This window comes from Pistacia vera, unplaced genomic scaffold (assembly GCF_008641045.1).
Source record: "Pistacia vera cultivar Batoury unplaced genomic scaffold, PisVer_v2 Contig214, whole genome shotgun sequence".
NCBI lineage: Eukaryota > Viridiplantae > Streptophyta > Magnoliopsida > Sapindales > Anacardiaceae > Pistacia > Pistacia vera.
The window spans coordinates 1,707,751-1,851,342 of record NW_022196018.1 but is presented as its reverse complement, the minus strand read 5'-3'; the positions used below and the strand labels follow the sequence as shown (position 1 = coordinate 1,851,342).

Below are 143,592 nucleotides of genomic sequence, written 5' to 3'. Positions count from 1 at the left end.
TGGGCTTTTGAAAACGGGTCAATCAAGTGATTTTCTCTTTATTTTTAGATAAACAATCAGGTACGCTTTAATACTCAGAAAATACAGGGAGTTTTATGTAATATTGACATACCCCTAACTCTAAGTAAATTGTCAATAACTCCCTACCCCCCACTAAGGGCATTTAATTCTTGGCTTTTTAACTGTTAGAAATGTGTGCTCTATCCATTGGGAAGCTTTCTCGAATTAAAAACCGTCATAAAATCCAAGTTAAAAGAAAAAGAAACAGAGGTACTTGATCTTTTTAAACCTCTTAGCTTAAACAAGTACTTGATCTTTTTAAAACCTCTTAGCTCAGGTTTTTCTATTTTAACATTTTTCACTTGACTGTCTTCTTTTGTTCTTGGTATAAAGTACATTAGTTTCAGATGATTTTGTACTGAACACCACACTTCCTGCCAATGTAGGAGTGAGAAAAAGGTGAAGTAGGTGAGTTTCATTTTTTTGTCTTTGTTTTGAGGAGTTAAGTTTGTATCTTCTTCTCAGTCCTTGGTTTGGTGTGTGGTTTTCATATCCCTCTCTTTGTTTTATGGCAATATGTTTAAGAATCAACTGCAGGAACTTGCACAAAGAAGCTGTTTCAATCTTCCTTCTTATGCCTGCATCAGGAAGGCCCTGATCACGCTCCATCAAAGCTTCAGTAAATTTTAATGGTGAGATGTTTGAAAGTCCAGCTACTGTACCACATTAAGACAGGCTGAGCATGCAGCTGCTGAAGTTGCTCTCAATGTCCTCTCTACAAGAGGTCCTCAAGGTCTCTAACTGCTAGAATTCTTGTAAGTTCATTTGTTCTTTATTGGTTTAAGAGTAACATATCTGTTCAATTATTTCTACCATCTTATTTTGGTTCTCTCTTTTGGTATGTAATTAAGATGAACTGAATTTATAAGATTTTCTTCAAGAAACTGCTCACAGGGCTGGACTGAACCTCCCTGTATATACCACCGTGAGATCATTGTTGCCTTGTTATATTCCTTATGATGTGCCAAATGAGTAGGAACTGGCTCTGGATTTCCTGTTACTCATGAGCAAGTTGGGTAGTTGCTAAGATTAGCTTTGCAAGCCGACTTTAGGGGTTTCTATGATAGGATTGATAGTTTGGACAAAATTTGTGGTCTTTAATCCTAGAGGCAGAGGAATGAGCATGGTGAGTTATGGAGGAATCTGGGGAGTGATGCACTGGGGGTAAAGAGTGGGCTTGATTTGCATGAATGGTTGAAAGATCTTGTCAAGTAATAGGATTTTATGGTTGTGTTGATACAGTGCATGTCTTACCGCTGTGAAATGTTTAGAAGAGGAATGTGCTTTCTGCTGTGTCCATTTCTAGGAATGGTAGTGGCTGGTTTGCCATTTCTTGTCACCTTTCTGGAACAGTAAAATTGTAGTTTATCATCAACATTTCAACTCCCTTTTAAACAAGTTCAATATACATCATAGTCATTGACACAGGCATCTGCACCTTGCATATTGTTCATGTTTGCATTTCTTCGCTTGTGATGTTTCTTCTGTATTGTTTTCTAACTCAATTTGCCTCAATCAACACTAGGAGGCCTTCATGGGCCCTGTATGTGAAGCTTTAACAAACTTTATCAGTTACCTGTTAACCTTGAAGTGAAGTTAATTTAATTTTTTCATGCTGGACCCTGACTCATGTTTGATATTTCAGGATTTACTTCTTCTTCTGTTGACATCGGGAAGAGATCCTGGTATAATTCCACGCAATGCACACCCTCCAGAGCCAGAAGGCTTTGATGGGAGTGTAGATGTTGGGGCTGGCCAAACTCCACAGTTACGTTTGCCTCGTGTGAAGGAAGTGGAGGTCAATGGGGTCACGATGAAGATTAAATATTGTGATACTTGCATGCTTTATAGACCTCCTCGCTGCTCACACTGCTCAATTTGCAATAACTGTGTGGAACGTTTTGATCACCACTGCCCTTGGGTTGGGCAATGTATTGGGCTGGTAAGTGATCATTTGTTCAGAAGTATGTTAATGAGATCTGTTGAGTAATGTTCCTTCTACTAGTTATTTTCCCCATTTCTTTTTTGATGAGCACATAGTAGTAGCATTGTTGAGTTCATTAGTATTCTAGTTGGCTAGAAGGTGTCAGTTACCTTTGGAGAGGATGAATGATGCCCATATTCTTTTAGATGTTTTATTAGTGAAATACTTTGGTGGGAGGCTATCAATACGTGTGCCCAAACTTCTTGAGCTTGTATATATCTTGTTTGGTCTGTCTTGAAGAAGGAGAATGGAGGGTGAAACATACATTTCCACTCTTGATGCTCCCATAAAGTCTGATGAGTTGGAGCTCATGAGCCTATGATTCTTTTTTCTAAAACTTGACCATTATGTAGATTAAAATTGTTTAAAATGCTGGAAGTTGAAGATTGTTGGAGTTGGTCTTATGGTGTTTTAGACTTATCTTCACCAACATGACTCATGACATGCATACTTTAATTAATGATCTGAAAATTTTCTATTTTTACTGCAGAGGAATTATCGATTTTTCTTCATATTTGTCTTCTCGACTACCCTTCTTTGTATATATGTTTTCGCATTTTGCTGGATCTACATCAGGAGGATAATGGATTCGGAGGAGACAACAATTTGGAGAGCCATGATCAAAACCCCTGCATCAATCGTTCTAATAGTTTACACTTTCATATCTATGTGGTTTGTTGGTGGCCTTACTGCCTTTCATTTATATCTCATTAGTACAAATCAGGTAAGATTCTCTTCCTCTGCTGTTAAAAAATCCTTTCATCCGCTATTGTGTTTATTCTAGTGTTCTAATTTGTAAAACTTTCCCCTTATCTGTCTTACTTTTGTAGACTACTTATGAGAATTTTAGATACCGATATGATCGGAGAATCAACCCCTATAACAAAGGGTTGATGGGAAACTTCAATGAAATATTTTTTTCAAGCATACCCTCGTCAAAGAACAATTTCAGAGCAAAGGTGCCAAGGGAACCTGGGTTACCAGTTCGACCAGTGGGTGGGGGTTTTATGAGTCCAAATATGGGCAAAGCTGTGGATGACATCGAAATGGGTAGGAAAACAGTGTGGGGAGATATTGGCCCTGGGGCTGATCTCTCTGAAGGGCAACTTAACAACAACGATCGAGTAAATGTTAAAGATGGTGAACTAGCTGAATTGTCCCCAGACATAAGGACCACGGTGGAAGAAGGGGAGCGTGCTGGAATACATCCTAGGCGATCTAGTTGGGGAAGAAAGAGTGGAAGCTGGGACATGTCACCTGAAGTTCTTGCTTTGGCTGCTAGAGTGGGGGAATCAAACCGTGCAGGTGGGAGTTGTAGTAATGGCAGCAACTTGACGACTGAGAATAGACAGACATAGCCAGAGCTGTGACAGAAGATGGATTGTAGGAATGGAAGTAATCTGGTTTGGTGGTTTTAAGAGTTGCAATCTTGGAGGTTTCCTCATTCATCTTTATTTAAATTCCATGAGTATCATATCAGTTGCAGAATGCAATACGGAAGAGGTTTGTTTTGGCAGGGTGTTTGAAAGTGTTGGTTTGGCCATTATGGTTTTTAAGAAGAAATGGTGTGTGTTGTATGAGTGAGCTTTCTTTGTCCTGATTTTGTATTTGTGGAATTAGTTAGTATCTAACTGTATTGAATATGTGGATTCAGTCAGTGACATTAGATATCTTTCCCTCTCTCCGGTGACTATAATATATGGATTTAGTTCAAGTGTCACTAGGCTCTCCTTATTGATTGGGACAAATGTTGAGTTGCCCAAAATTTAGCTTGTCCCTGTTCCCAACCTTAGCCTGCATTAATGATGGAAATGAAATTGAATTAGTTGAATCAAAATTTTGCTGACTGGTAACATCATCATCTGATTCGATAATTGTTAGGCTCAATGAAGAGCAGACAAAGACAGATTCTCCGATTTCTGACTTTCCAGAAAGGAAAGGCAAGTGAAAACGTTTGATTGTCAAAGGCAACAATGAATTACGTTCACATCCGATCCTGGTTAAAACTTGAAAAGTTTTAATTCAAATTTGTAATCAATCACTTCATAAAGCATTAGGGTTTAGGGGCTCATCGATTGTGTCTTTGATTCTGGATGTGGTCAACCGGGCGGGTACCTAGTTGATCCAATGTTTTTCTGTGCTACAGTCTTTTAAAATCATTGTCATTATGGTGAAGGGTAACTGGACCATTACTAGACTGGTCTAACTCTGGCTTACCTCACCACCCAATTCAATGCTTGCCCTACACAACATTATTGAAACAAACAATATTAGATAGTAAATAATTCTATTTACTTTTTACTTTACCAATCTAAAATTGTTTAGCTCAAATTATGGGGTCAAATGGGTAAATGTCCTCAAATAAGCTCCAAGCACAAACGAATCAAACTTTAGTATTTGAGCCAATCATATGTCTCGATTCACCTCATGTGATGACTAGACAACACTTATGACAATCTGAAAGTCAAATGTAATGAGGCATCTGTCTGGTGAACTCAAAGTCTGGACCATAATCAAGCTAGTTTTATTTTTGTGAAATCACTTAAATGACCCCTTTTTAAAAGCCAATTTCAAAACTTGACCTCTTTTTAAGTTGATTTATGTATAAGACCTTTGACATTGATTTTCGGCAAAATTGCCCTTATTATAACTCATCCACGCTTATCTTTTCTCTTCACTTATCTTCTCACTTCACAAAACTTAAGGCTATGTTTGGTTTATTATTTTGAGTAGTATTTTAAAAAAAAATTGAGTTGGGTTGTTATTACGAGATGAGATTTAAAAAATAATAAAAACACCCCATAGATTTATTAATTTAGCTAAACACCCTTTACAATAAAACATTAAAAAATAACAAAAACACCCCCATCCACCCATTAAATGCCGGCAGCTGGCTATCACCGTCAGAAGGTGGTCGGAAGTCGCTGTAATGGCACACAACCGGCTGGATCTAGCTAGTCGTGCACCGATATAGCCTTTTTCGATCAGATCCAACATGGATTTAGCCAGAAAATACCATCAACGATGGCCATATCTTGGCCGTCATTGACAACCAAATGTGGCCAAAGATCTAGCCTTCAATGGCTAGATCTTTGGTCATAGATCTGACCTTTTTCGATCAAATCGGCGTACAACCGGCCAGATCCAACCAATCATGTACCATTACGGTGACTTCCAACCACCCTCCGGTGGTAGTGGCCCGCTGCTGGCATTTAATGGGTGGGTGGAGTGTTTTTGTTAATTTTTAATGTTTTATTATAGGGGGTGTTTAGCAAATTAACAAACCTAAGGGGTTTAAAAATAATTGAATATACAGTAAAACCTCTCTATAGTGATACTCTATATAGAAATAAACTCTACATAGTTATAAAAAATTATAGTCCTAATTTGGGATAGTTATAAATAAAAATAAACTTCACATTGTAATAAGTTATAATTTTTCTAATTCCCGTCTTCAGAAAAGTTGTCTTCACATAGTAATAATTATTTGTATATTACCAAAAAATATATGTTATGTTATATTAAAGGTTCAAGATGAAATAAAATATTTATCTAAAGTTATTTGGGACAATGATTTATATTTTAGAGTTGTTATCACATCTTTTATTTTGCTAATATGTAATAACTTGCTAACATGACACCTTCTTGTTGAAGCCAAAATATTTTAGTTTCTCAAGCATGTTTAGAGTTTTATGACACAAAACTTTTTGTATTTCCGTACTATCAACCTTAGGATTATTTCCTTTATCTTCTTGTCTAATTATAGCAATGATTTCTTCTTCGGTTAAAGCATACACGATTTGTTGCTCATTTGGATAATCGAGGAAGACATTAATATCAATTTGATTAGTATAGTGAAATTGTCGAATCTGATCACTCAATTTTGTAATGACTCTTTTATTTTTCTCATCCACTTCATTTATAACTTGCAATTCATCGAAATCGGGGGTCCTTTGCAATGCTTAAAACCATTGGCAATTATCTATGACTTCACATCAATTGACCATGAATCAATTGTATTTATAGTTCCATCAATAACACTTATCTTTGCTGGTTCCAAGACACGGTCTTTTATCCGTTTCAAAAATAGGCAATTGAAGGACTGAATTGAAATCCTAATACTACTAAAATATGAATTGAAATCCTAATGTTGTACTACTAAAACATGAATTAAAAAATAAGAAATCAAAACTATAATTTTTGTAATTACACCTCCATTAAGTTATAACCTCCTTATAGTAATAAAATTAGTTGATCATACCATTATGACTATAGAGAGGTTTTTTACTGTAATAAGATTGAATTTTGAGAATTGGGGAACAAATATGCATTTTGGGGAACCTAGGGGCTGCGTTTGTTTTATTATTTTACTTTTTTTTTTTTTTTTTTTCAAACTCAAAATCATTTTTTCGTCACTTCTCATACGTTAGAATTATTCGTCCAGTGGCACTTGAATTGCAAGAGTTGAACATATTCTAGTGCTCGAGTAAAAATAATTTATTGTTTTACTTTAAAATGAGCAAAATGAGAAAAAAAACGGTAATAAGAATAATTATTATTAATTTATAACATATCGTAGAATTAGTTTTATGTGATAAAATTGATAATGTTAGTTTGATATATACAACTATATATTAGTTAATTATATTTGATATTAGTACATTGAGATATTGTGATATAAAAACAAAACTTTTAATTATATTAATACTTAAACATTAACTTAATGTGAAATGTTTTATAATGAAATTATTTGTTTATAGGTCATAATGACTATGTTCATGCGAGAAAGAATATACCTTGACATCATGTACTAAATCCTGGTTTTCACATGTACTATTTATGTATATTCATCAAAATTTCTTCTGGATAGTTCCAAAATGTAGTCCAGAGAATAACCCAAACTCATAATGTCCAAACTAAGTTTCTACCGTCAACCTCAATCAATCTCCATTGGCAAAGCATCAGGAATATGTACTTCGTTCAATAACACATTGTGTAGTGAAGTCCCTTTAAACTTTATATTCATATCTAAAAGTCCCATAAACACATCCTATAAATTTGTTTAACAATTTCTCCAGTAAATTAGTTATAGAACAAATTTTATCAAATTATTTAAATCGGATTATTCGTCTTACATAACGTGTTAATTACTTAAATCTTACTTTATAATAGTTATTTATTACATAAGTAACTTTTTTTTCTTCTTAATTCTAGGTATATAATAATTGATTTATATTTAAAAATTTAATGTGAAATAATTAATATGTCATTATTGTAACAAAATTTATAATTACTTAATTTAAATCTTTTTTTTTTTTTTTTTGTTACCTCAATATCGCTAGAGTCTAGTCGGACTAGGCTAACAAGACTCTAGCATCTTCAAACACACTAGAGTCCAATTAACCAAGCAAACAAGACTTTACCGACTACAGATCCGTTAGATTTCATTCATCATCCATGGTTTCCATATTTGAACCATTGATCAACAAAGTTTTGAAACAACACCCACGAATATCAACAACTAATCTCATAGTGACAAAAAATCTCAATAACCATGCAAAAAACAACCCTAAAACCTAAATCAATTTTTTTTTTTTTTTTTTATAAACTAAAACCAAATTTGTTTTCATCCAAATGCAAAAAATCTCAAGAACCATACAAAAACAACAAGGAATGCGCTTATTAAGTTTGGGTGAAACGAATCGTCATCATACAATGGAAACTAGAGGAATTTTAATTTTTCTTCCAATCCCATAAATAAAAAAAAAAAAAAAAAAAAAATCAATCACAGTGTAATCGTCTCTTCACCCCAGGTAATACATAAGCAAACTCCATTGAGGACTCACTTCAATTGAAACTGAAGAAATTTTGCTCTTAAATTTCGAATTTCAATTGGGAGGCAGAAATGAATGAAGTTTACGTGACTGTAGTTTGTTTAGTTTAGTGATACTTAGAATAAGGGTAATTTTGTCTTTCTTATTTTAATCCATTTTTTAAATGGGCTTTTGAAAACGGGTGATTTTCCTTTATTTTTAGATAACAGTACTCAGAAAATACAGGGAGTGTTCTGTAATTTTCATTCCCTAACTCTAACTAAATTGTCAAATTACCCCCTACCCCCCACAAGGGCAATTTAATTCTTGGCTTTTTAACTGTTAGAAACTGTGCTCTATTCCATTGGGAAAGCTTTCTCGAATTAAAAACCGTCATAAAATCCAAGTTAAAAGAAAAAGAAACAGAGGTACTTGATCTTTTTAAAACCTTTTAGCTTAAGGTTCTTCTATTTTAACAGTTTTCACTTCACTGTCTTCTTTTTGTTCTTGGAATAGAGTACATTAGTTTCAGATGATTTTGTACTGAGACACACACATCCATGCCAATGTAGGAGTGAGAAATAAGGTGAAGTAGGTGAGTTTTTTCATTTTTTGTCTTGTTTTGAGGAGTTTTAAAGTTTGTTCTTCTTCTCAGTCCTTGGTTGGTGTGTGGTTTTCATATCCCTCTCATTTGTTTTATGGCAGATATGTTTAAGAATCAACTGCAGGAACTTGCACAAAGAAGCTGTTCAATCTTCCTTCTTATGCCTGCGTCAGAGAGAAGGCCCTGATCACGCTCCAAGATTCAAAGCTTCAGTAAATTTTAATGGTGAGATCTTTGAAAGTCCAAGCTACTGTACCACATTAAGACAGGCTGAGCATGCAGCTGCTGAAGTTGCTCTCAATGTACTCTCTACAAGAGGTCCTTCAAGGTCTCTAACTGCAGAATTCTTGTAGGTCATTTGTTCTTATTGGTTTAAGAGGAACATTCTGTTCAATTATTTCTACCATCTATTTGTTTCTCTCTTTTGGTATGTAATTAAGGATGAGACTGGAATTTATAAGAATCTCTTCAAGAAAACTGCTCACAGGGCTGGATTGAACCTCCCTGTATATACCACCGTGAGATCAGGCCCCGGTCATGTCCCCATTTTTACTTGCACTGTGGAGCTTGCTGGTATGAATTTTACAGGTGAAACCAAGACAAAGAAGCAGGCTGAGAAGAATGCTGCAATTGCAGCTTGGTCTGCCTTGAAAAGAAGTATATCTGTTACCCCTTTTTTTTTTTTGGTATTTTTCTCTTATAGACATTAGCATTTGGCATCATTAAAATATCAATACCCATTTGTGCAGTGCAAACTTGGATTCATTGACAAATAAGATTTAGAGATTCGTGAAGAACAGGATCAAGCTATTGTGGCAAGGGTTCTGTCAAGTTTTAGAACTAAATATGAAAACAGAAATGCTAGGAGGAGGGATCAAAACCAAGCGAGAAGGAGAATGTTTAGGGGTCCTAGAGAGAATGTCGCCTTCTCCACTAGTTCTTTACTGCATCAACCGTGGAGGCTCCTGGACTGTTAATGGATTCTTCTGGTTTAGATGGTTCAACTTCAAACACAAAAACAAAACAGCTTTGTATCTCTTCTTCCTCCACCTCCACCTAGATCAACTTCAAAGATCTTACCACCAACTTCACATACATTAGCCTACCCATCAAATAGGCTATTCCACAGCAAGTTAAGGGCAAATCAATAATGGAAGAACATCAAAGGGATGAGGAAGAATGGCTTGGTGGGAAACAAGATTAATCAAGAAACACATCGAAAAGGAGGGTTCAAGCAATTCAAATTCAAGTAGTCTATGGAATAAGTTCTTTATACAGCCTTTCGTCAACCTAGTACCAGCAAGTTAACAGTTCTATGCTTAATAACACAACCCACATCAAAATAATAGGCTTTTTGGGTCACTAAATCCATCTCCAGTCACTACATCAACTCCGATTAAGACACCTTTAGCTTCTCACATGACAAGAAGTATGTACACTGGAGGATTCAATCCTCACAGGATTGCAACAGCAGTTCAAATTAGATCAGTAATCCCAGTTTGTGCAGCACCGCCACCAATGAGAACCCCGTCAACAAAAAACCATCAATGAAGGAAGCTGCAAACATCATCTTCTACTTCTCAGTGCCCTCACAAACAGGAGGAACGGAGGTCTCATCAGCCGGCAGCAGTTCAGTGTTCAACAATCCCACTCAACAACTGGGTTCTGAGTTCAACAAGCTACAATTATGAAGAATAAGACAATGAGAATCTAATATCAACTCCCATGATAGGCATTTTCTTGCCTGTTTAATCACTTGATGGATTCTCACTAAATATGTTTTTGGCCTTTTAAAAAAAAAAAAAAACCATGGTTTTGTTCATGGGGACTGCGGTAAAGTTTTGTCTTTTTTATATATTTTATCCTTTTACATTTACTTTACGCGCGCGCGCGCGCAAACACACACACACACATGGAGAAAGAGAGAGCATTAAATGGGATCGGGGAGTGGGTTGCAGGCGATAAGTCTAAGCGATGAATGAAGGCAGTCTGAAGAAAAGATGAGGGAAAGACAATTGCAGCGATAAACGCAAGCCATTAGGTTGCTTTCTCAGCAAATATTTAATGGTCTTGTCTTCTCCATTAATGCCTCCTTGCATTCTTCCCATCTTCTTCACTCTCATTTATGTTCCTTCAATTTTATTCTTTTCTTTTCTCTTTTATCTCCTTATTTTGTCCATTCAGCATTCACTGCCTCTGTCAACTTCTGTAAACAAGTAATTACTTCAGTTTCATTTGCATCACCATCCACTCTCCGAGTCTCCTCTCACTCCTCCTGTCCTTAAGGAAAAATATTATACTATCAAAAAACCTTTTAAATTATTTAAGCAAAGTAGCCGTTACCAGTCGATGGACCATGGCCCAATTGAGGATGGGTTGACTTTCGACAAACTCTTACTGGGATAGGAACTTGCCATCGTCTGAGCTCTGTAAAGACAGGTACAGCCTCCTAATTTTGATAAGAGATTGATGCAGCACTTCCAGTTCAACTGATTTTATGTTGTCTCAGTAAGCTTCTTGTAGGGCCATCAAATTATAATCTACTTGGTAAATCTTCTATGACATTCTATGAAACTTTGTTGAATGGCTAACATTAGAACTGACCAATGTTGGCCTAACACACTGTTTGACCAATAATTGAAAGGGCTTCTTCTTTCCAGGAGCAGTCCCGACCATTAAACATCAAATTTTACTTTATGTATCTTAGGACGAAATGGGCAAGCTGCGTTTCATTAACTTAGCTGAACCCAAGTCTGGAAACTTTCCCTTTGCAACTACTCCGATTCTCATGAAGTACGAACTAAGATGAAAACGGTAGGATATAGAACTTTCACTATCTGTAAAAAACCCTTTTGAATCATCTTGAAGCATCCATTAATTGCATTTACATATCTAAATAGAACTGAACGACCCCATTTTGTTCATCAAGGACTTCACTTGCAAATTTATCATCTCAATAGAGTAAACAACATATCCCACCCAAGGTTTGACGAAATCCCAAGTTGGTACCACATGTTCCATTTATTCAAGATTTCCACCCTTAAAATAACATTGTTAACTTTTTTAGGATAATGAGGGTGCAATTATCATAATGCCCTAAATTATTAAAATTATAAATTAGCCATCTTATTTTGAAATTACATCAATTACACCCCAGTGACTGTGCACGTCTGGTTTCAACGGATCTGGGCTATTTCTGATGTCGGCAAAACGGTCACCATCACCTTCCCCATCATCCTTCGTCCAAAATCCCTCTGGTTCCCTACTCATGGGTCGTCCGATCGCCGTGCCGTCAAGCTTAGGTTTGTCGTTCTCGCCGGATTCCGATCGATTCTGGCGACGAAAATCTAATTCGAAGTCACCACTGCAACCAGCGTCTCCTAATCTACAAAACCCCTATGTCCCATCAACCGTTTAGTGGACATCGACGAAAACAGTCGCATGTGGCGGCTGTCGTGGTGGAGATCGGCGGGCGATGAGGGGTTGTCAAGGTTGTTGGTTTGTAGAGGGGAGGATGAGGGTTCGAATGGTGGTGACAAGGGTGATTTTGGGGGAAGAATTGCCAGAAAAGAGCGAAAACGAAGACGGTGTTGCTAACGTGCGCCATTTTTGTTAAGGGCGGTGATCTGCTAATGTGCACCTCCTCTGTGAAATGACCAATTTACCCCTGAGTCGTTTATCTAATCATTTTCCGTTACTTTAGGGTTGAATCTAGAATAAATGAAACCTGTGGTACCAACTTAGGATTTCGTCAAACCTTGGGGGGGAATATGTCGTGTACTCTCTCAAATATTTCGATTCCAGAACGGTACTGCCAGTCTCAATTTTTCTTGCAAGAGTGGCATTTGTGAACAATTAAACCAGACTTCATTCTACTCGCGGTTATTGCGCTTGCCTTGCACATAAAGCGGATTTTCGGCAGTGTTACTAGTAGAACATGTATACAAATAGTTCATTAAAACGAGTTACTGCCGATGTCTATCATAACTTCTCTTAGCAGGACTTATTTAAACCTAATTCTGGTTTAGCACAAATTTTTGGTTGTGATGAGCTTAGAATTAAAAGGAAAAAAAACACTGATACACAAGTTGAGGTGTGAACCCGTTTCAATTTTTTAGGGTTCTGACTGAAATATGGGCCTCTATTCTATGACTGCAGGTTTCCATAGGAGCCTTAGAAGCAAAACATTCCTTTTGGATCCAACTCCGAGGGAGTTCATTTGGACCTGAAGCCTCCTTTTATTGTCTTTCTGTTGGGGTCACTGAGACTTGATTCAAACTGGTCCCCAAATCCAGTCCATGGCTGACTCACCAACAACTCAGTAAGCCATCAGCATAATGAGTAACGTATTGAACTCTTGCTCAGCTTTTAATCCTCCTCTAATGACTCCATTTAACCTTTTCAAGCTTTAAAGGTCTGGAGATACCCCATGGTGATATTAAATTCAAATATATATTACTAAGGGGTTAAATTTCAAATGAAGATAGTAGAATGGTCCATTCCCATGGCCCCTGACCAGTCTATTCTTTGTGTTGTCTTTTGTTCTGCAAGAATGTTAATGACATCCTCCCTCAGGGCCTATCTCAGTCCTTTTTTTTCTCTGAAGAGAGCTCCCATGAGAAAAGAGGAACAGTCCTTTTCCAAGCACTGCAATTTGTTATTGCTTTGCTTATAATTGGTCCCTTTTTAATACCATTGTCAGAGTCCTTTATTCGTTAGGTTTGTTAGGAGCTGCCTGTTAGCATTTCCATGCCTCCCTAAATTTCCACATGCAATTGCGATTTCAGGATCTACTTCACTCAAAATTTAACCAAAGCAACTGCATATTTTTTAGTATGCAAGGAGAAACTGCTCTTTTATTGATTATGTCAACTCTTCTACTGTAAAATTTATAAAATCTTTGAATGATTGCATTTTGATTGAAACAGCTGCAGATCTATCATATTAGAGTAATACTACACATACATCATTTTCATTAATATTTTTTCATACAATATTATATGGTAAAATATGATTGGTTAATTTAAAGTTAAAATTAAACTTCACCCAATCACATTGTCATATAATATTATATGAAAAATATTATATAGAAAGATGTATGTGTAGCATATTCAATTATTAATTTTTTCATCAGTAAACAAAATGAGGGGACATGCACCTCAACATGAAAGAAACATTTGGCTGTATGCCATTGTTTCTCTTTAAGAATCGAACCAGATTCTCTTCGCTTTAATGACTCAACCTCAGTGTTTGTAAGTTGCAAAGTTACCTTCAACGACCCCTTTTAATTGCATGCCCTCTCATTTTCCCCATACTTGATGGTGTAAGAGTAAGGTAGGATATAATACAGTATCCTAAAAAGTAAAGTAGATATAATAGGGTCTCCCAAGTTCAAGTCTTTTTAATGATAAAAGAATAAAATAAAGATCTAACATAGTTTTTCAAATTGGAATACTCATGGCTTTTAATAGGGGTGATCATTAGAGATCTTATCAAACCGATAATTTTAAGGTCTCAAGTGGTCGATAGTTTTAATATCCCAGGGAATTAATTGAAGCGTATGTAACTTGCCTGAATTTTTTTTTTTAATACATTTTAATTTTTAATATCCAATAAGCCCCTCACATGTGAAATTTGGTTTGAAGTTTGATTATAGTAGTGTGTAAGAGATTCAGACATAGATAACACCTGACCCAAGAAATGAATAATTATTGCTAATGTTTAAGATCTAACAAACATGATTAAGTAAAATAACAAAGAAAAATCTAGATTAAAACTAAATTAATTAATTAATTAATTCACATTATCTTCTTTGTCTGATAAGTCTTATCCTTATCTAATACATTACAAATTAATTTCCAATTTTAAAGTCCATTATTATAAAATTATTTGTCTTGATTACTCAAGTGCAATCTGCATAGAGGTATTTGATGTAACCATTTGAGGTGTTTGATATAAAAATGAAGATTAATCTACTTACGAGAATCTTGATCTACTACACATTTCTATTCAATACGAGATTGCGACATTAATCGTCAAGCTCAAGCAACATTGTAAGATAATTTAATCAAGGTATAGGAATCGATGAGTAAGCGGTGCTTTGAGTTTGATCGGATTAAAAAAATAAAATGATGAAACTGGACAACAATGAATCGTCCACCCTAAAATTTCCGTACTTGAAAGGGCAAAAGGAATATGAGTATATACTTGCTGCTAGAACAACCATGGAATTAGGTTCTTCATCATGTACACCGGTACTGGTGTTGTAATGTAAGATTCCAGCAGCTAAATATAACAATGAATATATACTTATTTAGGATATCTGCAGAATCCTTGAAAAATTTGCTGCGTTTTTCATGTAAGACATTAATACCAACAGAGATCAGATTTCCCGCGCTATATGATCGTAATGTTTCTTTTTCATCTTCATCAGACATTCAGACGCATTTTTTTATTGCACTTTACCTGATAAAGTTTTCCCGGAAGCTTCCATTTTTGGCTACATCCATTAAACCCTTTCCAGAAATATCGCTCGCCAAATTGCGCACTACCCATTATTAAAAAAAAGCAGTAAATTTTCTATTATTTTCCAAACCCTCATCGTCTAAACTTTAGGTTAGATAATTTATTATAAAATATTTCTCTCACCTAAAACTCAATCCTTGATCCAAATTATTAGGAAAAAAATAAATATTTTAATCAATTAATGTTTGATAGTCCAGGCCTACCATTACCTACACGCCATGCCTGTACAACGGGGATCCACATCCTCCTTCAATAATTTAATTAATCAATCAATCCACCGCCACCGCCACCTCCTCATCTAACATTATACAAAAAAATCATTATTTGTGCTTGTCACCAACTCTGCCTCAAAACGTTGACGCACCCAGACCACCGTTTTCGACAGCCCAGTCCATCGTGGCCACTCTTCACATTTGTCCAACAATAGAGTAAACGACTATTTCCCACCCAAGGTTTGCCTTAATGAAAATTTCCCACCCAAAAAGTTTCAAAACACCAAATTACCACCCACTAGAAAGTTCCGTTAGTAGTTTTTGTAATGTAAAAGGGTATAATGGTCAACAAAAATGCTACAGACACCCAGATTTTTGCATCGAAATGTTGTACCAGCCTACGTGTCCCTTGATTCACACTAACAAACCAGACACGTTTCACGTTATTTTTATTTTTTTCTAGTGAACGGCCGTTCATCAAATATGGACGGACGTTCACTTACATGGACTCCCGTCCATATTATATGGACGGTGGTCCATTTACTATGGACGGACGTCCCTATTTAAAGGACGCTCGTCCATGAATAAAATATTCTTATAAAAATTAGGAACGATCGTTCATAGGTTATGGACGGCTGTCCCTAAATATTGGACAGGCGTTCATATTTTAATGGACGCCCGTTCATTAACAATTCTTTTTAAAACATTAAAAAAATTTAGGGACGGCCGTTCATCAATTATGGACGGCCGTCCCTTCATTTTGGACGGGCGCCTGCAAATGAGGGACGCCAGTCCATTATGTTTGGACGGACGTCCGTAAGGAATGGACGTCTGTCCCTTATTCTAGTTTAAAAAACAAAATAAAAAATTTGGACGCCTGTCCATTCCTTGTGGACGGGTGTCCGTAAGGAATGGATGCCCGTCCATAATGTGATTTCGTCTGGGCAATAGAATGGAAGGTGCAAAACCAGGAACAGCCATATCACCATAGAGATCATAAGGAAGTTCAAATGGGTTTTGTCTTGTTGTTGCAATAGGTGGAACATTAAATGGAAGATTAGTACTTTCTAAATCTATCTCAGTCATCAATCTTTGCCGTTTCTTTCTTCTTCCTCCTCCTCCTCCTCCTCCTCATCATCATCATTATCATCCTCACCTTCTCATTTTCCGTCATTATCACTTTCCTTAGATGCAACGCTTTCAATATCACTCCTATGGGACATCCGCGAACCAACATCTGATTCATCGTTAGATATATGGACAAGTAGAGGAGCTTCCAAGTCTAGAAGCGGGTGGAGCTCATCAAGCATTGGGAGAATGTCAGCCATCGAAGCATCTGGTGAGGAACTTTCTGCAGTATCAAAAAACACACAAAACCCACAAGGAATGGATGATTACAAATTGATCTATAGCAACTTCTTATTGAAAAAGCCATAACTTTCCTGATTTGAACCATTTCGCTCTCCAGATAATCTTTACAATAAGAAAATTTTTTAAAAAGCACATTATGGACGGGTGTCCATTCCTTACGGACGCTCGTCCACAAGTTAGGGACGCACGTCCAGAAGGAATGGACAGACGTCCAAAGTTTTTTTTTTTTTTTTTAATTTTTATATTTAGATTATGGACGGGCGTCCCTTATTTACGGGCACCCATCCAAAATTAAGGAACGGCCGTCCATAACTAATGAACGGACGTCCTTTAAATGGGGACGTCTGTCTGTAGTAAATGGACCCTGTCCATATAATATGGACGGCCGTTCACTAGAAAAATATTTAATAATGCGTCTTATTGTTGGTGTGAGTTAGGGGACACGTAGGTCGGTACACATTTTTGGTGCAAAAATGTCGATGTCCGTAGCTTTATTGTAATGGTCAAACAACAGGTAAAAGTAAAGGCATTATTATCAAATAATATTTTAATAAAAAATAAAAATTTGAAATTGAAGTGTAAGGTTGGGGCAAATGTCCATGAGAGTTGACATTTGAAAGAAAAGGAAACTGAAACGCTGATGACCTTTGAAAGAAAAAGAAAAGGAAACGCAACGTTTGCGTGTTCTAGAAGCGGCGACTCTTGGGTTTTTAGTTAACATCTTCTACTGCCTTTCTGGTGACTGTTTACGGTGACTGGTGAGTGTTAACGGCAAGGTAGACTAGCGGTGGAGTAGCAGTTGGCGAGTTTGGCGTTCGTTTACATTGTTAACGGTAGGGGTTAAGGGTTATTGACAACGAATTTTACCAGCGAACGATAAGGTTTTTCGCGACTTTTAGTTACGAGTTGGTTTTCTGAGTCGCGACTTTTGAAGTCCGTAATTGTTGAGGCTGTCAACGATAAGTTTAAGTGTGTGAGTGTTTGAACTTTTGGAGGTAGTCATCTTTGTTTATACTTTTTTGTTTTCGTTTACTATAGGTTGTGTTGGAAAGAAAAATATTTTTTGTTTTGTGGTAATATCTATGTAACTGTGGTAAGGTTGATGATTTGAGTGTTATATTTATCGGCAGGGGGGTCACGAAACTTATCAAGAAGAGACAATGCGAGTGTGACTGAAAAAGCCTGGTGACAAGGTTTGAAAAACCACCTTGAAGTTGTCTGGTGGTGCACATCTTATTTATAGAATATACAGAGCAATATTACAGCAAGATGATTTACGTACAAAGTCAACATTTCCATCCATAGCTATTGTCTATAATCAAGAGATTGCCTAAAATCATGGGATTGGGTTTTGATAAAAGATACAGCATGATTTGAGGAGGATCTTGCGGATCCTTCTATATCTGTAATACCCCCCACCCCCCGGTGCAAGCGTAGTGTCTTAGAATCAGAGATGCGAAGATTGGAACATAAAAATATAAAGGTAGGTCGGCCGAGACTTTTGGTGAACATGTCGGAAATTTGTAAGTGAGTGGGGACATAACAAATCTTGAGTTCTCCGGAGGCCACCAGTTCTCTCACAAAATGATAATCCAAATCAATGTGGTTAGAATGCTTATGAGAGGCTAGATTGATAGCAAGAAAAATGGAGCTTTGATTATCACAAAGCGTGACTGGAGGAGATGGAGAAGACATATGAAGATCCCGAAGAAGATGCCACAGCCACTTAACCTCAGTGGCAATGAGGGCCAATGCCCGATATTTAGATTCACAGCTGAACCGGGAAACCGTTGGTTGCTTCTTGGAACTCCAGGACACTAGATTACCACCAAAATAAACGGCATAACCAGAAATTAAGTGACGCGTATTGGGACACCCAACCTAATCGGCATCTGAATAAGCAATGAGTTCTCTAGAAGAAGATGGAGTGAAAGATAAACCAAACCGAAGAGTCCCCTTAACGTAGTGTAGTATCCTTTTAACAACCTAAAAATGAAAAATAGACTGCTTATGCATGAATTGACTGACAGCACTTATAGCGTGAGCAATATCCAGACGAGTGGTTGTGAGATATTGAAGGGCACCTACGAGCGACTAGTAGAGGGATGGATCATCAAAATCTGGGCCAGCCGTGGAAAGGTACTGAGCGACCACCATGGGAGTACCCACCGATTTGGAGTCAACTAACTGTGCACGTTGTAAGATCTCATGGGCGTACTTGGCTTGGCTAAGAAAAAGACCAGTAGACATGCGATGAGCTTCCAAGCCCAAAAAATAGTTCAAAGATCCAAGGTCCTTGCTGGCAAATTCACGAGTTAGCTTGCCAATAAATCTATCGAGGAGTGTCGAATTGCTGCCAGTCACGACAATGTCGTCAACATAGAGTAATAAATAGATTAAGTCAACACCCTTGGAGAGAACAAATAAAGATGAGTCAGTACGACTACAAATGAAGCCAATAGCCAAGAGAAAAGAGCTAAAGCGATGGAACCAAGCACGTGGAGCTTGCTTGAGACCATAGAGAGCCCGACGAAGCTGACAAACATGTGTGGGATATTTAGGATCAACATATCCAAACGGTTGATCCATATAAACCTCTTCCTGCAAAAGACCATTAAGAAATGCATTTTTTACGTCAAGTTGCCGGAAAGACCAATTATTAGAGACGGCCAAGGATAAAACAACTCGGACTGTGGAAGCCTTGACAACATGACTAAAAGTATCAGTGAAGTCGAGGCTCAATTGTTGTGTGTAGCCTTTTGCAACAAGATGAGCCTTAAGACGATCCACAGTGCCATCAGATAGATATTTGATACGAAAAACCCATTTGGAGCCCATAACATTTTTGTTGGGTGGTTTAGGTACCAACTCCCATGTATGATTCTTATGAAGGGCCTGAATTTCTTCATCCATGGCAGCAATCCAACCGAGATGTTTGGCAGCGGACTTGAAGCCTTTAGGCTCGCACATGGTGAGAAAAGAGTGGAACAGGCTAGAGTGAGGAACTGTGCACACATGGGATCGATGGGCAGGCTTGAAAATTCCTGATTTAGCCCGAGTCTGCATCGGATGAGTGCCAATTAGAAGAGGACGGCCCGAGGCTATAGGGGAGGATACATTGGTGACAGGATCTAGGTTAGCGGGCATGAGAGTTGAGGCATGCGAAGGCTCATGCACCGAAAGGATAGTAGGCTCAGCATCGGGTGCCTGCAAAACAGAAAGAGGCACAAAACTAGCAGATGGGTCAGTTAAGCAAGAACCACACAGATTTGGTATGGGATCGGGTTGAGTTGGTAATTCGGCCACTGGGATGGTAGGAGGCTCAAGAAATGCACTAATAGAAGAGTTAGGCAAAGGCCTAGAGCAAGGAGTTCCCTTAAAAGGGTAATTAAGTTCATAAAAAATAGCATGCTTGGAAATAAAGACATGATTAGTGGAACGATCAAGACAATGAAATCCATTGTGAGACATACTGTAGCCAAGAAAAACACATGGACGATTGCGAGGGGCTAATTTGTGAGAAGCATAATCGCGTAAGTATGGAAATACAAGGTAACCAAAAGGATGAAAATTGGAATAAATAGGAGACTTACCATATAGAAGCTCAAAAGGAGACAAACCATCAAGAGTAGGCATGGGCAACCGATTAATGGTGAAAGCAGCCATGCTAAAGGTGTCAACCTAAAATTTTAGAGGGACATGTGAGTGAAAGAACATCGCTGTAACGACTCCATTCTCATAAAAATATGCATAGTAAAAGTACATGTGAAATAACATAAATAGTTGGGCCCAAAAATTTTCTTTTATTAAACATATGTATTCTTTATACAAATATATACAAGATTTGTAGCATATGCAAAACTATCAAAATAGGGTGGACAATGTAGCCAATTCTCCTCGTGTGCCGATGTCCATCCGACCGTGTCCTCATCTAGAACCTGCAAAAACATAGGGAACAACGGGATGAGCACAAAACAATGCTCAGTAAGTAAACCCTCTACTCAACTATCCCCGTAACTCTCTCTCTCATTCTTTCCCTATAATTTTTATTTACTCTTTCTCTTATACAACTCTCTGTTTTCTCTTTCTCATAACTTTTTTCTACTAACTCTCTCTTTCTAGTAAGTCACGGCCCCATCTGACCGAAGGCACAGCTGGGACTCGCTCCCACTCCCTGTGACTTCTACTCATTTTAGCCGATCGGACTTGGTTATGCATGGATTCGGAACCTTTGGCCATGTGAGTGCATAGAATCTCTCGGGTAAACTCGGGTATAGCCCTCATCCGCATGTACTCTACGGGCTACACCACTTTTCTCTCTGATACTCATGCCGCTCTCTCAATGCGGCGTACATGTGGGAATACTCTACCCGTACTCACAGGTTCCCCATCGCACAACCTACTCTATTCTCTTGTTTAGCACTACTCTAGCTTTTACTCTATAGTGCTTATTCTCTCTTTCTCTTTACTCTTAGAGTAGCTTAAACTCAAAAATCTCTACTCTTTCTCTACTCTCTTCTCTAGTGCATAATTAATGCATAGTTAATGCACATAAATGACTCATGCTCATTAATGCATTTATGAGATGCAATTATGCCATGTAGCAAAAATTAAGGCTTTCTACTCTTACTTATGCTTCTCTTGAGCATTTCATCATACAACTCATGTGCATATAAAACTCTACTCTAACTCTAACTTTTCTCTTTTCTTTAATCATCCAAATGGGAGGAAACTCCCTCATAAACTCTAAATTTCCTGTCAAAAGAAAAGCACTTCAATAAGCTTGCTCAAAACTTCCTCCAACTTCAATCAAACTCAACCCAACATCAAGCAAATAAACACACTTCTCATAACTCAATTTATGTGTATTACTCATTAATAACTACTAATCTCATTCATCTCATTTCAACAAACATAATGAATACACATTTATATATAACTCTCTACTCAAAAGAGTTCTTAAATTCTCAACTTGGGTTGAATTTACTTACTTTATGAGGAAATAGCTTCTTTAACACTTCTCCTTTCCTTTGGGAGCTTGCCTTCTCTTTACAACTTTAACCAACAACAACAACAACATGAGACTCTAATCAAAACATACTAAAACCCTCATCTAAAGCAAGAATCCTTACCTTAGGATGCTTTAGATTAAAACCCTACTAAAAAGTTACTCAAAAAGCTCTTGGAAATCCTTGGAAGATTGAAGGAATTTGAGAGAATTTGGAGAATGGAGGAGGCGGTGGAATGGGAAATGAAAAGTTCTCAAAGACTAAACCCCCCTAAATATCTCCTAACAAACTCATTCTTCCCATTTTGCCCTTGCTCTTTCTTGAAAATTCCATCCATATCCTTTGATTCCTTACAAACACACCCCCATACTAACATATTCTCCATGAAATTTCCTTACATTTTACTCCCCACTTTTCCTGCTAATTAGGGGTAAAATGGTCAAATAGCACCTAAGGGAAAAAAATATCTAAAACTCAATAAACTTTTCAACCGACACGGGCGAAACTGTCCAGCAGCTTCCCCGTGGCTTCAACACCTCTTCGCCGCGGCGAAGATTATTCTTCGCCCCGGCGAACCCTGTAACAACAAAAACCTTCTAATTTTGACTCATTTCAAGGCAATTACTCAACATATCAAAATAACCAAAAACCAACCAACCAACATTCATAAAAACCGACTCAAATAAGAGCGAAATAAGAAACATTAGCTACGTACCGCAAGTGGGGCGTTACAATCGCTAAACCAGTTTCAATTATATGACGATGTTTGCGTTCGGCACGGCCGTTTTGGGCCGGTGTATAAGGACAAGACATTTGATGATGAATGCTATAGTTTAGTAAATAATCCCAAAAATTATGATTGGTAAATTCAGTGCCTCCATCACTTTGAAATACTTTGATTTTAACGGAAAACTGATTTTCCACAAATTTCTGAAATTGAAGAAAAATGCGGTAAAAATCATATTTAAATTTCAAAGGATAGAGCCACGTAAATCGGGAATGATTATCAACAAAAATGACATAATATTTATAACCCAAATTGGACGGAATGGGAGATGGACTCCATAAATCACAATGAATAAGATCCAAAACATGAGATGCCCGTTTGTCATTATGTTGAAATGGAAGTCTATGACTTTTTGCAAGTTGACAACTAGAACAAATAGTGGGAGTAGGAAGCAAAGAAGTCACACATAATTGACGATTTTTATTCAAAAGAGAAATAATAGAGTGAGACACATGACCCAAACGTGCATGCCAAACATCGAATGAAGCTCGAGGACAATTATTAGAGAAAATAGAAATTAAAGATTGATGTCCACGCTCAAGCACATAAAGATCGTCTTCACGCCGTCTGGTTGCCACCACCTTTCTTGTGACTTGATTTTCTATAATAAAGCGGTCATTAGTAAAGGTGATAGAAAAAGGGAAATCAGAGGTAAGTTTATTGATAGAAATCATATTTTTGGTTAAGCTAGGCACAACTAAGACATCCTTTAAAGTAAGGGAAGAGGTTGGAGAGAGGGTACCGGTGTGAGAAATAGGAAGAGAGGCACAATTATCGACAATAACACGATCCTTACCAGTGTACGTGTCAAACTTGTCCAACTGAGCAGCAAAATTAGTCATGTGCGCAGTGGCTCCGGTGTCCGTATACCAATTAGAAGCCTAATTATCATTGAGTGTGCATGAGGTAAAAGCCTCCACAAGGTTGGCAGCATTTGAGGAATGAGAGCAACGGTCACGGCAAGAAGTGGCGTAATGCCCTTCCCCACGGAAAATCTGACAACGAATAGGACGGTTGCGTTGATGACGACCACCACCACGGCTACAACCCCCATGAGAAGCATGGCCACCCCCACAAGTATAGCCAGATTTTCTACTATGAGAGGCAGTGAAGGTGATAGAAGTGGATCCCGTGGAAGGCAACTCCAATGATTTAACAAAATTTTCATAACTCTCCGCCATGGGAACAATCTCGGTAAAAGAAGGGAGAGATGGAAGAGATAATTGTGTAGTAGAAAAGGTTGAGAAAGTAGAGCCAAGTCCACGTAAATACTAGTGTATTTTGTCAAGGTCATCTACGGAGCGGCCCATGGCAGAAAACTGGTCACAAACGAATTTGAACTCATGGGAATATTCAACAACAGACCGAGCATCTTTCTTCATGTGCTGCAATTCATCTTTTAAACGCAGCTCCCGGGATTTGGAATGATGACTGAAGGTGGTCTCCAAAGTAGACCAAACTACATGTGAAGAGGTTGGGCCAACAACAACAGACAGGGCTTCTTCCATCAACGAAGCAAGGAAGAGGCTTAATACAAGTTGATCGGTCTGCTGCCATTGAGCAAATGCTGGATTGACAGTGGCACAGGCACCAGAACCGATAGTTGCAGAAGGAGGTGTGATGGAGCCATCAACATGTCCAAGGAGATGTTGACACTGCAGCAATGGCAGTACTTGACTATGCCAGAGGAGAAAGTTGGAAGAAGATAACTTGATGGTCAAGAGGTGGACCATGGTGTTGAAAGACAGGGTAGGGGACAGAGTTTCAGAGGCCATTTGGATCAACAGAGGTGAATCCTTAGAGGACTACTGATACCATGACAAGGTTTGAAAAACCACCTTGAAGTTGTCTGGTGGTGCACGTCTCATTTATAGAATATACAGAGCAATATTACAGCAAGATGATTTACATACAAAGTCAACAATTCCATCTATAGCTATTGTCTATAATCAAGAGATTGCCTAGAATCATGGGATTGGGTTTTGATAAAAGATACAACATGATTTGAGGAGGATCTTACGGATCCTTCTATATCCGTAATACCTGGCATCCTAATAATGTGGGTATCTCCTTCTTTGTCTTTTGCAGTACCTTTTTTGAGCATTTGTAATATGTGCATGTATGTATAAATTAATTCTTTATGTTTATGGTTTGAATGTGATCTTGTATGTTGTTGTTGTTGTTATTGTATGTGCTTTTACTACTTTATAAAAAATCTGACAATGGAAAAAGAGTAGTGGAGCATTGTTTATTCAATGGGTAATTTTTATTCAATTAATCATTAATCCATATTGACATTATTGAAAATTGTGAAGTTAGATTTTAATTGCTAAAATTGTGGTTCTGGATGTACTTGAAATTTGGTGTTGAGAATAGGTTTTCATGAGAGTTTAAGGAAGGTGTTTTTAGAGTAATAAACGGTTTTTTATGGAAGAAATTTTGTCTGCATCTTTCAATACTTCAAACCAAAGTGAAGGATTTTTGAGAATTCTCATAAGCATTACCCAAAAAAATCAACTTAGTTTTTATTGAAGTCTTCAGCGTGTGTAGATTTTTGAAGTTTGACTAGTCACGTGTATTAGAATAAATTATGCTGCTTTAGCTTGTATTAAGTTCCAAGTTCTAAAGCTGATTTACTGCACTTTTATTAGGCTTAGCTTGTTTAGGATTGTCTATATGTAAAGCTTCTTTCTTTTGTATTTTTGGTTTTTTTTTTTTTTTTAATCTAAGTATTTTAACATTTTACAAAAAAAAATCATTTAAATAAAAGAAATTCATAAAAAAGGACCGAACAAAAAAGAAAAAAAGAGGGTGTTGTCTACTTCAATAATCTTATTGGGTTGTAGTAAGATCACTATGTGTTGTTATTAACTAATGAAACAATATACACCAATTCTTGTAAGCAAGTCTTAGAAAAATTAGTTTATTGCAAAGAAAATATTTTAGTTAATAGTAAATTCTGGCATTTGCTTCTGACATTTCTCTTTCAGCTGTATTTATATGCCCCAACATAAAAGAAGGTGTTGACTGAGATTAAGCTTAGACTTAGGTTTGGTTTGGTTTGGTTTGGTTAATTTTGGGTGTCTCATGTTTCAATTTTGTCTTCATGTTTTAACATGGTTGTAATGTTTCAATTTCATATAGGATTGCATTTTACACTTGTTTTGTTGTATTGCTGATATTCAACTCTTTTATGAGCCTGGGAAATTTGTAATGATTCTTCCATATGTATGTGAATGAATTCTGGGTAATAGTTGTTCACTGCTAGCTGCATGATATTGCTGAAATGTTAAATAATGGTTTGCAATCGAATTTCTTGATTTTGTAGCTGTATAGGCAGCATACATAGATAATATAATTTTTCTTTTGATGGTATATCAATTTGCTCGATCTTAAATGCAAGTAGTGCTGTTATTTCATACAAAATATTGTTTGTGGACATTCTGAGGTGAATTTGAGGGGGTAAGGAGTGAAAAATGCTTGTTTTTTACTAGTTTTTGTTAGAATTTTTTTTTTTTTTCTGTAAAGCTGGTTAATTATTTGTATAATGTATGTATTATAAGTTCGAGGATATTCTGAGGTGAATTTGAGGTGGTAAAGAGTGAAAAGTAGCTTGTTTTTTACTTGTTTTTGTTGGAATTTTTGTTTTTCTGTAAATGGTTAATTATTTGTATATTGTATGTATTATAAGTTTGTGGACATTTTGAGGTGAATTTGAGATGGTTTTGAGGGGGCGTTTGGTTCAAGAATGTTAGATTACTAAGAATGTTGGATCACTGGAAAGATAGATTACCTTGGAAGATTACTAGGAATATTTAGAAAAATGTGTTTGGTTAGTTGGTGGGTATGTTATATTAATATGTTTGGTTATGGGGAATAAATTGGTGGGTATGTTATTTAAATTACCAAATTTTCCTTTTTTTAAATATTAATATAATATTATTTTTATTATTAATTTTTGAATAATTTCTTTTAACCCCCAATATTTCAGATTTAATTAAAACATCTCCGCTTATATAAAACTTTAATTTATTATGAAATCACCCCTACCACCTGCCTCCACCGCAAACCACCACCGGTAGTCTCCGAAAGTCCCTATCAGCAACTGACCGTGCCCAAAAGGCTTTGATATGGCCGTTTCTGACCATATTGATGGCCAAAAACGGCCATATCAGGCTAGATCTGGCCTCTAACGGCCAGATCACTGGCCATTATCGGCCAGATCTAGACGAGATCACCTAGCCGTTAGTGGCCAGATCTATTCCGGCCATATCGAAGTCTCTTGGAGTCTCGTTCTTTTTTAGGGACTCAGGTGATTTTTCGGCCACGGCCTATGGTGGTTGGCCGCTGTCGGCTGTGGTGGCTGGATGGCATTGGTGATCTGTAAATTATTTTTAAATATAAGGGTATTATTGTTCAAAATTTTAATTAAACAGGGGTAAAATTGAAATAGGATATTAATGTAAATTTGTTTTAAAGTAGGGGTATTATTGTCTAAAAATTTTATTAATAAGGGATAAAATTGTAACAAAAAAAGATAACTTTAGTAATCTCAGAATACCTAAGAAAATGGAGGTAATCAGATTACCTCCGATATTACTAATAGTAACCACTATTAGTATTTGAAGATTATCGGTATCTTATATTACTTGACAACCAAACATGGTAATCAAGTAATATAAGATGACATTACCCCAACAATCTCCTATAACCCCCAACCAAACGCCCCATGAGTGAAAAATGGCTTGTTTTTTTACTGGTTCTTTATGGAAATTTTTTTTGTAAAACTGGTTAATTATTTGTATATTGTATGTCTTATAAGTTTGTGGACATTATTAAAGGAAGTTATTGAGCTACTTTGTTTCAGGTCATAACTCTTAGAGATCATCAAGGGTTTGGAGTACAGGAACTCAAGAAGCACTAGAATCAAAGCCTCATGTTTCAGGTCACCTAGACAGATCGTATACTAGTCATATTTTTACTCTATGTATATATTATTGATCATAGATTTATGACCAGAATTAAACCCTCATAATTTTTACCTGTGGAGACTGAATTGGCTTTAATATTTTTGAATGAGAATTGTGACAATGACAATTAATTGGCGTTGATATTTTTGAATGAGATTTGTTACAATGACAATGAAGTGATTTTAACTCTATTTTTTGGTCTTCCTCTTTAAAACTTGTTGGTTTATTTACCCAGATTGAACATATTTGAATTGCATTTCCAATTTCTCTTTTTTGGGTATCAATTCACGCGATTGCATTATGATTTTGGAATCTACACTCTTGCTGGGTTTTAATTGATAAAATTCAGTCAGTTTTTTTGGCATCAAACACATGCACAAGATGTTAATATTAATTACTTCAAAATTTTAATATCTTAACAATTACTGATTGATTTTTTAGCATTAGAGATAAATTGGTAATTTAAATTTTATACATAGTGGGGGATATATTGGTAATTACATAGCTAAAAGGGTATGTTGGTAATTACATAGTTAAAAAGGGGTATATTGGTAATTGACTGCATTGACAGGACATATAATAATAATAATAAAACAGTTCCTATCAACAGTTAAGGGCATTTCCGTTTTACAGTTATAATTACTGTAATTGACGGAATTTACTAACGGAAGTTGACAAGTGGGTGGTAATTTGGTTTTTTGAAACTTTTTGGGTGGAAAATGATTGAGGCAAACCTTGGGTGGGAACTAGTCGTTTACTCCCAACAATAATACCATAACGAACAACACCCTCTCATCCCCCGCCCTTCATTTAAGATTATCTTATCCAATCATCTAATCCCACCTGTAATCTAGTCAGAATCACGTAGACTCACAGTCACATACCCGAATAATACACCTGCGCGTTCAGTACAGGGCAGGGAGTTGTACATTGTGTGATTGGTCAGATCTCTTTTTCTCCACGTGTCTTATTCTAATAGATATTCGGTGAATATTCCGCTTTTGTAGTTTTCTTTCCAGAGATAAAATATTATTCTACCCCACTTGTCTAGATCGAGCGTGATCACAAACGCCCCTCACGTGTTTAAAGTGTCTCACTGTAGGGTGTTAGTTACGGTCCTCTCTTGGTGCGTGCAAATAATCTTTCCCGCTATGTTTTTTTTTTTTTTTCACCAATTTGTATGACACGGTCAATTATGCCTTCTTAACGGCGCCAGTAAACTCACGCGTCTTTAATTTTTTTTTATTTAAAAATTATTTGAAGTACGGTTGGTTGGGAAAAAACGAAAAGGTGACAAGGAAACAAATTGTAGGTGAAGGAAGGAACTAGGAAGATAAACTGAGAATATCCAACAGCATATGACATTGGATATCGAATATTCCAAGAGTAGATCCCGTTCCGTTTCCTTCTTTTCACTTAGGAAAATCCATAATATATACCCCCACCAAAGCCCCTCCTCCACGACAATTCTCAAAATACCCGCTAACTCCCTCTCTTTCTCTTTTCATCTTCAATCAAAAAAAAAATCCAATGGCTCTTAAAGCCGTCCATGTTTCTGACGTCCCGTCTCTGGACCAAGTCCCTGAGAATGCTTCTCTCACTCTCTTCTCCTCTCGTTTCTCCACAGGTAATAACGCCGGCCATTGCTTCTCTCTTCAAAATGAAATATCAAGTTATTAACGTTTCGAGTTTATGCAGGTGTGGAGATGAATAATAATAATAATAATAGGGCGTCGTTTAAGATACCGAAGTTCTTAGTTGTGGGACACAGAGGGCATGGAATGAACGTGTTGCAGTCTTCTGATAAGAGAATGAAAGCCATTAAAGAGAACTCCATTGTTTCTTTCAACTCTGCTGCCAAATACCCAATTGATTACATCGAATTTGACGTTCAGGTGAGCCTTCATATCACTTGATATGGCCTTCTTTTTCTGCGCTTTCTTTTTCAACGGCTTTCTCCAGCGATTTATCCGATCTGAAATTCATTTATTTATTTATTTATTATGTTATCGTATTGTTAATCTATCTTGAAAAGCAAGTTGTTTGGTCGGCGCGTTGTACGTTTCGCCGCGTTGGCAGTCTATCTGTATTCAGTTTCCTACGTGGACACAGCGTGTAAAATGTTTTCCTGTTTTTACATTTTTGAGTATTTTTATAAATTAAAAAAAAAATCTCTAATTTATTTTTTACAAATTCAAAATTTAGTTTTCTTATCTTTAATAATTGAATTTGTTAATATTTAATATTTTTTATTTTCCCTTAAATGATACTGATATTGTTTATAAATTTTTGTAATTTTTGAAATAAAAAATAAAAGTTACAGGAAAGTTAAAAGAAACAAATGTCATTTTTGTAGGTGACAAAAGATGACTGCCCTGTCATTTTCCATGACAACTTCATCTTCTCTGAAGATAATGTAAGTTCTCCATCTCTCAAATTTTTGCCTTTTTTCCCTAAAAAAATTTAATTTTCTGAACTGAACATTAATTTGGTTTTCTGTTTTGGTATTCAGGGTAGTATATTTGAGAAGAGAGTTACAGAACTATGTTTATCAGAATTTCTGTGCTATGGACCCCAGAAGGAACATGGAAAAGTGGGAAAAACTTTGCTGAGAAAAACAAAAGATGGGAAAATTGTAGACTGGAACGTTGAAACTGATGATTCTCTTTGCACCCTCCAAGAAGCATTTCAACTAGTGGAGCCTACTTTGGGCTTCAATATTGAGTTGAAATTTGATGACCATGTTGTCTACCAGCAGGATTATCTCATCCGGGTTCTTCAAGCCATCTTGAAGGTATTGTTATAAACCTTAAAGTAAAATGCCACCACATAACTTAGATTAAATATAATTAATTCATATTAAGAATGAGTTAATGATTTTTATAATAATTATTGATTATTGGTAAATTTTTGGAACAGGTGGTCTTTGAGCATGCTAAAGACAGACCTATTCTTTTCTCAACTTTCCAACCAGATGCAGCCCTCCTTGTTAGGAAATTGCAGAGTGTCTACCCTGTAAGGAATCTTTGTATATATTAATCTCTTTTTAACCGTCTTAACTTCTTAGTTTATAAAATTGTTAAAACCATGGGGTGTCTCTAATGAAAATTGGTTGATGTTCTTGAATGAAACCAGGTTTTCTTTTTGACAAATGGGGGGACAGAAATTTTCTATGATGTGAGGAGAAATTCTTTGGAGGAGGCTATAAAAGTGTGTTTGGAAGGAGGTTTACAAGGGATTGTTTCTGAGGTTAAAGAAGTCTTCAGAAATCCAGGAGCAGTCACCAAGATCAAAGAAGCCAAACTCTCCCTTCTCACATATGGCAAATTAAAGTAAGATTTTTATTTTTCTATACTTTATGTTTGATCTTGAAATATCCTTGATTAGGAAATTTACCAAATTCAGTTCCATATCACATCTTGCCAAAAATGTCAAACCTGATTTAAATATGGTTTGTCACCCATGTGAAGTCTTAGTTTTTACTTTTGTTTAATCCCATTTGGTCAATGGTTCATGCACATGACTTGTTCTGGTTTCAGTACAATCTAATGATTGTCGAGAGTGGATTTCATTGCGACTGCAATTTTATGATGATATACTGATAGATTGCTATAATTTCGATGTTGCAGTAATGTATCTGAGGCAGTTTACATGCAACATTTGATGGGAATTGAAGGAGTGATAGTTGATTTGGTTCAAGAGATAACAGAGGCGGTATCCGATATGATTAAGCCACCAAAGGTGGATGAAGAGGATGAGAAATTAAGTGAAGGAGATGGGAACACGGAATTGAAAGCAAAACCAGAGTTCTCACAGAGGGAGCTTTCATTTCTTTTGAAGCTCATTCCTGAATTGATACAGCTTTAACATCAGCCTTTTGCTTTCAAGTACACTTACAGTTTCGCAAATTTTGCCAGTTTTATGGGGCTGATGTTGAGGCCGGGAATTGGGATGGTCACCTACCATTTATAGTTTTTGTACATAAATTTATCTCTTCTTACCTTTAAACTATCAATCCAAGAAGCAAAACCTCATACTTGGCTTTATTTATCTCGTCTTTTGTACGTCGTGTAGTATGAGAAATTCTGTATCCCGGTTTGAGGAATGATATAAAGCTGTATGTTTACACTATTTACGAGCAGAATTTTCATGTTTGAGTCTATAATTCCTCTTGTTTTCACTGATTATCAAAATTAGTTTATTTGCCATTAATTAACCGCCTAATTATCATTTTTCACTCTAGATAACAAAGAAAATAGGTAAATTTTGTGCTGTTAAAAGAGAATTTTATAGAAAGAATAAATTTCAGCTACATTCTCGAAAGTTTGGTCCAAGTATAATTTGAAGTTGTTAGAATAAAAAGAAAAAGAGGATAGGCTTCCCTTCAAGGAAAGTGTTTGATGAAATTCCTAAAGCTACAGATCTTAAATTTGTTTATTAATTTCGTATCTATGAGTGATATGATATTAATCAATTAAAGGAGTGTTTGTCTAAGCTTATAAGCTGGTCAAACTAACTTATAAACTCTAAAATTAAGCCGATTTGTTTGTTTATAACTTTTTTGAGTTTATAAGAAAAAAAAAAAAAAAAAAAAAGTATCTTAAGCACTCTGCGTATAAGCTAATTTAACCAAGTATATTACCATATTATTCTTGTTTAATTTTAAAATTTCATAGTATACCCTTGTTTAATATAGTATCATTTTTAGTCATTTTATAATAAAATGTACTTATAAGCCACATTTTGTCAAACACGTCAACTACTTATTTATAAGTACTTTAACCAAATACGTAATTTCTTAAAATTTTAAATGTTTATAAACTAAAATCAAGTACTTATAAGCTAATTTTCATAAGCTCAGACAAACACCTCCTAATAACATTCGACTTAAGATTTTAAAATTAAGATACTTAAAATTATTCGTATATAAAACTTATGAATGATCCCCATGATTATTAATAGGTTTATGAAAAACATGAAAAACTTATATATATAACAACAATTTTTTCCTATCATATTTTACAACATAATGCCATAACAAGTACTTAATTAGTGGTATAGATTTCACTGGACAAAAGATGTTGCATATTACAACCCTGTTCCCCAAAGTGCAACACATGATTCCTTTTGGGCCTCACCTCCATGACTGAGTACACTCTCCAATTTTCCTTTGTTACATGCAGTTGAATTGTTGGAAGCCCATTACTGTTGCAATAGACACCCATATACTTATTCGGCGACCCTGATAGTCCATATATATAGCTACATCTTTATGGCCCCGCAAGCCGCAGCCATAAAAGTTTCAAAAGTGACAACAAATTAGGTCCAGTCCAACACTAGAAATTTTTTGTGTATCATTCTGGACGAAATTATTAAAAAAAAAAAAAAAAAAAAAAAGGGAAACTCTTTGTTTTCTGGTACGACTCCCCTGTATCATATAATTACAATCATTAAAACTTGAGTTCGTTTGAAGCGTTAAATGTTGGGTGATTTATTGCATAATTCTTATGGCATAATCATCGTGCTGTATGTTTACCTTATTTAAAAAACTGGAGCAAATTGGTAAAGTTTTTTTCTGTATCATAATTCATAAAGGAATAATATTACAGTAACTGAGTAACAATGGATGCCCTCCATTAATATAACTAAACTAGAACAGTAGTATATCTCAGTTACTTAGTTATAACTTGACAGTGCTTGAATCTTACTGGGGAAAAGTGCCAAGAAAATTGGGGGTTTCAATGGAGAGGTTGGGGAATACAATGCACATTTAAGTAGTTTGGTCCCAAACTCTTGGCTGTTTACCTCATTAATTACTGTACGTAGGACACAAGAAAATTTGTTGTTTTTCAAATTCATATTATATTTATATTTTACTAATTAATTTTATGCCCTCTCATATTGATATGTATTTTTGATGAGCTTCGTTTCTCTAAATATGATCTCTGAAACTGTGTTTTATACCATTATAACTTCACCTTCCTTTTCCCCAGTTTTAAAATTTTTAAGTTCTGCTACTGATTGTAGTGGCTCTAGGAGCTCTATTATCTGACAATCTCATTAATTTTGTCAAAATAATTTATGATGTTTTACGAACTATGTTTATGGCACGACCAAGCGTGTTTTTATATGGTCCTCTAGTTCAGTAGAACTCTTGAGGTGTCTTCATCGGTCCCTAAAGAAGGACCATTCAATTCATAAACCTCAAAACTTGAACTCAAAATGAAAGTAATTTAGAGGGTTCTAGTTTCAGAGGGAAGGTCTCTTTCTTCTTTGTAGGCCAACTCTTTTTTTTTTTTTTTTTTAATTTACCGTTTGGCTATTCGTAATAGCCACTTCCAATGATAGGTGAATTGAATCTAATTCAAGAATCCAATGCCCTGCATTAATTCTATCTCCTCATATGAAATGATTTGATAATATTGGAGAATCTTGTTATATTTTTTATACATTCATAACCTTTAATATTTTCTAATATGATATGATAAATTTACAAGAATTGATTCATAATAATACAATTGATCCCAATAAGTGATATGGGAATTATACTTATATTATGTTCGATTTCAGATTATAAGCGAACTGGGTGGGATCCCATTTACTAATATTCAAAGAAAAAAAAAACAGGTGATCATGGAATAAAATATTGAAATGATTAAAGAACTGCAGAATGAGAGAGATGGTTGAGGAGGAGACAGCTAAAAGCAGGCAACTAATAATAATGAAAGGGGTCAGATTCAGATATATAAAAAATTTAAGAAATACTCTTAATAGGGATAAGGTGATAATGTAAATTAATTATTGCAATTAAAAAGATTAAATAGATGATGGCCCTCCATTACCATTAAAAGGAATCTCGCAGCTGAGGTGATTCTCAACTTCAACGACAAGAAATGAAGAATCCCAACGAATGACTATATATCTTATTCACATTCATTTATGGTGTTGTGTTTGGTTTTTATTAAAAACTGAGTTCTATGTGTTCAAACACGCATCTAGAGGTCTGTCTGGCGTTCAAAAGTCTCTAATTTCAACAGACGTGGATAGAGTTAAATTAAATTTAATGTATATATGTGTAATATCATTGTCATGGTTGACTTGTGCCATTATCAAATTTTAATTTTTATGGGAATTGTGTGTGTATTTCACCACCACAGCTTGGTTGTCGTTTTGTAAGGAAAACTTCAAACTTGGCTTCTTGATTTTGGTCAGAGGAATAGCTTGCTTCTTTCTTCTAGTGAAAATGAAATTACTCTATTCTAATGGCGATGGGGACAGAGACATAATTATAGGAGTGATTAATTACATTAATTACAAATGCTTTAATTGGATTCATCATCTCTCTAAAAGCTGAAGCTATATATCTACCTTCTGGATTTCATACTTAAGAGTCTTCAAAGCAGTTTATTTCAACATGTGAGGTCTAATTAATTTAGTTTAAAAATTCGGTAAGTCTCTTTCTTCTTTGGTATGTACCATGTCAAGTACCGAACCCACTGATAATTTACTATTAAATCACGGCTGTGTCAACCTAAAGTAAGTGAGTTAAAATTTAGAATAGGTCAAACACGATTTACTTCGTTCAAAGTTCAACACATTTCTTGAACTCTTCCCTTGCTAATAACCGAGTCATATTAAATCATTTCCTCACATATTGATTATTGATAAAGATGAAGATTTGTCTTTAATTTCCGAAATATGCAATTTGAGGTGGGTTACGGGTTGCTTAGGAAGTGTTACATAATACATAACTTGAATGATGAGATTAAGATAACCTCAGAGTCAACCCAGAAATAAACGTAATTGGTAAGTAGAATAATGAAAAGACAATTGATTCATCTCTTTAAAGTTTAAATTGCCGTGCCAGCCCCAAAAACTCCATGCAATGTGACACACGTGCTGATCACTGTGCACAAACGGGCGCATACTTATTGACCAAAATTCATAGGTTTTCATTTCATGTCAGGGCCCTCTTAATTTATTTCCTACACGGTTGTGAAACGACCCGTCAAAATAAAGCAATTCTAAAGTCAAGCAAATAGAGTTTTATTGAGTCATACTAGGAAGGAGTAGTTTTATATAAATGGAATTTTATTCCTTTCATTCTCTATATAAACCTCCTTTGTCTTTCCTCTTCGCCTAGCCCTCCAAGAGCTCACACAAGTCTTCTTTGCCTTTTCTTTCTGTTTAATCATGCTTCTTTGATCTCTCTTCATTATTCTCTTTGTCGCACATGCTTGTCTTTGCTTCTTCTTCTTCATTCATAGCTCAACTTTGTTGCTGAGTCTGACTCTTGAGACTACCCAGATATTAAAATAGCTTTTTGTTTGGGGATTGAAGATGGAGAAACAAAGCTTTGTTGTGAATGGTGGAATCAAGTTGCCTATTGGGTACAGGTTTTGTCCCACAGATGAAGAGCTCGTTGTTCATTACTTGAAGCGAAAGGTGTTTGGGATGCCATTGCCGGCTTCAGTTATCCCCGAGCTTGATGTTTTCCAGGCTGATCCTTGGAGCTTGCCAGGTTACATATGTTTTACACTTTTTTTTAATAAAATTTTATGTGCTTTCTTGTCAAAAGCGAACTGAAATGTTAATAACTTTGATCCTACTTGAACACATTGTTTGCCATAAGGGTTTTGGAGACAAATCTGAATTATTGTATGTTATTTGGGGTATAGGTGATGTGAAGGAGAAGAGGTATTTCTTTAGCAATAACAGAAGTAGAAATGCCAATGAGAGCAAATGCAAAATAGCTGATGGTTCTGGTTACTGGAAATCCATTGGCAAAGACAAGCAAATTATGGGTTCTGGTAGTTATAAACAAGCTGTTGGGTTGAGGAAAACTTTAGTTTTCCGCCAAGGCAAGTCTGCTAATGATCATCAGACTAAAACTCGATGGTTGATGCATGAATATCGCCTTTTATGCCCTACAACAAACCTCAATTCAACCCAGCTGGTATGAAATGTTCAATATTGAGTCTTCTCACACTAGTTTTTGTCTAGTTCAATATATAATATGGTTTTGCTTTTCGAATTCATATTTGCAGATAAGTGATTGGATTGTGTACCGCATATTTCAAAGGAAGAGAAAACCTAAGAAGCATGAAAGCGTTTCTAATCTCCCTAGCAGCCGCAACAAAAATCAGACTATTGGGATAACTAGACCAAATTGTATTAATTTTACTATTGCAGATCAATCTGATTTCTTAGGTCCTCCTAAACCATGTTCATCAAGTTCAAGTGACGTCACAGCTGAGATATGTTTAGATCAAGAAGAAACCAGTGGTTACACGAGTTTCTCTTCTTATTCTTGTGTCAGAAAGAGCTGAAATTAACCAGATTTAATTTGATAGATCGACTTGTATCAGGATTTTCTGTATTTTGTGCAACAAATGAGATGAATGGGCAAAAAGAATAGAGAAAAAGAAAAGGCATGCAAATAACTGTTTTAAGAAATTGTGTTTTGCAAGCAAATCCAATTAGATATGATATTGTTCCATTTTCTTTACATGCTTTTAATTTTAGTAAACTAAAAACAATTATAGTGATAGGAAAAGAGGTGGCACTTATTCATATTAAAGCAGTGGCCCTGATTATTCCTCAATATCTAAGCTTTTACTATCAAAAAGGCAAAAAAATTTATGATGAAAAGGTGATCCAAAGTAGATATGATATAAACAAAAGGAATGCATAGAAAGGAGAGGCATCCGAAGAAAGAAGCAAAAGAGGTTCTGTATTATCTAATCACGACTCTGTGTAAACTGTAAACCAAAAAATAAAAAAGAGATACCCTTTAGGCTTTAGCTGCAAATGAACATGAATATGATGGAGAAGGGCATATCTGCACATGGGATTTTGATTCTTGTTCTTATTTCAATACAAAGAACTTATTACCCTCCTAAAATATGCTTCCATTAACGAATCTTTATGACTTGAGCGACATTTTTTTTGCATATTTTAAAACCTAATTTAAAAGCCAAGAGATTCTCCTTCTCTTCCTCTTTCTCTCGGTGTCTTCCATATATACATTATAATTCAAAATCTTTGTATAATTAATGTGTTTCCTCGTAAAGAATGGTGTTGGTTGTGTTGGAAAAGGGAACAAGACATAAAAGGATTTTCTAAATGCTTCCAGGCTTGGAGAACGCAAACCCTTTTCATTGGGCTGTGAGATCAAATATTATTCTTTGTGTCACCCAATATAATAGAGACATTCAATGATTATTTTATCAATCCATTACTTCTCCCACCCAGCTATTTATTCATTATTTTAAAACGAAACTCAAATAAAATTCCCAAAGTCTTTAGCAAAAGAAGAGAAAATGGAGTCCCAAGTTGAGCTCATTAGTCAGACTGATCTGAGACGGTACTCAATATGAAAAAAGAAACTTACATTTTCAGATTATATATGACAAGCGTGCAGTTAGTTTTTCCTTGTGGGATCAATTGAAAGTTGGGTCAAATTATACTTTACATGTGTACCACATGTACGAGCATCAATGACTTTTTTTTTTTTTTTTTATTCAAAAAATTTAAATTAAGATTGATTCTCCATATTAAGAATCTAGTTCTTAGTTAGATTAATCTTATTTCTTCTTTTTAGGACTTCATTAGATTGGAAATTTATGTGGGAACTGGGAAGTTTGTGAAGATGAAGGATCCTTAAAGGAAAAGAAGAAGAAGAAGAAGAGAGAGGGGTTTTCAAAGCAAAAGATAGTCGCAAATCATTGAAGCAAAGTCTTTGTAATTTCATATCCAAAAAAAGCATGAGATACGGAAACCTTAAAACATTTGACTTTCTATATACATAAACAAATTCAAATTAATTAAAAGAAAAAGAAAAAAGGGAGAGATAGAACAAACGAAGCATCGTTATTTGTTAAAGCAATTAACCTTTTGCAGTTGCAGGCATCTCATTGATAAGTTACTGAACTTGTGAAAACATGAACTGTTTAGACTCCAATAAATACTTTGCTTTCCGCTTTAGCTTTGCTATTTTCACATTACAGCTACTAATATTTCGGCAAGCATGGACTCTAATCACAAAGTTGTCAAATCAAGAATTTTCTTTTTAGTTTATTTTTCTCATTGCACCGATTTGGCTTTGGGGGGATAAAATGAGAAAGTGATTGTATTTACGTGTGTAACGGTGGTTACGTAGCTGCCGACCATTGTTTCTTGTACAAACGGTTTAGGAATCACTTCTTAACATCATCACCACCGTCATCTTTGTCATCATCGTCTACGTAGAAAGAAAGCATTTACGGCGGGTGGCGTAGATTGCTGACTTTTCTGCCTCCACTTTTCACATTTTGGTCATTGTATTTGTGGTAGGCCATTATTTATTTATTGTCATTAAAAAGAGAAAGAACAGGGATTAAAACATAAATTTCATCTTCCTAAGGTTTGACTCTAGAAACTTAAGAAATAGGGTAGAAACTTAGAAAATAAAATAAACATCTTTGACCACCAGACTAACTCTTACAGTTTATCTATTCAAATTTCAAACTACTATGTTTTTACTGTAAAATTTCATCATGTTTGTAGGTAATTTATAGCTTGGATTACCTCGAAAACTATATGCAAGTTTCTTGAAAAGAGGTTGCACTTTGCCCAGCTCAATTTCACTAACGGTTTAATATTTTACTCGTTATGTTTCATAGTTTGTACACTCAATGTTGAAGTACCTCAAACTCTATATATCTTATTACCATTTAATAAAAGTTATTTCTAACTCTGAAACGTGCCCCCAGTAGCATGAAGCCAAATTCAGTTCAGGAGTCAAGATTTGAATTTTTGAACAGCGAAATGGATTACTCAATTCCCTCCCAACTTCCAAGCATAGTTTAGACTCTTCATAACATTTTCTCCTCAGCAGATATGAAACCGTGGAAACGAATATTAAGGACTATCGTTTACATTGTGAACGACGGTAATTCATAGCCAATTCCTTTTCTTTTCTAAATTAACCAATTTTTAACCATAAAGAATCAAGATGGAAGATGGAAGCAGGCAAATGACAAAATCTTCCAATATCCATCAGCCATCAAATATATGCACAAGCAATGTGATACAGCAAACAATGAAAGAGGAAATTTCAATCACCTCTAATACGCCCAGAGTGAGGCGCCACTTCAGAAACACCTGATACTGGTTTAATGTTTACAAGGGAAATAGGCGTCAGCGGTGGAGAAGAAACTTCTTCACCCTTTTCTCCAACTTTCGGAGATTCCAAAAGCTTCGAAACATGTAATGCCATTGCTCTCTGGCCACTTGAGGGTATGGAGAAACTCCGAGGAACAATTAATGGTGGAATAGGAAGAGGGGATGCTGCACTTGAAATGACTGAAGGAATTTTATTTGTTGCAGTATGCTCTTGATTTCTAGACATCAATGGAGCTGAGTGACCAACCAAACCATGAGACTTTGCTGGCTTGCCTGCTAAGCCGCTTGGAGGCCTGGGAAGCTCATGAAGTTCACTTAATCTAGGAGAAGAAACAAGCGGAGGTGAAGCACTTGGGGATCTCCTTGGAGATGTTGAAGGTTGAGCAACTGGTGAGGGAAAAAGTACTACAGAAACTTGCTGGTTGGGTTCTGTAGAGGTAATGGGGCCACTGGAAGATAAAACAGGCTTTTTTGATGATGACTTATTAGTCATTGGGCCAGAGAATGCTTTGACTTTGTTATTTTTCGTATCAGAAGATGTAAATGCATCCAGCTGCGGAAGGGAAAAACCCTCTGCTAAAGGAGGGGGTAGTTTGGTGGAGGTAGTATTAATGTTGCTCTCTTTAAGAACTGACTGTCGTTTGAAGACAGAGAGATCTGACATGTGACCATCACCATAATCTTTGTCTTGCTTCTTCTGTTCCAATGGGGAAGAATGTGATGGGTTGTGCGTGCGTCCACTGGAGTTAGTTGGCCTCGCAAAGGGAATAGATGTACTTGGTCTTGATGCGATTGGGACCTTTGCATCAATAGGCGTGGGCAGCACATATGTGCCCGATTTCCTTATAGATGATTGCTGTATTTGTCTAAATTTTTCAGCCTGATCATTCTTCTTTTCAGGAAATAAGGGGGCTGAGTAGCTTCCTCTTGGCTCCCTGTTTGATGCCGGGTGATCTCCTGGGTTTTTGTCCAAGTTTGTCTGTATAAAATCGAGAAATTATTGTTTTAAGTTGAAAACATCGAAAGCAAGTACTGTAACTTCTATGGCAACAATCACCAGTGAAACCAAATGTCAAGATTAGTAAAATGTCATTGTTCTAGCTAAAACAAACAGTTGAAAATCAAGGCCTGAGAAAGCTTCAATCTATATCCAGCTGATACTGAACAAAAATCTGATAACAAGTTTTGTTCACCTGTTACTTCCACTATAGAAACCACATTATTCTAGATTCAGTACATTCAAAATCATCTACAGAAACGCATCATTTCTAAATCAAGTACATTCACAATCGTCAGTTTCAAAATCAAATAACTATAAGAGCTCCAGGATCCTACCTCAGCATTTTCCACTAATGAAGTTTGAGGAAATGAAAGACCAACTTCATCCACCTGCAGGATAAGCCACCATCTCAACCAAACGTATACAAGAAACCGGTTACAAAACAAAATAAAAATAAAAATAAATATAAGGTGCTATTAAAGCGGTCAAATTGTTGATCACTTATCGTGGTAGTTTTCACATCACCCACTGCAGTGTGACACATACTTGAATGGTGAACTGAAAAACCAACCAACTCATAGATATACACTCTGTTTCATGATTCAGGTTTGGAAGGCCAAATCAAAGATACGAGGGATACAATTTAAGTTGGCATTAAATTGGCCTTGTTGGGGCATTTTTGTTATACTAATCTTCTCTGTTATGAGATACGTGTGGAATATTGTACCTAGTTAACCTAACCATTAATTTAACATGGATAATCATAATTAAAATATTTTTTGTGAATTACGAATTTGCAGAATGAAAATTGTGAAAAGAAAACCTGGGTAGATTTTGGATCTCAAATCTCGAACCCATTTGAATGAGGTGTCAGGTTTGTATTAAGAAGCAATTATCAACTACAATAGTTAGTCCAACTCCTAATTAACCTTGGGAGGGTCAGAATGAAGAAGGCAACCTTGCCTCTCAATTTAGGTTTTCACACATGCTCCCAACCCAACTGACAGATTAGAGGATAAATTCAGCACCACTCCATAATTCCATTTGCATTAACTCTACTGTTTTCTAAGAGAATAGTCATCAGTTCCCAACAATTTTCTATAACACACCTACCAACACAAGACATAGAACATGCCAACTGAAGCTTCCAAATTTACTTAGTTACAAGACATCACAACACCATTATCATACGATTAAAAAAAAAAAAAGCCAAGGCTACTAACAATTTATTCTATAATGAAAACAAAATTTCATCAATTAGCTGAGATGGTAGGTCCAATGTCACAGTACACTTAAGGCACATACATGCAAGCTGCCAGCATTGGCATATAATTGGACAACACACAACTCTACTAGACTACAACAAGGGATGAATCAAGCTTAATACTTTAACAGTTTGTGACCAGCATGAAAAGCACATTTTACTTTCCTAAAGAGGTACAAGGATATGCCAGTCCACACATCAATTATAGAGAATACTAATTCTGTTGATTGGCATCAGCGAAAAGCCAGAAGAATCACATTATACAAGCATCTTGGATGACAAAAGATATTTCAAAAAGCAAGTGGAAAAGGAAATTCCTTGTAAATTTCAAGAAAAACATAACACTTGGAAGAAACTGGAAAATTAAGCATTCGTTCTTGTAGATAACATAATTGACTAAAATTGGCATATGACAACATGCTGGATAGCTTTGGCACAAGATATGATAAACAAAGTAAATTTTTGATGACACAGATCCTTACCTCCGTTGAATTTCTTGATGTGGAAACAATATCCTGACCCTGCTTATTCTGTCTGTAGTCAAAGCTCAATTCCCCTGCTTCATTAGAATAATAGTTATCCTCACCATCTTCCACTTCATCATCTTCAAGTCCAGAAAATTGGTAATCAATATGTTGCCGTTCAGCAACTGATCTAACATGAGTGTCAACTGCCTCAAGTGATTTAAGTCCCTTCCTAAAGAAATTTAACTGCATTCAATGCAAATAGAAAGGAAAAACCAAGAAAGCACATTAAGATCCAAATTACAGAAAGAATGAGAGATTTAGTGTTTTGAAATAGCTAGGAAGATGTAGAAAAAACCTGAGCTGCATGATGGCGGGCTGCCTGAGTTAGAAGACTACGGTACTGCCCTTGTTTGAGGGACTTTAGCCGAAAAACACATAGGGTAGCCTCTTCATCATATTCATCATGGGCAGTTTGCAATTGCTGTGGACTAAAACTTTCGCCTTTGCCACTTTTTGACCTTCCTTTGTCTCTTTGTTGTGACATCATGTATTCATATACACTTCTGTAGATCACAAATCAAATTCAGAAGAATTTCACTTCAACCAAAGAATATAAGTCTAAAGCACACAAGGGCAAACCTTTTTTCATCACATTGTCGTTTCATATCCTGCACCAGCAAACAAAAGAAATGCAATTGAGCATAATTCACACTGCAATGCTTCAATAATGATGGAAAAATATAATAGTCACTGTGTAGGTGATGCAAAATGATTGAAATCCTCTTCAACTACACAAAAATTATGCTGGTAAACAAGAGGAGGGAAGGAGTGATGAGGTTTGTTCACTAAAACATAAGTTCTATATCTAGTATTCCTGCAGCCATTTGGCTGAGTCATGCTATCAAATTATGATCCATGTCCATCTAGTCATTGACTGAGCTGAAAATCCGCCAGGTTAATATCATGACTTTGCGACAAATGTTTACAAGGACCAAGACAAGAAACGTTACAAGAGTCGAGGAGCACCATTTCACTAGAGCTACTAAACCCTCAGGCCTCAGTCCAGAGCACATTTATGGGCATTTTAGAACCATAAAAATATATAATGACCATGCAAGAGCATGGCAACTCAGAAAACTACTAAAAGGAGAAATTTCGCAAATGTCTTCTCTACTTCAATAAACCGGGAAAAGCTTGGGACACCAAGTCAATTTCTTGAACAAGTATCATATCCAATCATCATAATGATGAACACAAAAACATGGCTTCAAAATCAATATGACACACTATAAGGCAGTGCCTCATCTCTACATAGTTTACAAATGCATGGTGCATGGAATGAGAACTATAGTGCAGTAAACCTTTAACACAACAGCGACTGAGTATGTAAACAGTGTAGAAATATCTGATATAATAATTAAATGTATAGAATCAACATAAACAAACCTCAACTGTGCGAAGTTCATTGAGAAGAGATTCTGATGGGTTTGTAATTGTCAGGATTATATGAGACCTCTGAATTACAAAAAGCAAAAAGTAACTACCTGGTTGGACACATTCTTTTGTAAAAGGCTGTGAAAATGTGATACACAATTTACAACATAACAATAAGCACTCACATAACTATCAATAAGCTTTTGTAGTTCGAACTGCACTTTCCCCAACATTAACAAAATTCTACCTGCATATATCATTTCACAATTAGAGCACAAGCCTTATTATATTAGAACATGTCAAATAGCTTACATAACTAGGAACTAGAACATCTGAAAATTTAAACTCATAAAATTACAGGGCCTATAGCATTGATGAATTTTCTTCACATAATATCTAATAATGATCAAGCTAAGTGACTGTTTGATACAACTTATGTCTTGGCTAAAAGGGCCTTTTCATGTAGAAAGCTCTTCTCTTCTCTCTCTCTCTTTTTGGTATCATTTGATTGCAACTGCAAATTCCTAAGTAGAGATTTCGAGCCATTTGCACTGCGAGTATAATTTCCTTTCCAAACTTGAAGCACTATGATTTCAAGCAAAAGTTAAAACAAAGGTAACAATATGATTTTAAGATCATATAATCAAATTACCAATATTATGGCTTCATTTCTTGGAATATTAAAAGATTCATTATTCTATGACTGAGTGGGCCAGTAAAAATGTCCACTCCTCAGCATCTCGTAGAGCATGTCCATGCTTATATTATTTGTCTCAACAATTGCTAAAGCAACTTCTGACTTAAACAAAACTTTGATTTACTTACTGCTTTCTTCATCATCGTGTAACGAGGTTTTCTCCAGTAGACAAGAACCCATTTCGTGCAGCGACTCTGAGAATTCTGAAAGCACAAAAACATCAAATGGATAACTTATATACAATATAAAAACTCAACGATATTTCAGCAATCATATAACAATCTAATTCGAACATATATCATATTCTTCAGCAAAATTACTAAATTACGCTTGTTTTCTAATCTTGCTGTATTTTAGCTCAAATATCATATATATTTTACTACATCTAATACAAATTTAAATGTTGTGGTTTAGCCAGAGAGTCAAATTGCAAAAAATTGTAGCCACATTTGGCAGAATCAACAATTTAGAATATACAACTCCTGACAAAATAGCTACCAAACAACTGTGATAAAAGAGAGAGAGAGAGAGAGAGAGAAGAAGAAATTAAAGCAACTAATCCGTCAAAACAGTAAATTTAACATAATGAAACAAAATTTAAGCTTAAAATTTTACCATAAGCACTGTTTGCAGTCGCCGCAGCAGCTGAGAGTAAACTATCATAGCAATTTCGCATATCTTGCATCTCCTATAAATCAACCGAAACATAAAATAAAACATTCAATATATTCAACAAAAAGAAAAAAAATATATATATATATAAATAATAAGCATATCTGCGGATATAATTTTTGGTATTCAATTAAATTAGAGTCCAGATGATATCTGAAATTTAGATATGAGAAATTGTACCTGAGCAGCCTGAGCGAGCTCATCGACCTGAGCGGCAGGCGAAAAGTCAAATTTGTCCTTGGTATCGGTTTTGTGAAGTGCAAATCTTCGCAATTTATGGAGCGAAGACATCATTTCTGACAAAAACCCTAAGACTAAGAGGCACAGAGATGCGCAGAATAAACTGGTTTTCTCCTTTACTTAAGATTTTGAAGCATGAATTGGGGAAGTTAAAAGAGAAGAGAGCTCACTTGTGTTCTGTTTAGGTCCCGAAACGACTTTAAACAGACCAGATCAAACCAACGAAAGACTATTACTTGTTGAAATGAATGTGAAAAAAAGGACGAAGTGAAACAGATGAGGAGAAAAAAGATTCGCAGCAGTAAACACTCTAATTCTTTTCTAAACAACCATAAAAAATAAGTAAAAACTTTGATTTATTTATAGTAAATTACTAAATTATAAGAAATAAATTGTTTAATATTTCGTCTATTTAATGGTAATTTTCAGAACTTTAAGGGAAGTTTCAAATATTTAAAAGCAGTTGGATCTGTGATAAAATTGTATTGTAAATTTTAGAATAAGTTAGTCTATACCAGCCATTTAATATAAGAGTAACAACTTAAGATCAACTACTAATCAAATATTTCGAATTCAAATTATTTTCAATGAAATTGGCTCGAGCTTGCTTGAAAGGTGTGAATTATGTATGATTCCATATATGTATTCTAGATTTTATGCTAAGGTCTTTGCCATGTGAATTGTGGTTGTGGAACAATTTCACTTGTCTCATAGTATTAGGTTTAACCTTATCCTATACAATAAACATCCTTTTGATAAGTTGTTGTTGTTTTTTTTTTTTTTTAGGTCTTATTATGAAATATTAAGTACTTATATGTTTAATTTTCTTTTGTATTGTTGTATATAACATAAATAAATAACAAAAGAATTAAATTAATGAGAATATGATTTTTTATCTTTTTTTATAGGTCAAGTAAGAGTCTAACGATTATATTTCAAACTTGATGAGTTGTCATCCTTAAACTAATAAAAAATCGAAAAAATGAAATAATGAGTATGAGTATGAGTTAATTGCATTTACCCTCGCGGGGTTTAGATTCACGCAGCGTGAAGTTTTGGGTGTAACATGTTAAAAAAGAAATAGATAGTTTGAGAGTAGAATTTGAGTTTTTAAAACTATAACAATATCAAAATGAGGGTTATTTTGGTTTAGAAACAATAAAAGTCCTTGATTAAGTAAATATTTGTTAAATTCATGAGATAAACCATAACTTAGACCATCCCTCAGGTTGAATAAAGGAGGATTTAATTCAATACATTGGGGATAAGAAAGAAATGACATTTAGGCATGAGATGGTTATGGTCACAGTTATAATTCTACTATAGAAAGAGTCAAAGTCAAAGATTGCTGACAAAGAAATAAGTAGTTTAGAAACGGAAACTATCTCATACTTTGACCGTTGGTGGGTGGATCATGATCTCATTCTCCCCAACTTATGAATTACCCGTTTCAATCGATTAAAGAGGAAATCATAGCTCTTTGTATTTCATCCTTGTATATTATATAGTCTGAAACAAATATATACTTGTTCATAATCCGAAATGACCCACATAAATCTTACGCCAAACAATTCATGATTGTCGCTTTCAGCTTTGACCCAAACTATTAACAAAAATTACCCAGAAATATCAATTAATTTTACTTGATCGATTGTAACGAATGAAAGTGTTATTGACAACTATCTCTAGGTAATTTAGTAATTTGATAGGGACTTATAAATATATTATTCAAGAGGTCTTAACTTCGAATTCTTTTTCAGATGCTAATAGAGGTAATCACGATAATTTTTACTCGACCGATAGTTCAAAAGTCTTAGGAAATTAGAGCTAGTTTTGTAAATTTTTGAAATAAATGTATATATGACACAATTACATGGAACTATGTAAAGAGAGAGATGTGATTGTGGAAGAGTCTTATCTTATATGCTTGATTAAAATATGTCAAATTTTTTTAAATCAAATAGGTGTGTTTGTTTTAGTATTTTGGATAGTATTTTTTAAAAAGTAAGAGTTGAGTGGTAATAACAAGGTAGGATTTAAAAATTAACAAAAACACCTCTTAGGTTTGTTAATTTACTAAGTAATAAAAACATTAAAAATTACAAAAACACCCTCATACACCCATTAAATACCGATAGTTGGCCACCACCGTCGGAGGGTGCCCGGAGTCGCCATATTGACACACGACCAGCTGGATCTGGCTTGTCGTGCGCTAAGATGACCTTTTCCAGCCAAATCCACTGTGGAACTGGTTGAAAAAAGCTAGATCTACGACTAGATCTGGCCATTGACGGCCAAATCTAATCGTGTTTGGTCGTCAATGACGACCATATCTTGGCCGTCGTTGACAACTAGCTACGGCCAAAGATCTGGCCTTTTCCAGCCAGATCCACGATGGATCTGATCGAAAAAGGCCATATCTACGCACTACCGGCCAGATCTAGCCGGTAGTGCATCATTATACCAGATTTCGGCCATGGTGGTGATTAGAATCTGACAAATGTGGGTGAATAGGGATGTTTTTGTCAATTTCTAAATTTTTTTGGGTGTTTAGTTAAATTAACAAACTTGAGGGGTTTAAAAAAATTGAATAAAATATAATAGTATTTTTAGAATAAAAAAACAAATATGTATTTTAGAAATGATAAAAATAGGATAGAGTAAAAATAGGAAAACAAATACACCCATATTTACTTTGAAATCGTTCGTCAAAAAATGAATCCCTAAACACGTTTTATCACAAAAGCATCTCTACATTTATTCAAATTGGATTGCTATATATATATATATAAAGAGTGGAGCCCTCCCACAATTTAATTAATGGTTGATCCAGATTAGTAGTGGAAGAGTCTAAATTAATTTATTAAGAGTTAAATATTATATAATGCTTACGTATGTGGTGATTCTTTTATGAGTTAAAAGTTGAAAATCAAAAGGGATGATGGGGTTCTCAGTGACGGTCCAGGAGAAAAATTAAGGAGGTGATGGATACAGAAGACAAAATGGTAGATATTGTTGTTTTGAATTGGACTTTCTATGGTCAAAAGACGTGTTTCTTAAAGCCTAAGGGACCAAGTACGATAGGCTCATAATCCGCCATTTTCAAAAGCCGCATTTTCTACTGTACGTTATTTAGACTGGTTTTTGTTCAGACTTTCTGATTCTTTCATTTGGGAAAGTGGTAGGGACCTCTCCTGTCAAATCAATAAGCAATTACGTAATTTATATACCAAAAGAAAAATCATGCTTAGAACTGATGAGAACGTACAGTTGTCGATGGGAAAAAAAATATGAAGAGAAATTTAATATGATCAGTCAGCTTTTTAATTCCAAGGGGTTAACATAAAATAAATCATGAGATTTAAGGTTACAGAGCTAATTAAAGTTTGTTACTTCTGGCGTTGCATCCATCCAGCTGGCCTCTGAATGGCACTCTTAATTAATCCTCTTCCCGGTGATCTCCTTCTCTTCCTTGGTTCAGCTACTTCCGATCCCTGCACCTTTTTAATGGAGACAATAAATTAATAAAAATATTTTTTATTTATATAAAATATACTCTTTATTTTAAAGAACACGATTAAATATGTACTTAATATGTGAAATATATTAATTACCGTTTCGGCAGTGAGGTATCTCTCTGCTTGTGCCTTGTCGGTCTCTCCTTTTGCACCAATCATACCTGCAAATTTAAATTAAGTAGTATTAAACGATTTCAGAATATTTAATACAACAGAACAGATAATTAATTACTTTATGATAAAACTGCTAAACGATTAGAGTATATCAAGAAGATTAAATAAATTCTAATATTGATTTTTATTTTCAGCATTATTCCTCTCCGCCTATCTTAATAATTAAAAATTATTTTCACTAATAACATAATATAATTAACATTTCCCAAGATTATGTCATATAATAAATCCACAAATTAAAAAAATTAATGTAGAAAACCTTCTCCTTCATTAATATCATCCATTGGGTCGACGCAGTATTCCCTGAAACTTGGCGATGCAGGGCCAGCGATCTCATCTTCTCTATCACAAAACCATACATTTTCTTCTTCATTTTTCTCCCTCTCACTGCTATTATTATAACCTCCACCTCCACCGTCACCACCACGCTCCTCCCCCGCCGTCACTTTAATTTTCCTGTCAAATCCTCCTAGATGATCTTTTGAACCACCCGCGGACATGCCACCACCGTTATTCTTTGCATTCACCTGATCTTGAACGTCCGGTTCTAACTTATTACCCGTCCAAGAAGAAACACTTTTGCGATCATTGTTAATATTACGATCGGGTGAGGATTCATCTTTGGCGCCATATTCTTGCAGCAGCTGCTCCGACGCGAGGGTGCCGTCATTCTCGATATTGGAATGCGGAACGTTTCGTTTCGTCAGGCGGTTGAACGTCGGACCTGCCTCTTCATGATCAAACTTTGAAATGCCACAACCCATGCACATGGAGGAGAAGAAACCTTGCTGTAATATAATTAATCAAGCTAATTAAGATTATTATTATTATTAATTATTATTATTGCTCTGCAAGGCCTTGCATTTGTATAATACAACAGAGTTGCAACAAAATCAATGTTGGATCAGGAAGAGAGGACGAAACGAGGGTTCCGGAGTCAGTTTGATAAACAAGAAAAACAGTAAAAGTGGTTTTGTGATTTAAACAAAATAGTTTGTTTTATTTTTATTTTTTCTGATTGAATTGGGCTTTAGGAAACAATAGTTACCTCCTAGAAGCTAACCATAAATTTTTAACAGCAGAATTAATTTAATCCATTGAGCATTCCTCACCCATCTATTTCTGCTATATATATGGCATAAGTTAGGAGTGTAACATTTTTTTCTTATGTCTAGAATATGGCTCTACCTCTACATAGTTCGGACATGATATTGAGCCAATTATAACATTAAAATACCCGATATTTTATCCCAATTACAGCTTTATCTCACTAAAAGAAGTTATTTAGACTAATCTAAAAGTGGCTATTTAGACTAATTTCTCCATTTTACATTCATCAAAATAGTATTTGATTGATAATTATAAAAGAATTTTGCATGGACTGGGCTTTTTTATTGGGTTTTGCTCGAATTATGTTTGGGCTGTTAACGATCGACTCCATTAGAGGTTTTTTTTTGTTTGTTTGTTTGTTTGTTTTCAAGGAAAAATCTTTATTCCTGAGCTTTCAGCAAAGCGAAGTAGATTGCAAACTGATAACACGTACATCCATGGAGATAACAACAACTACTATGTCTATGAAATTGATTAATAATTGTCCAAAACTCCTTCGATTTCACAGCCCTTTGCTTCAAAGCCACGCATCAGTTCGAAATTCACTTCACTTTTCTGTTATTTCTCATTCTACTGTACGAAATCCTCGTTTCGTCACTTGCTGTCTTTCCAACGAGAATACTTCCAGTGAGCTCCTTTCGCTCTTGACTTGTATTTTCTTTTGTGGGCTTTTGATAGTTTTCAGTTTTATTTGGGGTTTTCTTGAGTTGTTTGTATCTACGCCAAGTGTTTGTAAATATGTTGAAGAAAAATAATATTAGGCATTGCTTTGCTTCGCATGGTTCAATTCATAAGTTGGTTGGCAATTAGATTTTTTAGTTAAATTTGAATTTATGAATGAGGTCAGAAGAGAAGATAATTGAACAAAAATTGATAAAAGTGAAGTTCGAAGCTGCGTAATTTGAATGTTGAGAGAAATGAAAGAGTAAAGAAGAGTTGTGTAGACTGTAGAGTAGCAACTATATAATATTGTCTTTTTTTTTTTTTCCTTTTTTCTTCCTGTCATCATTCATATGCTTAGTGGGTATATTTGAAAAATGTAATGAGTAGTTTGAATTCTCTCTAAAAAAGTAAATTCGAGAGTAAAGTTAAATTTCTATTTCTTTTCATTTGATTTTACTTCTCACTCATATATTTAAGTTACCAGAATTGTATAACTCTCTACGCTTTACTTGTGTTCTTTCTTAACAAAAACAATAACGAATGTGGTTACCAGATGCTTAAATACCAATCGTACGTTATTGGTTTGCTATGATTTTACTTTTCTTTACCTTTGTTAGATACGGTAGCTGAGGTTGCTGTGAAGGATCCATCTCTTGCAGTAAAGGTCAGATACATCATACACACTTTGGGTCCTGTTGACTGATATGAGAGTGTGCGAGGATATAAGACTTTACTTTCTAATAATGCATTTCCCTATATTTATTTTATTTTTTGTTTTTGTTTATCGAGAACCAAAACTGGATCTAAAAGCTTATTGATATATCTTAAGATTTGTTGATATGTCCTAGTAGCGAAAATTAGTTCTTGCTTGGTGATTGTATTGGGTTATGATTATTGAAATGCTCAATTTCGATTCAGAAGAAAGCAGCGGATATATTGCCTGAACTGAAAGGAACTTCCATATTTCTTGTGGGTAAGCATTAGTAGCTAACGGTGCATTTGGATACTTCAATATTATGTTGATCCCAATCTTTGTACTTATCTATATGCTATGATGGTTTGTTTGATGCAAAGGGATGGCAAGTTCAATAAAAACCAGCTTGGGCAAGCTTCTAGCTGATTCATTGCGATATTATTACTTTGATAGGTATCTATGAGTTTTGGCTGCTAAAATTTTGAGGAGATCCCACAGCTATGTAATAGCTCAGCTTACTCTTTGGTCGCTCTGTATTCAGTGATAGTCTGGTATTGGAAGCTGCTGGTGGTGAATCTGCTGCTAAAGCTTTCAGGGAGAGTGATGAGAGGGGCTATCGGGAAGCTGAGGTGATTGTTTTATACTTGGTGCTCCTATGTTGCTTATTTGTTCAAGCTCAGTTATTGATACATCAAGATTGGTAGATTAGTTGCATTCTTAAAATTTCTATGTTGCTGATGGCGTTATATTGACATGTTACCGCAGACTGAAGTATTGAAGCAATTATCATCCATGGGTCGACTAGTAGTTTGTGCTGGAAATGGTGCAGTTCAGAGTTCAACTAATCTGTATGAGATTGCAATAATTTCTGATTGAGCTACCTGCAATTTCTCTTTTAAATCATCTCTGGTGGATACTTTGAGTGCTCTACTTTAGCTGACTTGCTTATAAACAAATACAGGGCACTTTTAAGACATGGAGTATCAATATGGATTGATGTACCACTAGACATGGTGACGAGGGGAGTTGTTGAGGACCAGAGTGAAGATACTGCATCAGAGGTATAAATTTCTGAAACTGGTTTTGAGGTGGTTTTCTCTTTATGAAATTTTAGCTACTTAGCATTTAGTGATTATCAAGTTTTATGTTCTGCCTAATGATAGTCAGGTATTGCCACAGGTAGCTGCATTATATCAACAAATGAAAGGTGGATATTCCACTGCTGATGCAACCATATCGCTCCAAAGTATAACCCTCATGAGTTTTCTTACTTATCCTGTAACCGATTGTAATGTTTCGATGTTTCTTACAGCTTCTTGTTTTCAACAGAGGTAGCAAATCAACTGGGCTACGATGACTTGGATGCCGTAACCACAGAAGACATGACTATGGAGGTAAGAAAATTACAGTGCAAGGTTTTCAGGGCTTGAAATCTAGTAATTTGTATTAATCCATTTCTTTGCTAATATCTACAGGTTTTGAAGGAGATAGAAAAACTTACAAGAGTAAAGAAGATGCTGGCAGAGGCGGCAAAACCTTTTTAAACTTAAAAGTTTGCTTCCATTCCTTCAGGCTTCAGCAGTATTACATCTCAAAATTTTGTATTAAAAAAAAAAAAAAAAAAAAAGCCATATGTAAAGAGCCGTGTGCCTGTCTTGGATAAGCTGACCATCATGATATTCAAATGTTTCGATAAGCTCTACGCTCTCTTTGTAATCAAACTAATAGAACATTAAATTAATCAAATAGTATAATCAGAATGGCTTAATTCTAGATAATCCCATGCTTAAGCCTTAAACATATTCACGTGGGATTTGAATATTAAGCAAAAATAACAAGAGATTCTCATAATGCATACCAAAATCATATAGGAAGGTTATAATAATGCCATAGCTGTGGTCCAATTTTATTAAAAAATCTAGCGGATGGTTCTCTCTTGATCGCAAACGGCACACGTATATTGCAGGATTGCACGTTCTTGGTTTTGGTAGCCTGATCCCAATTTATACGGCTTGTCGTGTGAATGTGATCCCCCAAGCCATCACGTGACCAATCTCAAAAGTCCACCATTACCACTGTAACACATCACTAAAATTAACCTTTAAATTATCCCAGTTGAATAATGTTCTTATTATTTACTAACATGATCTTTTTTATAATTATTAGGTAAATGGAGAAATGTTATGTTGATGCGTGTGATGTGAGTCGGCTTGGACTTGATAAGAGGGCTTTGTCAAAATTGGACAAAGGCCCACCTCATTGGGTGGTGCCTAGAAAGAGCCGAAACAAGAAGGAAGCAGCTGCAGCTTTTATATATATGTACACATTGGAATAAGAAAATTTAGCAAAGAAGAGCGAGTGTTGAGTCAGTCCCCATGACCTGTGGTTGGCCTCGTATCATCAAACTCTATACACGCGGCTCAATATTCTGATGAAATCCAGTTCCCTTGCAGACGTGTTGCCTTCTCCTGAAACCGCCAATCTTATTGCTCACTGCACATGATTGCGACTCTTACCGAAAATATATAATAACTTATCCACAAATTCATTCAACTTGAACTGCCCCTGCCTCGCCAATACTTTTCTCAAGAATTTCATTATAATTCTTACCTTCGTTTGATTAGTTTATTAAAGAACATAGATCATTTCATCTTTATCTCAATATATTATATATGCAATTTGCAAGGTGAGGTTGTAATGTATATTAGGGTTTGTTGATGCGTGATTTTGACATCAACGATCCACACGTGCAAAGTTGTTCTTAGAAATTACAAGTGATATGATTGATTCAAGAGCTAATCAATATAATTGAATGAAAAAACTGAATAATAAATGAGAAATGATTTTTAAAGTGGTTCGGATGCATAAAACGATTCCTACGTCTACTGTTTCTTTTATATATGAGAGAATAGAGATTACAATAAGTCGCATACAGCGAACAATGAGCAAAGGTACAATAACTGAGTATTCAGAGAGAACATTAAGTCAGTCTTTTTCTTGTAGGTTATCTTTGCTCTGAAAATAAAGATTACAATCAGAATTAGAATGAAGGTTCAGAATCAGAATCCCAAAAACAAGAGGGGGAGTCCTCTATTTATAGTAGAGGAATTCAAGATAATGATTACAAATCTGCAAGTGGATAGGTGCTGTATAAGTCCTTCCTTACCTCCCATTGGCTGATAACTTAGGAAATATTCTCAAATTATCTGGGGTTTGGACAAGTGTGCGGTCTTTAGTCACTCATAGACAAAACTTGAATCTGCTAAGTTGATGACAACTGTATTCTTTTTGTCATGGGTTGACGTGGCAGCACTTGGACGGTGCAAAGTCTTCTTGAACTCTGATTGGTACTTGCTGATGTAAGCTTACGTTAGCCCTGGTTTTTTAGGCATAACAACAGCTCCTCAGTTCTTAAGGTTCAAGGATTGAATCTTGAGAACTTCATGATTATGCCGTGATCTGACTTGTCTCGGGGAATATCTGCTTGAGCTAACAGTTGAGAGCAACCACATTGTTACAAACGACATGAGGCTGATGACTTGATCTGACCAACGAACTGGGTGCAGATCATGACATGAATTTCGAGAATTACACAAGCGACCTAGTGTGATTGTTCACAAAGGTCTAACGACCTGAATTATATCATGTCCAGTGCTATGAAAATGTGTTTCAAACTCTATCTGTCATTCACGACCTAAAAAGTCTTGGAACATTTTGTTGTCGAAAACTGAGAATCATCTCATTCGATGTTAGAGTCTGACATGTAAAAAGAAATGCCTTATTTGAACAAACTCCTTAGATGCTATTCGTTGTGCTTGACAGTTGTCTTGGTCAATAAAATAAGCTTTATCTGACAGACATGTCTCTGCGCAATAAGTGTCAGCAATGAGCATTAAATGCAAGCCACGCTGAAACGACATTCCCTTTTGAAGCATTAAATGCAGATGATGACACATTTAATATGGAGGAGATAATCATGTCGACGCTAGGCAATTTCGATACAGGGAAGCGCCGATTAATCTTCATGAAGCATGAAGGTTACTCTTCGTGCAGATTGGTGACACGTGGTCACAATTAGCGGTTGGAAGCGCGTTCCCGCCCAAACGTCGCCTATAAAAGAAACCAAACGTCATCTTCCACCTTATAAAACCCAAAGCTCATTCTAAGGTTTTCACAGAACTAAATTTTTTAGAGAGAAAACAACGTTTTTGCCCTCAAAAAATTAGTTCATCTTCTTCTTAGTTAATGCACACTCTTCTTCCTAGTTAATGCACACTCAACGTTATGACAGAGCCTCCGTTCCCAGCAATCAAGAGGTAAAGAAATTTTCTTCCCTTTTTCTCTTTTTCATTTTTTTCAAAAGGTTTAGTTTTTACAATAATGGTGGGTATAGACGTCTGATAGGCTTAGATGATGAACATTCTTGGGTAGTGTTTAGAAAGAAACACTTTTAAGAGTCAAAACCTAGGGCATAGATCTTTAGAAAATTATCCTTAAGAACTTTTAGGGTTTTTGGCGGTTATGGAAGAGAAACCAGGGTTCTTTTACTCTTCTGAGTCGTCATATGAGGTAAATTATGCAGAGTTTGAGTAACACCTACATGTCGCACCTTTACAGACTCTAAGGGCAATGGACACCCTTAAGGCGAGAACAGTTAGAGAGGGAAGCTCGCAACCACTAAGTACCTTAGCGGGTCCCGGAAGCTCACAAACATCGGGTACCTCGATGGGTCCCGTAAAGGTGATATGATCAATTCTCACGAAGGACAAAATTCAGAAAGCAATAGACTAGTATGCGATCAAATGACGCCAAATGCATATATAATAGCGGTTGCTATGTATATTGCATTTGGTGAACACAACCTTGGTGAGCCAACAATAGAAGAGCTCAGCTGTGCCTATTACTTAAAGAAGAGTAAAGACAATGATTCGTACTACCTCTCTAAGTGATTAATGATCGAGGGAGGGATATTTGGTTACCTTAGCAACGTAGAGGCTTATGAAACCAAATATTTTTTTCTTTGAGTACGATGAAGTCTGTAAATTTAAGGAACCGAGTAGGTTTTCCTTTTAATTTACAGATCACTTATCTTTTAACTTTAACTTTTCCTTAATTTATTAGGCTAATAAACCTTTGGCTTTCTTGTAGAAAACAAAATGACCAGATTGTCGGTGCTAGCTAATCGCAGCCGCATTGAAGCATTTGGTCTACTACCCAACCAGAGTCGCGACGCAAAGCTGCTTCTGACTATTGCTAACCTTTAGAAATACAGGTTTTTTAGTCCCAATGCATATTTGGATGGTTCAGCTTGTAAGTATTTCTTTCACAGAAAAAAACTTAAGTTTTTTTAACAAAAGAAGACCCTTTTTACTGACGTGTCCATTATGCCATGCAGCAGCTATGCCACTGAAGGTTGTGAAAACGACAAAGAAGTATGGTTTGCATTCCCAAGAATCAACCCAATTGGACTAGCTGGAGCAACCTCCAGTGATATCCTTGTAATGGAAATACAAATTAGTGCCGAAAGGCAACCACCTGCTGAGCGACGTGGAAAAGCTCCCCAGCCTGCCACTACTCGTCCACCGAGGAAAAAGACCACGACCCTAAGGACAAAGAAAAGAAAGACAATACCCTCTGAAGAAGAAACTAAGTCTGAATCAGAAGGCTTAGAGATATTACTAGATAGGTTACAGCCCTATCAACTCTTCTCTGCGAGGACGAACTCAAAGGGTGATTTTGAGACCTCGACTGCCCCTAGGAGCTTGCAAGGGAAAGAAAGAGCAACCACAACCGCTTAGGTGGAAGTAGACAAGGAATATGTGGAGGAGGTCCCTGCTGCAACAAGGCTCGACATATCTGTGTCGGATCTTTTAGGGCAACTAGCAAACCACTTGCGGCCAATGGTTTACACCTTTTTGGACTGTCAACTTGCCACAACCTTTGACAAGTACGTGGCCTCTCGACCTACCAATCTGGTGGCCACTGCACTCCAAATACAAAGTCAGGTAAGATGGCTTGTTCTTTTCGAGAACCCGTTCGTATAAGTCGATCCTTTAGCTTTTGAAGAAAAAAACTAACTCTTTATTCCTTTCTATGCAGTCTTTGCTTGCCCTGAATGTGGCCCACAACAAGATGAAGATCAACTCTTTTGGCAAGCTCCACGAGATGAAGGAGGAGATTGCTAAGCTGAAGTAAGATCTTGCGAATTCAGACGAAGAGGCAAAGGCTGCCCACATTCAGGCGAATATGTATCTGACTGAAAGGAATTCTGCTCTGCGAGTAGCAGACTTCTAGAAGACTGAGCCCCAACAGAAGGATGACGACAACAAGAGGCTCCAACTAACAATAGCGAGACTCACTAAGGAGTTGGGCCAAAGAGAAAAAGGAGCTGCAAAAGAGCTTAGAGCGCGAAAATGCTATAGAAAAGACTCGAGCTAAGTTATGGGAAAACTCAGAAAAAGAGAATAGAGCGAGGCAGACAAATCTCGAACTGGCTCATGGGCGAATCACATCGCTAACTGAGTAGATGAAGCAACATAACCTTGAAATGAAGAGGAATGTTGCTCATTAGGCGCTGCAAGCTATTTATAGCTTGCGGCCGAACAATCATAACATGGATATCTTTGATCTCCCCGAGGAGTATCAAGTTGCTCTTGCTTCCGTAAAATCTATCAAAGCGTAAAAAGAACAAGAGCCTACTCTAGAGGACGATCAACAAGAAATAGAAGTCCCTGGAAACCAAGCGAACGACCAAGAGGTCAATGATCAACTGAACGACTCGATGGTCGTGGTGACTGAAGTCAAGGATCCTGATAATCAAGACCAATGATCGTTCTCTTCTCTGCTCGAATAAAGTCTTTTGGACTATCTTTTGATGTAGCTTCAGATCGTCCTTTGTAAATATTTTTGAAATATATAAAAAAACTTTTGACCACTTGTAACAGCACTTTTATAACTTAAGTATTTCACAAAAAAAATAGCATATCTGATCATAAAACTTGTAAGACATTGTAAATAATAAGATTATGTAAAACTTGAGATCACGACACAAGTGATTCTTTAAGAAGATTTGGGATAATTTTATTCACAGCATTTACAATAATGAAAAATTTACAAGTAAAAAACTGATCAAGCTATAAATGAGTTCAGAAATATTGATAATAAGGGCGAAGGTGTTCAACATTCCAAACTTGTGGTACTTTAGAACCATTAAGTCTTTTGAGGTGATACATGTCAGGTCGTACCACTTTTGTGACGCGATATAGGCCTTCCCAGTTAGGTCCTAATACCCTAGCACTTGGTTTTCTTGTACCGAGAAGGATTTCTTTTAACACCAGGTCGCCAACCTGGAAGTCTCTTCTTCTGACTTTAGAGTTAAAGAATCTTTTTGTCCGTTGCTAGTAGGAAGCTATCCTTAACCGAGTCTTGTCGCGGTGTTCTTCAACTAAGTCAAGACTTGCATGCAAGAGTGTTTCATTATAAAAATCTCTCTGAAGCGAACTAGCTCCTACTTCCATTGGCACTATTGCTTCGCAGCCATACGCTAATGAGAAGGGTGTTTTTGAAGTAGAGGTTCTCAGAGTCGTTCTATATGCCCATAGAACTTCTGGGAGATCATAGACCCAATTGCCCTTGACTGCGCCAAGCTTGACCTTTAATGTGTGTTTGATAGTTTTGTTGACAGTTTCAACTTGATAATTAGCTTGCGGTCTTGCTACTGAGACAAATTTCTTATGAATCCCCAGCTCTTCACAAAACTACGTGAATTCCTCATTATCGAACTGTTTTCCGTTATCAGAGATGAGTGTATGAGGGATCTTGTAGTAACACACTATATTCTTAAAGACGAAGTCTTTGAGCTTCTTCGTAGTGATCACGGCCAAAGGCTCTGCTTCAACCCACTAAGTGAAATAATCCATTATGACCACTTGATAATCCGTGGATTACACCATTTTCATTAGACTTTTTAGTCGGATTTCAGGTACTTTCTAGTTTATTTTAACCCGAATTGTTGCTTAATTCTTTACATTTCGTGTTTCAAGTTAAAATGGACATTTTGGAGCAAATAAGGACAAAATTGGAAATTCTAAACTCAGAAGTAAGCGGATCTCAGAAGTTGGGAGAGTTCTGAAGCAGAATAAAGCACTATGAAGCTTGCTTCCAAGGGAGAGTACCGAGGATCGAAGAATCAAGCAAAGACGCAAGCAGAGTGGCAGTTCTGTAATTTCAGAACTTTTCAACAAGCTTCGCCGCGGCGAAGTACGCCAGACATGAACATATCTGCTTCTCTCTTCGCCGCGGCGACGGTCGTAAATTCCAGTTTTGTAAAACGCACAGTTTTACTTTGTGCGTGTTTTTTTCTGGAGAATTTGGGCGAGGTATAAAAGAGACACTTAGCCTTTTTGAGAGAGGTCGAAGAGGGTTAGAGCAGCATTTTTACATTTTCTTAGAGTTCATTTTGAGTAATTGTGAGGTCGAACAAGTGTTAAGATTCGATTTCAAACCAGAGGATTCATCATTTTGGGGAGATTTCTTATCTTTTCTTTTATTTTCATTATGTTAAACTTTAGTATTTTCGTTTCTTTCAATTTTGTTGTTGATTTAGCCATGAACTAACCCATTTTGGGTTATGGTTTTGATTGTAATTCGGATTTTAATGGGTTAAGTGATTTATTGTTTTATTTTCATTTGATTATGCTTGGATTGTGTGTTTAGTCTGAATTTTTAATGCTTATATGTGATGAACATGGTGAGATTGAGAAATGAATCATGTTAGGAATCTTGGGTTAATCACCATTGTAGTATTGGATGCTAGAGATAGATTCAAAAATCAATGAAATCATTGTAGGATTCTTATGCTTAATGAGCTTGGATTTGTTAACTTTCAAATTGTTGGGTGCGGAAAGTTGATAAGGAAGAGTAGGGAAACATAGCCTGAGAAGGTATGTTTAACACTTAGGAGAGTTCGATTTACAATCAATACATATGAGTATGAATTTAGTTTAATTTATAGGTTTTTCCCATAAAATCCGAATGAAGTCAAAACCCTACCCGTTTTACTTGAATTAATTTTTATCCGTGTTTTTCATCTCGCACTCTTCGTAAATTATAGTTTAAAATTTATTGTTCAGTTTTAATTAGAAATAGCTCCTATTAATCCAAAGAAATCGATTGCTCCAACTTAAGAATAGTAGGAAACCTAGTGCTTAACTAACAATCCTCGTGGGAACGATACTCACTCATCATTATATTACTTGTGCGAATAGTATACTTGCTACATATTGCATGTTGTAGGAAACACGCATCACCACTGCATATTTGACGCCACCTTTACCGGTTGGCATGAGTTCGATGAGATCAATTCCCCCCATAGAGAATGACCAATGACTAGTCATCGTTGTTAACTGGTGGGAAGGAGCTCGCGAGATGTTCGTGAATCTTTGACACTTATCACATTTCTTTACAAAGTTGAAGACATATTTATGAAGTAGGGGCCAATAATATCCCTGACGGATAATCTTATTAGCGAGAGATCGTGCGGCAGTGTGATTACCACAGATCCCTTCATGTATCTCTCTCATGATATAGTTTGCTTCATTATCTGTTATACATCGGATGAGGGTAGTGCTAAACCTTGGCTTATATAACTGATCTCTGATGAGAGTGTAACGAGCAACTTTAGTTCGCAAGAGTCTTGCCTCAGTCTTGCTGTTAGGAAGAACCCTATCTCTGAGATACTAAATAATCGGAGTCATTTAGGAAACAAATTCAGTTGTGGCTACGACCTGATCAAGTGAGCTGATGTTGGGAACTTTGATGTACTTAATCAGAATACTGTTTGGCGTGTCAGAGTCTAGCGAAAAGGCTATCTTTGTCAAATCATCTGCGATAGAATTACTCTCTCTTGGGACTTGCTTGATCATATAATGCTTGACTTCAAGTGCAACCTTGACTTTCTTTAAGTAACTGATCATATTCTCTTCTTTGGCTTGATACTCTCCTAGAATCTTATTGACAACCAGTTGGGAGTCGCTGTTGATGTCGATCATATCTGACCCCATTTCTCTTGTTAGTCGCAGATCAACAAATAACGCCTCATACTTGACCTCATTATTCATAGCTTTGAATTCAAACCTAAGAGTTCCATAACTGCGAGTCCCCTCAGGGCTAATGAGTAGAAAACCAGTTCCGACTCTTCTCCTATTTGAAGACCCATCAACATAGGGACTCTAGGTTTATAAGTTCCAAATATTTTCCTAGAAAACTTTACTAGTCGGCTATTCGGGTTCCTGATCAGGCTGATAAGAGAACTTCGAAATGAAGTCAGCAACAACCTGCCCTTTAGTTACGACTTCGGTCTATAATGCAGATTGAACTGGCTTAGTTTCATAGCCCACTTGAGCAACTTATCCGAAAACTCTGGCTTCTAAAGGACCTGTCTGAGTGGGTAGTTGGTTAATACATTAATGGTGTGGGCATGAAAGTAAGGTCGCAGCTTCCTGGAAGCGATCAGCAAGGCATAAGCTAACCGTTCCATCTCTGGATACCGTGCTTCAACGTCTAGTAGTTGTTTGCTCGTGTAATACACTGGCCACTGAATTCTACTCTCTTCCTGAATGAGAGATGTGATGATAGCATACTTAGAGATGGATAGATAGAGAAATAAGATTTCCTTTGGAGTAGGCTTAGATAGAAGAGGGGCTTTTTCGAGATGCTTTTTTATACTCTAGAAGGATCGCTCACACTCTGGAGTCCATTCAAATCTCTTGTTGGCCCTGAGTATATTGAAGCACTACAAACAACAATCTGTTGCTCTCGATATGAAGTGTCTGAGAGCCGCTATTCTCCCATTCAAGCTCTGAACTTGCTTTTGATTGGCGAGACTTTTCATATTTAGGAAAGCTTTAATCTTCTTGGGGTTGACTTCAATTTCCCGATGGTTAACCATATACCCTAGGAATTTCCCTAAGGATACTTTGAATGAACACTTAAGAGGATTAAATTTCATTCTATATCTCCGGAGTATATCAAACATTTTCGCAAGGTTAGCTATGTGATCTGAAGCAACATGCAATTTGACCAACATGTCATTGACATAAACCTCTATTGATTTGCCAATTTGCTTGAAAAACATACGGTTAACCAAACGCTGGCAGGTCACCCTATCGTTTTTCAGACTGAAAGGCATGACTTTGTAGTAGTACAATCCTCGATTTGTGATAAACTAGGTAGGTTGACTGAGGAAGCTTGTTAGATCAGTAGCAAGCTGAGGGCTGAAATTACTTTCGATTCTTAACACATGAGTCGGTTCATTCTGGTCGATTGATACCTCAGATAACGCCTCAACAAGCCTACTATGGGAATACTCCTCCTGAACATGAGGATCTATGCTGTCTTTCATTGGACCTGACTGTGGTTTGATCTTGCTGATTGTCATAGCCTGCTTAGGAACGCCCATTGGCTTTCTTTTCCCTTTGCATGCCATCTACACTACTCTTACATAGCAATCGCGAGATTCACGCTGAGACCCCTTGACTTCCTCACATCCTATTGGAGTAGGAAATTTCATCTTCAGATGATAGATGAAAGTGACAGCTTTAAAATTTTGGAGTAGAGGTCGTCCCAATATGCCATTAAAAGCGAATGGATAGTCTGCCACTAGAAATTCTGTCATCTTAGTCACTTCGTGGGTCTCACCCAAAGTGATAGGAAGTGCAATTATTCCCTTGGGAATAAGATGATCCTCAATAAAGTCATAGAGGGGGATAGAGGCAGGCTTCAGATCTTCCTCTTCCAATTGCATTTCCTTGAATGCTCGCTGAAATAGGATGTTCACGGCGCTCCCATTATCCACCAACATTCTATGGAATCAACCTATTTTAGCCGCGATGACGAGTACATCCTCATGAGGGTACGCAATCGTACGATGAATTTCTCTGAGAAGGTAATTTCTTCCTCTCTATGCACCTTAGCAAGTTGCGGCGCCGTGTTTAATACACTCATGGGATCATAACGAGCTTCTCGAGTGTACTTCTCCAGAGCACCTCAAGAATTCTTGGCGAGGTATGGTCCTTCGAATATAATCCCAATGAAGTAGAGACCCTTGTGACCACGATGCCTCTTCCCATCGGCCTTTTGGTCCAACTCCCACTCCTTCTCCCGAGTAGGAGTTGGACCATCAACATACTTCTTTAAGTACCCCTTTTTAATGAGGTCTTCAATAGCCTGCTTAAAAGCTCGACATTCATCGGTATGGTGTCCATTATCTCGATGATAATGACAATACTTCTTGTTATTTCTTATAGAAGGAGGATTTTTCATGGGCTCTAGCTCTCCGAGCAGATTAACTTATTCTGATTTATCCAAAATAGTTGATACCGATGCATTCAATGAAGTGAACAAATTCTTGTCGCGATCACGACGAGGGACTTAGACATAAGATTTCTTGGGCTCGAACCGTTGTTTTCTTCCATTTCTCTGATCGTCATTAGCCCAGTTGCGATCAGATCTTCTACTACTCTCCCCTCGATTTTTCTTCCTCGGATTGAGAGCGTTGGTCAAAGGATCGGGGTAATGGCAGTTCAAAGCAGCCACGAAAGTTTTAATCCTAAGATATTTCTCACTGAGGTTGTAGAAGCGAGTGAGGGAAATATCGTCCTTAGATTGCAGTTTCTTCCACAAGTCAATTTGCGGAAGAATTCTTGCAATAATAAGAGTTTGAACTGAATCTTCGGGTGTATTAGCCACCTTATTCAGCTCCCTATGGAACTTGTCGATATAGAACTGAAGGGATTCATTCTTCTCATGCCGTATGTTGCTAAGATAGCTCAATGGCATTGAGAACTTCTAATTAGCCTAAAAGTGTCTAAAAAATAATGAACTCATCTGCTGCCACGAGTTTATAGATCCTGGTAGAAGCGATCTAAACTAATGCTTAGCATGGGTAGTCAAAGTCACTGCTAAACAGTGACATTTTGCCAAGTTAGAAACTTGGTGAAGCTCTATGGGGTCGTTAAACTGATAGAGATGATCCTACGGATCAAAATTCCTATCAAATGCTGGCATGTCGGGCATTCTAAACCTTGATGAGAGATGAGTAGTCAAAACTACCAGAGAAAAAGGAGACGCCTCAACGACTTGCCCCCACTCATTCTGCTGAGCTCTAAGTTGATCCAGAGCTCGTTGTAACTCTCAATTTGAGAAAGCGAAGCCACCTGGGGATCACTCTCTATAATGTGGGTTCTCTCCCTACAATTGTGATTAAGGAAAGACCGTAGATCAGACTCCTCCACGCCTCAGTCGGAGCCTTCGGCATACCTTGGCACATGCTGGCTGGAGCCATGTGAAGGCACTGAATGGCTTTGGGAGTTATCTCGACCTCCACAGTGGTCAAAACTAACCCGCAGATGATAGGTATTTCCTTCGCAGTGATGGTCGGAACCATTATTCTGACGATAATAGGAATCTCCATGCCATGTACTCTTGTGGGGGTGCCTATGCGATATGGCGTGAGATGGCTCATGATGTGACATATCGCAGTCGCAAAGCTACACGTATTCTACTTGCTTCACGACTGGTATTCATTGGCCCTTTTAAGCCTTTTGGCCCATTGTTAGCCACTTACTTTCTCTTATTTTTAAGCACTGTAGTGCGCATGGTAGGAGCTTTCGCTCGTTTCCACGCTTTAGCGCGACTACAGACGTTTTTGGAAGTGGTACTGCCTTGTTAGAATTGGGTGGTATGACCTGATCCAAACAATCTAACATTTGGTTAACCGTTTGGAGAGTATTGTTGAACCTCTCTAGGTAATTCATCATAGCTGGATCGAGCTGAGACGTCGAGGGGATGTCCACCACGGTATCTTGGAGAATTGGAGGTACTTCGAGAGAAGTAACATCCTGTACCCGGGGGATCTCCTTGTTTTTGGTGCTAGTTCGCTCGATTTCAAGACCACGAGCTATTTGTTCGCAAGTAAAACTCATTGATTAGAAATTTTGAATGAAGAGCGAATATAAAGTCATGCCCTTCTTCTAGTGCCAAACTGTTGATGCGTGATTTTGACACAAAGACCTGCACGTGCAAAGTGCTAAGCTGTTCTCAGAAATTACACGTGATATGATTAATTCAAGAGCTAATCAATATAATTGAATGCAAAGACTAAATAATAAATGAGAAATGATTTTTAAAGTAGTTCGGATGGTTAAAGCGATTCCTACGTCCACTGTTTCTTTTATATATGAGAGATTACAATAAGTCACGTACAACGAACAACGAGCAGAGGTACAATAACTGAGTATTCAGAGAGAATATCAAGTCAGTCTCTTTCTCGTAAGTTATCTTTGCTCTAAAAATAAAGATTACAATCAAAATTAGAATGAAGGTTCAGGATTAGAATCCCTAAAACGAGGGGGGAAGTCCTCTATTTATAGTAGAGGAATTCAAGATAATTATTACAAATTTGTAAGTAGGTAGGTGCCGTGCAAGTCCTTCCTTACCTTCCATTGGCTGATAACGTAGGAAATATTCTCAAATTATCTGGGGCTTAGAGAGGCATGTGCTCCTTAATCAATCATAGACAAAACTTGAATCTGCTAAATTGATGATAACTGTATTATTTCTGTCTTGGGTTGACGTGGTAGCACTTGGACGGTGTAAAGCCTTCTTGAACTCTGATTAGTGCTTGCTGATGTAAGCTTACGTTAGGTTTTTTAAGCATTAGAGGGTTCAATGTCATACATTGATGATTCTCCTCAATTGTGACTCCCAGCTACTTTGTTTGTTAGGCATATGCATTTTATTTATTGATGTAAAAGATAGTCAAAACTCAAAACTTCTATTTTATTAATTTTAAGAAAATATAAAACTCTCCCATGAGAAAAATAAAATAAATTAAATATGGGCCTTTTATGTTTTTATGTAAACATAGAAATCAGAGTAACAGTAGTAAAGATTAAAAACAGAGGGACAACAAGCCTAACAACACCTTCCTCACCCTCTCATTCACCTGCAACCCACACCCACCTCTTCATTATCACCCATTTTTCTTTATTTTACTTTTTCTCTTCTTTATATCTTCTTCGGTGATCTCAAGATTGAATTTTATGGGAGGATCAATAGAATGACTTATCTACTACCGCCATTTAATTCCTTCACCACATCCTTCTCTTGGTGCGTTTTTTTCATCATATTTCTCTCTTTATCGCTTGCTCTTTTAGGACAATACATGAACAAAAAGTAAAGGAAGGAAATAAATTAGGAATTGATGATACTGACTTGTATTGGATGGTTATACAAAAGCTCTGGTGAATGTGTACCGTGCAAGCAAAACTTCTTCTGTTTTTATTATTGTTTTTGTTGTTGCTCGTTTAAAGGTACCGGTTAGAACAATTTCTGGGTTCAATTTTGTTTATCTTGTTGTGTGAATGGTTTGTGTTTGTTATTGAGGTAATTTTTCTTCTGGGTTTTTTAATTTTTCTTTAAAATATATTTATTTATTGATAGATTGAAGGGTTCTCTTAGTTTTCATCAGCAGTTGATTGTTCATTCTCACTTTACATATATATATATATATGTTGTGATGATTTATGTTGTTTGAAGGTGTGATTTTGTATTACAGTTGTGTTGAGCTATATTTCGATCAATTTGAAGTGCTATGCGAAAGTTGTTAACATGTTAAGGCAACTAATTTTTGGTTTGCAATTTCTTTTGTTCAGGTGTATGTATTGATTTTCTGGGCAACTATGAAGTGTATGAGCTTCATTGCTTGCTGGTATGGAGGTCAGAAGATTTGTGCTACTCGCATTAGTTGGATAGATAGGAGGTGCTTGGCTTTCAGTATACAGTCTTATAAGGAAGTTGAAGTTGAAATGTGGACACCTTTGGTAGATACATAGTACTAGCTTTAAGTGTTATTTAGGAGATGCATTTGTAGGGATTACCTCTAGTTTAATTGTTGCAATATTTATGGCATAATTTGGATCTTTTCATTTTAATAGACAGAAGAATATAGGTAATAAATTATCAAGACTCAGCTGAAAAACAGTGAATTGAATGGCAGTAGAGAGCTAAATATACACTAGAGAAGGGGGGGAAAAGAAGAGGAAGAAAAGGAAAAATAACTTAAAATTTTACTGATGGGTTTGCCGCAAGTGTCCTCTAGTGATAGTGATGAGGAAGTTGCAGCAACATCATTGGGCTCATTTTTGCAAAGCCCACCACGATTTGCTGGTGCAAGCACCTGTGATTTGGATGGAATTCATGAAGGAAGTATGAGCCAAACAGTTATGGATATCCCGTGCTCCTCTTTTGGAGATTTCCAGAGGAAAGCATCCTTGGAATTTTCCAAGTTTTCTGATGGATCATTTGGATTTGGAGGGTCAAATGATGCTCTGCCCAGTGTTCAGGGGTTCAAGATCGGTTCTGCAGATAAAGGTGGTTTGTTTACTCTTAAAAGTGGACGGAGTATCCAAGACCCTGTGTCTAGGATTGTGGGTTTTGAATCACGTGGAACAAGTTCTCTAGGTAAGGAATTTAATGGAGCTTCTTCTGATGATGTTCATTCTTCTTCTGTTGATCGCTTCACAGTTAGTGGAACTGAGTCCAGTAGGTCATTAGTCAGAAAGCGATTGTTGTCACCTTTAAAGAGTATGCTTTTACCGGACCAATTTAGCGGAGATCTTCTGGACGTTGGCTTCAGCAATTCTCAAATGTCTTTCTCTGCTGGGGCTGACAGTTCTAGCATTTCAGTATCGCAAGACCATAAGAAAGTAAATGTTGGAAGCAAAATCCCCTGCACTGCACCATCTTGGTCCTTATCCAGTTGCTTGGATATGCCATCTGATAACAGAAGAAGAACATCCATTTTTTTTACAGATGGCCCTTTGCTGGAAAACAATGAGCCAAGCAGTCATAATAATTGTTCGAATATACCTGGACTTGATCATTTCAATGAATCAAGCAAGGTAAGACCTCGTAGTGGGGTGATATCTATATCCCCCAAAAAGCCGATCTCACCTTCTGTTTCGTTGTCACCTCTCGGTCCAAAGTTGTCTGAAAGAATAGAAACTGCTGGAAAATACAGGAAGGTTAAGAAAGAGATAGAGAATTGTTGTTCATCTTTAAAGAATTTAGAGGAGTCTATTGACAAATGTGACTCAGGCATTATCTTTGGCCCCATAGAAGGCGAGTTTAGGTCTGGAACCCAATCATTTGAAGGTGTTCACAAAGAGTTTCATCCATCTTCTTTGGAAAGCACAGCTGGCATGAGTTGGCCTTTGAGTCAAGAGTCACCCCCCACAGCCCACTGCTTTAGGTTCATTAGAAGTTTGAGCGGACTCTCGGTAAGAAGGTCCCTGGTTGGTTCATTTGAGGAATCCCTTTTGTCTGGACGTTTAATTTCTGGAAAATCCAGCCAGGTTGGTAGTTTTGTTCTGTTACATAGGCAATCATGTGTTTGATTATTACTGAGCTATTGGGTATTGTTCATTGCAAATATCTGATGTACTTCTTCTGCTTGTTGTTGGCATCAATGTGTGCAGAGAATCGATGGTTTCCTTGCTGTACTTAGCATTACTGGGGGCAATTTCTCGCCACAATCACAGAAGCTTCCGTTTTCAGTGACCAGCGTGGATGGAGACTGCTATTTACTCTATTATGCATCAATAGATCTTGCAGGAAATTCATCAAATAAGTTCAGGGCCCACAAACTGCAAAAAGGTCTTGGACATGATGATTCACAAACTGTCAAAAGCTGTTTTCGAATTCCTATGAAAGGGAGAATACAACTGGTACTTTCATATACTCTGGAAAGCAATTGCTGGTTCTTGATGCGTAAAACAGAATGCATTGATCTTAGGACAAGACAGTATTTCTTTCACCTCCAAAATTAACTGAAACAGTATTTTCATCAGAAGCAATTACACTTTGATTTTACTTAATGTTTTACGTGACTTACCATTAAGGCTTCAGAATGACGGAGGGAATTTTTGTTTCACCTTTGTTCATGTTTATTACGTGATAGCTTGATGAGCCGGAATGCCCTGCTGCACTTAATTGTATCCTTCGGAAATTTGGCTATTTTAGTTGCCCATAACTTGAATTTGTGCTTGTATTGCTCTAGTGAACTAATATTTTACTAGAGAAAAGGATCTTTTAGTTGATGCCACACTGTATCATCTAATAGAGTTACTTAAAGTTCTGTTTTATGATCTCTTAGGCCTGTTCTCTTAGTTTTCATAATTAGATGGTACATGCGACAGAGGTTTTGGAATATGTTTAATGGTAGATTTCAAGTGGTCTTCTGTTATGAACATTATGTAGGGAATGGCTTTCATTTACTCTTTGAATTGTTTGCTTTCTGCAGGTTCTCAGCAACCCGGAAAAGACACCTGTTCACACTTACCTTTGCAACTATGATTTGAGTGACATGCCAGCTGGTACAAAAGTAAGCTGGAGTAAGCCCTTCATTTTGTCTTTAAATTATAACATTGTTTCTGATAGGATAAATGCTCTGACTTCACTTTGTTCGTTTTGAATATTCTTTTTCGTAACTAAAGATGTGAAAAAGGCAATTAGTATTTAATGTTGTCTTCTCATAAATTGCAATGTCAGTATCATCTCTCTCTCCTAAGTGAATTAATTCTAAAAATTGAGTTCTTTCCCTAATGAGAATGGTTTAATATGTTTTGTTTATGGAAGCAAAAACTTTAGTTTGTATTGGTAGTAGTTTCAGTAAACTTAAAAGATATCATATCTTATCATTTTATGCAAGTTATAAGTCTTCATTTCTTTGTGATATTATTGTTATCTGATTACTATCTTCCCTGCCTTATTACTGTTCAAGACATTCTTGCGTCAGAAGGTCACATTAGCCTCTGGCGTAACATCTACAGAGATGAAACGGGGACAGATAGGTTTGGACACCAAAGTAAAAGAAAAGGTAACTGTAGTCTCAGAGAAAAGCTACCATGTCAAGTGTAGTAGAGAATTCTCAAATTCACTTAGAGTTGACATGACTGTGCATTCTGTTGACCAGAATGGTGAAGTTAAAGAAAGTGAAGGTTCTAATTTTGTGGATTCACTAGATAAAGGAAATCCAACCAATCAATCCCAAAAAGTCAGAAGCATTCCCTCCTATATCCTTGAGAATAAGTGCAATAATGGTGTGTGCCAGAAGATTGATCAGAAGGACTACACCTGCATGGGTGCATGCCATGGAACCAACAAGAAATCAAGTCATGGTTGTTCAAAGGTTAATGAAAATGGTACTGGTGCTGGTGTTCTGCGTTATGCTCTTCATCTCCGTTTTTTATGCCCTTCTCCTAAGAAATATTCTAGTTCAGTTCAGAAATGTAAATCTCTACCACAAAAAGCATGCTTAGACTTGGAAAGGGAACGGAGGTTCTATTTATATAATGACATGAGGGTTGTATTCCCTCAACGCCATTCAGATACTGATGAGGGCAAGGTATGTGATTTTGGTTTCATGCATAATAGTTTTTAGAGAGCTTTTCTGAAATTTTATTTTCATATTGTGTTGTGTTAATGCTGGCAAAATTATTGGAGAATTTAGTTGCTATCTTGAAAGTATATGATTGTGGGCATGTGCTGGTTAAAATCCTGTATCCATGTCTCAGTTTCTTGGACTGTCGCTTGGTCCTGTGTAAACTGAAAAAAGGGGCAAGAAAACGATGAGTTGTTTTTTTTGTTTTCAATGCACTTTGTACCATTCTTAGATTGTAATTGTTTAGATAGATTTTCTTTTTATTCTACTACCAATGAAATGTGGCCTTAAATCTCATCTTGGCCTGAGGAACTTAAAGTTCAGCCCCAAAAAAAGAAAAAAAATAACCTTCAATTCATAGAACTTGTTAACCTGTTTATAGACTTGTGAATGGAAAACAAATGAAAAAATGGGCGGTCTTTTCTTGGTTTGGCATTTGAAGTGAGAACGATAAAACTAGTGGCCTCTGCTTTCACTGCTTGTTAGTTGATTTTTTTTTTTAAGGTTGTCATAAGCTTATGGTGTCCGCTGGTAGGTTGTTCTTGGATGAAGTGTCCTCACTAACAAGCTTCAAATAGAGATGAATTGACCCTTAATGTGAACATTTTACCTGGATATGAATATATTAGTTAAATTTCTATGCATGGAATTCTTTGTTTTGGTTATGTATGTAAAAAAATTTTATGATTTTTTTTTTTTTTTTTTTTTTGGTGTGAATATATATAGTTAACTGGGGTTTTTTGTGTAATGGCAGTTGAATGTGGAATATCATTTCCCAGAAGATCCGAGATACTTTGACATCGGCAACTGAAAATGTCTAGTATAACTCACCAAATATCATGCTTTCTTTGATTGAATTTGTAAATAAACAATACATGTTCTTTGTTAGTCATCTCATCTCGAAATGGCACTAACCCTGATCAACAACTTGTACAGATTTTCATTTCTCTAATAATTTGATGGGTTAATACATTTTTACTTGGCAGCATTCATTAGTGATATGTTTTGGTAATGGATCCTGAATTGAAAACCCAAATGTTAATGAGCTTTATTTTGAAAAGTACTGGACTACTTTTGAGAAGTTTAGTGTAGGTTTTGGACCAAAGGTAATTAAGGACCACATTGGTCTGTTGCAATGCTGAAATGTCAGTGCAATTCAGAGCCCACTACTCAAGCTGGGTTAAAAATTCGTAACCCAGGATTTCAAGCCCCATTCGTAGTGATCTGGGTGTACTGCATTCCAATTAAGCTTTTTTATATCTTAATATTTTCAATATTTAAGACTTATTAATTATAATTCAAAATAAATATTTGAATCCATTTCAATAAAACATGTCTTCATATAAATTTTTTTTTTTAATAAAAAAGTAATTAAATTAGGACGTCTTTGAATTTTAATTTTTGAAATATGAGGGAAGGGACATTGAGCAAAGATGCAGAAGCCATTTGGTGAAGAAATGCTAATTGTGTGGCAGTGGCAGTTTTATTTGTCACGTGATAAACTGTGTGTCCCAAATGGTTTGTTATTGTATGGTCCAACTAGTTACTGGGCAAATAAAGCAAAAAAAGGAAAAGCTGCCACTAGTTGAACTAAACAACAAATTGTGAAGTTGCATCTTAGAGTTAGAGTTAGAGTTAGAATGAGGAATCATAAACACAAAATTAGAAAGAGATTGAGAACTCCAATATACAACCAGCCAACCTAGAACTAACCCATTACAAGAAACCCTACTCTAATCTCTTATCATCATGTCAATCTCTTCAAAGTGTCTCATCCATCTGCCCCTTCATTATATTATTCCTGCTCTCTCACAGGCCGAATATTGATTTGTTTTGGTAACTGATTTGTTCTCGATCACCTGCTTTTTTGGTTGTACTACTGCTGAGCTGTTTGTATTGTGTGAGCCTATAATGGCTGACACAAATAACACACACTCAGTCACAGAGTGAACGGAGGTAACACTGTCGCCACTTCTTGTCTTTCCCAATCTGCCCCCCTTCTCCTCCTTTCTATTTCTCATATTCTTCTTTACTCTTTCCTTCATGCCTTATTCTCTCTGTGTTCTGGGACGTACACGTTCAGATAGATCATCCCACCAAATTTCATGACTTCATCACTTTCTTTGCTAATAGGAATATTCATTTTGTTAAAAATTCATGCAAAGAAGGGGGCATTTGTGTCTATTAATCCTCGACCAATCACATCCCAACAAGTTTTTATAACAGATAGAAACAAAAGCTTAAAACCCCATATAAACACCTCTCACTCCCACTCCCACTCCCGCTCTCACTCTGGCCTTCGTATAAACTTCCCTCACTCTCACTCTCGCCTTCGTATAAACCTCCCTCGCTCTCACTCTCACTCTCAGTCTCACCTTCGTTTCATTCTGTTCACTCCTTCAAAATGGCAGACCGTAACGTTTACCATTTCCTCACCTCCAACAATCCAAGACCCACCAAACGACAAGCTCATCACCCTCACCAACATCAACAACCGCCGCTACCTCCCCCTGCACCACCCACTGCCACCCGCCTCTTTCAATGTCTCTATTGTCCCAGAAAATTCTACAGCTCTCAAGCTCTGGGTGGCCACCAAAATGCCCACAAGCGTGAGCGAGCAGCTGCACGTCGAAACTTGAACTATCCATCCATTAACATTGAGGTTACTTCCCCACCCATTTTTGGTTCTCGTCTTCCAACCCACCAACTCCCTTCTTTAGAGCACCACGCTGCACCCCTGCTCGTTGAGCAGTTCCAGCAACAGCAACCTGCACCCTTCTTCGTTGAACAGTTCCAACAACAGCAACAGTACCAGTACCAGTACCAGTATGGGCCGTACCAGTACCCGTCCACCTCCGTTCCTCCTCACAACGTTACTTATCACGGTTGTGGCTCCATTACGCCTCCTACCGTTATCACTCCCGATGGTTCGTCTCTCCCACCCGCTGATAATGCTGACAAAGCCAGCTAACTTGATCTCACCCTCCACTTGTAATGGTTTTTGTTTTTTGTTTTCTTGGGTTATTTGTTTGTTGTTTAATGTTGAGTTGAAAGTTTGAGATTTGGCACTTTACATTAGCTTTTATATTTGATGGTTACGTTACTGATGTGTTTATCATCTTCATCATTATTATTTCTCTCTCTCTTTTGCTTCCCCGTGGATTTGATATTCTTTACTCGTAGTATTATCCTAAAATGCCCTTTATCTTTAATCATATTCTGTATACTGGTACGTATGGTGTGTTGGGGGAGAAGCAGAAGCTGGTGCATGAAAAAAGGATAAGGGTAAATGGGTAATATATGGAAATGAAGTTTCCAAAAACGAACGACTAAAGAGTGCTCTCTCAGTGTCTGGTAGCTACATTTGGCTTTATTTAGAAGACTCAATCTAGGCCCTACGATTGCAGGCATGAATTAATGATCATATATAAGTTGTTGGATGAAACCCGTGAATTAAATGAAGAGTTTAATTTGTAGTAGTCATGAACTAACTTAGGTTAGCGTGGCATTCAGATTCAGTTATTTTTTTGGTGAAGCTGACAGATAAAATGAAATGTTGCCAAAGTTTGTTAAATAACAGTTGACAGTGGCATGACATGTGTACCTGTACCATACAAAACGCCCATCATCCGTATTTGGAATCATATTTGTCTGACATGTGGCAGTTTCCTACTGTTGACGTATATGAGAAAACAAAGCTGAACTAGAGTCACAAAAATATTGGTTTTTATTTATATCAAGTCATTGGCTTAAGAAAACAAGATGAATCAGAAAAATGGTAATCAAAGCTCAAATGTGGGAACTTCAGACGTAAAGCCATGAGTGGCCTTGTGAATAAAACGAGCCAATATATTCCTGTAAGGATCTTTTTCTCTTTTCTCCCTTAAATAAGCAAGACATTTCTCAACTTCTGATTTCACTTCTAAATACAATTCCTGAGCCTTCTTCCTGTCTCTTAATTCACTCTCCCTCCCTTCAAAACAAATTAACAGTTGATGAACATAATTATGTCAAGGGCCGGGTAGGAAATGAAAGGAGCATATATACCTTGTGTTTGAATTGGTTTTCCAAAATAATAATAGAACCTGCCTGGAACTTTTGGTATACAATATGGCATGTGGACTGGCTGGTTTGCCACCTCGCCTATCGTATCACTCCTACATGATCACATGATTTTTGAGAAATATTTGATAACCAGAAAAAAGGAAAATGGGCTCTAACTGTATTATATACCTCAACTTCACTGTCTCGTTTGTCTTTTCTTCTATTCCTGACCGAAAAAAAGGGATCTTCTTTTGGTCATCATAATCAAAAACTACCTGAGAATAACGACTATGCAATAAAATTTCCATGGAGGCAAGTGAAGAAGATGCGATAAATATGAAAAAAAAAAAACAGTGAATTCATAAACAAAGCCATAGGTAAATGCAAGTAATAAATATCTCATGGGAACTGATAATTTTTAACGGTGACAGTGATGAACAGAAGAATATAGTTATCAAGCTTACTTGAGCAAAATCATCTTCGCCAACAGCACCAAATGGTATGATTTTGGCTCCAAATCTCGTTGCCATCCTCACAAATTCAGATGTTTCTGGCCAGAATAACTTGTATTCTTCACCCTGAAAAATATGAGGAATTATCAGGTAAAAATTTCAGTGATTCAATTCTAATTTCTAGATATCCATTATTTGTACATAGTCATGTTTCTTGATGAAAGCAGATAACAAATCTGTCAGCTTAACATCGTAGAAATTAATTACATTTCCTTCGATATGCGACTATCAGGCAGAACACATTTTGGTTACCTTCCGATGAAGAGCTTCTCGCATGCCTCCTGGATACAATAGGGCATGAGATTTTGAAGCCATAAGTTTATAGAGATTTTTCCCTGAGACAGGAACTGCACCCATTGCTCTGAATATGTCAAATGTTCCTAAATCTGGTAACTTTCCTTCTCTCAACTTGAAGAAAATCATTGGATGTGCTACTCCTCGAACAAGAATGTTTCTCTCAATCATAAATTGTGGTATCATTGGAGCCAATTCTATTCCTATTAGATTGTGATATCCAACGAACAATACTGGTCCCTCTGCAGGAATTCCAGAAAGCTCCATCACAATTTTCCCATCTTCTAAAGTTGAGAGCATGACAGGGCTAGTAACACTAGTAAACCATCTGAAATTAAATATGTTTTAGAACAAAAACTTTAGTTGGTAACTGTAAGTGTTTATAGTATAAGAATGTTACCTGCTCTGTTCATATATTTTATTAAATTCTGTAATAGTTGGTGGCATGTAATCAGAAACATAGTCGACGTTTCTTCCACGGCGATAGTAACTCGCAGATTTGATGATGGTTACCAAATCAACTCCATTTTCCTGCGACACGCGACATCTTTTAAAAAAGAAAGATATAGGGGCGGGCCGGCAGACATTATGTTCATGAACACTAAATTTGATAAATTAATAAAATTCAGTACTTCTTCTCTGTCTTTCAGGTAAGTTTCTGAGACAAACACTATTGGAAAAGAGGGGAGGTGAGAAGGAGATCGTCCTACCAAGAAGAGAAAATGTCCATTGTCATCAAAACTGCGGGTTTGACATTTTGGAAGTGCACGGCGAAGTCTTTGACCTTCCTCTTGACTTGGCAGCAACTGATCCCTTCCACTGTATATAAAAGATAAACAATAAATGAACTCAACAAACTTCCCTGAAAAGAATCACAAACTCAAACCGAAAGAAAAGGTCTGTGGAAGATCAGATGAGTTTTATAGATAGTTTTAAATTCCACTCTTAATTTCATACATCAACATGAAGACAGGGCCAACATAGATAAATACTCATCAACATGACAGGACTCCGTTTGGTCCAATCATAAATTATTACTAAAGTAATTGGATTGTGCCAAAGAGTTAGGACCTGCAAAGTATGAGCGTTTGAGCTTTTACAGCTTGAAGACGTGCATTGGCATATGCAGAAGCTGATTTAAGCAACTCTAGCTTCCAGAGGAGCGTTTCTTTAGGTAAGATATCCGTCAGAATCTGTTACTTAAATGATCAATAACATTGACTGCACAGGATAAGTATAATACAACTTGAGCATCAATATAGAAGTATATATACAGGAAGGTTAGATGACAATGCAACAAGATCCTGTGACAAGTCTTCGATTTTTGTTTGGCGAAAAAGGCCTTTCATCACATTATCCCTTGCCGTCTTCATGGGATCACCTAAGCAAAATATTCATAAGGGCAATGAATTTGCTAACAGCTCATAATACAATGTGATCGAGACTAATTAGAATTGTTTCTAGTAGAAATTTCAATCGTTTGAATGCCAGCAAACAATTTTACAAGAAAACCAACTTTTAGGAGGAATTAAAGAATTTTTTTTACTTAAATTCCAAGCATTACTCAAGTACCCAGATGAATATTTGCTTCTTAAACAAGTAAATATTTTGTAAAAACAAATATTTGGAGAAACATGAAAGCAAACCTTTCATTAAACTGAGGATATAAGACAAGGTAAGAGTTATTTGGCCTGGCATGAGTACCAGTAAAGGTTCTGTGGATTGCAGCACTGACTTGCTAAAAGACGTACCTGAAGAAAACACCAATTGTTGAACTTGAGAAAGCGAAGTGGAAATGGATTGTTTAAGCATATATTTTCCACTTTAATTAAACATTACATTAACCACTGAACATTGAAGCACCCTATTAGTATACATTATATGTGCATGGAACTGAGAATGATGTAGAGAAGAAGCACATTATGTTATGAAGTAATTAAGGAGAAAGTAACATCTCACCTGGATTAGCCAAAATTAGAACAAGATCTAGATCAGGATTACGAGCTGCAACAGCAAGTGCAAGGCACGCTCCAAGAGAATCCCCCACTATATATATTGGTTTGTTTGGTGACCGAAAATTCTCTGACCTTACACTTTTTTCTATCATCTTCACCAATCCTGATTATCAACATTATTAAACATCACATTAACAGTAATATTCATGTAGAAACTTGCTTAATTTGCAAAATGTACACCTGTAAATGATGTCCGATCCTTAGCTGGAATATGCAAGCACCATACATCAAATATCCTACATATTAAATTCATCAACCAACCAAAAAATCCATCATTAAACCCACAATTATTAAAATCCAATAATTCTAAATCCTGATAGATACTCACTTTCCCAGAAGTTCATGCTGTCTTATCAGTCCAAGTCCCACACCGTCAATCCCTGAAATCATAACCAATATTCATTAATATTAATCACTTTTCTTATATGAATTATTCATGCATGCACTTATTATAAACCACAAATGAAGAAGAGGTAAGTTTGAGCATAAAAAACAAACCAGGCAAGTAGAAGAGGACAGGAGAATCAGAAGTATGTGACTCGCATTCTAAAGGAGAGAACCAGCGAGGCGGACCACTGTCTGATCTTACCATATTTTTGGCTTCATCAAAATAATTTTTCAAACTCTTTCTTTTACGTTCATATTCCTCTAATTCTTCCTCCTTCAGTATCTTTATCGTCTCACCTTCTTCACTACTCTTCTTCTTCTCCTCCTCCACAAAACTCCGCCTCCTCGATGTCGTCGTTTGTGTTCTCAATGTTGTCGTTGCTGGTGGTCTCTCCTCCGTCCACAGAGCTACTGGCTTTATATTTGGATTCCCTTTTGGTTTGCCGGAAGTTGACGTCATGTCTCGACGGAATACCCGCGATAAATCGGCCGAGAAAATACAAGCTCCAATGGTGGCCATGGAGAAAATTAAACTCAGTATTCTCCGTGACTCTTAAGAGTTAATATGTTAAACAGGAAGTGAAAATGATGGGGTGACAAGACAATGGCGTTTCATAAAATTCAAACAGAAATGACAAACTGGCGGCTGTAGGTCCGGAGGAGAGATCGCCCGGAGGTGTTTGTATGTTTTTAGTGAGTTCATTGTTTTCAACCTTTGTTTAATATTCGCACAGCATTTATTTACTGCACTGGTTTGTATCGATTAGTTTATTATATTATTAATTTCCACGTTGTGACATTGAATAATAATATATGGAGAATTATTATCAAGAATGTCAGTTAATTATCTCGATCCAAAAAGTCTGATTGAAAGAAATGGTTACCAACTGACACAGACTCTTTCGTCTTTAAGATACCTTTATAATATTTTTTATGTATGACAACAACGTTCAACCAAGAGGTCCACGACCATATTATTGATGAATTTAAAAGAAAAATAAAGTCACAAAGTAAATGTCATTACCATCAGTTAGCAAGCAACCTTTTCCCATAATATTTATCCCCCCCACCAAAAAAAAAAATAAAAAAAATAAATATCTAGAAGATTAAGAAAAGTTAAAAGTCAACCATGTGTCTTCCAAATATTGCATCTCGAGTGTCACAGAAGGGCCAAGAAAATTATGCACAAATTGAATAAGACAAGCTCGGGTCTTTGATTGAAAATCAAAGTGTCAATTGCTTAATTCAAGCCGTTGATTTATGCTAATGGCTAAAATTAAGCTTTGCTTGATTCAATCAAGCAAAGGTCAATTTATGATGTATAGCATCAGCTTTGTTGTATTTGAAATTGCTACTCGTAATGTTTGGGATCTTGTTTTTCCAAAACTATGGAGACTTTATGCTTTTATACGTATTTTTTTTACGTTGGATATTTAATAGATTTCAAAATTAGTTGGATCCTTTAAGATTTAGAAATCTTCTAGGAGGCATTAATCCTATTGGGCATGTCCAATGTTTTTGGCTCTAAAGAGGAGTCTCTTTTATGCTGTAATTCTTTAATTCTTTTATAATATTACCCAAAAAAAATGTAATCCTATCACATATTATTTGAGACATATTCTAGGGGGCAAATAAAATTAATCCTATCACATATTATTTGAGACTTTTTTAATTTTAGAGCATACAATATTTTAATCTTAATAATAATTTGTAATTTTAAAAATCAAATACTTTTTAACCAAGGGCTAGACCCAAGAAGGGTCTAGTAGAGGCTGGTGTTCCCTTAAAAAAAAATTATTAATTTTTCTTTTTAAATGCTCAACTTTTTTTCTAATTTGCAACAATTTATTTTATAAATTGACCCGCTTTTCTAAAATAAAACCAACTTTTTTTATTGTTTGTTAAACAAATAAGGTTTTACATTTTATTTAATTAAATATATTTTAAATCCTTTTTGGGAATTGTAAGCCAAGTAAAAACTGAAAAAGAGAAATTGAATATTCCTTGTCCCCTCTTACGTTATTTTATCATAAATTTATATTTAACTTGCCTCGTTTAAGATTTAACCCGGGAGCCCTCCTAGTTTTTTACTCATTTTACACTTGTTTTCACACTCAAATTTGATTCTATTTTTTTTTTCATTTTAAATTAAAAAAAAAAAAAAAAAAAACCGTTTCTCTAATCTTAGCAGGGTTATAATAAATTCAATTTTTCATATGAGAACTATGGCTAATTTTACCTTAACCCTCACGAGTTTCAACTATTTTAAGTCCCTACTTATTTCATGAATTGATCTTAGCCCCCATTCTATTAAAATTAATAGTTATACTAACTGGAAGTCTGGTAAACTGGTTATTTTCATTTTACATGAAGGGCATTTAGGACTTTTCACTCTTTACCAAGAACCCTAGGATTTTCTTTCACCTTTTTCCCCTTCTTCTTTTCCTCCCTTCTTCTTTCTTCCATCTCTCGCTCTCTCTCCTAGGGGTGTTATCGAGTTGAGCTGAGGAGAGCTTTGGGGAGCTTGAGATTGCAAAAGTGTCAAGATTCTAGAGCTATGAATGAGGTGATAGAACAACGTCGTTCATGTGGAACGGGCTAAAGGAATGGTCATTCCTTCTTACATTGCAAATGATGTTCAGCTCGTGAATGTGAATTAGCCTTTTTCGAATAAGTCTTGATATGTATAGAATGGCTTGCTAGAACGGTTGTTCAGTTTGGTTGTTCCATTTTTGACTTGAGTTTGCTTGAATGAATTTTTGCTTCACTTTGGACAGATTTATGAATAGGCATGAGGGAAGATGTCATTCCAAAGTGGAACGGCTTAACAAGAGATTATTTTTAGAAAACCCGAATGGAATGAGTGTTCCATCTACGTGGACTGTCATTCTATTTGAAAAATCTACATTTTTGTTTTGGTTATCATGACTTGTCATAACTTTGTACATTGTTAGTCCATTAATCATTCTTTGATTAGTTTTGGCATATCAAAACACATGAGGGCTCAACACAGTCCCTTATTCCATCAACCACTTAGAAATGGAATCATCAATCTGGATACCATCGTGAGGAGGAGGTATATGAACAAAGATAAGAACACGTTTCCTAAACCTCCAATTACTATCTATAAAGTGCCCGGTCAGAACCATGTACTCAATCTTTTGATTACTTGAATTCCATAAATTTGTTGTCAAGCTTGTTCTACTAACACTGCTCAACAAAGTCTTCAACTTCTTATTCTCTATCTCATACACCCTCACACAATCGTTTTTAACAGTATGGTGCTATATCTTTTTTCATTCCGGCATCCCACTTTTTTTGCATATTGTTAAAACCCTCCTCCTCCACAATTGTAAGTGGATACTCATGCATAAGCACCCAATGCATGACTAGTTCCCTCATCTTTGTTATATCAAACTTGTCCTGTGTAATAGGCATCACACTTCCCTATCCCTTAACATCTGAATCTACATGCTGAAAAATAATCTGCTATTGCCTATGGAGAATTATTTGCCTCACACAACTTTTCAAATGCCTTTCAAAATGAGTAGTGCTCTTGGTTGAAGTAATTTGCAGCTTGGAATTACAATGGATGCACTTTGCCTTTTTTTTACTGTTAGGTAGAACCAGCTCTCTAAAGTCCTCCCAAATTGCAGATGTCTTAGCTCTTTTTCTCCTCTAAAATGGATTATCATCTTCAGTAGGTGAGCTACTGGTAGTAGAACAGTTGGACTTCCACCCGTATTAGCTACATCCTCGTTGAAGTTTTGAGGTTTAGTAGGTGAAACTGTATCATCCAACGTGGGTTGACTTGCCGATGAGTCCTTCATACCTATAATGGACACGACATGTTCAATTACAAACAAAAATATTTAATATAAGGTTGAAAGAGATGCCATTTACTAAAGAACTAAAAAAAAACTGTTGTCACAGTTGCACACACTGTAGTTGTGGGTAGGCAAGTGTCCCCCGCTGCAATCGTGCGCAGTTGCAGTTGCATATGCACTAGTTGGGGATTTTTCCCAAACCGGTGGTGGGAAGTTGGATATAGCTAAAAAATCTTTTTCCAGCAACCAATCCTTACTTTAAGAACAAATAACAATTTAAGAACAAATAAACAACCAATATACAACAAATATAGTAATATGCAACAAATATACAACATGTAAAGTTCGAGAATCTGGAGAAGAAGAAAGAGGCATGTGAAAAATTGAAGTACCTGTGTCGTTAGCATCGTCAGAGCGTTAGGTCAACGGATTTGACAGAGAATCTCAGTGGTCGGAGTTGCAGCGAAACGAGAGAGGGACTTGTTTATTAATGAGGTTTCTCACATCAACAAAACTGATAATTTTCTTTTATGTATATATAGTTTGGAAAAATTAATTTCTTGTTCCGCCCCTAATGTTTAGGATTTAGTATCTCTAATTCCTATCTAGAATGCATTGTACTTATAACAAGTATCACATCAATTCTAATTTTGAGTATCACATCAATTCTAATTTTGATTCAATTTTGGTGATATAATTGATAAATTATCTTAAAATTTCCTTTATATAATTAATTTGATAGACAATAATATATAAGTTCACAAATCAATATAGATTTTTTTTAGTAATATATAAACTGATTTGATATTGTTCTGTATCATGGCATGGAAATGGATACATGATTGATAGTCATTTGTTGCATTAACTTTTTTTTTTTTAATTATATAGTTTATATATACACATGTTTGGTAGCTTGTATTGTAATGTACCCTGGATTTAATTTACATTAGAAAGGTCTAGCCTGTTACAGCAAAACGCCACATATTTTGGCTGATCCGGCTACTCCACTAGGTAGATCGTTCAATGGTCCACCCAATGGAGTGGAGTGATGTCACAGGATGCGCCTTTGGTGACGGCGTCCAACTACTGCAGCGGTTGATGTTCGACTACCACTCTATCGGCCATTTCTAATTTTTTATTATATTATTTATTTAATTAAAAATCATTTATAAAAGAAATTACAATTTATATTAACTTTAAGGTGTTTTTGGTAATTACTCTTTCAAAAGCAGTTTTTGAATTCTAAAAGTTACAAATTGCTACTTTTGAAATCATTTTATAAAACCGGTTATTTGGTAATCAGCTTGTCCTATAATCATTTTTCAAATTAGTTTATCAAACATTTTTTGGGTTTTAGATTATTAAATAAGTGGTTATGAGAGAAGCTACAGAAACCCCGAACTCACCCTTAAAATGATGAAAAAACCAAATCAAATTAGTTTCAATCAACAAATGAAGAAATTTACAAGGAGGGAACTTGATGTTAATTTATTTAAATTTATGTAACACATATATTAAAAAATGTTCAATGTTTAAATAAAAACATATAGGATTTTGTAAATAATTAGATATTTACTAAATTATTAAAATATATAAACATATATTTATGATACTTTTATATAGTAAATATAATTTTAATATCAATAAATTATATTATTGTCCCTAGCAATTACTCATTGGTGTTACCAACAACAATGTCATTGCATCACATCCTCACTCGTCAATGATATGTTTGCAATACCATAAATGACAGGCCAATAAATTCTCTCTTTTTTTTGTTTCCTTCCCAAATTGCAATAAGTGTTTTAATTTTCTCTTCCTTAATTAAACTCCATTTTAACAATTTATAACAAATCTTTCATTGCTTTCTTCTTTTTTACTTTTATTGTTAATTTTCTCTTCTTAAATGATTGCAATTAATTTTCTCTTTTTTACGTAGCATACAATATATTAATATATTTTATATTTTTATGTCACGTATTTTACGTCATATTATATTAATCCTATGCTTGAATGTAACCATATCTAACATGTATAAACAAAACTATGTTGTTTTTGCATTGTAAGGCAAGTAATATCCCAACCAGCACCAACTCGCGCGTGCGTGCGACTGTCCCTAGCAACCTAACAGGCTGCCAGGGTTTGCCTTCCGCTCTCAACCACCACCTCCCCTCTCAACCATCCTAGCCATCTTTTCCACCCCTCATTTTACCCAAAAAAGGCCATTTTCTAGCCCTCACCACTTGTTCGACAAAATGCCCCAACCAACCAAAACTCACCCCTCCAACCCCAACCCCCATCCCAAGCCACCGACAATTGTCCCTCCCACACAAGGCTGTCAATCTTGGCCTAATTCCACTTGGGCTGATAAGTTATGAGTAACCAACTCCAAGTCTTCTTTTACACTTCCCACATGCTCCACAATGTGGAAAGAGATAATCTGGTTGTTAAGCCATCGGCCACCTTGCTTGAGAAGGGTCGAGCCTAATGGCACCTTTGCGTCGTGGGATCTTTCTCATGATGCAAAATGTCTTACCACACCATCAAGTCTATAGCCACAAGGGTGTGGACTTCTTACGGACTTCGACAAGTCCTGTCAGTTCGGGACAATTTTTTTCTTTTGTTTCAAGGATGAAGTTCAAGGATGAAGAGGCCATCCGCTCAATCTTAATGGATGGCCCATGACTATTTGGGGGGAAGTATATCATCTTCCACCAATGACAACCCATTGAATGTCCTAGAGCTTCCCAGATAAAAAAAGTTCTCATTTGGATTTGTTTACATAGTTTGCTCTTTGCTCTTTGGTCACATGAAGGTTTGGGCTTTACGTCTAGTGTAGTTGGCTGCCTATTATGGTGCGACCAATCGACTTATGAGTTCACCCGACTTGACTATGCCTAGGTGTGTGTGGAGCTCGATGTTGACAAACCTATACTGCATCGATCTACAGTTAGTTTGTTCGGCATCGTAAATGAAGTCGAAGTTGCTTATGAATGGAAGCCAAAGTAGTGTCCAAAGTGTTGCGTGTTTTTGGCCATGTTTGCCACTAGCCAAAGGAGGTGCCAACACCTTCTGAGGGCCTTGAGGAAGCCCCTAAGAGTGTCCCTCATCAGAGATCTCCAGGGGCCTCAAAGATTATGGTGAGCACCAACCCCCCTGATTGGAAGGGTGACCTCCCAAGTGGTGACCCGATACCAAGACTTCCTGGGGCCTCAAAGATCCACCCCATGAGCACCCAACTCCTTAATCGGTAGGATGCCATCCCAGGTGGTGACCCATTATCGAGACCTCCGAGGCATCAAAGATTCCCCTTGTGAGCACCACCCTCCTTAACCGAGAGGATGTCGACCTATTTATCGAGGCTCGTGATCTTTTGGCCCACAAAGCCCTTAAAAGGGCGGCGAGGAACTAATCGAGTGACGAGTCTTTTGTCGATGACCATGAAGGGTTGTTAGCCATGGTTCTTGCTATCCCTTTCGAAGACGTCGAGGTGGACCTCAACTTTGATATGGAGTGGCCAATGGTTCAATCCCAATCCTCTCGTCCATCGGATTTGCCGGCACCTAAGGGTAAGAAGAGAAGAAAAAAGGATGGCGATCCTAGCTTCTTGTTCCTTTTCTTCATTGTAGAGCCTACATGCTCTCTTTGGGCGTTTGTGCCTCTTTTTGTGTTTTTATTTCCAATCCTGCGTGCTCCTATGTAGGCGTTTGTGCCATTTTTTCTTTGAGCCTACGTGTTCTTGAGACAAGGGCGTATGTGCCTTTTTCATTTTTGTTTGTTTTTGGCCAACGGGGAATTTGCGTTACTTTGTAACCTCATTTTTTTTTGTTTTTTGTTTGTTTATAAAGTTTACTTATATATATAAGCAATATATAAAAGCAAAAAGCAACATTCATTAAAAACACATGCTAATGAATTGATTTTAATGATACCGTTTTTGAACTTAAACTTCCCCATTTTCTTATAATGACGTATTTTGTAGCTGTTTGGCACACAGTTTGAATAAATATTTCAAACATGTTTTAATAATAATGTTGTCATGCACCAATATCCTTACCATTAACACCACTTTGCTTAGTAAACAAGCAAACTTTTGATTTTAATCCTTTTTTAACTTGTCAAAACCGATTTTAAGACTCCACCATTAATTTTATTTCTTTTATTTAACAGTGACAGTGCAATTATAAAGCTGGACTCTAGATTGTAGAATGATATGTTAATGATTTATAATTTAAAATTAATTTTCACAATCAATTGCTGTCCCAACTTACAATTTATTATCTTCAAGGTTTACGTGAATTATGTGATTAAGAAATTCACTAAATTCATGAGTACTTTATCACTTAGATTTCTTAAAAATTACCCATGAAATTAAGAAAATATATTTATATGACAAAGGTAAAACAATCCAACTATAAGGAAACTCTAAGGTTGGTTTATACACAAAATTATGACTATTGACTTATGAAAGATCAATAATATTATACTTACGAAGAAATCTTACGAAAGATCAATAATATTATATTTACGAAGAAATCTTATATAAAGTCAGATGATAAAAAACGAATAGAAAAATAAAACTCATTATTATTTACTTTTTTATTTATTTTTTGTCACATTGTGTAAGTGTAGCTTTAGTCTTTGAAAGATAGCAGAAAATGTATGGGGATTGGGAAGTAAAAGCATGAGAATTGCTAGCATGCATGAGTCACGTGCCAGGAATTACACATAGGCAGTCAGCATAGTCTTGACTCTCTGGACTTTACTAGTTCGAGAAAACGTCAACAATAGTATTAATGCATGGCGGTAGCAGACGCCTCTTTCATTCGCACGTGGCGATCCCAACTCAACACGTGCGCCTTCCTGCCTCTCTGCTGTCTCCGGAGGATGCGTATGAAATGACGTTATTAACAAAAGGCAGGCCCTACCTCTTACTATAAAAACTAAAACAGACAGATTCGTTCATTCTCCTTTTCATTTTATTAAACGCCATAAAAAACAAAGACAGATTCGAATTATGGGTCAGTTTTGTAATTGCATTCAAGGGTTAAAGCCGGCTTTGATGATGGTTGTGGTTCAGATTGTATTTGCTGGTGTAAATGTTTTATACAAATTAGCGGCTGATGAAGGAATGAGTTTCAGTATTATTGTTGCTTATCGATTGATTTTCGCCACGGCTTTCATGATCCCTCTTGCTTTCTTTCTTGAAAGGTTTGCTCTTTTCCTTTTCACATATTCTTTCTTTAATTCTTATTTCAGATATCAGAAATGTCAGTTAAAATTCTTATATATTCTCTAAACATTCTTTTGTCTTTCATTTTTACTGTCTTTTTTCTGGATCAGTGTTATCTTCATGGTGGTATCTTCTAGTGCTCTACTGCTCTTGGAAGTTACCTCACTTTGTCCTCCATTTCTGTTTGGAACAAGAGACAACAAAAGTTTTTACCAAAAAGAAAATAATATTATTGAAATCACGAGAAGAGAACTTACCAGACTACTACTATAAAATTGTATTAAAAATAAAAAAATTAAAAGAGGAGTAAAGGTTTCGTATGATAATTTCGAATGTAATATGCTTCTTTTATTAGTTATTTTATTTTATTTTTTGCAGGAAAAATAGACCAAAACTGAACTGGAAGATACTGTTTCAAGCATTTCTTTGTGGGTTATTTGGGTAAGTTGATGCATGCATGTTTCCAGAAAATTAGAGGTGCATATATAGTATTGTATATTTATCAAAATATATAAATTTTTTCGAATTTAACTAGTTTATAATTAACATTTAATAGTACTTGAATTGCAGGGGATCATTAACTCAAAATTTGTACATGGAGAGTTTGGCCTTAACATCTGCAACTTTTGTTTCAGCCATGAGTAATCTCATTCCAGCAATTACCTTCATTTTGTCCGTTTCATTCAGGTTAAAAAATAGAAAAATTAAAATACATATTGAAATATTTGATTGATAACTTTAATTAATTGATTTTGATATGGATGATGACAGATTAGAGAGGGTGGGAATACGAACAAAGGCTGGGATGGCAAAAGTGTTGGGAACATTTTTAGGAATATGTGGAGCGATGCTCCTCACATTCTACAAAGGAATTGAGATTAATCTTTTCTCAACAAATGTCAACCTTCTTCATCATGGAGCTTCCAATTTCACATCTCCGCATGCAGAACCCTATAAGCGCCTTATTGGCTTCTTGTTGGCCATTACCAGTTGCCTCTTCTTTGCCCTGTGGTTGATTTTTCAGGTACCTTTTTCAATTAAATATAAAAGAATTACAGTCTGTAGCGATGCCCAATGTTCGTCGTAAAAGCCTGCATGTTTTCGCCTTACTGTAAAATTACATCGACACCCAACAAAGCGTAGGAAACACATCGGGCCATTATGTGCAAATATTATTATTATTTTTTTTTAATTTTCTTAAAATATATATTCTTTATTTTTGCAGGCTAAGATGAGTGAAAAATACCCATGTCAATATTCCAGCACGGCATTGATGTGTGTGATGGGAGCAATCCAAGCTGCATTTTTTGCCTTATGCAAGGAAAAAGACTGGAGCCAGTGGAAGTTGGGCTGGGATTTTAAGTTATTCACTGTAGCTTACTCAGTAAGTTCCAATTAATAATCCACTTTAATTGCACCATTTTTTGTGTCATTGAATCCTATTTAACTTTGTGACAAGTTCATTGTAACAATTTATTCATTGGGTAATTTGTGCTGCAGGGAATTGTGGCTTCTGGTTTAATGGTGACCTTGGTATTTTGGTGTGTGCGAATGAGGGGACCTCTATTTGCATCCATCTTTAATCCTCTTATGCTTGTGGTCGTAGCCTTTATTGGTTCTTTAATACTCGATGAGAAGCTACACTTGGGCAGGTAAAAATCAAATTAGTATTTAATTTTTTTCTAAGATATAACGACCCTTTAAAAATATATGGTGAAATTTAAGAAATTTTGTTTCGTATTTCAGCATACTAGGTGCAACATTGATCGTGTGTGGGCTTTACGCGGTGCTATGGGGTAAAGGAAAGGAAATGAAGAAAAGAACTCTATTAGTGCCAATTGAAGGTTTTGGAGAATCTAAATTAATTGATATTGTTATCACCTCACAAATTGACCAAACTTGTAATACTAGTAACATGGTTGAGGAAAATGAAGGCAAAGAAGAAAATAACATAGTTGAGATAGAGGTAAATGGAGGTATATTTCCAAGAGAAAAAGAAGAAAGTGATTCACAAGATAAAGGTATTTGATGGAGATATATCAATAAGGAATTAAATTTCTACGCTTGCTGACAAAATGCAATGTATGTATTTATAGTAATCAGACTGCCTATACAACAATTTCACTTACCAATTAAGTTAATTGGTTTTCGCCGAAAATTAATATCAACTCTCATCAAAGTTTGTACTTAAAATCAGTAGCGATCCAGAAATTTCTTTGAGGGTGGGCCAAAATAAAAATTTATTATATATTACTATTTTTGTCCATTAATATTTTTGTTAGGGTGAGCCAAAATATATAAATTATACATATTAATATTTAAAAAAAAATTATTGCTGGATTCGCCCCTGCCTAAAATTGTCTATCACGTTGTTTTATATGTTCTTACTTTATTTATTTAGGTACTTTTTCGCTCAAAACATGAATGAATATGCAACCAAATATCAATTACAGTTAGTGACTGAGGATGCAACTATGAGAACAGGTCACACATGATACCAGGAGATAAAAGGTATACATAAGATCATAACAGTCTTCTACTTACATGATCACAAAATAACTTTCCACTACTCCTGACAGAAAAAATTTATGTACATGATGAAAATTAATAATTGTTATTAGTATAGCGGAATGATATAGGGTGCACTTTGTAAGGCTGTAGAAGTTGATACAGGGGGCTTTTTGTAAGAATTAGAAGTAGACATCAAAACACTACCATTTTGATGTCTACTTGATGTATAAAACAAGTTAGTTTACCTTTGTATCAGTCAGTTAGAAAACGAAAGAGTAAAGTAATATCAGTTTTCCAGAATTTTTCTTCTCTCCTTATTTTTCTCTTTTCCTTCTTGATTCTTGGTTATAGATTCAAAATCGTTCATGGTATCAGAGCCCTAGACCAACGTCAAAGGCAATCTCTGTTCCAATTTCTGTCAAATTTCAACCTTAAATTTCTTTGATTCAGATTCGAGCTACTAAAAATGGATACTGATCTCACCCATTTCACGAATTCGAACTTTCCTCCTACTTTTCCGACTATCTTTGTAAAATTGGGAGAGAAAAATTACACTTTCTGGCGTTCTCAAATCTTGCCAGCGTTAACATCTCATGGACTTGATGGCCTTGTAACTGGAGAAAGATGTTGTCCGCCGGTGTTCTTAGTTGAGAAAGAAGATGATTCAGGGAAAACTTTAAAGAAGTCAAATCCAGATTATTTCACTTGGAAGAAAGTTGATCAATTCCTGGTAAGTTGGCTTCTATCTTCCATATCTGAATTCATGTTCCGTCATGTAGCTAAATGTATCACCTCTTATGAAATATGGAATCTGTTAGAATTACATTTTCAGTCAGTATCAAAAGCTAGAACATTGCACCTTAGAAACATGTTGCAAAATACTAAGAAAGACTCTTGTAGTATAAACGAGTATGTTTTAAAGATGAAGGAACTAGGAGATGAATTAATTTCGAGTGGTGTGCATATAAGTGATGAAAAGTTATTACTCTATCTACTGGATGGTTTGGGCGCTGAGTATGATGCAGTAGTAGCAAATCTGGTTTCAAATAGGAGTGAAATAACACTACAAGAAGCTCAATTTTTACTTCACAAGCATGAGATTCGTTTGGAGAGAGAGCAGAATGCATTTGGAAGTTTTCATGAACAATTAGCCTCAGCATTGATAGCTGTAAAACAGAGCTCTAATGACACTTCCAGTATCCCACAAAGTAAAATGGTCATGCCTGAAAATAATCTCACCACTGATCAGTAAAAAATGTTCAAATCTCTAGCCATGAACAATGTTGCTTTACAGACTCAGCAGCTTCCTACCACTCCACAACACCAATTTTTCCATAATTCCCCTTTTGGAGCAAATAATGCAAATCAGAAAAGTTACATACCTGAATACAATCTGCCTCATCAGAATCAGTTTCTTCCAACCATAGATAACTCCAATCAGTTCATCCCTTCTGCTATGTTTATGTACAATCCATAAGGAATGAGGGGTAGAGGCAGAGGAAGGGGACATTTTCAGCCACGTCTCATATGTCAGGTCTGTGGCAAAGGGGGGCACTCTGCACTCCAATGTTACCATAGATTTTATCATGGTTTTCAAGGTTTTACCAATATTGGACATACTGGAACTCCTGCTGGTTTTAGTAATACTGGAGTAGGTAATCCAGTAGGATCACAAGGCCACTTTCCAAGTGCATCTACTCATGAAGCTCAAGCTCTAATGGCCAGAGTTATGGCAGGACAACCAACACCAAATTCTGTCTACTGGAACCCAACTAGCAATTCTGGTTTGGTTGGAACATCTCAGCCCCCACATACAAATTCATCAACACTTTTCTTGGTCCAGCTTCAGCATCATTTCAGGGAGAAGGGCCATCAATAATCAACTCACAAAATGTGCCTATTGCTTCTCCTCAAACTGTTGCTGATCAGAATGGTATGTCGATTCAGGTGCCACCAATCATATGACTTCCGAATGGTGGATCTCAAGTTCAGGTTGGAAATGGTTAGCATGTTTCTGTTACTCACACAGGTGAGTCTCTTTTACCTTCTACTACTTGTCTTAGAGTGTTTTATCTTAAGAAAATGTTGTGTGTACCTCATATTGCGAAAAATTTATTAAGTATATCTCAGATTACTAGAGATAATGGTGTCATTGTGGAATTTCATTGTGATCATTGTCTCATAAAGGATAAGGTCACCAAGGCTGTTTTACTACAAGTCTCTCTAAAAGATGGACTATATCAGTTGCAAATAGGACTCCCTACTGTTGGTTCTGTGTTCATTTCCTCCTCTATTCAGAAAGGTGTATCTCCATCTTCCTCTGACTACAATAAAGCATCTGCTGGCGCTACTGTTTCATCAGAATATGCTGTAGGAAATAATGCATCTGCTGGTGCTGCTGTTTCATCAGAATGTGCTGTAGGAAATAAGTCATTTGCTAGTACTGGAATTAGTGGAATCAGTTCTTCAGTTTGTACTAAGAAAGCTGGTAGTTTTATTAGTTAGTCAAGCTGATTGTATGCCAACAGAAAACTCTGATGTAAAAGTTAGAATTACTAAGCTTTGGCATGCTACATTGGGGCATCCACATGAGAAAAACTTGAAACGTGTAATGGATACTATGAATGTATGTGGTTCTTTTGGGAATAAAATACCATTTTGTAAAGCTTGTCAATTTGGTAAAATGCAACAAGCTACTTTTCCTTTATCACACTTTCACACTAAAGGTCCTCTAGAATTGGTTTATTCTGACCTATGGGGTCCTGCACTAGTTTGTAGTTCTGAAGGTTTCAAGTATTACATGTTATTTGTTGATGATTTTAGTAGATACATGTGGATCTATCCCTTAAAACTAAAGTCTGAAGCTTTCACTATATTTACACATTTTCATAGACTTGTTGAAAGGCAATTTGAGGTCAAGTTGAAGAGTTTACAAACAGATTGGGCTGGAGAATTTAGATCATTTGCAGGTTATCTTCAAGCCCATGGGATTGTTTTTAGACATCCTTGTCCTTATTTGCACCAACAAAACGGAAGAGTAGAAAGAAAGCATCGAAGCATTACTGAATTTGGGTTAACTCTGCTAGCTCACGCTGCCATGCCTCTTTGCTTTTGGTGGCAAGCGTTTTCTATAGCAACATTCATTATTAACAGGCTGCCTTCCTCTGCTACTAACAACATCTCTCCGTTTCAGACATTGTTCAAGCAAGAGCCAAGTTACAGTGAGTTTAAAGTGTTTGGGTGCTGCTGTTATCCATACATTCGGCCTTATCAGAAAAATAAATTTTCCTATCACACTGAAAAGTGTGTATTTCTGGGATATAGTTCATCCCACAAAGGTTACAAATGCTTAGCTTCTTTCGGGAAACTCTATATTGTCAAGCAAGCAAAATTTAATGAGGATGATTTTCCTTTCAAATATGGTTTTAAGTGTAATTTCTTTAAAGATACTGATCTTGCAGGACTCACATCAGCACTGAATTCAAAAGGACTTCTTTCCACTTGGGATTTTTCTCACTCTATTCAAGTTGCTGATTTTGCTCATCATGTTCCAGTTAATTTTTCCACAATGTCAGCTCCTGTCTCAACCTCTCAGTCCACAAACTTAGCTCAACCAAATATAGACATAACTCCCTCAGTTTCTACCTCACTTCTGTCAGTTGAGAATGTAACGCAGCCTTTTGCAACAACTCCACTAATATCTCACACAGATAATGGCAATGTTAATCTGTCCTCAGATCTGGCTATCTCTGCCCATCCTACTGATAGTGCTGCAAATTTTTCCTCAGATCCGGATCTCTCTGCTCATTTTCCTGGTATTCAGTTAGAGGTAATTTTGCCCATCTCTAAACCATCATCAGCTACCAGTAATTGTCACCCAATGATTACTCGTTCGAAGAGTCACTCTCATACATATACAGGACATGCTTTTATTTCTACTTGTAATATTTTACCTGAGCCAAAAACAGCCTTTGAAGCCTTGCAAGTTCCTGAGTGGAGAGCAGCAATGACTGATGAGTTTCAGGCACTTTTGAAAAACAGTACCTAGGAATTGGTTCCTCATACATCAGACATGAACGTAGTTGGGTGCAAATGGGTCTTTAAGACCAAACTCAAAGTTGATGGGACATTATTAAAGTATAAAGCAAGATTGGTGGCTAAAGGCTTTCAGCAAACACCAGGCTTGGATTATTTTGACACTTTCTCTCCGGTCGTGAAACCAGCCACCATCAGAATCATACTATCTTTAGCTGTCCATAATCAGTGGGATATCCAACAAATCGACATTAATAATGCCTTCCTTAATGGAGAACTGACAGAGACTGTTTTCATGATACAACCAGAAGGTTTTGCTGATTTAACCTATCCTAAACATGTGTGCAAGCTGCATAAAGCCTTGTATGGATTGAAACAAGCTCCTAGAGCTTGGTTTGACAAACTGAAACATGCATTAGTCTGCTGGGGATTCTCAAATTCTGTATCTGACACTAGTCTTTTCTTCTACAAGAAAGCTCATCAAGTGATATATCTATTAGTATACGTTGATGATATCCCCATCACTGGTACTGATCCTGATCTTATTTCTCAAATTATTCAAGATTTGAACAACCAGTTTGCCCTAAAACATCTTGGTGTGCTGCAATATTTTCTTGGTTTTGAGGTTAATTGCAATAAATCAGAATTACTCCTTACGCAGTCTAAGTATGCTCAGGACTTGTTGATTAGAGCTGGTATGTTTGATTGCAAACCTTGCAACACCCCAATGGCAACAGGCGTGAAACTAGGGGAGGAAGATAATGACTTTTATGATCAGCCTTCACTCTATTACAGCATTGTAGGTGGATTACAGTACCTTACTCTTTCCAGACCTAATCTGGCTTTCTCTGTTAATCGTCTTAGTCAATTTCTTCAGTCTCCCACCATTGCACATTGGACTGCTTGTAAGAGAGTTCTTCGATTCATCAAAGGAATTCTCTCTTATGGCCTGATTTTTCAGAAAAAACTTAGAATCATCTTGAAGGATATGCTGATGCAGACTGGGCTAGTGACGTAAGTGATAGATGATCAACATCGGATATAGTTCTTTCTCGGTGGGAACCTTGTCCAATGGGTTTCTAAAAGCAAAAGGTTGTTTCTTATCCTCAACAGAGGCTGAGTATGAGCTCTCAGTCAAGCATCCACTGAATTGGTTTGGATTCAACACTTGTTTCAAGAGCTTGGTATAACTTAACAACACTCCTGTTTTGTGGTGTGACACAATATGAGTGCTGGTGTCTTTCTTCGAATCCATTTCATGCACGCACTAAGCACATTGAAATAGATGTGCATTATGTCCGGGAGCTAGCTACAGAGAAAAAACTGTGTGTTCAATATGTTAGTACAGAATATCAAGTTGCAGACATTCTGACCAAGGCACTTCCAAGTTCTAGGTTTCAAACTCTACGCCAAGTTAAAGGTCACTGCTGCAGTGATACTGAATTAAATAAAGTTGCTTACTGAAGATAAAAATCCTGTAAAGTCTCATTGCTCTTGATAAGTTGAAAAAAAAAATGTTTAAGAAGTTGGTTGTTTGTTGCTGAAGTCTCTGGAGTTGTCTGATGAAGTTTCTAGAGTTGTTTGATGAAGTCTCTAGAGTTGTTTGAAAGTTTCTAGAGTTGTTTGATAAGTTAAAAATCTGTTTAAGAAGTTGTTTTCTGTTTAAGAAGTTGTTTGTATGTTGCTGAAGTCTCTGGAGTTGTTGAAGTCTTTGAAAAATCTGTTTAAGAAGTTGTTTGTTTGTTGCTGAAGTCTCTGGAGTTGTTTGATAAGTTGAAAAATCTGTTTAAAAAAAAAAAAAATTGTTTGCTTGTTGTTGCTGCTGCTGCTGCTGGAAGTCTGAATTGTAGTGAAGGTTTATTTGTTGCTGGAAAAGTTTTGGTTGTTGCTGAGAGTTGTGATATTGCAGAAAAATCTGTTTAAGAAGTTGTGTGCTTGTTGCTGCTGCTGGGAAGTCTGAATTGTAGCTAAAGCTTTTATTTGTTGCTGGAAAAGTTTTGGTTGTTGCTGAAGAGTTGTGTATATTGCAGAAAAATCTGTTTAAGAAGTTGTTTGCTTGTTGCTGCTGCTGGGAAGTCTGAATTGTAGCTGAAGATTTTATTTGTTGCTGGAAAAGTTTTGGTTGTTGCTGAAGAGTTGTGTATATTGCAGAAAAATTTGTTAGTTGTGTGTGTTGCAAAAGAAGTTGATTGTTGTCTGATTAATTGTTGAAGAAATAAGGTTTAGTTTACAGGGAAATGTTGTTGTAATATAGGAGGTTCAGCTTACGGGAAAATATTGATGTATACTGACACTTTACTATGTTCAATTTAAGGGGAAATATTAGTATAGCATAATGATATAGGGTGCACGTTGTAAGGCTGTAAAAGTTGATATAGGGGACATTTTGTAAGAATTAGAAGAAGACATCAAAACACTACCGTTTTGATGTTATGACTTGTTGTATAAAACAAGTCAGTTTACTTTGTACTGGTTTGTTAGAAAACAAAAGAGTAAAGTAATCAGTTTTCCAGAATTTTTCTTCTCTCCTTATTTTTCTCTTTTCTCTTTTCCTTCTTGATTCTTGGTTATTGATTCAAAATCGTTCACACGACCATCTTATCCAATCTCATCAAGGCAAATCAGATATCTCTAGTTGTTATGAGTTTTCGTAACAATATTTTAGTGCTAGAAGCAGGGTCTTCCCCTTGTTAGTCTTATTTGTTAATCACACATAATAGCCATGGCACATATAAGAGCATCCAAAAGTGAAACCAGAGCTTATCAAACCAGGGATGATGAATTTGGCCACCAAAAGATTAATTAGGGGGCTATGCAGACTCGCCCACCAATCGTTCCATCGGTAGTCCAATAGGGGGTAGGAAAGTTCAACCCAGAGAATGCCTAGATGATAGACATGTTAAGGTTGTTCACCAGTATGTTCCAAACCCTACAGTAAGAGGTGGGTGGAATGAAAGAAGTCTAACAAGGAAACTAGGCTTTTAGCTAGCAAAACGTCGCCACAAGAATGCCAAATTGGGAGCTTGGAATCGCTAGCTATGACTCTAGTTTTTCTAGTGAGCATCGCCATTGGTGACAAAGAGTGGTGGAGTGCAAAGACACGAGGCTCGGGATCAAAATAACTTGGGCAAGTGCCCAAGGAAATAGCCAATGGGTGAGAGAGAAGAGCACTAGGAAGTTGCCACTGTAAGTAAGCAAATGATCAAGCCCAATGTGCCAGTGTGAACCCACTCCCAAGGCACACCTTGCATCAATTAGGCGTCCAAAACCGATGTTTCAGTTTGTACCCACATCAAGAAACCTTGAATAATAACAATTAACCAAGTAATAATAGTTCATCCTCGCATGACAACGTGCCTAGTAAAAACAAACAAAGAAGACAAGTATCATATCTCCGCACTTATTTGAATTTGCAAAGAACAACCAATCTAAAGACCCATCTCAATGCACAGAGGTCCAACCTAGGCCCAATGAGAAATCCCCAGGTGAACAATCAACTAGATCAAGTGTAGATAATACTTAACAACCTTAGAGCTCATTAAGACGACCAGGTTACTGGACTATCAACTCTCCATTTTCAAAAAAGGTGCACCAAGCACCCCTACCACTAGGCTCCAACTCGTAGGACATCAAGTCAAACGATAAAGGTGGTCTCCGAGATCATCTTGATGCCTTCAACGATCTGATGGAATTACATCAGGTCTTTGATCTGGCAAAGTGTTGTTGCTTTGCAGTCGCATAAAGGTGGCACAAAAGGCTTCCAGCGGGTTGAGTTCATTCCTGATAGCAGTTTTAGGCAAGGATACAGTTTGCAATTCCCTTAAGCTACCTCAGCAATATCTGGCTGGAAAAGGGCAAGACTCTAACTTCGTATTTAATAAGGCTTCAAACTGAGCAAAATAAAGTAGCGGATGCACTAGAGGAATCAATATGGGCAGTCCTCATTGCTAGAGTGAGACCAAAGATCAATCTACTGAAAGATTTGCAAGGCGAAGATCATGTAATTCTAGCTCATTTTTACTAGATGGCGACAAAATATCAATGAGTGGAAAGCTCAATGGCCGCATAAAATGTTGGAACCTCAACCAGCACCCCTGCTCAAGATGTTGATAGGGTAGGAAAGAATATAAGAGATGACAAAGAGGGAGGAAATGGGGATAGACATCGTTTCTCAAAGAAACAGTGAACAAAATCGAGAAGAGATCACGAGCCACTTCTTCAATTGAACGATTATACTCCCTTGGTTTCCCCTCCTGAAGAAATCTTCATAATATCAAGCGAGGCAAAGCAATTACCTCGATTGGAGAAGTTAAGAGGGTAATGGAGTAGAAAGACCCTAAAAAATATTGTAAGTATCATAAGGATGTCGACCATAACACAAACGAATGTCAAACCCTAAAGGATGCAATAGAAGACCTCATCAAAAGAGGTCACTTGGAAGAGATCGTGGACAAAACACAAACTCATGAAGACCAGGAAAATCATGACAAGTAGCATTATGAGCCTTCTTATGTTAAAGTCAACCAAGTCCGGTAAATTTTGTAATGTAAACTTTCAATTGTCGTTCCTTATTTGTAAAGGCAAAGTTTGGCCTATATCAATTGTAATTTGTAATTTGTAATTTATGAGAGCAAGAATATATAAGTTAGGCACTCCAACGCTCAAGTCAACACAGTTGAAAGGAATATATTTACAGGAAATGTTTGGCTAGGGCAAGACCATCAGCGCAAAGCGGTTGGAGCACAGCGACTACGAGAAGTAAAGTTAGTTAGAACTAAGCTTTACGGCAGGGAAAGACGACAGTTCTTGAGAGAAAGAACTTTGAGAACTAAGAGCTATGGGTTGTATGTGAATGAATAATGAGAGGGTTGGCCTATATTTACATAGTGAGCCTAGGAGGCTTGAATCCTAGTGGAACTCTGAGTTCTACTAGTTTAGGAGTTCCAGTAAATAGGAAATTTGTATTACTTGTTTAAGTAGTATTAGGAGTATTTATTCATATAAGATTGGGAATCATGGATGAATCAGGAAGTGGAAGAGACTCTAAGTCCTATTGTGGAACAAATATGGGCTAATGGGCTGAAACCCAATTTAGCTTAAGTTGGCCCAACTCATGGAATGGCCCAAAGCGTAAGTTGGCCCAGTTCATAGATAGGAGGCCTTGAGTGTAGAGTGGTCTAACTAGTAAAGTAGCCCAGTTCATGGAGAGGGTTGACTTGTGGTGTGGTCCAACTCTTTTAATGGGCTGGCTCATAAGATAGATCTTCTTACAAGATGAGTCATCCTATTTGATGGTCAATCTACAACATGGATTAAAGCGTAGGCCCAACCAAATTTGGGCTAAAGCCCTGGGCCTTATATAGTGTTTATTTCGTTATTTGGGCCTGACAATATCCAGCACGAGTTCTTACTCATACAGTTTTAAGATTATAAACTATCATTCGAAGATGATTAAAGTTGAGTATATATGCTTTGTTAGAATTAAATTGAGAAGGTATTTTCCATGAAAACATCCAAGTTAATACCTTGATTTTTAAATTTATTTACGCAAAAATTTTCTAAACTTGGAAGAAAACAGGTTATTCCATTTTAATAATAATCTATTATTACCATGATTGAATCAAAAATTTGAAGAAACAAACAAATCTTGTTTTATCTTCACTTTAAATAAATAAATAAACAATAGATTACTCTTCTTGAGAAAAAATAAAAATGCTTTTGAAAATTAGATTGTGATATATGTAATGGTATATTGTGATAAAAAATCAACCATGAAAAGAAAATCAAAGTGCACCAAATAACTCAATTTCACTCTTTTTGGGTTCTTTTTTTTTTTTTTTTTTTTATAGTTCTCTTTTGACATTTATATATAAAATCAACCTCATATAAACAACCATGAGAATGCAATTGAAATCTAAGATCAAGCATTTAATTAATTCATGAGGGACTAATCAAGTCTACCCCATCAAAGAAAATCAACACTATTAATTTAATGTACTATATGTGTCTAGCATGAATTCTTAAATCTAAAAGGCAACAATAATAAATTAAAGCTTGAGGGACAAATCAAGTCCTGATGAATCCTCATGATCACCACTCTTTGATGTTGAAGGATCATCTTGTTGATGATAGTCACCATTTTTAGACCAATTTAAACCTTCAATATTTGTTGAACCAGCACTAAATCTTGGAAATGGTGGCCTAAAATTAATACCATCTAATCCACCATTATTACTATTCATCATCCTTAACCTTTCAATGGAGGATTGTGTATTATTAGTGTTGGTCATGTGAAGGCCAAACCGATTATAGCTCGATGAGGACCATGGAAATGAAGGTTTGTTATCAATAAGTGATGATGATCTATTGATCAATGAACCATAAAATGGATGTGGAGAAGTAGTTGGATAATATGGATAAGATAATAATTTTGGAGATCCAAAAGTACCCATATGATGATGATAATCGTCATTGATTTCTTGTTGTTTCTTTGCCAACGCTCGCTCTTGCTTGTGCGCATTCTGATGCCCTCCTAAGGCTTGTGATGTTGAGAACTCTCTTTTGCAAAAGTTGCATGAGAAAGTCCTAGTTTCTAATTGCTCATTTTCTTGTTTATTATCAGTCTCATGATTTGAAAGATTCAAGTCTAGCAAAACAGTACTACTAGAACTTGATGAAGCTTTAACAAGTTGATGACCCTCTTTCATGTTCATCTTCTTAATTAGATTAACCCTAGTTTGTGTTTTGGGACAATATAATTTTGGGAGATGCATGTTCATTTTATATACTATTGATTATAAAATCTTTTGCACTTGTAGAAAGAAATCTCATTTTGTAGTTATTGTATGCATCAATTTTGGCTAGGATTGAAGTGATGCTGACTTGTTTTAGAAATCTTTTGCACTTATAGAAGGTAATCTTTTGCACTTGTTTTAGAATTTTTTTTTATGTGATAAGGCTTGCCCTATAATTATTCTAAAAATGTATTATTCAAAGTACAATGTGAACATGTTAATAATTACTTATATGTATAAAGAATATACGATTATTGGCTGTTAATTTCCTTGATTTCATAAATGGATGCATGTTTGATTATTTAATTATATGACATTAATATGTATATATGAGACATATTGAGTTACTATCTTTCACTTGTAGTATAATATTTATGCTTCTAATAACCTAATACAAGACATAAACAACTGCCAGATCTATCATTTATTATCTATCATTGTTTATTATGAACTTACATTGATCTTTTTTCTTAAAGGGAGAAAGTCTTTAGTGTATCCGATGTATTGTTTATACATTGATATTTGTTTCTATAAAAGAGAAAGTCTTATGTGTATCCGATGATGATAGTGTTATTGTGAATAATAGAAATTAATGATGGTGTAATTGTTAAATAAAGCATATAAAAGGAATTGTTTTATAGATAGAAGGTTAATTTGAAGCCACTTTCTAAACTTGGTGCCTAGAGTTGTGTAGACGTAAAAATGTACCTGTATGGAAGGAGGGTCTGATTCCACGAGGTTAAGGCCACTAGCAATCCGTTGCAGCTACACACGTAGAGAAACGACTGCGTGAAATGACGGAAAATATCGGGGTGGTGTTTGCCATAGGCACTCCGATGCTCAAGTCAACAAGGCTAAAAGAGGCTAATATAGTGAGGAGTAGGGAGTAGAGAGGTTGCTGGAAGTCTAGTCGGGGATTGTGACTATAGCGATGATGTGAAACTCTCAAATAGGAGCTTCAGGTGTGAAGGTGTAATGTCATGTCCCTTGTGAGAGGGCTGGCCTCTGCTTATATAGTAACTGTCTGGTCTCCCAATCCTAGTGGGAGTAGGAGTCCTAGTGTGACTCTTATACGAACCCTAAAGGAGTTAGGGTGATGGTGAGCTGTCTTACCAGTGTTCGAATAGGAAGCTGTCCTCGAACAGGAAGGTGTCCTCGAACAGGAAAGTGATCCCAAATAGGAAGGTGACCTCGAACAGGAAGATAACCTTGAATAGGGAAGTGATCTGTGGGTGCCTTGGGCTTTGGACTCGCTCATAAGTCCAAGAAGTGAACTGGGATTGGGAGGCTTGCGCCCAAATGGTTTGGGCTAACTGTACCTCGTATCAAATGGGCCTAATCCAGATTTGGGCCGCATCAGGATTGGGCTTGGTCTTTTCCTCATTCAGTCCCGTTTTCCTATTTGGGCCAAGGACGATTTTTGGCCCTAACAGTTTGCCCCGATTTTCTTAAGTCAGAGAGTAAGAAGCGATCGAGGAGCGCTCGGTATCCCTTCCTGGACGACCGATTGTTGGTGTAGTTGAATAGTTTAATGTAGGTGATTGGTAGTCGAGGGTCGTTCTGTATCTATTACCGATCCGAAGTATGCCATCATCCCAAGAAGGTGTGCTCGGTTAGTGTGAAGGGCCAAAGGGACTGAGACAACGAGACTTCTGAAGCTCATGTGCTCGTTTGGTGTGTCCTGCTGACTGGGGAAATGAGCAAGCATCCCATGGCAAGGGTATCCGCTCGGTATGCTGGGTCAAATGAAATGGAGACGATGTTAAATCGAAGGTACATTCTGTTGGGGTACTCGGGTGATCAAGTGGGATGAAATCGACTTGGCCGGCTTGTTGGACCGTATGACTTGCGCTTGTAATTCCACGGCGCTCTTTACTGGATGCTAAAGGGCCAAATAAAATGAGCAAACTTGACCCATGGCTGCCCACTCGTCCGCTATGGAAGACCGAATGGGCAAGGCCCCTTGGCTTGATCGCCTCGAGGGTGAACATGTGTTAGACTGCTCCTAGCCAGTCGCCCCGATTGGGAGAATCTCCTGGACGTGAAGCATGGGAGTGTCGACTTCGTTGCGGGAGCTGGCGTGTTGCAATGTGCTAGCTCGGTCGGGTAGAAAGGGCGATTGAATCTTTAGACAGGGTAAGTTTGTGTGTTGATCGGTGGCGTGGGGTAGGGTGAGTGGTGATAGTCAAAGTTTGAAAAGGCCAGGTAGGTTGGTCGGTCGATGGTATAGGGAGAGTGGTGATCTAATACTTAGTTCTTGGGGAGTGAGGATGGTGACTTGAGTCGGTCGGTCAATTGGGTAGAGTGGAGATCCAACACTTGGTTTATGGGGAGTGAGAATGGTGGAGTTGAGTCGGTCGGTCGGTTAGGTAAAATGGAGATCCAATACTTGGTTTCTAGGGAGTGAGGATGGTGGAGTTGAGTCGGTCGGTCGGTTGGGTAGAGTGGAGATCCAATACTTGGTTTCTAGGGAGTGAGGATGGTGAGTTGAGTCGGTCGGTCGGTTGGGTAGAGTGGAGATCCAATACTTGGTTTCTAGGGAGTGAGGATAGTGGAGTTGAGTCGGTCGGTCGGTCGGTTGGGTAGAGTGGAGATCCAATGCTTGGCTTTTGGGGAGGATGGTGGAGATGAGTTGGTCGGTCAGTTGGGTAGAGTGGATATGCTAAAAATGTCTTGTTCAGGGTCGAGTAGTTCTGGTGAAGCTGGGGCATATGTCGGGAATGAGTACGAGAGTGCCCCAACCATGGTGATGATGCCTGAATAGGGTGTTCCGGTAGGTATACCGACCGATGTGAACGTGGTTACCCAAGGGATGAATGCTACTAATCCGTGGATCGAGCAGGGTCGATCCGAAGGTGTAATTAACATTTGATAAAGCAGGGTCGATTTCGAAGATGTAATTCCGTGGATCGAGCAGGGTCGATTCGAAGGTGTAACAAACATTTGATCGAGGAGGGTTGATTTGAAGATGCAAATCCGAGGATCGAGCAGGGTCGATCCAAAGGTGTAAAAAATCCGTGAATCGAGCAGGGTCGATCCAAAGGTGTAAAAAATTCATGAATCGATCAAGGTCGATCTGAAGGTGTAAATCTGTGGATTGAGCAAGGTCGATCCGAAAGTGTAAAAATTCATGAATCAAGTAGGGTCGATCTGAAGGTGTAAAAAATCCGTGAATCGAGCAGGGCCGATCCAAAGGTGTAAATAATCCGTGAATCGAGCAGGGTCGATCCAAAGGTATAAAAAATTTCGTGAATCAAGCAGGGTCGATCCGAAGGTGTAAAAAATCTATGAATCAAGCAGGGTCGATCCGAAGGTGTAAAAAATTTCATGGATTGGGCGAGGCCAATCTGAAGTGTGAAAACTCATGAATCGGGTAAGGCCAATCCGATGGTGTCAATCCCTGGATCGGACAGGGCAGATCTGAAGTGTGAAAACTCATGAATCGGGCAAGGCCGATCCAATAGGGTCAATCCGTGGATCGGGCAGGGCCGATTTGAAGTGTGAAAACTCATGAATCGGGTAGGGCTGACTTAAAGGTGTCAATTGCTGAATAATACTTCATTGAATTCAGGCCATGAGACCGACTGTCTATGAAGGAGGTCGATGGGCCCACTCATCCTTTTTAAATAAAAAATGAAAAGACAATAAATATTTAGATTGATTTCACCTAAAAGTAGTAGCGTGTGGGATGGATTGCATTTCGACTATTGCTAATGTCTTTGCCTTTAGGAGTTTGGAGCCGGTAGGCACCATTCCCTGCTTCTTTGGTGATCTTGTAGGGCCTACAATCGATCTGAGCTCTGGCCTTCTGTCATCCTGCATTCAGTCATACCTAGCGTGAATTGCCCGATTCATCTCATCTTCCTCCCACCTTATTTGAATCGTTGCTCTGGCCAAGGTGTCTTCCATCGTGGTGCAACCTAGCTTCATCAGTTATTTGTATAGTTCACCATCCAGGAGGAGACCCTTTTTGAAGGCGTCTATGGCTATCTCAGGGTTACAAGAAGGGATGGAAATCTTCTCTTTGTTGAATCTGCTGACGTACTCCCTCAATGGCTCTCCCCTTCTCTGGTATACTCTGTATAGATCGGCTGACAACTTCTCAAGTTTCTTGATACTAGCAAACTGCTCCACAAAGGTGTCGGTGAGCTGAGCGAATGAGTCGATGGATCTGTTCAGGAGATTCGTGTACCATTGTAGTGCTGTACCAAACAAGCTTGAACCAAAACTCTTGCACATACATGCTTCCCTCAACACTCAAGGTATTGAGACAGTGAACATCCGCTGCTTGTACGAGGCTATGTGATCATCCGAGTCATTGTGCCATCGTATGGTTTCATGTTGGGGATAGTAAACTTCTAGGGCATGTCGGCTAAGGCGATCTCATCCACAAAGGGTGAATCCGCGTAATAGTGAGGCCTGCTCTTCTTGGTCGGGACCAGCATTCCTAGGATGCGCCTCATCACTACCTCTACATCAGCCAGCCTCTTGGCCAGTACCTGTTCCATAGGAGAGGGGGATACCACTAGGTCATCCCGTCAGACTGGGTCTGCCATTACATTCGTCCTCGGCACATTCTGTTGGGTCATCCCTTGCAGTGTAGTCTGGTGGATCATTCCTTCGTGCACTCCCTGGTAGCCTGGATCTCCGTTCACTCCCTCCGGTTGGATGACTCCCCTGGTAACTGTTCTGGTATTTTGCCCTACACGAATGGTCAAGGGAGTCGTTCGATAGTCACTCGGCCTGTCAGGATGGGTAGGCTCGAGTGCTGCGGTTTGGTTGGATTGGCCGTTCAACCCGTGAGGGTAAGCTGAGCTGAATGGGGTTTGTGTTGGGATGGTTGATTGGAGGTGAGGTAGGATGGTAAGAATGGGCCGGTCTTACGGGTGCGGGCTTTCTGTCACTAGGGCGTCTTGATCTCGAGACTGGGATGGATCGGCTAAATGGGGTTCTGTTGGCATATCTTTATCTCCATGAGTCATGACCGAATCGTCGACCGTCGATGAACTTAATGGACACGGCCTTTTGCCGGAGGCCGAGGGTCTATGCTTTGGTGTTTGGAGAGGTTACATGGATGGAACTGTGGCGCAGAATCGATTGGGAGGTACCTGGCTAGGCAGAAACTCCAGATCATAGAATTGACTCACCTTCTCTTTAAAAGTTTGGTTTTCGGCCCTGATGGACATGTTTTCAATCCGGATTGCATTGTTCTCGGCTTCCAGCGCAGCCACCTTGTTTGAATTTTGATGCATGAGAGTGGTCAGAGCCTCCAGTCTGGCCTCGAGGCTGGGGTTGGCGTTGTCTGAAGGGTCAGCCATGGAAAATTCCTCTACATAGCAAGGTTCGTCGAGCCGAATGATTACTAGAGGCCTCACAGTGGGCGCCAAACTATAGACGTAAAAATCTACCTGTACGGAAGGGGGTCTGATCCCGTGAGGTTGAGGCCACTAGCGATCCGTTGCACTTGCACACGTAGAGAAACGACTGCGTGAATTGATGGAAAACACTGGGGTGGTGTTTGCCGCAGGCACTCTGATTCTCAAGTCAGCAAGGCTAAAAGAGGCTAATGTAGTGAGGGCTAGAGAGTAGAGAGGTTATCGGAAGTCTAGTCGGGGATTGTGACTACAGCGATAATGTGAAACTCTCAAGTAGGAGCTTTGGGTGTGAAGTAGTAATGTCATGTCCCTTGTGAGAGCGCTGGCCTCTGCTTATATAGTAACTATCTGGTTTCCCAATCCTGGTGGGAGTAGGAGTCCTAGTGTGACTCTTATACGAACCCTAGAGGAGTTAGGGTGGTGGTGAGCTGTCTTACCAGTGTTCGAATAGGATGCTGTCCTCAAACAAGAAAGTGATCCCGAATAGGAAGGTGACCTCGAACAGGAAGATAACCTCGAATAAGGAAGTGATATGTGGGTGCCTTGGGCTCTGGACTCGCTCATAAGTCCAAGAAGTGAACTGGGATTGGGAGGCTTGCGCCCAGATGGTTTGGGTTGACTGTACCTTGTATCAAATGGGCCTAATCCATATTTGGGCCGCATCGGGATTGGGCCTGGTTTCTTCTTCATTCAGTCCCGTTTTCCTATTTGGGCCAAGGACGATTTTTGGCCCTAATAAGTTGTTAAATGATTAACATTAAAATGATATAAGGATCTTTTTATTGAAATAAAAATGCATCACCAAAAAAAAAAAATTATTAAGGAGACAATCTAAAGAATTTATGTCAAATTACAGGTGAATAATTTATTAACAATTATCTTTAAAACTTTGAAATCCACATAATGAATTAACGTTATACATTTTTCCAGTGATATTGTTTTAGTAATACTGACATTGGAATTTAAATAATAATATATTTATATAAATTACACAATAATGTTTTGAACCAACACATATTGAAAACTTTCTGGTTCCCATGTAAAGCATAAAAATTCTTGATATTCCATATCTTCTGAAAGGAAAATGCAGCGTAAACTAACAAACAAAATTACAAAAATAAAAATATATATTTTTAAATTTTGCATTGGCAATATATTCAATAGATATATTTAATTAATTCCTAAGATTAAGTTTAATCATAATTTGAATCCTTAACCAATTTAAATATTTGCATAACAAGCCTCTTAAAATTTGTACGTATGAACATAAAATATATAATTAGTAGAATAACTTCCTAAAAAGTAAGAAGTAATTCAGTTGAGATCAAATAATACATACATGTTAAATCTTGTCCATAAACATTGATTTGATGCATGAGTTGGCATTTTATAATTTTGTGCATTGATAATTTAATAAATGGATATAATTTAATTTATTTTTAAGATACCAAAAACTATTTTCAAACACTCATTTTTTAACTATATATCCATATAACTTTTAAAGCCAAATGTTTTATTTTTACACCTATTTGATAGTCCCATTACAGAAAAAAACTGGTTTTTACTTAATAAAATGTGAAATACAATAAAAATAGCAATTCTACTAAAAATTATGAAAAAAATATATATCATTTTCAAATTTTGTGTGAAATACTTTTGCGTGTGAAACTATTGACTTACAACCGCACGTGGTTGGGAATTAATTTTCACCACTTACAAATTTTGTATGTTGTTAAAAACATATAACTGCACGTGGCTGTGTGTTTAAAATCACCTACAACTGCACGTGGATGGGAATTACTTGGGGATAAGGTTGTAGTGAATATTTTGTGTGCATATTGCGCTGATGTTATGTTATTATAAAAATAATAAAAAAATAAAAAATAAACGTAATTATTTATTTATCTTCTTGTAAATATGTCAATCTACAAGAATAAATATCTTAAAAAGATTAAATATAATTACATGCATTACACAAATTTCATTTCATCCTTAAGGTTGGGGATGAGCACCTGGATTGCAATTACACATCTGATCATATATAGATTGAGCATGGCCTAGAATAAGATTTTGGGAGTGGGAAGTCATTATTGTAAGTTAATTTTTGTCAACTTATGAATCTAGAGTGGCAACTCTAAGTCATGGTATGATCACCTCACCTTGTTTTAGCACAATCATTTTGTATAAATTTTCAGTGTGACCGTATTCTATTAAAGTGACCACGTTCTATTAAGTTGCTTATCTTCAATATCGGGTGAGTACCTCTAAGTCAGAGTAATCACAATGTATCTGACAAATATTTTGTTAAAATGCGTTTTGTATTTTAATATTCTCATGAGTTGTCATTATTCATTTTATGAGATGTTGTTATGGTTCATGACACCTTTCAAATTGTTACACAATAAGCTAGAAAGTTTATTCTCTTTGATGGTGGTCCAAGAGAAATGGAATAAACTTTTCATAAAGTTAAATCCAAAAAGTTTTCTTGTTAGCCGTTTGTCTATTTGCATTGGCCAGTTTTCTTTATATAAACTCCTCTCCAATGCAATTGGTTTTAAGCCTAATTATTTCCTTGAAAGTACTCTGGATATTTTTAAAGTTTTATTTTGTTTTTATCATGTTTCTATGCTTAGGTAAGCTTGCAAATACCCTTCACCAAAGTTCCTTAAAAATGTTCTTCTTTGTACGTTTAGGTATGTGGCTAAGAGCTGAAGCTTGCTGAGCTTATTCAACCAAAGAAAATCTTCATTTGTGCACCTTGAGAGGAGCTCAAGGCTGATCCAGTGTTTCAAGTTCATGGAGCTAGCTATGATAGTACGAGATTTGACCAAACGGTAGAGATTGAAGCATTACAAAACAGAGTGTTCTTGTAACTGAGGTTTAATCTTTAGCTTTTTAATTAAATTGAAAGTATACCATAGTGGATTAGCATCATTCTGGACTTAGTCCCATAGATGTAGGCACTTTGCCGAACCATGTAAAAACTTGGTGTTCTTTACTTTGGTTCATTTTAATTGCTTTATGTTTATGATAAACGAATTCTCAATCAACTTAGCAACCCATTCCGATTAGATTTAATTCACTTAGTAAAGAAATTAAAACTTTCAATTATCATTCTTCTTTTATTTATAGAATAATATTTAAGCTTCCAATAATCTTATACAAGACATAAACAACTATATTTACCATCTTTTTATCATTTTTATTGTGAATTCGGCATTCATATTTATATCTTAAAGGAGAAAGTTTACGCATTGATATTTTTTTTCTTTAAAGGAAACAGTCTAATGTGTATCCAATGATAGATTGATAGTGCTATTGTAAACAATGGAAATCTACTAATGGTATAGTTGTTAAATAAAGCATATAAAAGGAATTGTTTCATAGAAAGAAAGTTGATTTTAAGCAATTTTCTAAAATATAGGATCATTTTGTTGAAATAAAAAAAAAAAATGCAGCGCAAAAAATGAAATTAAAAGTTTGATAAATTAGGGACGCAATTATAGAATTACATATTAAATTAAATGTGAATAATTTATCGACAATTATTTAAAAAGTTCAATATCAACATAATAAATTAAACATACATTGGATTAAAAATTTTCCACAATAAATTGTTTTCATAATATTGAAAGTGGAATTTAAATAATAATAACATAATTAATTAAAGTAATATATAATTATTTTGAGGTGGGATGCCGATGAAGCTATCGGTGGTAATGGCGTTGATTCTGGTGTTGGGAGCAACCATAATTTTGCTTGAAGCATGCAAACAAAAAAATCATAGTGGTCAACGAACGACGACAACAAACAGTTGGAGATGAGAGGGGTTTTGGAGAGGGAGATGAAAGGATCCTGATAGTGGTGTTGGGTTGGCCAATTGATGCTGGAATCAGGCCAAATTGGGGCAGAACGACAGTCAAGTGGGTTTGGTGGGTGATGGTGGTGGCTAGATGGTGAGGGTAATGGTGGCTGGGTGGGTGAAATAAAAAGTGAAGGGCAGGATGGTAATAGTACAAATCAAAATTTAAAATTATATTGCAATGTTAGTTTAAGGGTGAGAATATAGAATAAACTGAACTAGGGGTATGAACTTGGGATTTGGCTAAACCTTGGGTTGGAACATGTCGTTTGCTCTTTCTTATATAAACGTATTTAAGAAATGATTACACCTAAAACTAATTATAGCATAATCAATTTTCTAAATTTGTTTTTTTTTTTTTTTTTTTTTTTTTAAAGTAGGTTAGGATGGCTTTTAATAATTTAAAGTGCTTATGTAAGTGTCAACTATTAAAATACCTTAATAATTAATATAAAATATTAAATTATTTTTTACATAATTAAAAATAATTACTTTAATTTTCAATTAAAAATTTGAATATTTGAATACTAACTAGTAACCAAAGTTCTGAAAACCATACCGGGCCTTAACTCGGTCAAGGGTTCGGTTCTCAGGTTGATCGGTCAGACTGATTGGTTGGACCGTGTTTTGTAAAATCACCTTTAGTCCTTGAATGTTTGAAATTCATCAAAAACATCCCTAAATAATTACGCATGGGTCCCCAAAGGTTTGAAATCTATCCAAAACACCCTTGCGATATGGGCAGTTGCGTGAAGATACTAGAGGCGGCAGTAGCATTCAACGGCCAATCGTAGTTTGGAATGATGGGGCTTTTGATGTAGAGATGCCAATGACTATTATGGTGGTGTTAAAGAGTTCGAATAGTGCCGAAATCTACTAGAATCAAGAAGGAAGAACGTCGGATCTAGGCAGTCGCGCGAAGAGACTGGTGGCAGCAACGATGATCGACGACCAATCATAGTTTGGAATGATGGGGCTTTTGATGTAGAGATGTTGCTGAATTTTATGGTGGTGTCAATGCGCTTGAATGACGTCAGAATCTGTCAAAATCAAGAAAGAAGGTCGTCAGTTACGCGAACAATAGGTGGACAGCGATCGACAAATGGCAAGAGGACGACAACTGAAAATGGAAGGGTTTTGTCATGGAGATGCCAACGAGTCTTATGGTGGTATTATCTCCCTCGAACGATGTCAAAATCTGATGGGATTGACTTGTGATTGGACTGCAATTTGGCATTGTTCCGATGGTCTAGCCACAGGTCAAACTGATTTAACTACCATTCCCGATTTCAGAGAAAATTAGACCGTAGAGGGCACTAGTTCCCAGTCAAACCAGTCCGTCTCTTTAAATGAAAATTGGTGAAAAAAAAAAAAATATGAGTACATTTGTAGAATATTATATTTGTTAAACTTATGACTTGTGTGTACACAATAGTTAAGTGTACACACTAGTTGCCAATCTTATGATTTGGCTTGTTTCTTATGTCTTGTGTGTGCACACTGGTTGGCAGACTTGTGTCTTGGCCTGTTTCTTTTTTAGTGTGTGTGTACAATAGTTTTTGCTTACACACTCGCTTAAGATATTTGTAACCTAGCACGAGTTACATGTCTGATAAAGTAGCCAAGATATTTGTTTATTCTTGTTGCTACTTTTTAGGACATTTTACATGTGTCATATTATCCTTAAATGGTCCTACGGAATAAAGATGTTTTTTCCCAAATTGTTTTGTGGTCCAAACCAAAAGAATGAATACTTTTTTTATTTAGACAAACATGAGTCAACTCCTTGTTGGCTAACGTGGCACAAATGTGTTGAGCAAGAAAAACCCTACACTATATAATATCTCTTCTTGCGTATTTGAATCTAAACTTTTGATCTTTTATTTCTTTGTACTCTGAAATTTCTTAGAGTATATTTTTCTCTTCAAAGGTTCATAGGTTCATTACCTTTTGTGCCAAAACCTCACCATATCATTCATTGTCTTGATGGCTGTTGGAACGTGGTTCCTTTGCTGATTCTGGTACGTGGTGTCGGTGCTTGAAGCTTGGTGGTTCACAAGCTGCTCTCGGGTGTGTTCTCGGTGTGAAGAAGGTCCAAGGAGTTTCAACACGTGTGGATTGCTTCAATCTGGACAAGGTCCCATGGATGTAGGCTAAAGGTGGATTTTAGCCAAACCATGTATATGATTGTCTTTTTTACTTTATGCACTTGTGGGTGAAATGTTCAAATCTAAAATCTCTTAATCTACTTGGTAAATTTATTCCGTTGCACTTAAAAATAAGTAATCTATCACTAAAGTAAGTTAACCAACTCTAACAACATTTATAAAATGAACTCGAAAGAATTTAAATGAAATATAATAGGTAATACGTGAACTACACAATCATGGCCCTAGGCTTTAAAATTGAAGCAATGTTTTGTTTTTAGTGAAATATAATTTTCGGTAACTGTAGTATTACTCTTTTCCAATGGAAAATAATACAGTTACCGAAAGGAGCGCACCGAATTCATGCATCGAATGACGTGGGATAATCTTGACCGTCGATTAATTATGAGTTAATATTAATCAACGGTCAAAATTACATCACGTAATTCGGTGCACGAATTCGATATACTCCTTTTTGTAACTATAGCATTACTCATTTCCAATGGAAAATAATACAGTTACCAAAAGTAGCGCACCGAATGACGTGGTGCAATATTGACCGCCGATTAATTATGAGTTAATATTAATCAATGGTCAAGATTGCATCATGTCATTCAGTACATGAATTCGATGCGCTCCTTTCGGTAACTGTAGTATTACTCTTTTCCAATAGTCGCCGCTACAGACGTAACAGATTTCTTTTCAATAAGTTTGAAACATTTGTCAGTTATGGTCAGTCTCTTTATGAAATCTACAAAATAATTCCTTAGAATATTTTAAATTTTTGTCTGACTCGACAATTTGGATAATGTAGCGTTAGTTGCAAGGACTGCCTCATATTGAATAGTAGTAGAACGAGGAGTGCATATGGTTGCTTTCCGTGTATCTTAGATAAGATTTTTGTAAGAGTATCATCTAGAGTAGGAAGAGGCGTGCCATGAAGCAATGAGAATTGAACATGTTCAAAATTACAAATCCATGAGCAATGGATTCAATCTTAACTTATCATTTTCACATGCTCATTGGGGTTCAAACTAAGAAATTTGATTCAAAAGAAAGCTCATAAGAGTGAAAATCATTTGTCGATTTCATTTGATGTAAGGTGGTGAAAAGTTGGAATTATTGCGCCAAATCACCTGAAGCACAACGATTAGCTAAGAAATCTCAAACCTATTTTGCTGTCTCCAAACGTGTAAACTATAGATTAATAAAAGGTATTGAAGTATTTGTAAACCATGTAACACTCTTGTGATTATTACTATCCTAGTCATCAACGCAAGCTTTAAACGTTGTTTTGATGTCTCTAGTAACATCACGCCATGTTGTTTTCGTCCTTTCGAAGAAAACTACACATTACTTGATCCCAATGACTATAATTGGACCCTTTAAGGATGATGCTAATTGGTTGAGAAACAGTGGAACCAGTTCTCACCATTGGACTTTCGCTGATTATGTAGAAGATTGGACTAAAATAATGAGGAAAAAACAATGGACGTCATAGTCAACGGTTACAGTCAACGATTGGACTTTTATTGACTTGGCAGAACATTAGGCTTTATTGCGTTGGTTTCTAGACTAAATGGTAGAAGATTGGATCGGGCTTTATTGGGCTTGTCTTTAAGCTAGGTGATTGAAGGTTAAGCTTTTGTGAGAATTGATTTTTGAGCTATAAATAAAACAAAAGAGACCATTGAAAGTGCACCTTCCACAATGGCAATCAGACAAGAAATCACCACCAAAACTTTAACAATAGCAACAAGGCAAGAAATGACTACCAAGAAAGGAAAAGTAGCAAAAAACTTAGAATCACTTGAATAAGGGGAAAATTTTCTAATCCCCCTAAGATTTGCCTCATATACATAAACAACTCGTGGTATTAAAAATGGCTCTCAACCCTTTCTCGTATGTTGTCCATTACAGAAAAGTGCATTTAACATATGGAGAGGAGCTCAATTTATATTTTACCCTTGTTATTTGATTATAATAATTTTATAAAAACACAGTATCCAAAATGGAGTCAAATGTCAATAATACCCTCAAGCATTTACAAATGTTACAATAAAAAGAAGTGACTCCTATCTTTATAAAAAAATAATTCTAAAAAAACTAATCCTTCACAACTATCCCCAACCATAATCGACCGACTGTCCCAACCTTAACCCATTTTTCCTTCTACTGTAATCAAATAGCAGCCTTACACCATATTGCACCCACCTCAAAACCTACAACACACTATCCGACTGTACGCAAAAATCGTCCCTACCACCCAATCCCAACATCATTTCAACATTCATGATAAACCATCAAAAATAAACTATAAATCTCATCCACGATCATCCACAATTTTCTTTCTTCAATCTCTTTTTCAAGACTCAAGTTTTTCTCTTTGAAAGTTGTATTTTTATAAGTGCGAAAGCCCAATTTTTTGTTCATTTCCTCAAGAGAATCAAAATAATGAGATGAGTTAAGAGTTTGTTACCTCATCATTGCTCATTGTCATGAAACACATGTTAGCCACCCACTTTCTTCCACTACGGATTCAGTTTCATCATTATCATCCCATGTGCTTTCATGGTTTTCTTCTTGAATTTGATATTCTTCAAAACTGAGCAACAATATACCCCGGTTTCTTTCATTCATAGCAAATGATTTGGTTCTTTTTTTGCCTTTCACCTCTAAGACCTTTCTTTTAGTTGAAGATGTAATTCCTCTTTAATCCTCTACTTCTAAATAGCTTTCCAATTTTCTTACTCAAGATTGCAATGTCATACTCTTCCTCATTCAAATCCCCCTCATTTTCAATTTATTCCTTCTCTTTGATGGAGGACTTGAATGCATTTTTTTTCTTCTTTTTTTTCCCTTCATCAACCTCTCTCTGTTTCAAGGTAAGCTCGTAGGTTATAAGTGACCTAAATTTTCTTCAAGTGGTAGGGTCTTCACATCTTTAGTCCCCTGGATCTTTATCATGTTTGGATCCAAAGATGGAGGTAAACATCTAAGGATCTTCTTCATCTTTATCATGTAAACCTTACCAAGATCTTCAACTCATTAGCAATAGTGATAAATTGAAAAGTTCATATGTATGTGTGAGCATGCTAACTTTATACTAGTTTTCTTGACTGGCCCCCTCTTTTTATATCACTAAGAGATCCCAAATCTCTTTGGCCGAGGTGCATGCTCTCACCTTGTTGAATTGAGATAAGTTAAGGGCATAATGTAGAATATTCATAGCCTTAGCATTTGAAACAATATTTCTTTTCTCTAGGTAGTCCATTGCTTCTCTAGTTTTTGGCACTTTCTTTCTATCTACTTGTTTCATTGACGCAAAGGGTCCATCTAGCATTTCATCCCAAAGATCATGATCACTTTGGAGGAAGATAGGCATGCGACTCTTCCAATAGTGGTAGTTTGAGCCATCAAAGAATTTCAACCTAGAGAGAGCATGTCCATCACCATCAGTGCTTGGTCCATCTAGGTTCATGGTACGATTAAATCAAATTTAATGAGCAAAATTGCTTGATACAAATTGAAGGATTGAAATGACCTAAGAGAGGCAAGTGAATTAGCCTTTTTAATCACTTATGGTCACTTTTTAACAATATAGGCAAATTTAAGAATTTTTTTTTCTTGAAGTCTCTTTTGATGCAATTTGAGAATACAAACCATTATGAACAACCATGTATAGCACGTATAAACTACATTGGACAGAAGAAACATTTATGTTCAATAGAATCACAAGCTGTAATTAAACATGTGACATCCCACGTGGGTTGAGAATGTTAAGAGAAGATTGGTTTGATAGCCTGTGGATTCCTAAGTTGTCAAGATGTGTTTTGGGTTACAAAGCCCAACTGCAAAACCGTGATGGACTATGTGTCCAAAGCGAACAATTTCTTGGTAGTGGCTCGAGCTGTTACAGATGGTATTAGAGCAAGGCGCAAACGGAAGTGTGTGGATGGTCCTGAGTAGCCTAGGATGCCAGTGAGGACACTACTTCTAAAGGGGGTGAATTGTGACATCCCACATCGCTTGAGAATATTAAAAGAAGATTGATCCAATAGCTTGTGAGTTCCTAAGTTGTCAAGACATGTTTCGGGTTTCAAAGCCCGAATGCAATACCGTGATGGACTGTGTCTCCAAAGCAAACAATTTCTTCGCAGTGGCCGAGCTAATGCAAATGTATCACACACATTAGAGGGTTGAATACCAAGTGCAAGTATTCAGTAGTTTGTGAAGTGAGTTGTCAGGATTCTAGAATTGTGTTGTAGCATAATTCTAGGAATTTGTAGTGATAACTTTGATCGGTTTAACAAACCAAGTCAAGATAGTGGTTTTCGAATTTTTAATGGAGAGGGGCATTTTGGTCATTTTAACCGAAAGGGTATTCTAATAATTTTGCTGTGTAATTAAATAAATGTAAAAGTTTATTTAATTATGGGGTTGTTGCCTATACCTATTTCTTTATGAAATAGAATTAGCAAAATTACAATATTAAAATAATAAAATACCTAATTTAATTCTATTCTATATAGGAATAGAATTATCCTTATTCCAACTTGGAATAAGCATATTCCTACTTGGAATAGGGTTATAAGTGTTGCATATATAAGCACACTTATGTTTAGGGTTGAGATAGAAGAGTAAGAAATTAATTTGAAAAATTAATTCAAGCCTAATAACCCTTGTCGACTTCTCCCTCTCAAAATTCCCAAAATGCAAACCTAAATTGATCTAGCAATCATTAGGATATAAAGAACATTATTAACTACTACTACAAGTATAAATATAAACAACGTAAGTCAAAATAAGTGAAAAATGTCAAAATCCCTAGGATCCAAAATCCTAATCAAACCTAATCCAAAACATTAGAATACAAATAACCCAAGTCAAAGTCCATACCACTCCAACTAAACTAACCTTCACAACAAATTGATGGGCAACTGAAGGTGTTGGAATAGATGTAGCGGCAAGCTAGGATTTTGTCAAGTGGTCAAATTAGGGTGAGTCATGGTATCACATCCCACATCATATAGTGAACGAGCCCATGATTCAATTTATAAGGCTTGGGCCCCATAATTAAGTTGACACATTTTGAGTGAATGATGTTTACGTAGAGCCCAAAAGATAACTTCTGCAGGCCTAGGCCTACAACAAACAATTTTTACTTGGTTTTATCCATGACTTTACAATTGGTGTTAGAGTGAGCTCGCTACCTAATGAGGCGGATCTGTTGACCTCACAAGGACGTGAGGTCCACACGGTGGGGAATTAGTCACATCCCATATCCCATAGCAGATAAGACTAGAAAAGGCTAGAACCAGCGGATACAATTAAGTAGCAATGAGAACTAGCAATTAGTAGCAAATTCTGCAGAGAAGAATTATTAGACAGTGGTTACTTTGAACAACTGATCAGTGTGATCATCTTTTGCATTAACTTCTACCACATTCAACTTATGCTTTAGAATGCTAAATTGAGCTGCTGACCGTGCCTTGCTCAAAATGTCAGCAATTTAAAGCTTAGAAGGGACATATTGTATTGTAAGTTTCTTGTCTAGAACTTGTTCCCATATGTAGTGAACATCTATTTTAATGTGCTTAGTGCGGGCATGAAAAACTGGAATTTAAGCTAATGCACCAACATTAATATTGTCACACCAGATGACAGGGAACTTGATAAGTGTAATTCTTAATTTTGCAAAAAGACTTTGCAACCAAGCCACTTCAGTGGCTGTATGAGCTAATGCTATGTATTCTGCCTCAATGGAGGACAATGCCACTACTCTTTGCTTCTTAGAGCTCCATTGGATGAGATTAAAGCCAAGATACACGCAAAACAAACTGGTGGATCTCTTGTCTTCAGAACTGCTGGCCCAATCTACATTAGCATAACATTCAAGCTGCAAAGCTGCTGTTGGTCTGAATAATAAGCCATGATTAAGTGTTCCTTTTAGATATCTCAAGATCCTTTTGCAGGCTTGCCACTGTAGGGTGGTAGGTACTTGAAGAAATTGGCTAAGTCTATTAACTATAAAGCTTATATCAAGCCTTGTAAGTGATAAGTATTGCAAGGCTCCTATGGTGTTGTGATAAAGACCAAGATTCTCAAAAGGAGGGTTGTCTTTAGGGAATAGTTTGGCACCGAGTGCTATTGGAGTAGTACAAGGATGAGATTCAGACATATTAGTCTTGGATAGCAAATCAGTAGTGTATTTGGATTGCTTGAGATGAATACCAACTGAATTTTGAGTCACCTCCAAGCCAAGGAGATACTGCACAGGCCCAAGTGTCTTAAAAGCAAATTGATCATTGAGATCTTTAACTAATTGATGAACAAATGAGGTTTCAGAGCTAGTAATCAAAATATCATCCACATATATAAGAATATATGTAACCTGATCTCCTTGTTTATGGATGAACAGATTATTGTCTGAAATAGAATTATGGAAACCTTTGCCAATTAAAGCTTCTTTTAGCTTATCAAACCAGGCCCTAGGGGCTTGCTTTAGACCATACAGTGCCTTATGAAGTTTACAAACACAGGTGGACTTGGTAGAATCAATAAAACTAGGAGGTTGAATCATATACACTATTTCAAGAAGATCACCATTCAAAAAGGCATTATTTACATCTATTTGCTGAACATCCCAATTGTAGGTGGCAACTAGAGTGAGAATAATTCGGATAGTGCTCAGCTTGATGGCAGGGTTGAAAGTCTTAAAACAATCTAGCCCAGCAATTTGTTAGAATCCCCTAGCCACTAGCCTTGCTTTACTTTTGCAAGGTACCATGAGCATGAAACTTTGTCCTAAAAACCCACTTATTGCCTACTACATGAATATCTGATGTAAATAGAACAAGTGACCAACTACCATTGGCCATTAAGGCGTCAAACTCAAGTTGTATAGCAGATTTCCATTCTGGAGAATTTAATGCTTCAGAAACTGTAAGAGGTTCTAGAATAGAAGAGGTACTAGTCGAATAAGCAGCAAAAATAGGTGAAGCACTAATACTAGTTGAGTAAGTATCATGAGCTGAATAGACTGCCTTATCATGAGTTGAATGGACTGCTTTAGCATGAGCTGAATGGACTGCTGTATCAATGACAAAAGCTGTTGATTGTGTTGTTCTATTGTTGACAAGAGCTACTGAATGGACAATTTTGTCTTTGAAAAGAGCTCTTGATTTTGTTCTAGTGATCATAGGGTGAACATTTTGGCAGACTGTTGATTGCTTAGGAGATACAGGGGACTTGAAATGGCGCAAATCAACTTCAAGAGAACAAGGTGAAAATGTTTGGTCTAAAGGTATAGACTGAGGAGGCTGAACAAAAGAAGAGACAGTGTGTTGAGACATGGGAGGTGAGACATTTTCTGATATGGGAGTTGAGACAAGACTAGTGGGAGAGGGTGATGATGATATTTCAGATGGAGAAGAAGTAGGAGATGCATCAAAGTTGGACAAGTGTAGACAACATTGAGATGTACTAGGATCATCAGATTGAGGCAGTAAAGGCAATGATGTAGGATTTGACACTTATGTGTGACAATGTAATGTAATGATCTGGAGAGTGTTGAGAGCAAGAGTTTAAGCTGAATTTTCTAGAAATTTTCAACTGATTAACTGAATTAAAGAATACAAGGACTGCCTTTATAAGCAGTCCTTCACATAGAAACAAAACGACACCATTTGACTTCTAATTAACTCCTCTTTTTAAAAACGACACCGTTGGATGGATTAGCTTCTATTCTTTATATCCAACAAAACCTAAGGTAGGTTATAATATATAATATTGAAAGATATAAACTTGATATATATAATATTTAAATAAAATATATACCATGTTGAAAATAAGTATATAGAAAGATCGACTTATTAAAAGATATGAAACAAATATATATTTATATATAATATAGGGTTATATATGATAAGAAAGTCTTTGAAACAAACATTAATGACATAAAAAATACAAATTTTTTATGAAAATTGTGTTACTTTATCTTCTTATAAAATTAGTGCATGATGAAGAGAAACACACCCAAAAAAAAAAAAAAAAAAAAATGAAGGAAGAAGAAGGTATCACGTAGCTTTTTTACGGATTTTGAATCCATGACAAAGAATTTCCAAAGGGAACTCAAATTTTGTTATTAATAAACTAAATAACTTATTACATAACAAAACTTTTTGTAGTTTAAATATTCCTAATACTACTAGAGGAAGGTAAATAAAATTCATAAGTGAACCATAATCTCTAACTAGAAAAGTAAACAAATAAGAAATAATTAGGAAAATGAAATTTAACTAAATCAAGTTTTCTTTTGTTTTGTTGCCATTTTTCATTCTGTGGTTTTCTGTATTAATTTGTGTTTGTACTTGTAAATGTGAAGACTGAAACAGTGGCGTTTTGCTTTAACAGATATGCGGTCGTTTTGATGTTAAGTGACCCCAATCCTGACAATTCATCTTGGCTTGATCCAACGGCTGCAATCTCACCATGATTTTGGTCAATGGTATTTAAGCAAGCAAGAATTTCTCTCTCATCTGATTGATCAAGTTTGGCTTCTAAAGATCAATTAGAGCAGTGTTAGGGTTTACTTTTTAGCTTTATCGAAATCTCTGTAATTTGGAGTTGAGTGGTTAGGGTTAATCATTCAGTGAGGGTTGGTAATCACTCGGTTGCTGTGGATTCTAGGATTAGTCTCTCTAGGGTATTGATTACGAGATTGGTAGCGATTTAAGGGGATTATCGGGTTTGATTCTTTAAATTTGCGTAATCTGTATACTCTGATTATTACAGTGCAGTGAGCTTCCTCTATTTCTGGAGCTCAACGTGGATGTAGTCTTTCCAATTCTTAGAAAGGCAAACCACAATAAAATTGTTCTTGTGTGATTCTTGTTCTTGGTTGGTTAAATTAGGTGTAGATTAGGGTGATAAATCGTTACAATACTCTTAAAATGCAGCAGCTAATTTGTAGTTGAGATTTGTGATGTGCGAAATCTAGCAAGTTGTAATTGTATTCTTAAAGAAGCCTTTCGCTTGTTCTATTGTTGAATATTGTTCCTTGTTCTATTGATCAATTTACCTATAGGACCACGAAATACCCTTAACTCATTTTGTTCTTCAACCCTCGACCATTTAATCACTTATCAACAACAAGCAAATTCTTAGTGAAAAAAAAAAAAAAAAAAAAGTTGAGTTTTTTGAGAATATCTTTTGAAGGGATGATTATAAATACTTTGAGAACCTATAACCTAAATTTGAGTGGTCTAAATATCACAGTTCTATTTCATAGTACATTACATTGATACATATAGATTTGGAGTTCTCAAATATTATAACAATAATAAAAAGAAAAAGAAAATAATTACATTTTTGTTGATATCTTTTCCTAATGAGTTTGGAATTTATTTAAAGAGGTTATTTGAATTTATAAGTTTTAACTTTGAACTCCCGTTTTTATTAGATTTGCATGTTTTAAGTCTAATTTGTGTACTTAGAGATGATATTTGAAAGAAAATAACAAATTTTACTTTTAAATTGAAAAAAAAAATTTACAATTTTATTACATTTAAATGTATTAAATTTTAATCTTTCTAAGTGTGAGATTGAGAAACAAAGGTTGAAAGAGTTTTAGAATATTCAGAACTTGTATTTTATTGACTGATTTCAGTTAATACAAGCTGAAACTACGATTGACTTTATATATAGAGAAGAGAGTCAACTCAGCTTAGTGACCAAGAGTAAAGACTATTGTACAAACGACGTTGTTTGCTTATTTCTTCACCTGCAGTTTTACAAAACTACCATCCTTACAGTCTGGCTAATATTCCCCCTCAAACTGGACCACAATTGCTGGTTTTTCTTCAAGACTTTGGTTTGTTGTCTTCAGACATTTCCTTCATATGCAGATTGGCTTCTTGACTACATAAGCTAATACCACACCGTTAGTCTAACCAAAAGAAAAACTTTAAACCACATAATGCTTCTGCACTTTTTCATTTTCAACAGCATAAAAAACAGCAGCTAATTCCTACCAACATTCATACCATACTGGAAGTTATTTCAACAGTAGCTTATACTCAACATTCATACCATACCACACATTACCTCTACATTATGCAACACATGATATAACACCACATTACCTTTGCATTATGCACCACATTGTACCTCAACATATAACACCAATAGCATATACTTAGCAATCATACCATACCATTCTGGAGGCTAATTGAATCAATAGCAACACATTATCTCTACATTATGCGACACATTGTACCTCAACATATATATATGACACCAATAGCATATACTCAGCATTCATACCACACCATTCTATTCACAGCAACATATTACCTCTCATCATCATTTTAAAACAGCTAACACCCATATGACCATCCTTTCATAGTTTATTAGTAGCCAAATCTGTATACCATATTGGCATATTTTCAACACAACACCTTACCATATCAGTCATGTTCCTATAATGCAGAACTTTTGTATATTTTTCTGCACACAATTAGTAGATTTCTACTGCTGCTTCAGAGATTAAGATGATTCTTGGCTACTGTCAACTTTAGCATCTGAATGTAGTACCTCAAGAACACAAAATTTGTGTTTTAATTCTTGGAACTGACTAATTGAAAGGGCCTTTGTTAGAACATCAGTAATTTGAAGCTTTGTAGGAACATATTACACAATGACCTTTTTTGTAAGAACTTGGTCTTAGATATAGTGAGTGTCGATCTCAATATCTTTTGTTCTTGTATGAAATACTGGATTTGATGCCAGTGCTCTAGCACTCACGTTGTCACACCAGATGACAGGACAAGAGTTAATTGACACACCTATTTTAGTGAACAAACTGTCCAACCATACCAATTCAGTTGCTGTTTGGGTTAGTGCTCTGTACTTAGCCTCTGTAGATGACAAAACAACCACTTTTTGCTTGCGAGAACTTCATTGAACCAGATTAGGACCTAAATATCCACTAGTAGACCGTCAGTCATCTAAATTACTTCCCTAATCTGCATCTACATAGCATTTAACATTGAGAGAGGTTGTTGGTTTGAATAACAACCCATGGAATTGAGTACCTTTAAAGTACCTTAAAACTCTCTTACAAGCCTACCATTGTAACTTAGTAGGATCCTGAAGATATTGGTTGAGTTTGTTTACTGTAAAACTAATATCAGGCCTAGTGAGGGTTACATATTGAAGGGCTCCAATAATACTGCTTCTATAGAGGCTAGGGTTTTTAAACAACTCACTATCAGTTGCAAAAAGTTTGATCCCTACTGCCATAGGAGTGGAACAAGCATGTGTCTCTTGCATCTTAGTTTTAACAAGTAAATCATGAATGTATTTGGTCTGTTTTAAGTACATACCCACAACTGACCTTGTTGTCTCCAAGCCCAAAAAAATATGTGACATCCCCAAGAGTTTTCAAGACAAATTGGTTGTTTAAATCTTTAAAAAGCTGAAGAATACTAGAAGAGTTGGAACCAGTTATTAAAATATCATCCACATATTTAAGAAATAAAGAACTTGAGAGTTGTCCTTCAGAATGGACAAACTTGAGTCAGATATTGAATTTTGAAATCCTTTGTGCACCAAGGCTTATTTCAGTTTTTCAAACCAAGCCCTTGGGCCTTACTTAAGGCCATAAAGAGCCTTGTTAAGCTTATAAACATATGAGGATAAGTGAGGAACCTCAAACCCCTCGGGTTGTCTCATATAGACAGTTTCATTCAAGTGGCCATTAAGGAATGCATTGTTCACATCTACTTGTTGAAATCCCAACCATAAGTGATAGCCAATGTAAAGATAATCCTAATAGTTCCTAGTTTAATAACAGGGCTGAATGTTTCAAAATAATCTAAAGCCAAGAGTTTGTTGAATATGAAATGTGTTCTTTAAAATAAAGAAAACCATTGGAGATGCTCTAAGAAAATAGAAAAAATTAGTTTTCTTTCCGTTTATATCCGGGAAGTATAATGAAAGATAAGATATTGATGTTAGTTTTTGGTAATTGGGGTGTTTGGTTTTCAATGATGGTACTCTATCTTAAAACTTATTTTAAATTTCACATCATAATGTTGTTGATATTTTCGTATATAAATAAAATGATGATTTATTAAATAATAAAAAAATATCACATATAGATACGAATTAGTTAAAATATAAAAATCAAAATAAAATTTAAGATGAATTACATTATATATGTGAATAAAATAATATTATTAGGGAATCATTTAGTACGTGAAATTGGGACATATCTTAACATTTAAATATTTAATGACGAGATATGCCTTAATATTTACATTTCATCACTTATCTGGAGAGGTGATAATATTTTAATATATACACTATTAAAATAATGGTATTAAAGTGACTTTATTCAAATATTTTAGATCAAAGATATACTTTATAGAATTGGTTGGTTCATGGATCTCTCTAAAACCTCGGACACTCAGCACGAAGCTTCCAAAAAAGAACTGTATTTTCTGTGTTATTCTCTTCTGCCGCGTTGCTTTCTTTCTAGAGTGGGCTGAAATTTTCAATATTGTTCGTATTAAATCGCAGAATCGATCGCTTTCTTTGAAGCGAGTACTCTTTTGGAGTTTCACTTAGAAGTTTATGCAACTGAAAGCGGTAAGTTCTCAAACTCTCTCGTATTTTTTAAATGTAATTTATGTTTTGTTTCTGTTTTAATTTCATGAAATTGAGGCTTCTACTTGGGCTTTTTGAGAGTAAAATAACGAGTTTTGATGAGATTAGCATGCTATGTATTGATCTTAAATTTAATTTTAGAGATTGAATATAAGATCAAAAATTTGACCACATAAATGAAATTAATATGCAATTGCATTGATCAGAATTGATCTTAAGTTTTTGATAAATTATGTATTATTAGTTTCTGTTTCCGTCTCAATACAATTTTTTGTTTTTTATTTTTTTGAAGTTAACTGTAATACCTGGTTTGCTTTTCAGAGTATGTAAGCATATCGCTAAACTCCTCAAGAGTCTCTCTTCAAGTAAAGTACGGTAATTTGTTCATCTTCCCAAAAAAAAAAAAATATTTCAAGAGTTCATTTGCACTTAAACTCAAAAAAGAATTTATCTTCAAGCCAATCACAATGGTCTCTTCTTCTGTTTGTACTGATCAAGTAAAGAATGATGTTTTCCTTAGTTTTAGAGGTAAGGACACCCGCAACAATTTTACCAGCCATTTCCATGCAGCTTTGTGTCGGGGAGGTATTAATGTTTTCATTGATAGCAAACTCCATAGAGGGGATGAAATTTTATCTCTAATGGACATAATCCAAGGATCGAACATTTCAGTTATCATTTTTTCAAAGGATTATGCTTCTTCCAGATGGTGTCTTGAGGAACTTTCAAAGATCCTTGAATGCAAGAACAAATACGGCCAAATTGTGGTACCAATTTTTTATCACGAAGATCCTTCAGATGTAAGGGATCAGGCTGGGATTTTTGGGGAAGCTTTTACTGCGCATAGAAAACACTTTAAAGTTCAGATGCAAAGGTGGAGGAATGCTTTGAAGGAAACAACCAATCTATCCGGTTGGCATTTAGATGGAACTAAGTAAGTGTACTAGCACTTAATAATTATTTATCACATAATACTATTGTATGTATGAAATACGTTGATTGTTGATCAATTCTTTAACTTGATATTTTCTCATGAACCTGCATATTATTTCTGTAGAAATTGAGCATTGAAATTCATTGGTTGAGGAATCTAATTGGATGACAAAGTACATTGCGCCGCCTATGATGAATTCTTTTTCAAGTTCTAGGTAGATTATTCTCCTTCGAAATTTAATAAACAAGGAGAATTCTTGTACCCATAATATGAATAAGAGTCAAAGCCTCAAAACAGAACAAAGAGAGATTAGAATGATATATTCTATGTTCTTCTAACTCTTAAGTTATAAAAAAAGACACAAACTTTATACATGAAAGACTTGAGTGCGGGGATATGAGCTAGAGATATTGTGGGGATATGAGAGAGCCTGAAGATAAATTTAATAATTGAATCCTTTGTATTTTAGTTATTCTCTTATCTAGTTAAATTAATACCTCTCTAGGCTTAATCAATTTTGATTAACCACATAAAAATTGGCTCTGTTTTAGTAGTTCATCATTTGTGATTTATTTTCAATTATCTTTCCTTAAATATTTATATTTGCAGTACTTTGTTTATTAAGTCCATTCAAACAAGATGTTAAAAATGGTTTGGAATTTCGTCTATCAATTGTTTGATTCAATTAGTAGATCAGTAGAAGAGTGTTATAATTTAAAACACAATAATAATATTGTTAATGCTTTTGACATCAATGTATATATAAAATACCTTAAATTAATTAATATAATTCTTATCGGTTTACAAATTTAAGGGTCAAATGTATTTGATCAATCCAAATTTTGATGTGTTTGAGCTTTACAATGAGTGTGGATCTAAATGTCAAGTTCCAAGACTTATGAGGTTGCTTGTAATTAATCTCAATTAGCTAAAGTGATGTCGTTTTGGCTTTACAATTAATGATTGCTAAACAGCAATTAATGTAATATCTGCTTTCTTTACCTTTGCTAATATATAAAACAAAGGTTTCCTTGTTTGTACTCACTTACTCACTCTCAATCAAAAACGATCTCTACTGAATTCTTTTGTCTCAAAATTCTTTGTTTTATCTCTTCAAAGTTCACATGGTATCAGAGTCCTAGACTAACGTCAATGGCCAAATCTTCTAGATCAAATCAATCTATTAACAACACGGAGAAAATGTTTCACAATTCCTGCCATAACTTCACCTCAGCTTTTCCTTCAAGTCTTCAAGTCATAAATCCCAAATTGACTCGAGACAATTACAGAGACAATTATCGATTTTGGAAGTCTCAAGTGCTTTCAATTGTTGGAGCTCATGGATTAGAAGATCATCTCATAGGTCTAATTTCTTGTCCTCCTACTTTAATCAATTCGGAAAGTAATGTTGTTACTGAATTAAGAGAAGTTAGCTCAAAGGACAATTTGATTAAAGAAGTTGAGAATCCAGATTATATTGCATGGAAAAGAACTGATAAGTTCCTCATTACCTGGTTGTTAGCCTTGATTTCTTAATGCATATTTGCATATGTGTCGAAATGTCAATCTTCAACTGCTATTTGGCTAACTCTTGAGAATGAATTCTTAAATGATTCCAAAGTGAGAGCTCTGCATTTGAAAAATTTGTTACAAAACACACAGAAAGGAAACTTAAGTGTTAGTGAATATGTTAAGAAGTAGAAGGAATAGCAGAGAATTTGTTAGCTCATGACCAATTAATTTCTGATGAGGATTTGCTTCAATTCGTTCTTGATGGCCTAGGACCAAAGTTTGATGATGTTATTGTTAACTTGACATCTAGGATTGAGTCCAAATTTGATTCTGAAACTCTTCAAGAAGCTCAATACCTGCTTCAAAAGTTTGAGATGAGACTTGAAAAGTTCAACTCTGTTGATTTTTAAAACAGTTTTGTCCATCTTGCTTCTATTAGTAATCTAGGACAACAGTTGATTGGTTCAAATGTCTTTTATAATCCAGTGCCTTTTTCTAGCTTGACATCTCTACCTCATACACCAAACTCTTATCCTTCTGGCATCAACTCTTTTGCCAACTCACTGTCACATCCACACTGCCCTTTACAAACTCAGGCATCTCATCCAGAAGTCACTCCATCATATCCTCTTACTGGCTCCACTGATCAGTATCACTACTTAACTCATATAGGCCAATATAGAGGTCATTTTCCACACAATAACTCACTTGGTTTCAATACCTTTGGAAGAGGTAGAGGTAGAGGTCGAGGCAGCAATAGCAGAGGAAAACCGATTTGTCAAGTGTCTATCATCGATATAACTCAACATACAATGGTATTCCTCCATCCTCAGGAGGTCACATTGGTCAACCAGTTGGGTCTGCTAATCATTTTCAACAAAACAGTGCACCACTTGGTCAACAGATTGGTTCTGCTAGTCAATCTCAACAAAACAATGCAATACTTGTTCCTTCTTGTGCCAGCAATATGCATACTCAGTTTACTCCCATTACTCAGTAAATACAATACTCTGCTCCTTCTACCTATAACTCTTCTCATGGAGTCAACCGGCAGCACAATCAGCTGCAAGAGTTCAGCAATTGTTATCAGCAACAACGGCATTTTGTTGCACCATAAGGAGTTAACTCGGTTGCATTTCAATACCCTGCTACCGTCACACCATGATTTAAGGTTCCCAAGCAACAATCTAGTGGCCCAGTCAAGCTTATCTGGTTGCTAATCAAACCTTTCTAGGACCTATTAACAATGGAGTCTCCAGGATTGTCACACTAGCTACTTGCCAAGATCTTACCTGGTACATGGACTCAGAAGCAACTGATCATGTCACTGCTGATTTAAGCCACCTAAATGTCTGTCACAACTATGATGGAGCTGATCAACTTCAAGTAGGCAGCGGTGAGTTTCTTCATGTCTCTCATGTTGGTCTTACTCTTTTACCTAGTGCTCTTAAATCTAAATGCCTTTACCTGAAAAATGTCTTATGTGTGCCTAGACTTACTAAAAATTTGCTTATCATTTCCAAGTTTACTAAGGATAACATTGTTGTGGTTGAGTTTTCTTCTGATTGTTGTATGGTTAAGGACAAAGTTACAAACATAGTGTTACTGCAGGGAGAACTTAAAACTAGATTGTATCAGTTGAACCTTTCCTCTATCCTGCCTTCCAAATTGACATCAGTTTGTTCACCCTCTATTTTTCCTTAGCTGCTTGCTTCCTTTGTTTCCAAGTCTTATGCTAGTGTAGCTAAGTCTAGTTGTCCACAGTCTAGTTCACAGTTAGCTTGTACTACTTTAAATAAGTCAAATGATGATAAGTCTAGCTGCTTTAATGTTAGTTCTAGTGATTTTGAAGTCAATTAAACAGTTTCGGCTGTGTCCATTAATGCAGATGTTTCAGATTGTATTAACACTAAACCTTGTTCTAGTGTTTGTAATCATCATTCTTTGAATAAAAGGTTGGATTGTTTCATTTGTTCAAAAGCTGATTCTCATAATCTGCACAATGACAATACTGATCATTCATAGATGCATGATATTCATATGCATAGTAATGCTGCCTGTTGTGTTGATAATTGTTTATATCCCTATTCAGCTTTAGTGTCTCAAACTAGTAATCCTCATGATCATGCACTTATGACTTGGCACAGTAGATTAGGTCATCCTCATGTTGAAATTCTTCAGAAAATATTACTTTAGGTGCCTAATTTATCATTGTCCAGATCTAAAACCTCCCTTTCCTTTTGTAATTCTTGTCAACTTGGTAAACTTCATAAGAATCACTTCCTTATTTCACACTCAAGAGCTACAGCTCCACTTGAACTCATTCACAGTGTTGTTTGGGGACCTGTCCTTTACTATCTTTAGAGGGCTTTAGATACTATGTCCAATTCATGGGTGATTTTAGCAGATTTACCTGGCTCTTTCCTTTAAGAACCAAAGCTGAAGTTGCTTTTGTTTTCATCAAATTTCATCATCTAGTAGAGAGACAGTTTAACCATAAGCTTAAATGTTTACAGTCTGATCAACGAGGTCAATACAAAGGCTTGATCTCATACTTGACCAATGTTGGGATACAATTTAGACATTCTTGTGCTTACGTCCCTCAACAAAATGGTAGGAGTGAGAGGAAGCATAGACATGTAGTTGAAACAGGTTTAACTTTGTTAGCTCATGCATTTATGCCTATGCATCTTTGGTGGTGTGCATTTAACACAATAGTCTTTTTTATTAATAGAATGCCTTTTTCTGTGTTAAATTTTGTTTCTCCTTATCAGGTTTTGTTTGGTATAGCACCTCTTTATTCTTCATTAAACAAATTTGGTTGTGCTTGTTATCCTTATTTAAGAGATTTTAATAATCATAAGTTTAGTTTTCATTCTTCAAAATGTGTTTTCATAGGTTATAACTTAGTCCACAAGGGCTATAAGTGTTTGTCGTCTGATGGTAGAATTTACATTACACCTTGTGTTAGATTTAATGAAACTGAGTTTCCTTATGTTAGTATCTTTAGCTCTCTAGTTTTCTCTCCTCTGCCATCTACTGTTTCTGACACTCGTTAGTTAAATTTCCTTTTATTTCTTCAACACACCAAACACAACCTACTAGGGGTGTTAAAAAGAACCGGTTGGAACCGGAACCGGAACCGGCGGGTACCTTGGGTTTGGTTCCAGTTCCTACCCAGAACCAGTCATCAATGGGTAGGTTCCGGTTCCAAATTTTTGGAACCGTTACTGTGCGGTTCTGTAACGCCCCACATGAGGTACGTCGTTATTGTTTCCTCTTTCGCTCTTATTTGAGTTGGGTTTTGGTAATATTGTTTGATTGAGTGTTGTGTTGAATGCTTGCCCTGAAATTGGTTGAAAATAGAAGAAGTTCAGTGTGCCAAGCTTCGCCGGGGCGAAGGAGAATCTTTGCCGCGGCGAAGATGTGTTGAAACCACGGGGAAACTCTCTGGACAGTTTTGCCGCGGCGACAGAAGTTTCTTCGCCGCGGCGACAGGCCGATTAAAATGTTTGTTAAGTTTTAGATATTTTCTTCCCTAAGGGCAATTTGACCATTCTACCCCTAATTAGTAGGAAAAGTGGGGAGTAAATTGTAAGGATTTTTCATGGAGAATATGTTGATATAGGGGTGAGTTTGTAATGAATCAAAGGATATAGATGGAATTTCCAAAGAAGAGTAAGGGCAAAATGGGAATGATTGTGTATAAATTTCATTAAAAGGAATTAAGAGTTAGCAAACCCCTCATTCTTCTTCTCAAAAACGCAACTCTCCATTCTTGTTCCTCTCAACTTCTCTTTCTTTTTGATCAAGGAGTTCTAAGGGGTTTTTGAAGTGAATTGGGGTAGAAAATCAACTAAGGCTTCCTAAGGTAAGAATTCCTACTTAAGTTGTGAGATTTGTGAATTTTAGTTTATATTGAAGTTTGAGGGTTTTTGTTCTTTTGGTTAAGAGTAGAGGAAAAGTCAAGCAAAACAAGTGAAAGGAAAAGTTGGTGAAGTCTCTCCATAACAAGGTAAGTAAATCCCAACCCAAGTTGAGATTTAAGAATTTTCTTGATTAGGATTTTGATAGAAATGATGTATGTATGTGATATACATGTGATATGCCATGTATGGAGGTTTAAATATAGATTTCTATGCCTTGTGAATGTTTACACCTTGCAAATATGAGAAATAAGTTGTTGGGTTGGAAAGGTAGTTTGAGATGGAATTGAAGGGGTATTGTGGATCCCTTTTTAGAAGTGTTTTATTTGACAAGTTTTATGGTTATGTGAAGGGGTTTTTCCCCATTTTGGATAGTTAGAAAAAGTTTTAGAATCATTGCTATAGTAGAGTTTTATAGTGCACTTGAATTGTTTGATGAAATGCCTAATAGAGGTTTGAGTGTGAAAAGTGAACCTTAATTCTTGCAACATTGCATGTTGATATTTCATAAGTGCATTGGTGGGGATGAACCATCCATAGGCACTAATTGTGCATTGAAAAGTGACCTAAGAGAGTGTAGGAAACTTGTGTATACAATTACTCTATGTGTATACAATTACTCTATGAGTAGAGAGCTTGGTGGATGCAACTACTCTAAGGGTAGAGAGAATGAAAAATGCTAGAATAGAGTGAATTAGAAGAGTAGAATAGATGGGTTGATGCTTTGTGATCATCACCCGACAGTTATGAGAATCGGGTTGATGCTTTGTGATCACCACCCGAATAGCCCTTAGAGATGGGTCGATGCTTTGTGATCGTCACCCGATGAGTAGTAGAAATGGGTAGATGCTTTGTGACCACTACCCGGTTAGTTGTTAGATAAGTGGGTTGATGCTTTGTGATCATCATCCAACATTTAGTAGAAGTGGGTTGATGCTTTGTGTCCATCACCCGACAGCGACTAGAGACGGGTTAATGCTTGGTGATTGTTACCCAAAAGTCATGAGAAACGGGTAGGTGCTAAGTGGTCTCCACCCGATAGTTAGGAAAACCGAGTAGGTGCTTTGTGATCCCCCACTCGGTAGTCACTAAGAACGGGTTGGTACTGTGTGAATTCCACCCGATAATCATGGAGAGTGAGATGGTGCTGTGTGAACGCCATCCGGCCATACCTCCGGTAAGATGAGGCCGTGATGTTTAGTAGGAACAGAAATAGAAACAGAAATAGTATAAGGAAAGAATTAAGAGTTATACATACGGGGACAGACAGATAGAGGGTTTTACTTACTGAGCATTATTTTGTGCTCACCCCGTTATTTTCCTTTGTGGATGCAGGATCTAGGTGTTAATGCAGTCGGAGGGGCGTCGGCAAGCGAAGAGAATAGCTACACTGTTTCCCCTGTTTTGTCTTTTAAAATGAATTTTTGTAAACAGTACTCTTTGTGTATAAAAGACATATAAATTGTAATGAAAAGAAAACTTTGGGCCCAATTTTCTATTGTTATTATGCATGCATTGTACTAGTTTTCAGCAGATGTTACAGGTTCCGGTTCCGGTTCCTATAGTTAGGAACCAGAACCGGAACCAGGAACCAGGAACCGAGACTAATATAAAATAAAATTAAAGATTATGTGTTTTAATATAAACTTTTGTAGAAAAAGTAATGTGAATACATTTATATTTATATTTCATAACATTTAAAATAAGTTGGTTTGACTTTTGAGAATCTACCTTTACAAAGTAATGGAGTTTGTAATTTTGAATACATTTATATTTATATTTCATAACATTTAAAGTAAGTTAATTTGACTTTTGAGAATCTACCTTTACAAAGTAATGGAGTTTGTAATTTTGAATTTATAATTTGTAATTTTATTTTTGTTAACAAGTGCCAGGTGGGGGGGTATTTGTAAGTTTTTAAGGGGATTTGTTGCCATTTTAAAAACTTTTAGGGGGTCATGTAATTTTACAGGGTACCCAGAACCGGAACCGGAACCATTGTTATAGGTTCTGATTCTGGGTACCTAGGAACTGGAACCGTCGGTTCCGATTCTGGTTCCAAATTTCAAGGAATCGTCGGTTCCGGTTCCGGTTCCTTCAAAAAGTGCAGGGTACCCGGAACCGAACACCCCTACAACCTACAGTAACTGATAACCATCTAACCTTCGACCAAATTCCTACCACAGCTTCTCTTAAACACCAGTCACAGCCCAAAGAACCTGATACACATCCTTCCTTTGAATCAACTCCTACTGAAGTTCCTCCTGCAGTATCCTGTCCTATAATCAATTATGCTCCAGCAATTGGTAAGCACACTCTTTCCACAACATCTGATATTCCTATTCCCTTATCATCCTCTTCTTACACACAATCTCCTTTACCATCATTACAACCTTTGTCTTCATCTCCTTCACATTGTACTTCCAACTCTTCTTCCAATACTACTTGTTCACAACTACCCTTTCCCAACTGTTCTCTTGAAGTAGACTTAACAGATGCACAATTTCTCACTTCTTCTCTTAAACCTGCTGATTCTCCACCATCCTGCCATCTTGAAGTTGACACTTGTCTCTATCACAGTTTGCTATTACATCAAACACTTCTACTTACATGCAAACACACACCCAATGGTGACTAAAGCCAAAGCTACTCAACCCAAAACTGCTCTCCTTACATCAAATCAACCATCTGTCCAATCTGAACCCATTTCTATTAAAGAAGCTTTAGCCAATAATGAGTGGAGAGAGGCCATGAAAATTGAGTTTGATGCACTGGAAAAGAATCACACTTAGACCCTTGTTCTAGCCACTGTTGATATGAATATAGTTAGGAATAAGTGGGTTTTCAGAACCAAATTCAATGCTAATGGTTATCTTCAAAAGTATAAATTCAGACTTGCGGCTAAAGGGTTTCAACAAACCCATGGCTTAGACTAGTTTGAGACCTCCAGCCTTGTTGTGAAGCCATCCACTATAAGAATTATCATTACTCTTGCCATTTCCAATGGTTGGACATCCAACAAATAGATGTCAATAATGTCTTCTTGAATGGTACTCTTAATGAAATTGTCTTCATAAAGCAACTAGAATAGTTTCTTAATCCTCAACTTCCTACATTTGTATGTAAACTCAATAAAGCCCTTTATGGTCTCAAGCAAGCACCAAAGGCCTGGTATGACAAGTTGAAGCAGACTCTTTTGAGTAAAGGTTTCCATAATTCAATTTCTAACACTAGCCTGTTCATTTTGCATCATGATGGCCAAATGATCTACTTTCTTATCTATGTCGATGACATTTTGATTACTAGTAGCCATACTCAGTTTATCAATCAGTTAATTCATAACTTGAATGCTCAGTTCTCTCTAAAAGCTCTCGGCACAGTTAATTATTTTCTTGGTATTGAGGCTACTAAAGCAACTCACAGTCGTCATCTTAAGCAAACCAAGTATGTTTCAGATTTGCTTGTCAAAACCGAGATGTCAAATGCTCGTGCTTGTCCTTCACCGATGACTGTTGGCACCAAACTTTTCTCCACTGGCAATGGTGTGTTCAAGGATCCTACTCTTTATAAAAGCACCATCAGAGCTTTGCAATACTTAACAATAACCAGACTTGGCATAAGCTACACTGTTAATAAGCTTAGTCAGTTTCTTCAAGTTCCTACTGAGCTTTAGTGGCAAACCTGTAAAAGAATGCTTAGATACCTCAAGGGAACTCAAGATCATGACCTACTTTTTAAACCAGTAGCCTCATTGTGTGTTGAGTGCTATGTTGATGCTAATTGAGGTAGCAATCTTGATGACAGGAGGTCTACAACTGCTATTGTGTGATTTTATGGCCAAATATTATCCAATGGAGCTCTAGAAAACAGAAGGTTGTTGCTTTGTCTTCTATAGAGCTAGAGTACAAGACTTTGGCTCACACAGCAACTGAAATTGCTTGGCTTCAAAGCATGTTCTATGAATTGGCGTTAACACTTAATACCTTTCCTGTGGTGTGACAATATTAGTGCTGGGCCCTAGCAGCAAACTCTGTTTTTCATGCTCGCACCAAGCATATTGAATTGGATGCCCATGACATTCGGGATCAGGTCATTGCTAAGAAGCTAGTTGTTCAATATGAACCCTCTTAATTATAGATTGCAGACATTCTCACCAAGGCCTTATCTATCACTCAATTTTAGTGCTTAAAAGAAAAGTTGATCTTGGTTATTCCTAGTAGTCAGCTTACTACTCATTTTTGCAGTGCTATTTTTTTTTTCCCCTAATAAGCTGTGTTGCTTTGGTGATCAGCCATAAAGTTCAGCATTGTTTGCTTTGGTTGCCTACAAGAGGGTCCAGCATTACTTCTTGTTGCTACTTTTTCTCTTATCTTGCTTGTGTCAAAACATCAAAAGCTTTGTTGTTTTTTGGTGAGCTGTAAGGGAGTTCAATATTGCTTGTTTTGTTGCTGCTCCTCCAGTAATGCAATCATCAGAAGTTTGTTCTCTGTTTGCCTGTTGCTTCTTCTTCTATATTTTTCATCATCAATAGTTTCATGGATATTGTTGTTGTTTGTTCAGTATCTGGTTTTCAAGTCATCAGTTCCCAGCCTTGTTTGAGGGGAATGTGGATTGAATCATCAGAAGCCAAGTTACCATTCCCAGCTTTGCTTGAAAGGGAATGTGGATTGAAAAATCAAAAGTCAAGTTACCATTCCCAGCCTTGTTTGAGGGGGAATGTGGATCTAAATGTCAAGTTCCAAGACTTATGAGGTTGCTTGTAATTAAGCTCAATTAGCTAAAGTGATGTCGTTTTGGCTTTGCAATTAATGATTGCTAAACAACAATTAATGTAATATCTGCTTTCTTTACCCTTGCTAATATATAAAGCAAAGGTTTGCTTGTTTGTACTCACTCTCAATCAAAAACGATCTCTACTGAATTCTTTTGTCTCAAAATTCTTTGTTTTACCTCTTCAAAGTTCACAAGATTATCTGGTCACAATATAAGTAATTACTAGTAAATTACTTATATTATTTGTGCTAGGTTTTAACCAATAACATTGAAGAGATTAGAGAAATTTTTCAATTTCATGGATTAAAAAGCAACAAATTCGAGTTAAATTTTGGATTGGCTTTGTTCCTTTTTTTTTTTTAATTTAATTATACTTACTATTGTTTCTTATGTTTGTTTGACAGGTCTGAATCAATACTTATGGAGAAAATTATTCATGATATTTTAAAAAGATTGAAATATATGTTCTCAACTGATAACAAGGACTTGGTTGAAGTAGAATCAATGATCGAAAAAATTGCATCTTCATTTTGGACGGGGATCAATGATGTTTGCAAATTAGGAATTTGGGGCATTGGTGGTATAGGTAAGAAAACTGTTGCTAGTGCTGTATATAACAAAATCTCGAGTCAGTTTGAAAGTTCTTACTTCACTCAAAATGTTAGGGAAGAATCAGAAAATCCTAATGGACTAACCCACCTGCATGAAAAACTTCTTTCAACTATATTAGAGGATAAAAATCTTTGCATTGGTACTCCTAATATGGGAAATCCATTCATACAAAGTAGGCTTCGTAATAAGAAGGTTTTCATTGTTTTTGATGACGTGATTTCTTCCGAACAAATAGAAGTATTAATTGGAGATCTTAAATGTTTGGGTTTTGGTAGCCGAATCATCATTACAACTAGAGATAAACAAGTGCTAAGAAATTGTGAAGTTGATCAAATATACCACTTTGTTGGATTATTTGGTAGCCACGCTCTTAAGCTTTTTTGTCAATGTGCCTTTAAACAAGAAGATCCCTTGATAGATTATAAAGAATTGTCAAAAAGGGCAGTAAGATGTGTAAAAGGTGTTCCATTAGCTCTCAAAGTCTTAGGTCGGCATCTCCAAAATAGGCAAAGGCAATGTTGGGAAAGTGCATTGGATGAATTAGAAGAGTCTCCTCATATGGATTTCCAAAGAGTACTAAAGATAAGTTATGATGGACTGAATTATAAAGAGAAAGATTCATTTCTGAACATTGCATGCTTCTTCAAAGGATGGAATGAGTGTGTAGTCAAAGAAATAATGGATTCTTGTGGCTTGCGTGCACAAATTGGGATAAGTGTTCTCAGTGATAAGGCTCTTATAACTATATCAAACAACATCATTACTATGCATGATTTACTTCAAGCAATGGGTAGGGAAATTGTTAAGCAAGAATCTATTCATGAACCTGAAAAACGCAGTCGATTGTGGCATCATAACGATATCTACCGTGTATTAACATATAATATGGTGAGACTAAAGGAATTTAACTTCCGTATGTGTGTGTGTGTATGTGTGTGTATATATATATATATATATATATATATTGACATGTCTATTATAAGAGATATACACTTGACTCCTCGTGCTTTCTCAAATATGCACAATTTGATATTCTTGATTGTGTATAACTCAAACAAAGAGATGAATAATAAGGTGCATGGTTTTCATTGCCTTCAATCTAATTTTAGAGAGTTAAGGTACCTCTGTTGGCATGAATACCCAGAGAGATCGTTGCCATCAAAATTTAATCCGGAGTGCCTTGTTGTACTCAAAATGCTGCATAGCAACCTTAAACAACTTTGGACTTGTGTTGTGGTATGTGTTGCTTCAATTTGATAATGTTAATTGTTTTGTAAAATTCTATATATCAGATTTTCTAATTTTTATGCATTTTCATCTTCTTTTTCTTTTGTCTTCCTTTTTTTATTTTTTTTTAACAGAATCTTGCAAATTTATAGTGTATAGACGTCAGCTTCTCCTGTCATCTGCTCAAAATCCCAGACCTTTCTCATGCCACAAATCTTGAGAGCTTGATTCTTGAAGGCTGCAAAAGTTTGTTAGAGATCACTCCACCGTCTATTCAGAATGTCAATTCGCTTGTTAGTCCGAATCTAAGAAATTGCAAAAGCCTCATCAGGCTTCCTATTGCAATTCAATCAAAATCTCTTAGATTTATTATTCTATCTGGATGCTCAAATCTCATGACAGCTCCAAGGATTACTTGTAATATGGAACAGTTGTGTTTGGATGGAACAGCAATTGATGAGTTTTCCTCTTCGATCGAATATCCTCCTAAACTAGTTGAATTGAATCTTGAGAACTGTTCAAAGCTTAAGAGTCTTCCCAACAACTTTTATGAGTTGAAATCTCTTCGACGTCTTGTTCTCCGGGGTTGTTCAAATCTCAAGACTATTTCAAAGCTACCATGTGAAATAGAAGAATTAGATTTAGATGGCACTGCAATTAAGGAATTGTCTCCATCAATTAAGCATTTATCTAATCTATTCCATTTGAGGCTTACAAATTGCTCAAGCCTTGAGAGTCTTCCGGACGGTATTTCTAAGTTGAAGTCTCTTAAATATCTTGATATCTCTAGTTGTTCAAAACTTGACAGATTGCCTGAAGACTTTGCAAATTTACCAAGTTTGGAGGTGCTAGAAGCTGATGAAATTCCTGTAAAAGATGTGTCATCAATTTTTTGTTTGACCAAACTTGGTAGATTATCTTTGGACAAATGTAAGAGTCTAGATCTGGTGGGTTCGCTATCACCTACTTTACCAAGTTTGCAATTTTTATGGAGTTTAAATTTAAGTCATTGCAATATCATAGAGTTACCACACAGCCTTGGGCTGTTATCATTGTTAAAAGAATTAAAGTTTTGGGAACAATTTTGGGAGCATACCAAAGTTGGGAACAATTTTGGGAGCATACCAACAAGCATCATGAAACTTCCTAAGTTGTTGTTGCTTGACTTAAGCTATTGTAACAAGCTTCAATTCTTACCTAAACTCCCATGTAATATAGCATCTCTAGTAGCACATAGTTGCACATCCTTGCAAGCGTTACCATGTTTCCCAAATCCTGCAGCCCGGGCAGCTAGCTTCATAAATTGTTTAAATTTGGGTTTGAATTCATCCAGCAACGTAGCAGTCAGGCCTACACTGTTGGCAAATATGGAGGTCCTTTTCTCTCTCTCATTTCATATGATTTCAACATCTTTCTTTCTTTTTTCAAATGAAAAAAAATGACATTAACTATTTTTGTGGTACAGGTTGTCCTTTCAAGGAGTTCTATTATTTATCCTGGAAATGAAATTCCAAAGTGGTTTACCATTCAAAGTAATAGACATTTTATAGAGCTACCAGGAGGTTCATTTAATAATATTATTGGTTGTGCCTTTTGCGCCATTTTAGAATTCAAAGATTACCATTATAACAACCAAGAGTTGGTTGTTAAATATTTATTCGAAACGGACGATGCTTGGGAGACTATTTCTCAACCTCAACTGTCTAAAGGATGTTTTTGGGCTTGGGGTAGAAGAGGAGGACCCAATTATATTGAGTCCAATCATGTATGCTTGGGATATAAATTTGATAATTTCTCGTGTGATGCCAAGGCCACGATAATCTTCCAAGTAACCAATGATTTCAGTAGCTCTAGGCCATCAGAGTATTGCAAGATAAAAACGTGTGGGGTCCATTTCTTTTCCGAACAAGATTTGCCAGAAGTTGTGGAAGAATCTACATCCGGAAGATGTTTATCTATGATGAGGAGGAAAAGAAAGAGGTCCAAGACATTGAAATTTCAAAATTTCATTAACGGCGAACCTAGTTCAAGGTAATTCTCAACTATTAGTTTTATATTGCACTACAACTCAACACTATATTTTCTTTTTCTTGTTTTGAAAAAAAAAAATTATGAATGATTTTATTTTAAATTGGTGTGCAACATCATCTATATGTTCAGATGACTTGGGTAATTCACGACTGATAATAAAAATATAGTAAGTCCCAATCAGAATTACTATCTTTTATTGATGATGACCACATGTCACTAGAATTTACACTTAACTCTAATTCTTTACGAAGATATTGTTTATATACGCCTTTTAAATGAAATTTGTTACAAACAGAGAACTGATTGTAATTTTCTTATATTGTATTAAAAAATTATACATCAATATATAGGAAAATAAAGAACTAAACTAGGAAACAAATAATCTAATCTAGGAAATGAAAAATCTAACTTCCTATTTTACAGATTTGTTCCTAATATATATTGATTACAATCCTAATATTCTATTATAGATTTATACACTTAATCATGCAATATCTGTAAGATTTTGCATGATCATCTAGAACACTCCCCTTCAAGATGGAGTATAGATGTTAATCATGTCTAGCTTGTTACAAATATAATCAATCCGAACCTCATTCAAAGCTTTAGTGAAAACATCTCCTAGTTGCTCTCTAGTCTTCACATATCCTGTAAAAATTAAACTTTGCTGTATTTTCTCACGAATGAAATGACAAGCAATTTCAATGTGCTTAGTTCGTTCATGAAATACGAGATTAGAAGCAATATGAAGAGCGGCTTGGTTATCAAACTACAATTTCGCTGGCAAAGAGGTCATAAGACCAACTTCAATCAAAAACTGATATATCCATATTACTTCACACACAGACTGAGCCATAGCCCTATATTCCGATTTTGTACTAGATCAGGACATAACAATTTGCTTCTTACTTTTCCATGAGACCAAATTTCCACCAACAAAAACACAATAGCCTGCAGTGGATCGCTTATCTATCTTGGGACCCACCCAATCTGCATCAGAGAAACACTCAATATTATTATGTCCATGATTTCCGTACAAAATACCACGTCCTGGAGCTCTTTTCAGATAACACAGAATTTGTTCCTGCCCAATGGTCAACCGTAGGAGAAGACATGAATTGACTTACTACACTAACAAAGTATGCAATATCAGGACGAGTGACTGTTAGATAGTTCAACTTTCCAACCAGTCTTCTATACCTCTCTGTTAATAAGTCAAGTACATATTTCCTTTAAGAGAGAAAGATGTCTTTCTTGCTCCTTGTTACCTCAACCCCCAAGAAATACTTCAACTCTCGAAAATCTTTTGTATGAAACTGGGTGTGAAGAAATGACTTAAGTAATGAATTCCCTGTAGTGTCACTCCAGTGATGATAATGTTGTCAACATATACGACAAGAAGAATAATGCCAACTGTCGATTGTTTGTAAAAGACTGAGTGATCAGACTTGCTTTTTGTCATTCTGAACTTTTCAATTACCTGACTGAACTTTCCAAACCAAGCACGTGGACTCTGTTTCAAACCATACAATGATTTGCGAAGATGACAAACTTTCCCATACTCCCTCTGAACAACAAACCCAGGTGGTTGCTCTATATATATAGACTTCTTCCTGAAGGTCACCATGTAAAAAGATATTTTTTTTGTCCAATTGATGTAATAGCCAAGAATGAGTAGCCGCCATAGAGATAAATAAGCGAACAGAAGTTAATTTAGCCATAGGGGAAAAAGTGTCAGAATAATCCACTCCATAAGTTTGAGCATAGCCTTTAGCTACAAGATGAGCTTTAAGCTTAGCTATTGACCCATTAGGATTTACTTTAACAACAAACACCCATTTGCATCCAATAGGTTTCTTTCCAATAGGTAAGTCAACCAAGGTCCAAGTACCATTAACATCTAAAGCATTCATCTCTTCAATCATAGCATCACACCAACCAGAATGAGATAAGGCTTCTTTAACAGTTGTAGGAAGGGAGACAGAGTCTAGTGATGCCACAAAAGAACAAGAAGAAGATGATAGGTGACAGGTGATCATAAGAAACAAATGAAGAGATAGGATAAGTACACTGACGTTTACCTTTCCGAAGAGCAATAGGAAGATCAAGATCACTCAAGGCTGGATCCAACGACGAAGAGTCTTGGGCAGGACATGAATTCTGAGGGTCTTCTTGACGAGGAACACAGGTTTCTGGATCACTGGAGACTGGATCTAACAACGAAGGGACTGGTATAGGAGGTTCTTATCGACGAGAATAGACAATGCGAATTAGAGGTAGTGGACGGACAGGAGGTGGTGCCGGAGGACGGACAAGAGGTGGTGCCGGAGGAGGAACAGTAGGTGGAGAAGCCTCAAGTGTAGAAGTAGCCGGTAGGGATGTGGTAGTATAGATTAGTAAGTCATCATCCTCCCCCTGACTTGTATAGGTAGACGAAGTAGGAAAAAAATGGGTGTTTTCTAAGAAAGTAACATCAGGTGACACCAGATATCTATTAAGACTAGGACAATAACATCGATATCCCTTCTAAAGGCAAGAGTACCCTAGAAAAACACATTTAAGAGATTTGGGATCTAACTTGGTTCACGTACAAAACAAGCACTACCAAATATCTTTGGTGCAATAGGAAACAAAGGCTTAGACGGGAAGAGAACACTGTAAGGAGTGGAATCATTCAAAATAGATTAAGGCATGCGGTTAATTAGAAAACAGGTCGTGGAAACTGCATCGGCCCAAAACTGGTTAGGAACTTGCATTTGAAATAATAGGGTTGGGGCGATTTCAAGAAGGTGTGTCAACACAAGAGGATTGATGAAGAATGCCATGCTGACTCATATAAGACTGAAAAGAACTCGAAAAATATTCTTTGGCATTGTCGCTTCTTAATGTTTGGATAGAAGTATTAAATTGAGTTTTGACTTCAACACAAAAGACACAAAAATGAGAAAACAACTCAGAACGATTTTTCATTAAATAAAGCCAAGTTACACGAGAGTTGTCATCAACAAAGGTAACAAAATATTTAAATCCAGGTTTAGACATAATAGTACACGGACCCCAAACATCTGAATGAACTAATTCAAAAGGGAGACTAGCCCGTTTATTGACTCTTGGACTTGAAGGAAGACGGTGGTGTTTGACAAATTGACATGACTCATAATCTAACGAAGATAATTTATTAAACTGAGGACATAGTTTTTTTAACAATGGTAAAGAAGGATGTCCTAACCGACAGTGCGCCTCAAAAGGGGTAGAAATATTGGAACATGCAATGGTTCTGGGCACCTGTGTGTCAAGGATGTAGAGCCCTCCAGATTCATGTCCTTTACCAATAATCTGCCTCATCGTAAGATCCTGAAATAAGCAATGATCAGGGAAAAATGAGATGCAACATTTAAGAGCACTAGTGATTTTACTCATAGAAATTAAATTAAAAGCGAATTGTGGTAGACTCAATACAGAGGATAGGGAAATTGACAGAGTAGTGTTAACATACCCAGACCCAAGAACATAAGAAGTTGACCCATCAGCTAAAGTAACATTAGACGAGGAATTATGTGACTGATATTTTGAAAAGAGACTAGGATTACCCGTCATATGATTTGTGGCACTAGAATCAATGACCTATTTAGAGGATGAGGAAATAAGACATGTATTTGGTTTACCTGACTCGGTGAGAGCAATGACGGAAGTAGATGAGGACTTCAATGATTCTTGGTGCTGAGAAAACTTGGCAAACTCATCAATTGAAATCACAACCTTCTTTGCAGAAGTATCAGTAGTGGCAACATGAGCTGATTGAGTTTTCTGGGTCTTATTTTGCAACTTTCTACACGTGCGCTTTGTATGACTGGGTTCATAACAAGAGTAGCAAACAATCCCTCTTGACTCCTAACTCAGATTATCACGATAATTCAAACCCCCTCCTACTTCTA

General features: G+C 36.4%; 13 protein-coding genes across 13 annotated transcripts; 9 read left to right on the top strand and 4 right to left on the bottom strand.

Moving 5' to 3' along the window:
- The first annotated feature begins 576 nt into the window (after window positions 1–576).
- Window positions 577–9,438, top strand: LOC116129830 (double-stranded RNA-binding protein 3-like). Its single transcript, XM_031415560.1, is given in 4 exon segments — window positions 577–651; window positions 8,635–8,814; window positions 8,902–9,147; window positions 9,247–9,438. Coding segments are annotated over 4 exon segments (693 nt in total).
- Window positions 1,595–3,726, top strand: LOC116129888 (probable protein S-acyltransferase 7). The gene is made up of 4 exons (XM_031415624.1): window positions 1,595–1,603; window positions 1,706–2,002; window positions 2,535–2,768; window positions 2,875–3,726. The coding sequence occupies exons 1-4, from the start codon at window positions 1,595–1,597 to the stop codon at window positions 3,400–3,402; spliced, it is 1,068 nt and encodes a 355-aa protein (XP_031271484.1). The 3' UTR covers window positions 3,403–3,726.
- Window positions 9,439–28,826: 19,388 nt separating the features above from the next.
- Window positions 28,827–31,466, top strand: LOC116129881 (glycerophosphodiester phosphodiesterase GDPD1, chloroplastic). The gene is made up of 7 exons (XM_031415610.1): window positions 28,827–28,962; window positions 29,034–29,230; window positions 29,692–29,751; window positions 29,848–30,129; window positions 30,255–30,350; window positions 30,471–30,667; window positions 30,965–31,466. The coding sequence occupies exons 1-7, from the start codon at window positions 28,866–28,868 to the stop codon at window positions 31,200–31,202; spliced, it is 1,167 nt and encodes a 388-aa protein (XP_031271470.1). The 5' UTR covers window positions 28,827–28,865; the 3' UTR covers window positions 31,203–31,466.
- A 3,976-nt stretch (window positions 31,467–35,442) lies between these two features.
- On the top strand, window positions 35,443–36,791 carry LOC116129932 (NAC domain-containing protein 83-like). The gene is made up of 3 exons (XM_031415683.1): window positions 35,443–35,856; window positions 36,014–36,291; window positions 36,383–36,791. The coding sequence occupies exons 1-3, from the start codon at window positions 35,676–35,678 to the stop codon at window positions 36,662–36,664; spliced, it is 741 nt and encodes a 246-aa protein (XP_031271543.1). The 5' UTR covers window positions 35,443–35,675; the 3' UTR covers window positions 36,665–36,791.
- Window positions 36,792–39,241: 2,450 nt separating this feature from the next.
- On the bottom strand, window positions 39,242–45,626 carry LOC116129878 (uncharacterized protein At2g33490-like). Its single transcript, XM_031415606.1, has 10 exons — window positions 45,215–45,626; window positions 44,978–45,050; window positions 44,491–44,565; window positions 43,851–43,912; window positions 43,678–43,746; window positions 42,871–42,899; window positions 42,587–42,794; window positions 42,247–42,474; window positions 40,836–40,889; window positions 39,242–40,479 (listed from the first exon to the last, which is right to left on the bottom strand). The coding sequence occupies exons 1-10, from the start codon at window positions 45,326–45,328 to the stop codon at window positions 39,433–39,435; spliced, it is 1,959 nt and encodes a 652-aa protein (XP_031271466.1). The 5' UTR covers window positions 45,329–45,626; the 3' UTR covers window positions 39,242–39,432.
- A 3,037-nt stretch (window positions 45,627–48,663) lies between these two features.
- On the bottom strand, window positions 48,664–49,784 carry LOC116129829. Its single transcript, XM_031415558.1, has 3 exons — window positions 49,226–49,784; window positions 48,889–48,953; window positions 48,664–48,768 (listed from the first exon to the last, which is right to left on the bottom strand). Exons 1-3 carry the CDS (start codon window positions 49,734–49,736, stop codon window positions 48,664–48,666), a joined length of 681 nt encoding a protein of 226 aa, XP_031271418.1. The 5' UTR covers window positions 49,737–49,784.
- A 652-nt stretch (window positions 49,785–50,436) lies between these two features.
- Window positions 50,437–53,067, top strand: LOC116129778 (probable inactive shikimate kinase like 1, chloroplastic). Its single transcript, XM_031415514.1, has 10 exons — window positions 50,437–50,703; window positions 51,357–51,403; window positions 51,658–51,712; window positions 51,814–51,886; window positions 51,975–52,062; window positions 52,199–52,281; window positions 52,395–52,494; window positions 52,613–52,679; window positions 52,763–52,827; window positions 52,909–53,067. The coding sequence occupies exons 1-10, from the start codon at window positions 50,514–50,516 to the stop codon at window positions 52,975–52,977; spliced, it is 837 nt and encodes a 278-aa protein (XP_031271374.1). The 5' UTR covers window positions 50,437–50,513; the 3' UTR covers window positions 52,978–53,067.
- Window positions 53,068–67,786: 14,719 nt separating this feature from the next.
- LOC116129828 lies at window positions 67,787–71,919 on the top strand. The gene is made up of 7 exons (XM_031415557.1): window positions 67,787–67,808; window positions 67,859–68,847; window positions 68,971–69,219; window positions 69,795–69,875; window positions 70,275–70,370; window positions 70,467–70,898; window positions 71,689–71,919. Exons 1-7 carry the CDS (start codon window positions 67,787–67,789, stop codon window positions 71,743–71,745), a joined length of 1,926 nt encoding a protein of 641 aa, XP_031271417.1. The 3' UTR covers window positions 71,746–71,919.
- Window positions 71,920–73,338: 1,419 nt separating this feature from the next.
- On the top strand, window positions 73,339–73,905 carry LOC116129827 (zinc finger protein JAGGED-like). The gene has a single exon (XM_031415556.1). The coding sequence runs from the start codon at window positions 73,339–73,341 to the stop codon at window positions 73,903–73,905; it is 567 nt and encodes a 188-aa protein (XP_031271416.1).
- Window positions 73,906–74,648: 743 nt separating this feature from the next.
- Window positions 74,649–78,646, bottom strand: LOC116129826 (acyltransferase-like protein At3g26840, chloroplastic). The gene is given in 14 exon segments (XM_031415555.1): window positions 74,649–74,907; window positions 74,982–75,091; window positions 75,168–75,253; window positions 75,443–75,556; window positions 75,743–76,112; window positions 76,185–76,315; window positions 76,495–76,603; window positions 76,856–76,983; window positions 77,059–77,165; window positions 77,431–77,535; window positions 77,744–77,902; window positions 77,980–78,035; window positions 78,128–78,179; window positions 78,298–78,646. Coding segments are annotated over 14 exon segments (2,067 nt in total). The 3' UTR covers window positions 74,649–74,716.
- Window positions 78,647–99,839: 21,193 nt separating this feature from the next.
- Window positions 99,840–100,499, bottom strand: LOC116129825 (zinc finger protein 3-like). Its single transcript, XM_031415554.1, has one exon. It carries the CDS (start codon window positions 100,497–100,499, stop codon window positions 99,840–99,842), a length of 660 nt encoding a protein of 219 aa, XP_031271414.1.
- Window positions 100,500–125,109: 24,610 nt separating this feature from the next.
- LOC116129824 (TMV resistance protein N-like) lies at window positions 125,110–125,580 on the top strand. The gene has a single exon (XM_031415552.1). The coding sequence runs from the start codon at window positions 125,110–125,112 to the stop codon at window positions 125,578–125,580; it is 471 nt and encodes a 156-aa protein (XP_031271412.1).
- Window positions 125,581–134,276: 8,696 nt separating this feature from the next.
- Window positions 134,277–139,661, top strand: LOC116129823 (disease resistance protein RPP2B-like). Its single transcript, XM_031415551.1, has 5 exons — window positions 134,277–134,556; window positions 135,575–135,749; window positions 136,192–137,287; window positions 137,779–138,573; window positions 139,092–139,661. Exons 1-5 carry the CDS (start codon window positions 134,277–134,279, stop codon window positions 139,659–139,661), a joined length of 2,916 nt encoding a protein of 971 aa, XP_031271411.1.
- Window positions 139,662–143,592: the final 3,931 nt, after the last annotated feature.

Excerpts from the sequence above, each read along its gene's own strand:
- LOC116129888 (XM_031415624.1), top strand. Across the intron at positions 2,003-2,534 it reads TTGGGCAATGTATTGGGCTG|AGGAATTATCGATTTTTCTT; the intron begins GTAAGTGATCAT and ends TTTTTACTGCAG. Across the intron at positions 2,769-2,874 it reads ATCTCATTAGTACAAATCAG|ACTACTTATGAGAATTTTAG; the intron begins GTAAGATTCTCT and ends TTACTTTTGTAG.
- LOC116129881 (XM_031415610.1), top strand. The coding sequence starts at position 28,866 with ATGGCTCTTAAAGCCGTCCATGTTTCTGACGTCCCGTCTCTGGACCAA. Across the intron at positions 29,752-29,847 it reads TCATCTTCTCTGAAGATAAT|GGTAGTATATTTGAGAAGAG; the intron begins GTAAGTTCTCCA and ends TTTGGTATTCAG. Across the intron at positions 30,130-30,254 it reads TTCTTCAAGCCATCTTGAAG|GTGGTCTTTGAGCATGCTAA; the intron begins GTATTGTTATAA and ends TTTTTGGAACAG.
- LOC116129932 (XM_031415683.1), top strand. The coding sequence starts at position 35,676 with ATGGAGAAACAAAGCTTTGTTGTGAATGGTGGAATCAAGTTGCCTATT. Across the intron at positions 35,857-36,013 it reads TGATCCTTGGAGCTTGCCAG|GTGATGTGAAGGAGAAGAGG; the intron begins GTTACATATGTT and ends TTTGGGGTATAG. Across the intron at positions 36,292-36,382 it reads ACCTCAATTCAACCCAGCTG|ATAAGTGATTGGATTGTGTA; the intron begins GTATGAAATGTT and ends TCATATTTGCAG.
- LOC116129878 (XM_031415606.1), bottom strand. The coding sequence starts at position 45,328 with ATGATGTCTTCGCTCCATAAATTGCGAAGATTTGCACTTCACAAAACC. Across the intron at positions 43,747-43,850 it reads AAAAGCTTATTGATAGTTAT|AGGTCTCATATAATCCTGAC; the intron begins GTGAGTGCTTAT and ends TTTGTAATTCAG. Across the intron at positions 42,795-42,870 it reads CGACAATGTGATGAAAAAAG|AAGTGTATATGAATACATGA; the intron begins GTTTGCCCTTGT and ends TGTGATCTACAG.
- LOC116129829 (XM_031415558.1), bottom strand. The coding sequence starts at position 49,736 with ATGTGCATGGGTTGTGGCATTTCAAAGTTTGATCATGAAGAGGCAGGT. Across the intron at positions 48,954-49,225 it reads TGATATTAATGAAGGAGAAG|GTATGATTGGTGCAAAAGGA; the intron begins GTTTTCTACATT and ends TTAAATTTGCAG. Across the intron at positions 48,769-48,888 it reads GATACCTCACTGCCGAAACG|GGATCGGAAGTAGCTGAACC; the intron begins GTAATTAATATA and ends AAAAAGGTGCAG.
- LOC116129778 (XM_031415514.1), top strand. The coding sequence starts at position 50,514 with ATGGAGATAACAACAACTACTATGTCTATGAAATTGATTAATAATTGT. Across the intron at positions 51,713-51,813 it reads AACTTCCATATTTCTTGTGG|GGATGGCAAGTTCAATAAAA; the intron begins GTAAGCATTAGT and ends TTTGATGCAAAG. Across the intron at positions 52,063-52,198 it reads GGGGCTATCGGGAAGCTGAG|ACTGAAGTATTGAAGCAATT; the intron begins GTGATTGTTTTA and ends ATGTTACCGCAG.
- LOC116129828 (XM_031415557.1), top strand. The coding sequence starts at position 67,787 with ATGGATCATTTGGATTTGGAGG. Across the intron at positions 69,220-69,794 it reads TGAAAGGGAGAATACAACTG|GTTCTCAGCAACCCGGAAAA; the intron begins GTACTTTCATAT and ends TGCTTTCTGCAG. Across the intron at positions 70,371-70,466 it reads ACACCAAAGTAAAAGAAAAG|AATGGTGAAGTTAAAGAAAG; the intron begins GTAACTGTAGTC and ends TCTGTTGACCAG.
- LOC116129827 (XM_031415556.1), top strand. The coding sequence starts at position 73,339 with ATGGCAGACCGTAACGTTTACCATTTCCTCACCTCCAACAATCCAAGA.
- LOC116129825 (XM_031415554.1), bottom strand. The coding sequence starts at position 100,499 with ATGAAAGAGGGTCATCAACTTGTTAAAGCTTCATCAAGTTCTAGTAGT.
- LOC116129824 (XM_031415552.1), top strand. The coding sequence starts at position 125,110 with ATGGTCTCTTCTTCTGTTTGTACTGATCAAGTAAAGAATGATGTTTTC.
- LOC116129823 (XM_031415551.1), top strand. The coding sequence starts at position 134,277 with ATGATCTACTTTCTTATCTATGTCGATGACATTTTGATTACTAGTAGC. Across the intron at positions 135,750-136,191 it reads AATGTGGATCTAAATGTCAA|GTCTGAATCAATACTTATGG; the intron begins GTTCCAAGACTT and ends TTTGTTTGACAG. Across the intron at positions 137,288-137,778 it reads GTGTATTAACATATAATATG|TGTATAGACGTCAGCTTCTC; the intron begins GTGAGACTAAAG and ends GCAAATTTATAG.